At 44.7% G+C, this 107,689-nt stretch overlaps 2 protein-coding genes across 18 annotated transcripts; both read left to right on the forward strand.

Moving 5' to 3' along the window:
- Positions 1 to 1,236: 1,236 nt before the first annotated feature.
- nrcama (neuronal cell adhesion molecule a) lies at positions 1,237 to 63,826 on the forward strand. Of its 14 annotated transcripts, XM_018747358.2 has the most exons (33): positions 1,237 to 1,409; positions 20,995 to 21,070; positions 38,589 to 38,754; positions 40,267 to 40,284; positions 40,698 to 40,803; positions 41,009 to 41,202; positions 41,604 to 41,726; positions 42,193 to 42,363; positions 42,759 to 42,815; positions 43,747 to 43,858; positions 43,965 to 44,149; positions 44,261 to 44,392; positions 44,593 to 44,736; positions 46,103 to 46,214; positions 46,837 to 47,003; positions 47,197 to 47,344; positions 47,900 to 48,024; positions 48,512 to 48,541; positions 49,222 to 49,323; positions 49,684 to 49,881; positions 49,993 to 50,063; positions 50,705 to 50,930; positions 51,408 to 51,523; positions 52,105 to 52,309; positions 52,518 to 52,640; positions 54,250 to 54,426; positions 56,123 to 56,158; positions 56,694 to 56,759; positions 57,501 to 57,623; positions 58,400 to 58,555; positions 59,384 to 59,515; positions 59,604 to 59,682; positions 61,244 to 63,826. In XM_018747358.2, exons 3-33 carry the CDS (start codon positions 38,646 to 38,648, stop codon positions 61,476 to 61,478), a joined length of 3,978 nt encoding a protein of 1,325 aa, XP_018602874.1. In that variant the 5' UTR covers positions 1,237 to 1,409; positions 20,995 to 21,070; positions 38,589 to 38,645; the 3' UTR covers positions 61,479 to 63,826. The 14 variants fall into 14 exon arrangements, 13 of the variants coding, with proteins under 13 accessions (XP_018602874.1, XP_018602881.1, XP_018602879.1 ...); XM_018747365.2 differs by lacking the exon at positions 56,694 to 56,759; XM_018747363.2 differs by lacking the exon at positions 56,123 to 56,158.
- Positions 63,827 to 66,309: 2,483 nt separating this feature from the next.
- Positions 66,310 to 106,298, forward strand: cntn1b (contactin 1b). 4 transcript variants are annotated; one of them, XM_018747537.2, is made up of 24 exons: positions 66,310 to 66,403; positions 85,154 to 85,283; positions 85,814 to 85,852; positions 88,797 to 88,923; positions 89,736 to 89,917; positions 90,156 to 90,251; positions 90,497 to 90,703; positions 91,718 to 91,817; positions 91,977 to 92,158; positions 92,513 to 92,637; positions 94,108 to 94,225; positions 94,703 to 94,853; positions 95,152 to 95,279; positions 96,237 to 96,409; positions 97,026 to 97,149; positions 100,152 to 100,319; positions 100,426 to 100,575; positions 101,131 to 101,201; positions 101,480 to 101,714; positions 101,796 to 101,899; positions 102,911 to 103,100; positions 103,346 to 103,464; positions 103,725 to 103,881; positions 104,359 to 106,298. In XM_018747537.2, exons 2-24 carry the CDS (start codon positions 85,229 to 85,231, stop codon positions 104,436 to 104,438), a joined length of 3,081 nt encoding a protein of 1,026 aa, XP_018603053.1. In that variant the 5' UTR covers positions 66,310 to 66,403; positions 85,154 to 85,228; the 3' UTR covers positions 104,439 to 106,298. The 4 variants fall into 4 exon arrangements, with proteins under 4 accessions (XP_018603053.1, XP_018603054.1, XP_018603052.1 ...); XM_018747538.2 differs by lacking the exon at positions 66,310 to 66,403 and adding an exon at positions 78,219 to 78,563; XM_018747536.2 differs by lacking the exon at positions 66,310 to 66,403 and adding an exon at positions 81,547 to 81,576.
- The last annotated feature ends 1,391 nt before the right edge of the window (positions 106,299 to 107,689 follow it).

Raw genomic sequence — 107,689 nt, forward strand, 5'->3', positions numbered from 1 at the left:
TAACTGACTGTACCAATTGACTGTAGTTTAAGAATCGCATGTTTGCATCTTGTTGTACAGCTGGTAACTTAGTGACTACAGCCGCTGCCTTTAGACCTAAAGGTTGCAGGTTTGAATCCCACCTCCATCTATAGTACGCTTGAGCAAAGGACTTTACCCTAGACTGATCTAGTAAAATTAGCCAGCTGTATAAATGGGTAAACAGCTGTAGGTATCTTAACAGTGTAAGTTGCTATGGAGAGAATCGTCTGCTAAATGAATAAATGTGAATGTCTCACAGTCAGTGAAGCCTGGCACCTGTCAAGGGAAAGGGCTGCGCATCCATTTCCTAGCGGCTCCTTCTTTCTCACTTCCACCGCTCCTTGTCCAAGCCTATTTAGATTGTGCATTTGAGAACCGAGGGTACAGGAATGGCTGAGGCTACGAGATTCTGGTCCAACGGCGAAGATAATGTGAGCCTGTGTCTCTCATGGCTGGATCAGTGAGCCGCTCTAATTGCTCGGCTGGATCTCCGCAGCGAATCCCCCTTGGGCCACCGTACGGGGTCTTTCCACGTGACCCGGGCTGCTGCTGCCCTTTCGAAGCACATGGCACCATGCCCCGAAACATGTGGTGCACCACAACCCACATCTGAATCCAAATGTGCGGGCGGTGGGAGTGTGGTACTTAGAGATTTGGCCATATAGTCTCTGGGTTCCAGGTACGAACACCATTTTTACTGCGGTACCCCTGACAAGGTACCGGTCCTGAATTGATGCGATAACTCTTACTGTATGATTCATTGGGTAAATCATTGTAAGGTTCATCATCTAAGGCTGCGAATCACCTTCAGCAAAGGGGTCAGATGTAAAGATTCATAACAATTTGTGGGATGGGAAGCTGGTGGTAGCGTCAATGCTGTGTCCATAGTGCAGACACGACCTGGGGCCCCGAGCACCTCGCTCCTTTTCCCTCACACCACGACCACATGTTAACCACACACACTTATGGATTGGGGATATACATATATTCCCCACGTGCACAATAAACTATGTGCTGGCTCCTTCGCGCCGACACTAGCAGGCTGCTCTTTACAGTATGGAGCAACAGCACCTGCAGGAACTCTTTTTCTGCAGCGCGTCGCCCAATAATTCGTCTTTTCGCGTTTCTTTCCTCTTTTTCCATGGACAACAGAGCGCGTCCCCGACTGCCGGTCCGTGGGGTGGGTGGGGGGGGGTCGCTGCGGCTGCGCGCGCACGGGGAGGGCCTCGCACTGAGCGCGCGCGCTCTTGGAGTGGGGGGGAGGCAGCGTAAGCGCAGCTCGAAGAAGGGAGAAGGGAGACGGGAGACAGGAGACAGGACAGGGACACGGCGAAGCCGGGATACCGACGGGACACCGACGGGTCTCCGCAGCGTCCGTCTGCGGCGTGGTGAGTGGTCCCCGCGCCGCGCTCGAGCGCATGATGATATAGTGCGGCAAATCCTCCCTGCGTGCGTGTGGTGTCAGGTGCGGCGGGCGGGTTGTTGTGGGAAAAAAAAGCCCGTCGCGTCGGGGGCAGTGATGATGATGAAGACGAACATAATGATAATATCCTTGATATATAGATGATGATAAGGAGGAATAGGGGGTGAGGACAGTGAGGATGTAGGATGACGAGGCTGAGGCGACGCCGCTGCGGATGTGCACATCTCAGGTGTGAACGGGCCGCTCGCTCGCTCGCTCGCGCCGAAGCCCGTGACACCTCCGCGGGAAATAAACCGCCGGCTTTCGTCTGCTGCCATTACGGCTCAGGAGTCCGGCGGCAGACTCAGGGCGCTCGCTTTTCACGTCTAAGTCCCTGAACAGTGTCATTTGTAAATTCACTGTTAGTGCCATCATGTATAAATTCAGTACCAGCGTCATTTTTACATTCCGCTTTTGTACCGTAATGTACTCGTGCACGGAGCCCCCGCGCTGCCTCCAGTCCATCCCTCCGCTCAGCTCCGCTCCCTCACTCACTCACTGGCAGTGGCGGCGATGCTGTAACAATACGGCTCACTGCTTCGTCGCGTCCATATGAAGAGGAAAGCGTCTTCATTTACTCAGTTGTTCATTTGTTATAGCCATAATAACGCGGAGTTGCAAGGTTTTATGTGGGGAAAACGACACTCGCTCGTGCCTTCACGGGAGGGATGGATGCGCTGCCGTTGATGTGGAGAAGCCGCAGAGACGACACACACCGTCCGTCGCGTTCGCGTTTTCGTCTTCTGCGTAACACGGGGGCCTTCCCTGGCTTCTTTATTTGTTAATTTTTAAAATGAGGCTTTTTTACATTTTTTTGGTCGTGACCAGATTAATTCGTTAACAATATCGTTACATGGACCGGCATTGATTGAACTCTAGAGTACCACGGAAGACGCTGCCGTTGACACTGCAATGGCGCTGGGTCCCAGGAGTCCGGGTTTAGGGCCTGTCTGTGTGTGTGTGTGTGTGTGTAAGTAAACATGCAGAGGGCCCACTCCATGGACTGAGTTACACTTACAACCTGGTCTGTCAGATCACTGTGACTCTTCTTCTCCAAACTGTAAATCACAGTGTGATAAAGGGCCGGTCATGTGCATCTGAGGCCAGCAGGGGGCATAGTGGTTGGAGGTGTTAACTTACAGCCCAGGGCTTTTCCTGCTTTGAATCTCAATCAGGTTGAATTGTCATTGGTCAAGACCCCCTCCTTACCCTGAAGTGCTCCGGCAAGAAAACCCTGCTCTGCAAACGGGTATGTCGCTGTAAAGTCGATTATCCAACGCGGTACGTTGCCTTGGACGAATGCATAAGCGGAATATATTAATAATGAATACGTATTCCCTGTGAAAATAGCCATAATTTATTGAGAGGTATGGCTTTTGCATACGTGTCTGAGCACTGAATTTCAAACGCACGCCCCGCAGGTATCTCAGCTCATGGAAGGCTCAGATGAGCCCTGCTGCTAACAGAACCCCCTGGAGCTTTGTTGGTCATATAGAGTCCCAGCATTCCAGGATTACCCTGAGGCCTGATATTAAAGAATCTACTGCTGGATGCTGCAAATCGAGCAAAAGACATGAACCAATGAGATGTACGTAACCTCGGTAATAAGGGATTATATGTGATCGCACACACACACACACACACAATGTGTACAACTGCTTGTCCTGAGCAGGGTCGTGGCGAACCGGAGCCTAACACGGCAACGCAGGGCGCAGGGCCAGTGGGGGAGGGGACGCACCCCGGACGAGACACCAGTCCACGGCAAGGCACCCCAAGCAGGACTCGAACCCAACGTCCACAACCCAACGCCCCAGCCATGCCCACCCCCCCATTTATGTGATAGCAGTAAAGTTTTATTATTTTCATTTTTAGCTGAATTGCCTGGGTGAGGGTGCCTGATGTTGACTGACAGGACTGTCAGTGACTACAAATTACATCGCTGACGACGTGTGCGGGTCCATCACACACACACACACACACACACACACACACACACACACACACACACACACACACACACACATTTTCAGAACCGCCTGTCCCATACGGGGTCACGGGGAACCGGAGCCTACCCGGCAACACAGGGCGTAAGGCCAGAGGGAGAGGGGACACACCCAGGACGGGACGCCAGTCCGTCGCAAGGTACCCCAAGCGGGACTTGAACCCCAGACCCACCGGAGAGCAGGACTGCGGTCCAACCCACTGCGCCACCGCACCCCCTTGGGTCCATCACAATATATGTGTAATAAATAAATTACTCGCCGCGCTAAGCAAATACGCGATAGCTGTTTGTGAAGCACACGCGGTGACCTGACCTGAGACCATCCAGGGGTTGTGGGAAAGGACCGGCTTGTAGGAGGAGTGACACAGTGGCTGTTTGAGATCAGCGTCACTTATTCAGCCGCGTGGGCTGCAGAGCACGCAAGCTATTCTGCTAACGTTGCCAGCCGATTTGATCTCTCTTCCTGTTTGTACTGTCTGCCTTTCTTGTGGCACAGCACAATGGCATTGTGCCCCTGGTCACCCACTGTTAGATTCTGTTATTTTTGTTGTAATTAATCCGGTTCTTAAAAGTTTCGTTTGTATTCATCTATTTCTTTATTAAACTACAACCCACGTTGTTGTTTTGTTGAAGTTGTGAAATGTAGGTTGATTACTTTTGCATGCTTGGCAAGGAAACTTCTCGTTGTTATGGTCCACAGCCAGCATAGTGGTGCAGTGGTTAGCATTGCTGCCTCGCTCTGCCTGGGTTCTCTGTGCGTAGGTTCGAATCCAGCTCAGTCTGTTTAGTTTGTACAGGTTTTCTCATCGTGGTAAGGTTTCCTCATCCAGCCCAAAGGTGAGCAGCACAGGTGAAATCAACCCTGACGTGCCCTTAATGTATGTGTGTGTGTGTGTAGCTACCTTCCAATGGACTGGCATCCTGTCCACCTTGTACCCCCCACAGCCTTCTGCCCAGTGATTCTGGAATAGGTTCTGGAGTCTGCCACAACCTTGTCCAGGACAAATGGTTAATATGAGTGTTTCGGTTTGGAGTTCCCCCTCTAAATGAGTGGTTGACCAAAGTCTTTAATCTTCTTCAGCTACAAGAAATAACATTGTTCTGCCTGACAGATGAAATTCATTTTGTATTGCTCAGTGTATTAAGGTTATATTAAAGATGAGAACATATCAGAATGCTAACAGAATCAAAATAAAAGTTATTCTCACACCTCCAAGGAGGTACTTTGCTTTTGGTTATCCATTGTGCTGACACTTTGCCTCATATTACCACTGTGGTCAACCATACCCACTCAGACATAACTTTAATATTATTGCTGAAGTTGATTAAGTTGAATGCTCTCAAAGGATTAGAATGGAAAATTATAGCTTGAGGCTGAAACCTTACATACTGGAAAACCCCCTCAGAATTTTGTAGTAAAAATGCCAAGGACATTTTTAAACTTATGATGTAGAAATTGATTCAAATAGGAACAAGTGAATTTGATGTTAAAGCTGGCATTTAAAATGTATTGATGATGCAAGTTATAAATAGTGAAATTAATTTTAATGTACTTAAGGTGAGAGTTTTCCTAATGTGTCCTGGAATTCATGTGAGTTGTACTATAAAAATCTCAGTGGTTAGCAGCTGGCTGTGTGGAGACAGATGTTCAAATACTCTGATTATTGGTAAAGTCTGGATCAAAAAGGCAGATGGAGGTTCTGCTTAAGATGCTATGTTCATAAAAATGTAGATGTTTGACATTTTAATCTGCCTCCATACAACACACTGATCCAGAGGTGTATCATGGCTATGTAATCCAAATCAGGTGTTCTTTATTATTGTCTCCACTTCTGGGTCACCGACTTTTGCCTCTGGGGATCTGGAGGGTGGAAACAGAATGGCTGAACATTGTAGCTTTAGATTGCAATGATGTTGTTGCCAAGTTCATTAAATTAGAATTTCAAATGCTAACCGTATTTGACATGTCTTTCTGAGCACGCTTGCCTGTAAGCTGACGGCTGTAGTATAAAGGAAGACATGAGACACAATGCTGATCTGACCATACCAGCTGGTTAAGGAATTTAGCAGGGAAGTGGTGTGCTCAAATGCAGAGTTTACCTATCTCATTTCTCTCTTAAATATGTTACATTTGTATATTATGCAGTGGAAAGATGATAGGAACCTTACTGCCGTCATGGTGGGGACCAGTTCTTCTCTCATCAAGCTTTGCTGTTTGATCCTTCTTGGCAGGCTGTGTGTTTCTTTCCAGCATGGCCTCTCTCAAGCTTCCTGGTGGCAGAAGTGGGATCTTTGTTACACCTTTTCTTCATTACTCTTTATTATGAAATGACCTAATACTTTCTTAAAAGACTCTGGCAAGATCAGGCCTCCCCCCTTTCTCAAAACACCCCAGTCCCCCACCACTACACACAAACACTTCCTGTCCTGCAGAGAGCCTTTTTCTGCAAGCCTGCTGGTCTCCACCCGGTGGATGCTGGAGGCACAGTGGACCATTGTACACACGTACAGCCATTACGGCTCTACTCATGGTGGATTCTTGAATGGTGATGGTCTTGGCAAGCTGGAGAGTGCAATTACAGTTTCACACTGGGATGGAGCCTGAGACTAATGGGAATTGACAGTCTTCCAAAGGGAGCTCTTGCATCACACAGCTGCAGATGCTGGTGTTTACGAAGGGTCAGATTACTGTGATTTGGGATCATCGAATGATTTGAAAAACGAGCAAAATTTGGAAAACAGTTCATTTGATTTTGGTCCTTTAACATTTTTATTAATATTTGCACTGTCCAAAAACAGTTCTTCTGTTGCATTGCTTTTTTACAAGCTTTAACAAAATAAATGATACAGTTCATGTTGTGATTTAAACTTTTTGTATGCATATAAACACATAGATGGACAGACCCACACATTTTATTAGTCCCAAAAGTGCACAGTTGTACAGGCACTCTCTGTCTTCCTTTTCACTGAACATCAAACAGTGAACTTTACAAGTCATTAAAAATTTTTATTCAAGGTGGTTTTGCTTTTTTCATGCGGTTTATACAGTATTGGAGTATGTCAGTGTTTAGGTCACTTTGGAAAGCTCCAGGGACCATGACAGATGGCTGAACAGGAGTGGTCAAGTCTGGTCGCTACTCATGATACAGGACAAAATTATTATTCCATCACCTTGTTACCCACAGCCCTTTGCAGAGCTATGGGAGGCAGTCTTGTGTTCGGCTGTGCAGCTTGATGAAAGATGCATGGGGAGAACCCACCTTTGTAGCAGTTGTTGAAGAAAATACAGTTTGTTTCTGTAGCCTGTTGGGTTAATCGTCCACTATGTCTTTACACAAATCAGTCGGCAGATAATTTAATTAGAAATCATGGAAATCAGAATGTATTTATGTGAAACAGGATGCCCCTGAAGTGACCTGCTAGTCCATCTCCAGACAAGTTCCCCTGTCATATTGTCTTGTACCGAGGGTGTCTGGGGTGGGGCGGCCAGTTTTGGAGCCGTGGAGCTCGGAGGAAGGAACAAAGCAAGGCTGTTTTCCCTGCCCCCTCTCACTGTGTTCTTTCTCCCCTTTCTAGTGGAGCAGGGGAGTGTGTGTATGGGGCTGCGGGATGCTATTCGAAAAGGAGCTGTATGCTGTGAGCCTCCCAACCCACGGTGATACTTGACAACACAACAATACAGTGTGTGCAGTGGGCAGCAAAGGTGTCAGCTGATGAACACACATACACACTTTTCCCAGGCTTGGTGCATGGCATGGCTTAGTATTGTGTCTTGCAGCCTATAAATCGAGGCTGGTATAGTACAGCTGCGTTTTGTGATGTTAATTTATTGCTTAGCTGGTGCCTTTATCCAAAGAACTTTTGGTGTTTGACTTATTTATATAGCAAGGCATTCTTACCATAGAAATGTATAGTGACTCCGTAGCTCAAGGGTACTACAGTCGTGCAGTAGTGGAGGTTAAACTGGCAATGTTCACTTTAAAAGTGTGTGTCCTTAACCGTTACGTTACTTGCTCTTCCTCTTGTCGAATACTTCACCGAACTCTCTAAAAAACGATTCTTAAAACGCTGCACTGAAAACTCTCACTGCCCTTGACCCTTTGGATTTCTGATGTCGCTGTGGTCAAAAAGCCTAATTATGTTTGCAGAAACAATGAAAAGAGTGAAAACCCATTTTGTAAATTAATTCACTGATCTAGTATCACATTACACCGAATTATCTTGCTTTATAAAAGTATGTCACGGCAATGAGGACTAATCATATATGATTATAAAATAATTTACCCTACCACCCACCTGCCAGTCTTTCTTGGAAGCCAGAGTTGCATTTTTTGGAATTATTCTGAAGGATTAAGTTCAAGTAAAATCTTCTCACTTCAAGGGTTTTTTATTATTTGTGTGCTCAGATTATAAGTTGTTTTTTGACCTCATGTTAACTTACTGAATACAGCAGTAGTGAAGCCATGCTGTGGGAGATTGTGGGCATACAGTAATATACACTATACTACAGTAATATACACTATACTATACTATACTATACTAACACTATATTATACACTAATGGTATAATGGACTTTTTTTTTTTTTGCTGGCTTTGTCTTACTGTCTGACTCTGATGGGGCCTCTTCCTCCGTGTACATAGGGCTTAATAGCTGCTGAAGGAATCGTCATCAGAGATTTAAGTCCATACTGCAGCTGATTGCATCTATGCAGCAAATCTGCACATGAAGAAGGCTGAAAAGATTAATCTCTTTTTTGTACATGTCATTAGAGTACATTTTGTAAACGCGTATATACAGTGTAATGGCTCAGAATGTTTTTTCCTGTAATTGTATCCTTGGGCTTGAAAGGGATGTGTCCACTGTTGCTGTGACAGTCCATCCAGTTGGTTGCTGGTTGTCCTTTTCTTCTTTTTACTTCGACTTTTGCCAACATTACAGCTTATTTAAGAGAATGTAATCTTCATATGACACGTCCAAGGTATGTTCACCTCAGTCTTATCATTTGTGCTTCCGGTGAGATTTCTGGTTTGATTTGATCCATGATCCAAACCTCAATTTGTGTGGCTTTATTTACCTACTCAGGTCCCAGTCCCTGATAACCTCATTAAGGGCCTCTGTCTATTTGAGGTTTGTCTGCTCCCAAAAGGGTAACACTGGTGTCTGTAAGCAGTAAAGCTTTTGTCTCTTCTCTATTTTTAGAGTGGTATAATCAAGCCAATACTGTAAAAAGCAGGAACGTATGGACTACTCGGACCTTGAGGGAGCAGTGAATGTGATCTGCACACTGAGGTTGACCTTCCTTCGTTTGTTGTTAAACACACACACACATTTTCAGAACCGCTTGTCCCATATGGGGTCACGGGAAACCGGAGCCTACCTGGGAACACAGGGGCGTAAGGCCAGAGGGGGAGGGAACACACCCAGGACAGGACACCAGTCCGTCGCAAGGCACCCCAAGCAGGACTTGAACCCCAGACCCACTGGACAGCAGGACTGTGGTCCAACCCACTGCGCCACTGCACCCCCTGTTAAACACATCGTATAAATTAAAACTTGATGAACTTCGGTGCATCGAGTGGAAAGTAACAAACTAGGTTTACTTAAGAATCACGTCTGCAACTATACGTTTGATTTAATGCACAAATTTGTATTTTCACTGAGATGCACGTCGTTTTGGAGAAAAGCGTCTGCTAAATGAATAAATGTAAATGTAAAACAAAAATTAATAATTGTAACCTTTTTAAAGTGAATCGACTAGTCCTGAGCAGTTTCCTGGAATCTGGTAGACGGCTTTACCCGATGGTGCAAAGCTGTGCTCTTGGACCTTTTCAACTTGTGTTCTCAGAATATTAGTACATTTCATTCATCCACTGGTTGTATTTTGCAAAGTATAGCCTCCATGTATGTTAAACCTATAGGTTTCCAATTCCAGATTTGAGCACAGATGTTATTATGAAATGTGTAATGCATCTAAACATTTGAGCATCAGATCCCTTTATGTGTGTGATTTATGGTTATGTAAAACCATTAGATTTTTTTCATTAAACAGATATCTGGGGCTTTTCCCAGTGTTATTTCTAGTGGGACCTCCACTCTATTCTTGATCGGGATATTAGAGAAAGGTCTCCACTGACACCCTCATGGAGGAAATTGCAGTCTATTGGTTAACAAACTGAGTTTAGTACCAAGAGATTGTAGTTTGAAGACTGAAAACGTTCCCTTAAGCAAGATACTTAACCTGAACTGCATCAGTGAAATACCCAGCTAAGTAGGTAAAGTGTTACTAAAAACTGGAACCTGTGGAGAATGTTGCTAAGCAACTGAATAATTCAGTGATGTACTGTAAGCACTGACTCTCAGGTCACCTGGAACTGTAGCTCTGGACAACCTCTAGCACTAAACAACTGTATTTATCTCTTTTTTTGGGTTGTTCTTATTTAGGACCAAAATAATTATGTATAGTCATAAATGGATCATACTACTTGCAATGCCATAACCTTCACCACTATGCTTCCTGCTGCCCGTGTTTCTTATGTAATGTTTATACTTGAACGGCTATATTCTAAATGTAAAAAAAAATAAAGAATATTGTGTAAAAGCTTATCTTTACCAGTATAATAAACATTTGTTAAAATTTAAGAAGATATTTATTAAAACTAAAGAGGTATCGAGTCGTGCCAGGACTTCTCCATTGGTGTTAGTTGGAAATGTTGAACTATAATGATAGGTGAATTTTTATGGGTGAATTTTTTTATTGCACCCAGTTATTCCATGGCAGTGAATGAGATAGTTCAGGGACTGTGGTAATTGGACTCTTCCTCATTTGCGTGAGTAAAAATAAAACCCCAATCAGTGTGCTGATGCCCCGAGCCACAGACAGCTGTATTACCAGCTCGTTGTCCCCGTGCCTCGACCCTGGCAATGTGCGATAAATATGTTTTTTTTTAAAGCCGCAGTTCGCTGCAGACAGATAATCGAAGCTGCGTGACTTTCATCCCATGATCCCACTCCCCCATACCCCTTGCCTTGTAGAGTCTTTGTCTTGTGAGAGACCCAGGCTTAGCGCCACAACAATAAGGATGGAGCTGTAAGCCTCAAAGGATTAAAGTGAACCGGTGCTACCAAGATTCACCCTTTTTTTTTTGTTTTAAGAAAGAGCTAGTTGAGGCTTGTTTTATTTTCTAATTCCCATAGTAGGTTTTTAGAACTTAAGAAATTATGATAAAGCATTCCTTACCAGTCAGGGGTGTGGTGGCGCAGTGGGTTGGACCACAGTCCTGCTCTCCGGTGGGTCTGGGGTTTGAGTCCCGCTTGGGGTGCCTTGCGACGGACTGGCGTCCCGTCCTGGGTGTGTCCCCTTCCCCTCCGGCCTTACGCCCTGTGTTGCCGGGTAGGCTCCGGTTCCCCGTGACCCCGTAAGGGACAAGTGGTTCTGAAAATGTGTGTGTGTGCATTCCTTACCAAAATGAAGTTTACTTTCTCCAGAGCAACTGACAAAGTTACTTTTTTGCTGCAGAAATGGAGGGTAAGTACCACAGTAGGAAGTGGGATTTTGAATCTCGGTCCTCCAGGTGTAAAAGGGCGACTGTCTCCATTATGCTACCTGAATCCCATCCAAGTAGTATTTTGGTTCTTGCAGTAGTATGTATGTGTCACTCAATCTTGCAGTCTAGTTGATTCTAAATGATGGGCAGATCCGCAGAGCTCTGAAAATTTATTTTACAAAATATTGTTTTGTACAATTTAAAAATATTGCTGCTTTTTTCGGTAGTCAGGATTTTTTTTTAGCATAAATCGTAAGATCTGCGTTTCAGTCCTGTCCACGTGAAGAATTCTTCATGTGATCCTCAGTGTTTTTATTTCATTCTTGTGTATTAACTTGTATGGTATAAGTGCTGCTAAAAATGATGAAGAGATTCTTAGTTGTTGCTGTGAGTCAGTGTCCGTTTTTGGGAGCTGGAATTTCCTGTGGAAAATGTGTTTGGCCCAAGCAGGCATCATGCATCCAGTAAAGCCTCAATGACCAAAAGCACTTAGAATGGGTAGACGGAGAAGCTGAATAAAAGGCAAGCATTGATCCAATGCAACACAGAGATGGAAGTCAGTCCCACCCATGACAGGCCTATCACACAGTGCCATTGTTTATCTCTTGTCTGATGCTCATTTCAGCGTCTGCTATAATGGACTGCTTTGAGAACGGAGAACCAGTGTATCTGTACACATCAGCATGCCCTGAGACACTAGAGGCTGCTGCTTGTTGAAGCTGAATCCTGACTTTGGAGTTACTTGGAGTTACTTGGTTACTTGTTTATCTAGCTAGAAAAATTTCGTAGACAAAGCGCACAGAGAGACTTCTGGCTTTTTATCTTATGGAAGAGATTTTTAGATATGGTTCTGTAGAGTCCCGAGTCCATTGGGCTTCGTAGTTCCTCTGCGCTGGTAAGAGTTCTGAAAGAAAGTTAAAAATTACAATCAGGGCAATAAGATGCTATAGATGAATTAATGAAAACTTCCTCCCCTTGTTTATCTAGCTATAACTAAAAAGGCATATGCTATTTTATTCCCTCAAGGAAGGAGAGGAAATGGTTCTTGACATTGGAAAAACTTGAAACAAATATGAAGCGGAACTTGATGAGGTGTGAGGCATGTTGAAGAAAACCACATTAGGTAGAAAATCCACAGCTTGTAGGCCTTCGAGAATATAGTACAGATGGTCCTCGATTGTCACGCCCTCAAGCCAAACGACCACACCTGACTCGGTTCGGAGCAGCAGGATATAAAAGAAGCCATGCCGGCTCACCTGGTTGCGGAACTTCGTTGAGTCAACCTGCTTCTCCCGTGACGACAAACAGAACCCCACTTACCTCCTTGTCCCTCCAGTCCCTCATCCTTTGTCCATCGTTCTCTGTTATCTGCTTTCCCGGTTCCTGATCTTCTACTTTGTCTGATCAACTTGGATTCCAGTCTTGTCCCTAGAACAGTGTCTGTGCCTCAACGACCCACGCCTGTCCCCAACTACGATCCTCGTTTTCCCCTTGCTTGTTACCGCATCTAAAGAAACCACTACTGGGTCCACCACCAATTCCTTGGTCTCCCCTCCCTCGCCCCATGACATCGATTTACAACAGGGTTTTGATCCGAAGACCCCGCCATAGGTTGATTTTATTGTAAATCAAAAATCCCCTTACATGTACCATTAGTTGTAGAATCCAGCTGATTCGAAAAGATTTTTAGAGCCACAGTGATTTTCAGAGCATTCATGTAAATTATAAATGTATTTACATAAGCTCTTCAATGAAGCGGTATGAATCTGAACTCGAGGTGGAAAAAGTGCTCCTTTGTTGCCTGTTGGAAGTTACCCCAACACATCTATGAAGATGACCGCGCAGGAGAACAAAGCAGTTTGCAGGTTAGTAGTTAGTGGTCCGTCAGAGTGGTGCTTGGGTTAGACTGTTAATGGAATTAATTTTCCTGTTGTTTTCCCTGTTTTTCTCCCTCTGTAAGTTTGGGATGGTAATAATGAAATATGTCAGAAGTGTCTCTACTGGATGATTTTCTGGGCAGCCACATTTCTGCTCAGTTAGGTAATAAACAAAGCGCCTTAATGTTTAAAGTCGCAGTGCGTTGTAAAATCCTCAGAGAATGGCTCTTGGAATGAGTTGTGGACTCCTGCCTGCATCTCAGCGTTACTATGGTTACTGAGATTCTGTGTAATGTTGGCATGGCATCTTAAATCAGCATCAGCACCCAACTGTGAATAGTGTGCCATACATTGCAAGCCAGGCTATGAGAAAATTAACCGTACAAGGAAGGAAATTGACAAATAATTCTGGCTACTGCCAAACATCAAAACCTAAACTGATAGAGGGAACCTAATATTTGGCACATGGAAGCCTAGGGGTCTTTTTAAGAGCTGTGAAATGGCAACTGTAAACCAGCAATGTTGGGGGCTCAGATATGGGACACCTTGGTGATATGATACACCACTGCTCCCTCAACAGCCTGTTCAGCAAGTGGACACAGGAATATATTCCAGACATATTAATTTCCTGGCAGGCTGTCTGTCTCACTGACAAATTGCTTTGTTCGCTCAATGCAAATCTGTGCGGGAAGCTTATAAGGGCACTTTCTGGAAACGATATCAACGTTCCGTTGTGCTAATTTAAATCACAAGCGCACACATTTGTTTTTCAAGGAGTATGTATCTCTTGGATGAAAAGCGAGGTCGTGGATCTCTAGCCAGGGAGACACCAGTGACAAATGATGTCTGGGAATGGTTGAGCCTGGCTGGTTTCCAACAAAACACCCAGTTTTCTCCTGTAGCCGCGTGTGAAGGCATTCAGCAGAGTGTGTTTGACGATTGATGGTTCTGGACACGGACTCCTGCAGACTTGTCTTTTTTCACAAGTCATCACTGCATTCCGTGAGTCATTTGTGCCCATGAATGATACAAAACACACCGGTGTACGATATTGTCTCTCTCGGAGGCCTCTCTAAGCGAAGCTCACCTGTGGAACACAATTACAGAGATCATCATTTTAAGGAAATTAACCAGCCGACGCCGTGTGAACTAACCTAATGAAGCGTTTGGTTAAGTAGCACAGCTCCACAAGTTGTCATCATTAATTAGCGCACCATCATTTTCTTTAGTATGACTGTTTTGCTTGATTAAGAAAAAGCATCTTGGTCCTTTTCAGCACCTTCCACACTGCATTCAAAATTCATTTTAATGCTCTTATTTTATAGTGAGACAATAGACCAAACACTTACGTAGACTGTGCACATTGTGGTCAAAATCACAGAGAAAAGTCACAAAGTCACTGAATATGGGTCCTTTTAGGAAAAAACTGGTGTAGGTAAAGCATGCTGGTGTAGAAGAGCATGAACGTGTTGAATAAGGAGACCGAAAGTAATCCTTGTGATTTCGCTGTTCTTGGCACACAGTGCTTTGAAAAAGTACTCGAATTTTCTTTCTGCAGCTTATTAACATTATATTTGATAAGAGCTTTTAATCTGTTTTGTTTTTATACTAATGGAGGTTTGAGAGTGAAAAAGCGACACCAGTACAGTGTTGTTTCGTGTCATTTCCGCGCTACGGTAGGTAACGTAATGCACAGTCATACGTGTGAAAAAGTAATTGTCTGTTCCCAGTCACTGAAGAAAATGTATTTATTGATTCAGGCACTACAGGGAACTTATAGATATTTGATTTGCGAGGGTTTGGGAATTATTCTTTCTTCTGCATTGTCAGTAATTATGGATCGGTTCCTTAGATGGGCAACTTACAGGTTCAGAGTTTGTGGAGTGCCGCATACTCTTCAGGATTAGTTGTTTCATAGTAAAATAATTTGGTTTTACTGGATTAAGATCCCATTACACCTTGTAATTCTGAGTCACCAATGATCGGCTTCGTAGGATCCAGCGTTCTCTCTTGTGCAAAACAAGATTCAGCCAAGTGTCTTACAGTTCCATGTGGGGCTGCCTCTGTGGAAAGCACACATGAAGGTTTGCGTCTTCAGATTTGAGTAACTGGTTGTGCCACTTTTAGCCGCAGCGACTGCAACTATAGTCTGGGACTCAGATCACTGCGGAGGAAGTTTGTCCCATTACTCAGCGTGGAACTGCTTTAGCGCTGCAAAATTTGCGGGTTTTTGAACATAAACAGCTCTTCAGCTATTTTTAGTTCTTGCCGAAACATCTCGCTAGAATTCAGGTCATTACTTTGACTAGGTGAATTCCGTAGCTAGAACTTTTCCACATTCGCAACTATTCATTTAGCAGATGCTTTCCTCCGAAGCGGCATACATCTTTGAGAACAATACAGCAGGGCATTACACCAACAGAAGAAAAGATTTGGATGCAGACATGTGATTGGCTGCAGTCGATTTGTCACATACCACCAAATAAACCAGTATACATTAAATCAGTAGCTGCATTCATTGATTATCTTTATTTAAGAGATGTTTTTCTCCAAAGCAACTTCCAATGAACTCTATGTAGTGTCATCAGCCCACACACCTTATTCCCCGCAGTGACTTACACTGGGTCACTCATCCATACATCAGTGGAACACACACACTCTCTCCCTCACTCACACATTATGGGGGAACCTGAACAGCGTGTCTTCGGACTGTGGGAGGAAACCCACGCAGAGACAGGGAGGATATGCAAACTCCACACAGGCTGAGCGGGGATCGAACCCATGTCCTCTTGCACCACTTGGGCACTGTGAGACAGCAGTGCTACTCGCTGTGCCACCATGCCACATATAGGGCTTTTTCCCTAATCATTGAAAGGATAACATAGTACATGTATATCATGCACATAGGAGATCGGGGAGAAGTGAGTCTAAAAGAGGTGGGTTTTGAGAGTCTTCTTGAATGTTGAAAGAGATTCAGTAGTTCTGAGTGACAGAGGGTGGTTACACCACTAACATTCATCAATTCCTGTTTATTATTGCCAAGGAGCTAGTGCGGAACCTTGTTCAGCCTACCAACTAGCGAGCTTCTTACTCGACCTGTTGCGCCCTCCTTACCTCTCCGTCTTTTGCCCTGTTCTCTTGTCCCTGTCCTTTGTCCCTTGTGATAATTTTTTGGATTATTGACCTCTCGCCTGTTTACCGACCTTGTCTTTTGGATTCCCGTGTTATCGACGTTTGCCCATCGGAGACCCTCGCCTGTCCACTGACTGCGAGTTTGGCTTATCAAAATAAAAGTCCCGTGCGCTCCGCGCTTGAGTCCGGCTACTTCCTTCTGGAACCGTACCATGGCAATGACCTAAATGCAGTATCTTGAGGTGTTTTCCACTGCCCCACTGCTGTGTTGTGAAGAGTGACCCTAGTCAGTGAAGTTCCTCTCATGGTCCATAGACCAGTCTGACCCTGATTCATTGGACCATTCTCTCTCATCACTGCATCTCCATCCACCCAGGTCTTCCCATCCCCTCTTGGTCTTCTGGCTGGAGTCTGGTACCACAGCTGTCCTGCCAAGGCCACTGCTCCACGTCTACAGGCTGGACAGAGAGTTGGCAGCCCAGTGCATGGGGGGCTGCTCGCTAAACCCACCTCCCTTGGCAGAGACCTCAGCTTTCACCCACTGGTCCCCATATTGCCAGCATGGAACATGATCCTCTCGCTGTAGCACGATAAGGCTCCATTGTTTGCTCTGTGCATAATATACCCCAGGGACATTAATTTTTGATTGTTTATACTTAAACAAGGCCGGCACATTGGCGATTAAAGTGTTGGTAATTATAGTAAGTAGCCTATAGCTTGTGCTTTTATTTTTTTTAGTATGTCAGTTATTTCAGTGAAAGTAATTTCTCTTGACAGCTGTGTTTGGTGCAGTGGGGCTGTTACACATAATTATTTAGAATGCTTGGAGCAGCAGGCGTTTAGCTAGATAGTAAGATTTCTTTACGCGGTTACCAAGGCAACACCCACCAACGCGCATGCGAAAGTGTGGTCGAGGGACGTGTGTTTGCTGCGTGTCTGTAAGGATGACTGATTTTGTAATATTGTGGGTTTAATTATCTTGTACACCAGTTTTTTTTCCACCTGCACATGATCCTCTTCCTACCTAGGGCACAACATACCTTATTAGGTACCTAATATTACACCTTCCACCCTCCATTACCTAGTAACACATCTGTATAACACACTTATCACCCTGGTTACCTGGTAGCACACATCCCACTGTCATTACCCAGTACAAACCTCCTACACTTGTTACCTAGTAAGACACCTCATACTCTTGTTACCTAGGTTCTCATCTCCTACTGTTATCACCTAGCAACACACCTCCCATTGTACCTGGTGACACACCTCCTACTCTCGTTACCTAGTAACGCACCTGCCAGGCTCATTACGTAGCACGTCTCGTGCATTGCTTCTCGACATTGTCATTTCGAATGCGTGCTGTCATTCAGAAAGGTCACGTAACCCCGCCCTTGAATTCTCCTTAGAGGAGCGTGAGGTCCTGGGTACGATCGTGGCCGCAGCCAGCGTGATGTTCTCCTCGTGTGCCGTTATGTTTCCTACAAAATCCAGAAGTTGGGAAATGGAACAAGGCGACCGTTCACATGTCCAGTGTCTGTGCCGCGTCTCTGTACCTGCCTGGATATCTCAGTGGGACTTTCTGGGTTGTCACTGTCACTGTGGATCTGTCTTTGCACTAGAGAAACTTCAGGGCCTTTCTCCACTACTCTGTGTTTCCATATGACATGTCTCACTCCTTGTTCCCTTCCGGACTGGGCTCAGTCCTCCTGAAGTTACCATTTTGCCTGGAGCCACCTCTCATGTTTGCCATCTAACATGGGTTTGTGATTTCTTTGAGCAAACTGTCCCGTTTGAGCAGAGCAGCAGAGTGAGACGTTGAAGTACCGATTCAGACAGTCTTTGTCTCCTCTCGTTACCCTCTCTGTTCTTTCTTATTGCCACACTCTCTTTACTGCACTCTTGAGTTATTTTTTTCCGCTCTTGTGGGTCTGACCCTTTGCTTAGGCCACAACCTTCTGTGTGTCTGAAGGACATTTTGTTGATCAAAATGACGTTACGCGGTTATAGCTGTGTGCCGTTTTATTGCTCTCTTTAATACTTGTTTAGCAGGGTTTGTGTTCATACAACAATATGACAGTCACGGTCCAAAAATAAATTCTGTTATCTGAGCTTTGGCGACTTTTAAAAAAATAGTTGAAAATAGTTTTATGGGAAAACTGTATCCCTTTAAATGTATAGAGGCAGTGGAGGGTGGATTTATGTATTTACGACCATGGGCTGGATAAGAAGAATGAAATAGAATACAGGCAGTCCCCGGATTACGGACGAGTCCTGTGTCCTTAGTCTGTCTTTGTCGGATTTTGATGTAAATTACGTACGGTGGGTATTTAACGTCAGTCTGTCAAATGTTTGACGTAGTATGTTGTGTATCGTCTACCTTTTTTATGCATAAAACTTTAAAGAAACACTTCCGAATCCACTAAAACATCTTTAATATACCAATATAGTAGTAGTAATAATAATGATAATGATGATGATGATACAATGTCATGATAATATTCATAACAATAATAAGAATAAATGTAACTACAGTAGGGGGGCGTGGTGGCGCAGTGGGTTGGACCGGATCCTGCTCTCTGGTGGGTCTGGGGTTCGAGTCCCGCTTGGGGTGCCTTGTGACAGACTGGCGTCCCGTCCTGGGTGTGTCACCTCCCCCTCCGGCCTTATGCCCTGTGTTGCCAGGTTAGGCTCTGGCTCCCCGCGACCCCGAATGGGACAAGCGGTTCAGACAGTGTGTGTGTGTAACTACAGTATTTGTAATAGAGACATAGAAGGAGATAATAAATGTTACTATTGTTACTACTGGCATGATGAACAGAGGATGCAGAGGAGGCTGGACCAAAGTGCAGGATCGTGTTCTCGTGGTCAGGGACGGGCGAATTTATAATTATTTATAATAGAACGTGTGTGTGGGGGTGTGCAAAACATTAAAGAAACTTTAGTGTTCGCTTTTCCAATGTTTGTTGGCATTTCACCTTTTTCCGATCGCTTTATTATTTCCACTTAAGTTTCAATCGGGATTGTTTTCCTTTTCTCGGACGCATCACCATCACTTGCATCACATTTACGCTTTGGTGCCATGGTTAGGAGGGTAAAAACAAAAAAATGAATGCCAAATACAGTAACACACGAAACTTAAACGGCAACGTGGTCCGACTGAAAAGAACAAAGTCTTTGTCCTACCTCAGGATCATGCGCCCCGCCCACGAGCCGACGAACAGCTTTAGACACGCAACGTTTTGATGCAGGTTGCGAAGTAGCGCCCGTTTGTCATTACAAACCATTGCATGTAACTTGAATTTTGAATATAATAGGCTTAATTATGAAGTTTTTACTTGGTTGTTACTTAAGGGTGACAAACAAAATTAACTTCCGGTCAATAAGGGGGTGGTTCGTAACTACAGGTTGTATGTAAGTTGGTCGTTCGTAACCCGGGGACTCCCTTTACTCTTTGTATCTAATGTCCCATTATCACTTTAAATTCATTCTAAAACACCTGAGACACACTAAAAAGCAATAATTCAGTACATCAGAAACGGAGGTAGCAGAGCTCTTCCTTTTACCCTTTAGGGTAATTGTATTAGCATCACGTCATTGCTACTCTTGCATTTTATTAAACTGATGTGAACAGGAATATGAAAGATTTCGCTGGCCAAAAACTGATAAAACTGCAAGAGAATGTTTTTAAACGCACGCTTAATCTGAGGTAAAAGGCCGAGATTTCAGCATCTCCAAATCTTAATGGATTCCGCTAGTGTGTGCATAATAAGAGGAAGTGTTTAACCCCTTTTGTGTGGCAACAAAGCATCGTGTTAATCCCACCATGAGGGGCGGCTGACAGAGGATCTGGGGAGATCCTGGCTTTGTGCGCCGAGCCAGTCCCTCGCAGTCAGTCAGCTTGCAGCCCTGTTATTCTCACCTCCCGTTTCCTCCATCCCTCCCGTCGTCTGGAGGATTAAAGCCGCACGGGGTTCGTCAGCCTCGTGAGCCACCCATTGTGAAGAGAACTGGATTTACTTGTGGTACTGTGAGTATCTGTGTAGTTTTTTTTGGGATGCTGAACCAACTTGGAGGATGGCTGGTCAGGTGTGGGTACCAGTACGCTCTGTAAATTACTGTAAAATAGAGGACACTGTTAGTGTTCTTCCCTTCCATATGACTCTTTCATTGACCTTGCCGTTCATGGCCTTTGGGGTGGAGCACATCATCTTTATTCGCACATAGGATAAACAATGGAGTGCTACTTTTAATGGTCTAGCATGCATCTCTTCATTTTTCTGTGACGCTGTTTATGATAGGTTGGCATCCAGAAAGAATCTTTATTTATTTTTTTTTCCTGTACTTTTTTAATGGTGTCATGGCTAAGGTTCCATGCTGTGGTGAGCTCTGAATAATAGGAAATTGTAGGAAATATATGGTGGAAACAGTATGAATCGCACTTTATGTCGCTGTTATAAAGGGACGTCTGGGTGTGGGAAAAATTAAGATGCGGGTGCCAGTAGAGTCAGATTGATTGATTGAAGCTTTCTGTGGCTTACATAGCAAGTACTCAGTTCCAAAGGCTGACCACATGCTCTAAATGAGATTGACTCGATTTTGTTCTCGCAATACAGGCTGGTATGAACGTGGTGTTTTAAATTATTTCCGTACAGACAGCTTCACTCAGTGCAGTATCAGGACACAGCAAGTGACAGTGCAACTGTGTGGCTGAAATAGCGTGACGCCACAGGAGATGGCAGGGACTGGGTGAAAGGAGCAGGGACATCCTGAGAACTGTCACACAAACAGAGCATCCCTATCCTTCTTGAAGCATTCTATGTTAAACTTGATTTGCTACAGTAACATGATACATTGGAGCGGTGTTTTTTTGCAGGGGTTAGGTAGGACATAGCTCGAGAGAGTAGTGGACCGGATGTCTGATTTTGAGGAATATCATCTCCTGTCTTTCTAGGTTTTAAAGTACATCACAGAAATCCGGTAGAGAAGAATATTGGTGGATAAAAAGAACCAGGACTGGATTCCTGCAGGTAAGGCACAGTCCATAACTAGTCTATGTTTGTCTGTAACTAGTCTATGTCACATGTATCCCTGGTTCTTATACATGCTAATGAGGCTTCTTATGTCCTGTTTTCACACAAAGTTAATAATTTGGATATGCTGCAGCTTTCTGCAGGCAGTTTTATTTCCAAGACTTAACTCTTGATAAAGAAGAGACCCCCAGCGGAACTGTGAAAGGACCCTGATTGAGTCTGCTTTGGAAGAGGAGTTAATTTCTATGTCCTTTTGTGTTTCAGGAGGCAGAGCTATTGCAGCAGAGTGCAAAACCTGCAAATTAAATTTATCTTATGTACAATTGTATTCTGTGGATTTAAATGGTGTGTTGCTGGGGGTTTTATATTTTTGTATTCCTCAGCTGTGAGTTATGCATTGTATTTCATTTCTAAAAGGTGATCAGGCACTTTAAAGTGAAGCTAGAATTTTAAGAATGACTAGGCGTTGTGTAAAATGTACGAGGAATACCGTTCGTCAGTACTGTAGTATACAGTTCAACCTGAACGAATTGGAAGCATGCTTTATTAAGTGCTGCTTGGTTGCCTTTTGTTTAAGGTGTCCAGTGTATGATCAGTAGGTGAGCTCTATAGCAGGGGTACGTGTCAAATCTGTAACATAACAGGCCTGTGTCTCAGCCCCGTAACACGTCTACTTGTCAACTCCATAACGGATCTACACGTCAGCTCTGTAACGGGCCTGCTTGTCAGCTTCCACAGCTGCTTTTCCTGGAAACCTATAATGCTGCAAGGGCTTCCTTTGCTGCACCTACGTGGACATCAGAAGGAAATGTAATGGCATATGCGTGGCCCTTTGTAGCAGCATTTTTTTTTTTTTTAATGAATGGCAGTTTTATTGGCATTACTTTATTAGTTTTTACTATTTTTGCTGAAAACACTCTTTGTATTGTTTCCTGAGATGTGCATCACTTTAGAGAAAAGAATGTGCTAAATGAATAAATGTAAATATGAGTGGCAGAAGCAGCCGGGGATGAAACGATCATAGCTTTGCCTCAGAACCAGAACCTCTTTTTGCATGCAGAGTCGACAAGAGGGAGAGCACCATGGCCCCATGTTACCCGTGGCTGTTTTGCGAGGGCCCGGTTGCATCGGAGCAGCTGAGTCGACACTTTACTTTGGGGGCTGATGCAGGGTGATGATTCTCCCAGGCATGCAAGCCTTTGTGTGGGATTGAGGGCTCTCTTCGCCTGCGCTGAATGGGAGCCACTCTGGTGTCAGATTGACTGATTGTTCATGGTGAATGGTAAAGGACTGCTTTGCGGGAGAAAAAAGCCACGAAAATGAAAATATTTAGCCTAAAATTTTTTCCACTCTCTTATTTAATGTTTAGGTTAAAAATATTTTTTCTACGTTAACGTTGTGCAGTTCGTAGCTGATGTCATTCTCATCGTATACTGGAATCTCACACTCAGCAACTTCCTCTTTTCCAAGAAGTGATGTGAAAACCCTAGCAATGCCTTTGAAGAGCTCTGATAGTAAGGCCTGAATATTTCCTGTGGCTTTTGTGGGTTTCTGTTAATTAGATTAAAGTTGGCATAAAATGTTTCGGTGATTACAAAATTTGAAGAGTCGTGGAAGTAGATTAGAGCCTTGTGGTAAAATTCAGACTTTCACTGTAACACTGCCAAATGCATGAAAATGTAGTCAGTTGAGCCTTTTACTGCATGATAATTCCGAGTTAACAGCGTGTGCCTGAGTTTACACGACAGGACCCCCCAGTGATAACCAGCCCACATCTGATGTCTGGGGTGACAGACGAAGGGAAAATAATCATGTCCTTTTCCTGTACTCATCAAAATATCATTGCCGGTGAAAGTGTGCAGGAGCTCGATAAACAGCAAAGGAAAAAAGGCCGTCTTGTGATTTTTTTTTGTCTGGAAACACAGTAATCTATGTCACGTTCAGTCCTGGGGTTGTGGTTCATGGCAGAGTGCTGTATACACATTCATCGGTTCCTAAACATCCATCCAGTGTAAGATAATTAAACAGATGAGGGTGTTTGGACATTAATTTTGTTGCAGATATGACTTGATATTTGCTGGGAGGTTCTCTTCTATTTTACAGTAACCGACTGTGATGCAAGATTTCATTGTCTTTGATATGTTGTATTGTTGCAGTTCGAATGCTTTCTGAGAACATCCATTGCTGCTATAGGGATGATCATTATTCTTGTTTAAAGTATTAAGATAAATTTATGAAACTTATAAACTTACAATGTAAAAATAAAATTTAAACATTAAATCTTAAACATAAAATGAATAAATGATTATAATTTACACACCTGATTCTACTTATCTACTTGGTTTAACCAGTGCAACTTGGGGTTCACTTATTTTTGCACTCGCACTACTTCTGTGTTTCTACTACACACATGATTTCCTCTAAAGAAACGCATGGAATTGGTCATTACACACCTATTATGTCACACGAGGAAGATTGCTTCTCGTTAAATAACCATTTTGTGCTAAAATTGAGGGACACAAGGGGTTCATATACTTTGAAGGCAGCTCTGTATGTGCTTTTTTAGCGGTATAGCCTGATAATATTTACGCATAGTTCGGATTTTATTGTACTGTTTTGTGAGTAGCATGTCTGTAGTAACTTATACATATAAAATACACACAGCTGTGTATTTTAGGAAGGGGATACAAAGTGGGAACATTATTTTCCCTCCTTGCTTATGGATCTACAGCCTACAACCATTAGACTTTAATCACTCTCTCCTGCCCCGGTTCTTATGTTATTACATTTAACACTGAGATGGAATCTGTAGATTCCATTAATGTTTTAACTGGTATCTGCCTACCCTGTGTGGCTTTTAGAAAAAGATTTTTGGGTGTCGTTCTTTTGATTCCAGCTGAGAATAATGCAGCTTATCAATGACCCCTGAGCTCCAATGATGTCTTTTCATGACTGTTTGAAGGGGAGAAAAAGCAAAAAATAAACAACATCTGGGAGAATCATTTCTAATCGTTCCTGTTTGACTGGCAGGGGACAGGGTTCCAGGGGATTATGGGTAGCAGAGACCAGTCTCATAGGACTTCCATGCTAACAGAACACAAATGGAACAGATTGCCTTTTATAAATCTAAGCTTTTTTAGGTACTGGAAAACCATCAGAGGGGGCCTAAAATGTAAAGATGTGCCTTCTTGCATCGTAATCTTTGATGCACTCAGCTGCATCTGTGTCAGAACAGATTGGGATCTGATGAAGCAGACCCCGTTGGCATGGATACTTCCACACTTACCTAAGGAGTCGGGCGAAGGATAATAGGGTCAAACCATAATGGCAGGTTGCTGATGTTGGGGTTTTTGGAAGAGCTTCACCTGCCAACTGTCCTCTAGCACAGGGGACAATGACAGTTTCAGACAGGCAGCTCCCCAACTGGAAGAAAAGAAGAAAATAACTGCAATCACAGCAGTGGCTGTAATGAATAAGTATGGTGGGGTAGGTGCCATTGAGTCCAGGTCTGCTCCTGGCATCCACTTGTGTGCTTTTTGCAATGAGGAAGTGGTTTACCTTCGCTTTCTTCCATACTTGTCTTGAGGAAATTCCTCATGAGCACAGCGAGAACATGCAAACGGCACACGGATGGAGGCAGATTCAAATTTACATCTAAAATTCACAAGCCGCGAGCGAAGAGGGGGTAATGCTACCTGCTGCACCACTGTAGTGTAACATGTTAGTAGTGTTATTCAGAACAGCCACTCTGCAAACAGTGGGCAAGTACATGGCTTTGGCTTCTTCAGATTAAGATTTTTAAGATTAAGACCCAAAGCATAAAGTATCAGGACGAACGAGTCAGTATTAGTGTACTAGATTAAGTGAGAGTATAAATGTATGAGATTAAGCTTTGACAGCAGTCTTGATACTTGACAAACCACAGTGATTTTTGGAAGATAAATCAGTGTTGCATTTTTCTGTAAACCTTTGTAACTTGTCTAAATTTCGATTCTAACTTGGTTAATCTCATCTGATTTACTTGTGAACTTTAGGGAAAAAAAGCACTGTAAATTATTGTTAACTTTTGTCTCGCTTCTAAATAGTTTCCATTTTGTTCAATTCGTTTGCCAAACTTTGCATATGAAAACGCGAATTCTCGTCGTGCCACAGGTTTTGTGGCGGACCGCCGGTTCTCAAGCGCTTTGAATTAAGGCCCATTCAGAGGTGGCCTTTCGGAGCGCTTCGAACCCACAGCACGAGGGTCTTTCTTTAATTTCTGCGTAGCGGGACGCTTGCTACATGCTTCTGCTTTGATCTTTTCTCCTCCATCCCTGAGAACTGGCCTCTTGGTGATTCTTGGTGAATAAGGCATTTGCCCAAGTTTGTCCAGAAATCTTTCATTTCCTGCCGTTCACTTTGATTTCATTCTTGAAGAATTTCGGTTATTTATTTGTTTGCATTTTGCTTTGTTTATTTATTCAGAGTGGACTTCCTCATGACGGTTTACTGGTGTTCGCCCCTCGACTTCCAGATGCAGGGTTTCTCACCACTGTGAAAGTAGCATTGTTTACGGGCTCCCGTGTCTCAAACTGGATTGCCAGCGCTTTTAAAGGGCACTGAAGGAGAACTAATTGGCATTCACACACTGTATCTCAATAGGAGAGTGTGGAGAGGGACTGAACTAATGAGTTGGGCAGTCACGTGAGCGCCCCCTGTGCTCGCCCCCACACCGCTCTGCTGTGGAATGCTGTCTTTGAGTGGCGGCTTCTTTGTCAAATAATGTCTGCTGTCCCTGTCCGTCAGCTTGAAACACCCAGTTTACTGTCTCTTCTCTCGCCCGTTCTTTTTTTTTGTGCTCCTTCAGGGTTTTCTCACACTAAGGCGGCGGTCAAATTCAGCCATTTACCTCCAGCTCGTTGGATGTTTGATTGTGTTTGATGTTTGGTTGAAAACACACACACACACACACAGTTTGAAGCCGCTTGTCCCGATCGGGGTTGCGGCGAACCGGAGCCTAACCCGGCAACACAGGGCGCAAGGCTGCAGAGGGAGGGGGCGCACCCAGGACGGGATGCCAGTCCGTCGCAAGGCACCCCAAGCGGGACTCGAACCCCAGACCCGCCAGAGAGCTGGACCCGACCAAACCTGCTGCGCCACTGTGCCCCCTGGTTGAAAATAAGTTTTAGATATTTACAATGTAAGCATGCAAAAGACTCCCGCAGAAGGGAATCTTCAAGTTGATGTGCTTGGGGTATTTGAGTCAACAAAGAGTTGTCTTCAGACTTGAACTTATAGCAAGTGGAAGGACTGGGTAAGTGCTAAAATTCCCTGCTGTATGAGTGGGTAAAACAGTGTAAGTAGCTTGACACTGTAAGGTGCTTTGGATAAAAGCGACGGCGAATTGAACAATTGTTAATGTAAGTGGGGCTGGAAGGAAGCTCTTCCCTGGTTTTGTTCCATCACTGAACTGTTCATGGCCACTTCTCCAGCTCTCAGTCCTTCAGGACGCTGTGTTGTGAACACTTGGAACACGCCTGGGTCTGCTCGCACTCTGACTCACAATGGAGGGCACATATTTTCACGTCTGCTGGGAGCCTGGTTCCCTCGCTTGGGGATGTGCCCCCAGTGCTGCCAGGGGACTCTATTTGCCTGTCAGTGACACAAAGGAGACGGAATTGGAGGGAGGGAGGTTCTGGGGGGGGGGGGTAGGGTGAAGGTGTGGGGGTGTAGTATTCTGCTCATGCCACTCCGTACGGACCTTGAGCCTCTCCAGAGAGGCTGGTCCAACAACAAGGGCTCAACGCTGATTGAACGGAGCTGCTGCTGTGTAGCGTTTTTTTTCGTTTGCTTCGCTTGTTGCATTTGTTAAGGACATAATTTTACTATTAATTTACATCTGCATCTACATTTGTACGTGGAGCAGACGCTTTTCTGCAAAACAGCACACAATTCAGAGTAAACGGAAGTGTATTTCATCAAGAGATGAAGAACTTTAGATGCAGACGTGAGGTCCTCCAAGTGCAGCAAGTGGCTCAAAGTGCCGTCCCTTAGTCCGCTACCACAGTTTTTTCCTGCACGCATTAGAAAAGTAGCTGCCTATAGAATCTAATCTGTTAGGAAGCAAAACGATGATCATGACAAATTGTCTGATGGGAATTTGTAGAAAGTAGCGTAGCTGTTAAGAGATCATCGCAGAGACCTCCTCTACGTCTCTACAGAGAACTAATGAATTTGTGCATCGTTGTTCACTTGGAGGTTGAACTTGACTGAACTCTTCTTTTTTTCTTTCTTCTGGAAAGGTCTCACTGTGTTGGTATGAGCACGTTTGCCTGTCAACTCCGTAAGGTGATAACTTCAGCAAAGGCCTGAGTTAAAAAAAAAAAAAAAAAACATACTTCGGTTTCAGGTTGCAGTGCGAGCGAAAGTCAAATTCAGTTGCGTGAAAAGACGAAGGTAAAGAACGATGGTGGTAATGACTTCCTTTTTACATGGGGAAGGTTGCACTGCAGAAGAACACACCCCTGAATGACTCTCATCGCTGGGCTCTCGTCCTTCTAGACCCGTCAGCTGTGGCGGCTTCCTGCCGAGGTGTGCGACAGATCGCCGGCGTGCAGGGCGAAGAGACTTCGATTATTGGATGTCCGCGTTGCTGCAGCTGTGATGAAACAAACGTGCTCGGTCTGATGGCAGACGGAGAAATACAGCGCACTTGGCACCGTTCAGCACGACTCAGATACAAACCAGACTCAATGCTAGGAATTACCATCCCTCAGAGGGTCTGTGTGTTAGGCTCTGTTTTGTGAACTCTTAACCGTAGTTTGTGTGTTATTGGATTCATGTTTATGATTGCTTAGCTGACGCGGTTATCAAGTGTCGTGCAGTTTAGACCGTTTATGATGGAATGATTCTGATTATATGCCGTTGTCAGAGGCGTTACACCAGAGGCCCCCGTGGGACTGACGGGCAATCTTCAGATTTCAAGTTCCTGCCCGTAACTGCTGTGCAACCAGGTGCACTCGGGGCTCAACATTCGCGGCTGTTCAGCTGTCCAGGGCAGCGAATTAACTTAAATTTCCCCATTCGGGCGTGTCAGATTCTTATGATACCTGTCCCATGGGCAGGTGGACAGTAAATTAAGTTAAAATATTAAGAAATTTGATGCAAAACGACAACCGCTATCAGAAGAATGGAATTGCATGACTTCACTAATTGTGTGACCTATGTTTTTGATTTGATTTTGATTCGGTTTTTCACTAGAAAACATGCACATTTTTCAAAAATAACGCAAATCAGCCAGTGTCTCGGTACTTTGGGCACTTTCTTTATTGTTGAGTCTTTTGGTAAGCGTGATTCCTTTCGCATCATGCCGTTTGATCTCAATTTACAGTTGTTTAAACCTATATTTACTTACTTTTCTCTTTCATAAAATTGGACAGGTGCAACATTCGATAGGACGGGGAAAAAAATTACTATGTACCTGTCCTGTGGATAAGCGAACAGGAGAAATGAATGTGGAGCCCTGGCCCTCGTGTGTAGGTCTGCGTGTCTGTGATGTACGTGTCCTGCCTGCACATTTCTGGATCCATCATTTGTCGGAAGCACCGCTGGTCTGCGGTTCTGTAGGCTCTCTCGATTGCCCTACGCTTGCGTGTGTGTTTACGCTGATCTCCGCGGGCCAGCGAGGTGATGTTTCCCAGGTTCTGCTGAGCCCGAGCTGCACATTCAGACACACGGGGACAATGTGTCGGAGCGACCACGCTGAATAGGCCACCGCTGATGGTCAGCAGTTCGCAAAGCCCGGGGAAGAATGGTCATTGATCTGGGACTTTGCTGGAAGGGCGTGGGCCTCCATGGTGGGCCTGCGGGAATTAAATGGCTGAGCTCACTTATTTTCACCACGGGGGGCTACATCAACTCCGCTTAGTAGGCAGCGTCCGAGGTTTGTTTTTTCAGCCGGCAATGTAACTGCTGACAAAAAGGAGTTTGTCCGTCAAGCGTAAAAACATGTTACCTAATAGGATTTTGTTCCAATGAATTTATGGTAAATCCATATGTACGCTTGAGACAGAACAGGAGAAAAGACACTACTTGGATATAGTGGACAAAGTTTTTAATTGCTGAACTATTTGCCGATATTTGGTAAAGGAACATTAAAAGATGGACTCTGAAGCTATCATTATCCAACCAGTCAATTAGTAATAGGCGACAAAATATTAATTCCTTTGCTGACAGCATTTTGCCAGTGAATTGTGTGTGATTATAGTTTGAGTGACCCCTCTGGCCTCGGGAGACAATTTTAGTCATTGTTCTGGCCCACAGAAAACACTGAACATGTGGAGAGCACAGATTCCTCCCGCACAGTTTACTCCAGAGATGATGGATGTTTCGGCACCTCGCAGATTTCCTTTTGTGTGTATCTGCTGGGTGAAAAGGTCTGTGTTATTTGGGGAACTGGTTCCTCTGGTCCGGATAGCGTCGTGGAGACGGGGCTCTCGGAAGTAGCTCACCACCGTACTTTATCATTCCTCTTATGGCACGCGAGGCCTGTCACACTGAAGCTGGACCTCGTACTAAACTAACTGGAGAACTTGAACTCATTATGAATATTTCTTGTTTTATATGAAAATATGCTTTACATTTACTCATTTCGCAGACCCCTTTCTCCAAAGTGACATGCAATATTAAATGCGCTAAACTCTGTACAATCATCAAGCCATTTTTACACCAGAGCAATGTAACACACATGCATTGCAATATTGTGACATTTGCATTTGACATTAGATAGTTAAGGTAAACGACAAAAAATGAAAAGACACATCATGCATGAAGGAATAAAAGGGTCTTTGTGTGTGTGTGTGTGTTTCTGTATGTGTCAGTGGTTGTTTTATGGAGTTTCTTCAAGGGACTTGTAAATCCAATTTTAGACTAAAAGTGCACTGTATTCTTGGAGGAAGCACTCCGTACTAAGAAAGTTTCCAGTGTGTGTTTGGAGAGTGCTTTGCGAGGCTCCACACGCTGTTTTTGGAGGGCTCTTCGAGAAGCTCTTAAGCGTGTGTTTTTGGAGAAAATGCATGGCTGTGCACTGAATCCGCGAGAATTCACGTGACAAGCCTTGACTGACCTGGTACATCTTGTTTTCCTGTGGTAATGTGGTGTAAAAGGGCCAGCTGCATGCACTGCTGGTCCAAGACCAGTCCTTGTGTACTGAAGAGGTGAACAATAAAACCTCCTTGCTGCTTCCTCACGCCATCCATCTTCCCAGAAGCTCAGATCTGGGCTTCCTTCATCTCTGGAACATCAATCTCATGATGCACCTTCTTAATAGCTCTAAAACACTCAGTCGAGCCTCTTACTCCCTTCACTCTTGCAGGGCACTCAGATCCCTGTTTGTCTTACACTCATCCCCAAGAAGTGCCCGCTCTGCTTACGAGGCATTTCTTCTCATTTACCAGGACTGAATTTAGATTTTGTCTGCCTCCAGTCAGCTCATTGACGTGAGAGCAGCTCCACCATGCACTCTTCTTCTCGGCTATGGTTTGTCTCGTGCTGCATTAAGTTCTCAGCCTCCATTAGGTTAATTAAAGGATTAATTAATGCATTAAGGGTTGAATTAATATATAAAAGTTCATTTATATATTTTGTTTGTGTTAAGTGTACGACACGTAATAGCTATGAAAGAACTGAACGAGTGCAGGTACAAATGCACTATTATAGAGTAATTATTAAAGGGAAACTGCATTTTTATAATATCTAACATTAACTATTGAAGTAACTCTGTCCATTCCGATTGATTTTGGTGATTTTAACAAATATAGGTTTCAGTTTTGGGGTTCAGAAATGCAGAATAATTTTTACCATAGGAAAAAAGTAATTATTTCAATTATGAGAATTCACCTTACACTTTGGGTTCTTCAGGAACAAATTGCCTTTGTAAGGAGGGAGAAGACTGTGTTTTCATCACCTTCAAAGTGTTTCTTCTCCTATAGGGTTGCTCCTTTCGTACAGTTATTGTCTGTGCCCCCTTCCATTGTCAGTCAGCGAGTCCAGCGAGATCTGAGCGTAATTAACATCTTCACACACTGACTGTGTGTCTGAAGGGAAGGATATATACTCTATGTTTGTTTATTTGTGTGCTTCTTTCTCCTTCTATCGCAATAGACTCGCTCTTAGGAGTAGCATATTGTGGGCCAAGATGCTGAAGGGCCACCTTTGGAATAAATTGAAAACGAGATTGTGTACCGTTTCATGTTTGGGGATTGCTTTTTAAACATCGCCTCGCTAAAGGCAATCCTTCTTTTCTATGAATACTAACAAGCCTCTTTTTTAAGCTGCTGGGGTGATTAGCATAGGATGGATTGGAATCCAAGAGTTTGTTTTATGTGAATTGTTGAATGGCAGGGGGTGGTGAAGGTGGATTTTTTTCTTTTTTTTTTTTTTTTAACTCTTTGTTGTGTTGTTGGTTGGATTGGCATGGTGTTAGTAACTCTAGGACTGTATTGCTTTGTTGCTCCAACATGTTAGTCGTGTAAACGAAAAGAATGCGCTTTGTGGTGGCACAGCTACCCCAAATCATTCGGTCACTGCTTTCCCCAGTAGGTGCTTGCTGGCTGAGCGGCACTGGTGGTGGTCTTCGGTGGAGCAACGGCATCTGAAATGGCCCATTGTGGGTCAGAGCGTGTTTGTTTAAGTGCCCTGTTGTTTGTTTAGAGACATGTACATATAACAGTTCAGGGCACTCATGGTAAATAACAGGGTTTGACAATAGAATCATTGTAATACCTGTTTGATGGACAGGTGCACAATAGATTAAGGTAAAATATCATAATAAAGGAAACATTTAATGTAATTAATTGTGTCGTCTCCATTTACATTTATTCATTTAGCAGACGCTTTTGTCCAAAGCGACGTACATCTCAGCAAAAGTACATTTTATGCATTAAATTAGGAGAATGAGGCATAGCTGCAGACATGTGACTCTCAAGTAACGCTAGTTTGTTACCTTCCGCTTGCTGCACCGATGTTCATCGTTCAGGTAGGTCCAACGATTTTTGTTTTGAAAATCTTTTCTTGCTAGAAGTGCCCAGATTCCTCCAAAAAACTGAAATAGCCCTAATGTCTACTTAAGGCTGTTTCAATATTTTAGGCAGTTTCTTCATGATTGAGCCTTGTTCTATGTATGCTACCTTTCACATGACACCTTGATTTCCTCGCGTTGATTTCTTTATACAGTGAGATTGTAACATTCACAGGCGGGACATCAGAGGGAGGACCCAAAAAGGGATCCTTTATAAGAATAACGAAGGGGTAAAGCAATACTCGTGGTTGGGGACAGCCATTGGTCCGGAATCAAGGCACAAGCGTTGTTCCGAAGGGTGATTCGCAGTTATGGTCGATGAGTTGAGGTGGTGGTTGAAGCCAAGGGAAACAGGAGTCGGAGATGAGAAGTTGGGCAGGGGAACAAGGAAGGTCGAGCAAGGCGAAGTAGAAGTTTGAGTATGCAGGGGGACGGTTGTCTCTAAGAGATTCAGCATCTGGGGAGCAATGGAGTGGTACCCTTTTTACCCTACCCTGCTGATCATGGCCAGGTGCTTGCATCTGGGGTGTGGTTGGGGGCGTGACAGATATTTTAAACCTCAACACTGACTTATTTTTCTCTTTCTGATGAGTTCCAAAATTCATCCATTGCAGTTATACAATCTGATGGGACAGGTAAATGTACACAAAAATGAATGTTGAGACCTGAGTGTCACACCTGCAGCTGCACCCCAGATGTGAACACATGGCAGTTATCAGCATAGCAATCCCGCGATTGGGTCCTACATCCTGTGTACGGACTCTGCTCCGTTTACTTGAGCGATATGCTAAACACACAGGAATGAGAATAGTGATGCGTTGCTGTATTGGGTCATGTTTTTATATTAGTCACGTGATCGTGTACCCTGGTCTTGTTTGACAGTCCGTGGTGAAATGTCACTCCAATGGGGTCTGTGAAAATGAGAAGCCCTGGCGAGAAGGTACAGGTCCAGGCAGATGTGTAAGAATGACTGATGCCAGTGAGTCTGGAGAGGCGCAGGGGATCTGCGGCAGCCCTTGGCAAATCCTTTCCTTCTGGATCCAGTTCCAGATTTCATCACATGTGTACCCTCAACTGAGGCTCTGCCCAAGGCCCAGCAGAGTGGCTCCCAGACAGGCATGGTGAGGGTAAGCAGAAGCCAGCACCCATAATGCACTGCTCGATATCCTAAAACTGGCAGCAAAAGTGCGGATACACAGCAGTAGATGCATCGCTAGGGTAGAGGAATATGTTCTCTCTGTCTCAGGGAGTCCTGCTAGTCGTCCTCCCACGCCTCCTGCTGGAGTTTCGCTCCTTTATGATGAGCGCACGGACACCGCAAGCCGCCAGCAAACGCAACATGGTCCACAGCGGTGCGGCTCTTTGTTCTTTACTCAGAGCTGTGGGATAGCTATTAAACTGAGTAGAAAGTGACAATAATAATGGTTCAGACCTAATTACTGATATTGTCTTCATTCTTGAGTCACATTTCTTAAACAGAAATTGTAAATGCAGTGTTTATTATTAGGGATTTGTCATCTCATTTTGACTTCCTGGGTGTTTCCTTCCATTGGCAGCTTTTCCTCAGTCTGAGTTGAGCAGATTGCACTGGTTTCTGCTTTATTACCTTTGAAATGGTTGTGTCATGGATGTCTTGACTGGTATTGGCCTCAGCTGTGGTGCCTGAGGTAATGTGTCTCTCTGGGGTCTGATTTGTATAAATCCAAGTGTTTTATCTTATGATACTTGTATTTACCTTTGTCTGATGTCCAGAGTAGTACAATACTGTAACAGCACCGAGTAACTATGTAAATAGTTGGTATTAGAGTCTGTTTATGTACATAGTTCTGTGTTCTGTTCCGATTGGTTGTTCTCTTGCTTATGTTTAGTTTGCCACAAGGGAATTCTTGGGGGTTTGAGGGGTGACCTCCTAACCATTGCGTGGAGTCGGAGGGCTTAGAGTGACTTGGAGGAACTCTCCGGTGTTCAGGGACTGCTTTGTACTGTCTGAGACGCCTTTGTCAAGGCTGCTGTTGAAAAGACACGTACGCCGTCAATGAAGAGCGGTTTCCAGGAATCCCGACTCCTGAGCCTGTCTCCAGTAGCTCCATGGAGGGGGCGCTGCAATACTTTAGTGCTTCTGAGAGTACTAGGAAGTACTTAAATTCAATTTATTTTTATAGAGCGCTTTAACACAGGCATAACGCAAGAAAAACAGATACAAACAAAGAAGACAGTCGACTAATGGCTACCGTAATGAAGTACTGCTGTAGAGCTATAAGTATGCCTACTGGCCACCGGGGAAAGAAACAGAAACTCCCCACTGAAGGTTGAGGGAGAAAAAAAAACCTCTGGGGGTCCATAGGCCAGTGGTTGCCCACCTCTCCTGGGCATTCTAGATTTAGTAACAATTCTAAGCCAGTTAACAAGTAATAACGATATTATTGCTATAAGGTATTTTGAATCCCCAGCTCAGCGTGGAACGTCTTGTCTCGTACTTGTAATCAGTCACACGATAACCTTGTGGGGTACGCAAGATCAAACTGCTGGATTTACACAAAAATAAAGTGACAAGAACCAGTTTAACCGAATAATTTTACAGAGCGTAGTAAACCGTGTTGTGTGAAAAATTGCGTCTTTAAAGGGGTACCTGGAGGTCAACAGACTTATGTTGAGAAGAAGCTCATTGTGCAGCTTGGGAGCTGAGAGAGAAAGAGCGATGCAGTATACCTAGGAAGGGGGACAGGGATGAGGCGGAAAAGAGCTCAGTGGAGGAGAGAACGTGGTCTTTCAGTGAATTTAGCGAATCGTGGCTTGTATGGTGTAGCATAGTTGAGGAATAAAAACGAAAGTTCTCTGGACTTGTAGCTGTGCTGCTCGCACGTTGCATGGAATTTTAAATTGGCAATGAAATGGCATTGTGGAAATTTCCCTGTGTCGAATGGTCCTCCGCGGCCCGCTGCGCTCCGCAGCTATGGGGAGCTGCAGGCGGCTTGTGCTCGGCTTCCTTGGGGACCATTAGCTTGGGGAACATTAACAAATGGCAGCGCTCCCTTCTGCCCCCCTACCCTGTAGTATGTGAGCCTGGGGGCACTGCTGATTTAGGCAAACATGAATAAATAGAAAGCAGTTCCTGATTGTGGGGGCCCCAGGGTCTATATCTGATGGATCTGCAGCCATAGCAAATGGGAGCTGATGCCGAAAAGGGCACTTGCTCCATTAACCGCAGCGTATCAAAAACGGTATCCGAGACCGAGGCTTTATTCCGATGGGGCTGAAGGAATTAGCCGTAATGTTTTAATGGCCTGCGTTTGATTTGAGTGTGATGTCACGCTCTGATGGGGAAGATGAAGTAGCCTCCGGTCTATTGCTTTTGTAGGGCAGTTTTCATCGATGAGGGTGCTCCTTCCTGGAAATATGGCCAGAGGCATTTCCTCCCGTTCGCTCCGATATTAGTGGAGGTTTTCCGCTGTCTCTTGACCTGTTTTCATCAACTAAATTTGTGGGTATAAAATTACGGTCTGGTGGACGACCAGGGCTATTAGGCGATGAAGACTGTGGAGCTCAGCACTGAACACTTAACAGTTTGCTCAAACCAGAGGCCCGAGTGTTGCCTGCTGCGTCATTGCTCTGTGAAGTGTTTGAACATATTGTGTTTCTGTTGATGTTTAGGAGCTCTTCCCTTTTTAGTCTTTAACTACTTCCCGCAGACGCAGGAGGCCGTGATTCTGGATGATCCCCCCCCCCCCCCAACGGTCTGTAATCCAGCGATTTGTGACGGCAGACCTGCTCAGTCAAATCAGCATAATTGCCTTCACCCTACGTGTGTGATGGCAGCATGCTGCCTAATTGCTTTAGCGGTGCTACATTGCACTTGCTGTTGGATGTTATGTATTACAATGATAATATTATAATCAAAATGTTGGAAAACGTGGGCAGAGTTCAAAGGTGAGCTTATTTCGTTGGGCCGCAGAGTTTATTTCTAAGCAGCGGAGCAGCTGCCAAGGTGCACCATGACACTTTGCCATATTCTGTCTGCACTTTTGACGTCTTTGCTCCAAATCCGTATTTTGCTGGATATTTCTAATACATTTTTATTATATTTCTGTTATTCCACATTTTTAGACCACATTTTTTTTACCACTTTCTTTTTATTTTTCTTTATTATTTATTCTATCCTGTTTTCATCATTATATATTCTTCATATTTCTGTAGTATGTTTCTAACTTCTACTTTCATTATATTGCCTTATTTATGTTATCTCTACTGCCAGTCTGTATTACGGACAGTCGGAAAAGCATTTCACTGCACGTCCTAGTAAGTATGGTTGTGTATGTGACAAATAAAACTTGCACTTGACAAATGGAGTCCTTCACGCAGGTTCCTGCGCGGAGTCGGAATCTCGTTGTTGGAACGTGGTTGTTGCCTTTTCGATAGCCGCGTAGGCTTGACAGCAGCGCTGTCCTGCATTTGACTTTACTCATCTGCCCTCATGGACTTTCTGTTTTTATTAATAATTATTTAACTGACAGCTTTGTCCAAGACAACTTACAATGCATGATGCACTGTACTAAGCTACTTTCAGGTATCTACCCATCCACATAACAGAAGAATGTAACGTACACACACTAAGGGCAGTTTATATTCACCTGCAACACGTCTTAGGACTGTGGGAGGAAACCGGAGCACCTGGGAGGAACACCCACATAAACACGGGAAAACCTTTCAAACCACACACAGACAGCACTGCTATCAAACCCTTGTCCAAACCCGGAGCGCAGAAGCTGTGAGGCACCAGCGTTATCTGCTGCACCGTCTTGACGCCCTGTTCCACCCTAGAAAGAAGAGTATCTGGGCAAAGCTTGCCCTGCTGTGAAGGTGGTATGTTTACAACCCTAATGTCAAAGTTTGATTAGAGACTCAAGTGAAGGGTGCTTTGATATCATTGCATTTCCACTTCTAATAGCTTAAGACATGTATGCATACTGAATCAAGTTCCCCTCTGCATAGTAGTTATAAACTGTAAACAGATGAGACATTTGGCATCAGACAACAAATATGCAAATTTATAACCTAAAAACATCCGTAGGAATCAGTGGTGAGCATTTAATTGCCAGAATGCTTTTTCCAGAAGACCTACGATAATGGCTTGACTGTCTTTATGACTTAGTGTATTGTGTCACAGAATACACTTTCACTGTTTTCATGGAAAATACCGACTCCATGCATGGTGTCTCGCTATATCGATGCCTCCGAATCGGGAAACACAATGCGTGATACGCGAGGGGGAGGAACACACCAACACCCCTAACTGGCCTGTTACGCCTCCCTAGCACGTGCACCTAGTTGTCTATTTAAACCTCGGCTTTCATGATCCATCCATCCATCCATCCATCCATCCATCCATCCATCCATCCATCAACCAATCAATCGTAATGAGAAGGTGTTCACTGATGTTGTGAAACCAGAGGCCACAGTGATGAAGTTTGAATCTTCTATCCCATGTTTGTCCTTCGTTCAGCCTTTTTCCTGGGCCACCTTTCAGTCCCATCTTGCAGATAAAGCCTGCTATTGACATTAGAAAACCTGGGTCTGAGCATGATCCTGTGAGAGGATTCAAAGTAGTACCACTCACAGAAGGGGCTCTCAGCTCAGACTCCATGCCCTGAAACCCTGTTCTCCTTGAAGCATCTTTATAGATTGTCTTCCACTTATCTTAATGGGCTTGGATTTGTGAAAAACAAATGTCTTTTACCTGGCTGAAGCAGCAGCTCCATGCCAGGAAATGGGGATGACCGTCAGCTGCAACCAACTACTCAGTGCTTTCATCTGAGATGATTTGTCTGTATTGTCTTCAACTTAACTGCTGTTAGGGGTGGAGAACAATCATAACTCTTAGAACAGGGCAAGAGTACAAAGTTTATTCTTCATCAACATATCCTAGAATCATGCGTCTGTTTGGAGAAGAGAGTAGCTTTTGACGTGTTGTGATTTATGCAGGATGCAGGAGAAGAGAGAACTGGTCAGCCTGTAGCAGACAGTCCTGTGGAGGACTGTGTCAAGAGAAGTGCACAGAGAAGCAGATGAGTTCCAGCAGCACCTCCTGCAGTCTGGAGAGAGCCGTCTACCTCAACTAGGGTTGCACAGTTAGAGCTATACACCTATTATTTGCCCTGGAAACTGATTTTCAGCTGCTGGATCTAAGCATTTTTCATGAAAGGGACCTGGTGTTTTCCAGACCTGATGGCTGGCTTGGTGAGACCAGACAGCAGTTTGTCTGTGGGATCCTGTTCAGTCCTGCGTGGTGTGGATCTGGCACACGTTCCGTGTTCCAGGTGTTATAGTTACGATCTGGATTATTTTCATTCCTCTAATTATGTCACTCATGATTAATAGCACAGGATGGATCTGTGACAGTGCGGTGCGGCAATGTCGGAACCTGTGAACCTCCGTCTTGATTTTTCTGCCTCCCCCCCGCAGCTGCCCTGATCCAGGACAGAGGAGGGGATTTGCTTCGGCCAGAGACAGGAGGCCATCATGTGCCCTCCAGCGATGGAGAGGATGGGAAAACACACGCTACGTGGAGGCGTCGTGCTTCTTTTCTTCCTGGGCCACACGATCACGGCTCTGGAAGTACCCCTTGACCGTGAGTACCAGAGACAAGACAGCGGGATTAAAGGAAATGTTTTGTTACTGCACATAGGGGACTTGAGGTGAAATAACTGGAAGGGACTGAGTGAAAATTACCTTGGTCTAGAGCTGCTTCTCTTAATGTTTATCAAAACCACAGAAAGTGGCTGTCTAGTTTGCTGAAAGGAATGAAATACAGGTGGTCCTCGATTTATGATAGTGTACTTTTCCAGCGATCTTGTCATACCCTGACTTTGTACCCTTATACTCGTTATACCGTATATGAAACATAAGGAATATTCATAAAAAATTAACAAGCACGAATACTACATTGTACAGTGGGCTTTGTTATACTTTATCCACCAGTTTTACACATTGATTGTGTTCAAATAATACTAATGCAGAATAAGTGCACTGCAGTATTTTCATCATGCTCCAGTTATATTTCCACTTTCATTTCTAAATCTATTATTTTGTGCTTTTTGTTTTCACACCAGAACAGTCACTTTTTTTTTGCTTGCCATTTTAAATGAAAAGTAACTTGAGCGAGTGTAAACAAAGCAAAGTCGCCGCTTAGACACCCAGACACCGACTGAGACCCAAACAGTAAGAAATAAGGCGGTGCGGCCAGCCAGTGTTCTCATGCAGCAGATGGAGCAGTCCTTCTTAGTTATTACAGCGAAACATTGGGACTCAACAATAATGTAATAAAGTTCATGCGACAGCCGGTGTAGGTCTGGGTGGTTGTACGTCAGATCTGTTGTAAATCGAGGACCACCTGTACAGTGAGAAGATTACTTAGGAAGAAGGAGTTCAGGTGACGCCACTGAAGCCCAACTTTCCAGCCATGACCCTGGAGCTGTCTGTCCTTCACAGAACATCCTGTGATTTCCTTTACGAATTATGCGATTGAAAGCTGTTTCCTTTGAGCAGTGAAAATTTCAGAGAGAGCAAGAAGTGAGCAAGAGGGGCAAAGAGGAAAAAGTAGGGATCGGTGTAATCCAGAAAGTAAGGTGTGTCTTAATGTTCTTCCTGAAAAGGGCGTGAGTTGGCAACCCTCACCAGGTCGAGCAGGAAAAGGATGGAGCCAAACTGCGGATGCCAGTTATGCTTCTGAGCTGATGCTCCTTATGAAGAGCATTATGGACAGTGTAAGGACAACAGGTGGCAGAGTGGTTAAGACCAGAGCCTCCCAGGGGCTCAACCACACCAGTATGAACAAGTATTTGAACCCAACTGCATTAGTAAAATATTGTACTTGCCCAAATGGGAAAAGTTGCAGTATGCTGTGAATAAAAGCGTCTGATAAGCTACCACCCGCTCAGAAGTCCTTCAATCGTCAGACGATACATGAGTTTTGCATATGAAAATGTGACAAGTGGACGGGCACTGGGGTAGCTGCAGTGGCTGAAACCAGCTACCCCGGTTGATGCCAGGGTGGTGTGCTCTCCTGGTTCATCCTCCATCCCTAACTGCTGCTTTTCCTCACTGTCTGCCTCTTTGTCTGCCGGCTCTTGGGGACAAAAAGCTAAAGTTTTGGAAGAATGTAAGTGACGCGCTGCCTGGTGTGGAATCTGTGTGCCCTGAAGTGCATTCGCACATTTCTGCTTGGACTTTGTGTGTCTTTGGTCTCCGGATTACATGCAGATCGGAGCGGAAGTAGATTTGCATGTATAAAGCTTTTAATTATTTATCAGGCTGTTTGTTTCCGTTTTTTATTTTTGCCGGAGCTCTGCTTTATGCGCTTTTCTTTTTGCATGATAGTGGACTGCGTAAACAGTGGGCGTAGATGAACTTTTGAGCTGCCGCATGTGGCTGTTTTGTGGTAAAGTGGAAAGTGATAAGTTCACGAATGCAGATTTGCTGTGCTTTGAGCTACTTTTGTGTTGAGGTGTGTAGTCATGTACTGCGTGTGAGCTTTGTGTGTCTTTTCATCTGTTGTGTGGCTTTTGTGTACAGTGCCGCAGCCACCTACTATAACTCACCAGTCGCCAAAGGATTACATCATTGACCCGCGGGAGAACATCGTGATCTACTGTGAGGCCAAAGGGAAGCCCCACCCGAGGTAATCGTACTGCTGGGCCTTCTTCATCGGTGGTCCTGCATTGCCCAGCTTAGCCTAACCTGAGTCACTGATCTTACGTGTGAAGTAACACATTCATGGTTTACATAAGAGTTGCACTCTTTGGTTGGGTTCCTAAAAATAATATCTAACGGTCAACTTTGAGTTTACCGATACAATAGTTACGATGTTGCTGCTTTTTCCACAGCTTCTCATGGACCAGGAACGGAACGCACTTCGACATTGACCGGGACCCCAAGGTGATCATGAAGCCAAGCTCTGGGACCCTGGTCATTGACATCAGCGGGGAGAAGGCTGAAGCCTATGAAGGCATCTACCAGTGCATGGCTCGGAATGAGCACGGCACCGCGGTGTCCAACAACATCGTCATCCGCCAGTCCAGTAAGACAACGGGGCTGCTTGACCATACTCGCATACTTCCTGTACCTGTAACACTTGACACCTTCTCCCATCTGTGTGTATCCCTTTGACGTATTCCTTACAAGAACCTTGTGAATTTCAGATATCTGCTGTGCTTCCAAGGCACTTTCTTGCCTTTTCTTTTTTTACACAGCCCCTAAGTGCACCATCTTTAAATTTTCTGCAATGCTCCACAATCTGTGTTTCGGTGACAATGCGTGTCCTGGGTGGCAGAGAACTGTGCTTCTCTATTTATGTGTATCGCTTTAGATGTAGTGCCCTCTAGTGATGAGGGAAGTGTAGTTGGCCAGGTGTGTGAAGTTGACACGGCGCTGTATACCTCAGCACGTCCTCTGGTGTATTTTTTCTTTTCGTGCTCACAGGGTCCCCCTTGTGGGCAAAGGAGAGGAACGAGCCCATCATCGTGCAGGAAGGGGTATCTCTGGTCCTGCCCTGCAGACCCCCGGCTGGGCTCCCACCACCCATCATCTTCTGGATGGACAACAGTAAGTCGGTCAGGGCCGTGGCTACACAGCATAGCATGTCTGTGTGCGAAGGTCTCAAGATAAACATATGTCGCATCTGGATGCCTCAGTTCCGAGACTGCGTGGCAGAATCTTGAAATGAGCTCCGTGTTCCTTTTATGGGATGCATTATTGACAGGTCTGTTTGGAGATAAATGCTCATTGGTGGCAACAGATCGATGGGATCAAAAATTGTGGTAACCTTGGATTTACCATATTGATTATACTACCATTTTCATCCCATCTGAAATATTTACAGTATTTAGCTGCTTTTGTCTTCTTTATTTAGCTCTCAACAAGTAACAGCTGTGAGATTTTTGGAGTTCCATCGCGGTGGAATGGAAGCTCACCTTAATCTTGCACGTCTTCAGCGTTGCGCGTTCTTAGTCACATATGTAAGTTCTCAACAACAGCTGCTGCCAATGCCAACTGCTCTGTTTCTGCACAGATTTCCAGAGACTTCCACAGAGCAGTCGAGTTTCGCAGGCCTTGAACGGGGACCTGTACTTCTCCAATGTGCAGATGGAGGACACGCGCAGCGACTACATCTGCTACGCTCGGTTCCCCCACACCCAGACCATCCAACAAAAGCAGCCCATCACGGTTAATGTGCTGAACAGTGAGTGTGCCTCACCACACAGTCATGTGACCTGCCCCCCACCTTCAATAGAATTTTTAAAGGAAGGACATTTCAGGATCAGCTTTCTGCGTTCTATACATCGCTGAATAAGCAAAACAGGCCTTGGGCTCAGTCCCACTGCAAGGGCTGTGATTCAGGTGTTCGATGTGGACGAGTATCAACTGGTTTAGTCTAACCTCATGGGAGATCTTGTCTTTTAAATGCAGTCTTTCTGTCTTCCTGTATTTTCATCAGTATTTGATTATGCTCATCTTTATTTTCAACATATTTTATTTGTGCTGTTTTTCTATGTTTTTTTTTTTTTTTCCTCGAATTCCCCACATTAATGGCATTGGATGTGTTCAATGTTGCCACGATTTTCTGTTGTGTTACAGTGGATGCAATCAATGAGACAATGGCAGCTTTTTTGAATGACACTGATTTTTTTAGTGGTGAGTGCTGGCGCCCCTAGTGTATCACCTCCAGTTTAACACGAGTGAACATTAACTTGAAACCTCCAACTTTAACCTCCAACCCTGACTTCCTTCCCAAATCGTACATTTAACATTTAAAATTAACTTTGTCTTCTCCGTTAAATGTTAGATCTCTGTTGAATCATGAAGTAGAAAAGATTAACTCCTCCTAGTAGATAAACTTTTTCTGTGTTCTGTCCAGGAAAACTGAAGCCTAATTAAAAATTTCCGCTTGTGATTCTCTTGAAGATGTGACATAGAATATCGTACACTGGATGTCACATAAGTTTTCACAAAATGATACAAACTGAACCAAAAAATAGCCTTTTTATTACAGCAGTGAGTAATAATATCTTACTTTAGTTTTATGTTTGTTTCTCAGTCACTGATAAAGTTGGAAGCAGTGGTCTGTGAGCAGCAATGCATTCCCAGCAATCCTCTTGTAACCTCTTGAGGCTGAAAAACTGAACAGGAACATATAGTGGATCTAGTTGCACCTATAACTTCTCCTTATCAGTCCTCTCATTCTTCCATGACTTTATCCCTTTGTTTAGACTCTCATTCCATTCCACCTCTCTGTTTGTGGAACCTTGTTTCCTTTTGTGATATCATCTTTTGCGCATTAGTTGTGGTGGCCCATCTGAGTATTACCTCTGTGTTGTCTAGGACAATAAATCAGAGGATTAAATGTGATGGCAGTGGTGAGAAGCTGCTTTTCATGGATGAGCTAGCAGCTTCTTGCACCTTGTAGAGCTGATAGATGTATGGTCTCTCTGCCATCATAACCCTGCAGGATAGCCTAAGAAATGCAGACTGGTTCCACTGAAGCCTGAGTTTTTAGAGTCGCAGACACTGGTTTCTGCATGAAAGGGTGGGTCTGCTAGCTTCTCAAGTTGTTTCTGACTTGCAGACAGTCCTGCCGGAGAGCGTCCCCCGAAATTAATGGTGCCGCATGGCACCACCAGCACAGCGATGGTCCTGAGGGGAGAGGTTCTGGAGCTCGAGTGCATCGCCGAGGGCCTGTGAGTTGCTTTGGGCTTAAAAAAATTTAAATGAACATCACCAGCTTTTCTGTTGATGCTTCGTAAATGCGTTTTTGTATTTCTTCAAAACAACTTGGAATATCAGGCCAACCCCAGAAATCACCTGGAGGAAGGAGAGCGGAGAGCTACCCAGCGACCGGGTCTCCTTCCTCAGCTTCCAGAAGACACTGCGGATTTCCGACGTGACTGAAGCAGATGCTGGTGGCTACCGCTGCACAGCCATGAACCGCTTGGGCTCAATGCACCACATTATCACAGTCACAGTCGAAGGTCTGTAATAGGCAAGAGGTGCATGTACATGTGTCCTGTGTCAGACTGCTCTCTTATTGTGTACAGTGTTTCGATGAGAGGTCATTAATGGACTGAATTTGGTCACTGCAGCTGCTCCCTACTGGATCAGTGCACCCACGAATCTCATTCTGGCCCCCAAGGAGACGGGTGTTCTCATCTGCAGAGCCAGTGGGAACCCCAAGCCTACAATAACTTGGTCCATGAACGGCATTCCTATTGAGAGTAAGGGGAGCCCCAGCAACCAGTTCACACTTAACAGTCATCTCAGTCACACATTCAGATCCTCTCCAAACATCTCACTGTTTTCTTCTCATTTCTTATATCACTCTGTAGAAGTCATGTTGTAAGATAATTTAATACACTGAATAATTAGACAGTGATTTTTCAAATGAACATGTATACACACTGTGATCCCTTGATAGACTCACCCACAGACCACAACAGGAAGGTGGAAGACGACAGCATCATCTTTACACATGTTCAGGCTGGATCCAGCGCTGTTTACCAATGCAATGCCTCTAATGAATTTGGCTATCTGCTGGGCAACGCTTTTGTTAATGTACTAGGTGAGTTCCACAGATCTGCGTGCGGAATGCACTGCTACGTTCTCACTTGGCGCCCTTTTCAGTTGTGGAAGTCTTAGCGTGAAACATTATTGCATGGGCAGGGATGTACACTCTTGTACCGCAACTTATCCGGGGCCAGCAGTCGGATTATAGCTCCGTATTGTTTGCTAAGTCCTCCCAATTTGTCTCAACTTATAAAAGCCTGATAATACAGCTTAGTTGCTCAAATTATTTATATGTTAGGTACTGTTATAAACATTAGATAAAACTAAAGTGAATGAAACTTTGCTGTAAGACTAATTATTCTACTCTCAACAGCTTATTCAGTGCAGGATCTTAGTGACCCTCTATACTGGAAACATAAAGTGTGAGACAGGGTGCAGTAGGGATGGGACACTGGTTTATTATCATTTATTAACGTGAATTAACATTAAAGATAAGTTTACTGTGAAATGGCACAGAATAAATAACTTATTTCCACAACATGCTGTTCAGTGTGTTGTGTCTCCGTTCTACACGTGAGGCAGCGACGTGTTCCTCCATCGGGCACCACGGCAGGATAGAGGAAGGAGGATGGGTTGCAGCATAATGAGAGATGAGATGAGATGCTTAATTGTCATCGTATGCAATAGGACGAAATTTTATCTGGCAGCCCTCAGAACAACAGTATCAGAAAGAAATAATACTTAAATAAATAAACAAATAAGAATTAGATTGAAACTTTGAAGTCCTTTCATGTAGCTTTTCTAATGCAAACGTAACCTTGGCTTGTGGGGGAATGTATAGCCTACTGCACCAACTGTTGTTCACATAGACATACAGTCATCCTCCTCTGCTATTCTAGGGGGATTGGGAAGAGAACAAATTGAAAAGTGTTTCGCCTTAAATGCCAACCCCATGGTAAACTTCCACAGCACTGACTGCATCGAAGACGCTGATGCATTACAAAAAAACGCGTGTCCGCAACTATTCCATTTAAGTTTGCAGCCAGGAAAGCGAAAAAATAGAAATGTACCTGTGTTTATTTGCTGGGCAATTTCTACAAAGTCTTGAAAATAGCAGTAATACAGTAAAAAAAAAAGTGTTGGCTCAAATATACCCCACACCCATCATTTTTGTTTCTATTCCCTATGAGTGCATTTGCTGAACCCAAGCAGAAGTGGTAGCTGTTTTTCACTCTGCAACAGAGAAATTAGAAAATAGAACAGTGGAATAAATTTGAAATAAACGCACTTTGTCATAACACTAGGTACCAGTATATCAACATCTTGGCTTACGTTCTGAAAACCGTAGTTTTCTACAAGGTAAAAAGGTTTTGATGTTGAGCTCTGATTGAACCGTAACAAAAGCACTTTGTGTTTTGCAGCGGAGCCACCAAGGATGCTGACCCCACCAAACAAAATTTATCAGGTCATCACCAACAGTCCTGCCTTGCTGGACTGTGCAAACTTTGGGTCCCCTATCCCAAAGGTTACATGGTACATTCCTGTGTTGAATACATATGTTCTTTTATAGCAGAATTTAGGTATTTCTTACTCTGTAAAGTCATTTTGTCCAGTCTGTGACTCTCGTTAGCACTTCCTTTTAATTTTATGCTCATAGTGGTTAGGAGCACTAATTTGGTGATGAACTCACCTCACTTCAGCAAGTGGAGAGCTCTCTTTTGGTTTCAGAAACCTAACCTCAGGTGGCAGATATGTTCCTTCTAAAATGTGACTTGGTGTTTCATACATTCGTGTGACATAACTGAATTCAGAAATTGTGTCTCTCTGTCCTCCTGTGAGAAGAACCAGGCAGCTGTCACCATTCGATTCATTGCTTCTCTCATTAGAATCTGGGAGATCTGAACTGAAGGCACCTGAAGACAGCTCGTCGGTACTAGATTAGAAAGAACATCTTACAATATACTATAATAAAAACATAAACAATATGCCATACTTAACACGGGAAAGGAATTCCCTGAGGAGTAGTCTTGCATTGTCTTCATTCATTATCATTAATTATCTTGAGGTCCATACTTGTCCAGGAAGGCTCAGATTTTCAGGCATTGTCATGTGATGGCTGCAATGCCAGCAGTACTGCTACACGACTCCTGCATAGGTTCAAGGACAGCCAGACGAGTGTGCTTGACGGGGACCCCTACGTGCAGCACAAGAATGGTACGCTGGAGATCCATGTGGCTCAGAAGGCCAACAGCGGCAAGTACACTTGTGTGGCCATGAACTCCCTTGGCAAAACGGAGAACTCTGTCCACCTGGAGGTCAAAGGTGAGCGACATTTCAAACATCTGTTAAGGAACACTTGTTAATATGATATTAAAGAGCCTTGCATTGTCATATTACATTTTCAAGATGCGATATAGAGAAATCGGAAGTTATTCTGTTTTTGTCGTCTCTGATGCTGGGGTAATTCTCATCGTGTTCATTTGAGGAATGTTTCTTTGAACTCCCCTCTTCCCAGAGCCCACCAGGATCCTCAAGCAACCTGAGTACAAGGTTGCCCAGAGGAACCAGAATGTGGTTTTTGAGTGCAAGGTGAAGCATGACCCCACACTCATTCCCACCATGATCTGGCAGAAAGACAACCAAGAGTTGCCGGACGATGAGAGGTATGTGTCTCCCTTCCATTTCTCAGCTACAGCCAAATGAGTGTTTCAGATTGATGTTGACAGTGCAGTATTAAAAATATTTTAATGAGGCCTCTCTCATGGATTTCTGCTATTATGGATTTAAGCTTAGCTGGAAAATTTATGTTTATATTTATATCTATTTATCGCATCATATGTCTTACTCACATTTCCTTGCATTTGTATAGGACATACCTGTACATACATATTATGTCTAGCAGCTATTTTTGTATATTGGGTATTATTATATACTTTTTATCCTTTATTCACATATTCTATCTTCTCATCTGTGTCTGTGCTGTGGAAGTTTCTGTCACCAAGACAAATTCCTTGTATGTGTGAACATACTTGGCAATAAAGCTTGTTCTGATTCTGATTCTGAAAACTGTTTTCTTCAAGTGAGAGCAGCACCTTCTCAAAAACACATGAAAGCATGCATCATTCGATACTTTACACCCGCTGGTTAACAGGCCCGACTCAGCCTCGTTGGGCTCCCTAGACTCCAGGTATAGACGCACTGTCTCCCTCTGCGTGAAGGTTTGTGGTGGATGCGGACAGCCTGACCATCAATGACGTGACAGAGGTGGATGCGGGCACCTACACCTGCATTATGAACACAACCTTGGACCAGGACTCAGCCAGCGCCATGCTCACAGTCGTCGGTACGAGTTTCCGCATGGTCCCTGTTTTCATAACGCTTTATTTCGCCGATAATTCAAAAGCAGTAGCTCAGATCACTTTATTCACATCTGTACTCTGAATCTTTTGACAAGCTTCTTCCAAACAGTTTCTTTCTGCAGGTATACATCTTGACAGCTCTGCTTTAACATGCCATTTTTGTGTGCTTTTTTGTGTTATTTATGTTTTTACAGATAATACCGAATTTTGAAATGCATTCATTATGGTAAATGTGGATTCTTTAATATTATTGATTAGTGTTATTGCAAGATTATTAGTTAGTATAATTGATAACATTAGTACCCGCAGTGGATCTCCGGTCTAGATGTTCCTGTGTAAATATTGTGGTGTTTGACAGTGTGGAATGAGAATGTGTGAATGGTTACTTGCTAACCCGTCTACGCGGAGACTTTCTTGCTCTTGTGTTACTAACTCCTAACTCCTCTTCTGCTCTTGCTGTCTTCCTGTCAGAGGCAACTCCGACTCCAGCTATTGTCTACGGTAAAATGTGGCCCCTTTGCCTGGTTGCCCCTCTTCGCATCTGTCATCTTCTGTTCCTGTTGTCTTGCTTTTCACGTCTTTTCAGTTTCACTTTCGCCCTTCAAACCAAAGCATGTCCTGGTGTGACAATATTTGCCCCGTGTGCACGTTGCACATCGTGCGTTTGTGTGTGTTTGTGAGCATGTGTGTGACATCATCATTGCTCTGACAGACAGAGTGTGTACCTCTTTTGACTTTCACATTTCTGTCCATTTCTGTTTAACGTCCATGTTGCTAAGAACAGAGAAACCTGTCATTGATGAATGTCATATTTGTTTTATTAGCCAAACTGCAGACTCCATTCTATGTCTGAAGAATCAACCATCCTGCTTTCTTTTATTTACACCAAAAATCTATTTGATTTTTATTGTTTCTGAGTAATAACCAGTTGGTTGTTCTCAGACCACTGAATTTATATGCAGTTTTCATTTTTCATGTCACCATTGCTGGAACAGAAAATTAATTTAGCTTCTTTAGAGAGTTATACCATAGTTTTAGTCTTTTTTGTCTCAAGTTGTTTTTTCCAGGTATTGTGTTGGGTTTTTGTGTGTATCTCCTAACTATATATACAAGAAAATTCCCACCATACATCAGTGATGTGATGAAGGAAGCAACTGTACCCAAAAAAGCTTCTTTTGCAGAACAACCGGATCCCCCAACAGACCTGGAGCTCACAGACCCACAGCAGAGGAGTGTCCAGCTAACCTGGGTCTCAGGAGACGATAACAACAGCCCCATCCAGAGTATGTGTCCGTTTCTCACGATGATTCCACGAAAAGAGCCTTGCTCAGACATGATATTTATTCATTTAGGTGATGTTTTCTTCAAAGTGCCTTAAAGTGTCAAATTACTTTGAATTATTTTTTATTATTTTTATTATTTATGCAGATGGGTAATTTGTACTGTGTTAATTCACGGTGAGTACCTTGACTGAGGGTACTATGAAGGCGATGGAATTCAATTCTTTGAGGAGAAGATGGTGATGCGAACTACTCTACGCCACCTGCTGGCCCTGGGGGTCCCAGGCACCAATCTAAGGGGAAATGTTTCCCATTCGAGTGTTCAGGATTTTACCATTCATCTGGTATCTGATTCTGTTGCAGAATTCATCATCCAGTATGAGGATGCACTTCACGAACAAGGCGTTTGGCACAACCTGACCGAGGTCCCTGGGACAAAGTCCACGGCCCAGCTGAAACTCTCCCCTTATGTTCACTACACCTTTAGGGTACTGGCACTCAATGAGGTGGGCCTGAGCAAGCCCAGCTCCACATCCCGGCAGTACAAAACTGACCCGGCAGGTTAGGACTTCCTCCCCCACCACTCCAGTGCAGAATGTCAGTTCACAGTGAGCCTATTTGCAGTCATCCTGTTGCCTCATTCATCCCTCAGTTTGGCTCACTCTCTTTCAGCTCCCGAGGAGAATCCTTCTGGAGTAGAGGCTGAAGGAACCGAACGTGACAACTTAGTGATATCGTGGAAGGTATGAAGTGCTGAAAAATTTCAAAAGTACTCTGTATCACAGATATACAGTAGTACTCAAAAAAATACTTACATTACGGTAGGCCTACTGTTAACAAAATTCTCAAGGAAAGTGAAAATATTCATGCAAGAATTGTTTTGAATACATGCAAAAATGTATAAAATCAAAAAAACAGTTCAAAGTTTATTGCGAGTTACTTTGATTCCAGTTAGGCTTTATAGATGTTCTGAACCACTAACAATGTTAATAGCTTCAATGTTCAGCTTTAACTAATGGAAAAAATATAAATGTCCTTCTCAATTGTCTTTCAGTAAAACTAAAAAGCATCAGTGCCAAGAACAATTCTGAAACATGTCATTTCTGCAAAAATTTTAGTATACGTAGTGAAGTAAATATAACTGTTTTCTGCATTGTGTCATAGGTCACAAGTCACGGTGCTATATAATTTAAAGAGGCATTTTTCTCATCATTTTTCTTCCTGTTTTTAGCTTATGACTTTGTCCAAGATGACCGCTGTGTTTTGTTGATTGTGTAGACACTGTTTGTATCTTGGTTAGTGTCATTATTGTTTTGTTTGCTACGATGCTGTGAAAAGACACCGTAAACATAGTGCATCTAAGACGTACATGTCACAAACGCAGCCGCTGACCGGCCTGCAGTCCAATGGGCCGGGACTCCAGTACAAGGTCATGTGGAGGCAGAAGGATGTGGAAACGGACTGGAATTCCGTGAGGGTAGCCAACGTGTCCAAGTTCGTGGTGTCGGGCACGAAGACCTTTGTCCCGTACGAGGTGAAGGTGCAGGCGGTCAATGACTATGGGAGCAGTCCAGAACCAGAGGCGGTCCTTGGGTACTCAGGGGAAGACTGTGAGTGTCTACCGAGGGACACAAGGCAGGGGAGATATGGGTTTAACTGAATATTTTCCACCCCTCTCCACTTTTACTCATCTATATCATGCATGCAACATAAATACAATCCTCTGACAATGTGGGTTCATGCTAGGTATTACATTGGAATTCATTCTGACACAGTGAGCACATTCTGAAATATCTTTAGTCATTATTATGTATTTATAGTCCCTCCTCATATTTTCAGCACAGCCTGGTATTTGCAGAAGCAGTTTAGATACCATACCATTCTAAATTCGCAGTAAGATTCCCTGAATACTGTAACCCCTCCTTCCCTTGACACACCACACAGATTTCACAGGGGTTTTATTGTCTCTTTAGTAGTTTTTGACAGTAGCTGTGTGGCGTGAGTCTGGATGAAATGACTCCGTGCTATGAGTTGCTGTCAAGGGTTGCTGTAATGTGGAATGTCGCCCTCTTCCCCCTCTCTGACAGTCCCTACAGCCCCCCCGCAGGGAGTGAAGGCCCTGGTGAAGAACAGCTCCTTGGCAGAGGTCCAGTGGGTGCCCGTCCCTCAGCCCTTGGTCCAGGGCCGTCTGAAGGGCTATACGGTACGAGCACCGACCTGGTTCAGTCTGCAAAGGGATGTCCAGACAAAATTACCTAACATTTATTCTGTATTTATGTGCTATGCAAAAGAGCATAAAAATAAAAGTCAGTCAAAACTTATAACACTAGTTGGGATTAGAGTGCCACCTCATGTGTATGTGCTCCACGAACCTGGCCTACATTGACGTTTATTAATTTAGCCAACACGACTGGTGGTGCTAAATTGCCCGTAGTGTGTGAACGGGTGAGTGATTGCCCGTAGTGTGTGTGTGAGTGGCCACCTGTGACGGACTGGCATCCCATTCAAGGTGTATACCCCTTAGTCTTGCACCCAATGCTTCTGGGATAAGCTCCGGTTCACCGCGACCCTGTTTAGCACCAGCAGATGATCTGTATTTCAGAAAATGGGTGGATGGATGGAATTTACCAACATTTTTCTCTAAAGCTATTTACAGTTATTTACAGCTGGGTAATTTTTACTGGAGCAATTCAGCGGTACCTTAAAGATACTACAGGAGGAGGTGCGACTTGAACCTGCAGAACTGAAAAGCAGCAGCTCTAGCTGCTATTCTACCTCTATTAGGTCTACTACTGGAGGGAAAGGAGTCTCGAAGCACAAGACCCCCATGTGGAAGAACAGAAGAACCTGACCTTTAGTGGGAACAGGACCCATGGAATGCTCCCTGGACTGCAGCCCTACAGCCTCTACAGCTTCAACGTGAGGGCTGTCAACGGGAAGGGCGAGGGTCCACCAAGCTCCAGTCAGCAGTTTGAGACCCCTGAGGGAGGTAGGAGTCACAGGCTGAGAGTTTCATTCCCTGGCTCTTGATGTGATACGGGAATTAGCCGAATACAACTGTAGCAAAACAGTGAATGTCCAGTAACGTATAGTGTGTTGTTCAAAGAATAACCTCTGCTATTCCTCAGTGTACGTTCACCCTGCTCTGTAGAGTTTTCTCCGCTCACCCTGTCATGGTCACATCTGTCTTTTTGAAGTTCCTGGGAATCCCGAATTCGTCAGGGTCACAAACCCCACGCTGGACTCCCTGACCGTGGTGTGGGGGCCTCCCAAAGAGCCCAATGGTCGCTTGACGGGCTACACTCTCAGATACCAGCCGAGTGAGTCCTCTCATTGCACGTTGTTACCATTTCTAGCTAAAGCTACATATTTGGTGGGTATCTTTATATTATTACCCATTTTGAAGTTTGAAACACCGGTGGCGGGCCGTGCATTTCACACCTAGGCCTTCAGTGGTGTCCTACCTGAATTAATCCACCTCTTAATACCATCATTATGATGCCACGGCTATAGAAACCATCAGTATTATACAGAAACGCATCACAGACAGGTATCTCATGCAGCGAGAATGAATGCCATTACTAAAGCGAGAAACCCAATCAACACAATTCAACAAGTCTCCTTTCACTGCAGCCACAGCTGCGCCACATACATCATCTCTAGCAGAAGCATCAATATTAACCTAATAAAATTAGAAAAATACAGTGCACCCCCGGATTTTCCGTGCATTTTTGTAGTACCTTTTGAGTTCTCCGACCACAGAAACCCCGGGGATTACAGTTTTCCCGGGGATTTGAAATTAAGGCAAATTGTGTGTTTTTGTGCAAATTCTGCAGGAAAGAAAACGCAAAAGCATAAATGGTTCTTGAAAAAGCTTACCAGTTGTTTTGAACAATCAAAAGTATGGCACAAATTTCGCTGCTGCCTTGGTTAGACAACTCAAGTTTGCAAACCCAGTGTGGCTCCAAACACCAAGTCGATCAACTGCAAATAAGAGGCATTTCCAGCAATACAATTTGCAGTGACCCTCGGAGGCCGTGAGCCAAGGGTACCGCTCGTACTTACTGAATCGAAAGTGGCGGACAAACCCTTTCCCCGGCTGGGACAGGCTTGCTAGCTTCGGGGTTGGCCGACCTTTCCTCACGATGTCCCTCTTTTCTTGAAAAGTCCGTCTTGAAAATGGCTTTGTTAGTATATCTGCGACCAAATCAATTTCTTCTCCTCTGTCGGCCATCGTGGGTTGGAAAAATAGCTATTAAATCTACAGGAATATATTTCAGCTTGCGCAGTTCGCTACAGATGCGGTTTGCTACCTCTGACTAGTACGCTCTCTCACCATCCAATCGAAGGACGTGAAAATGCCGACGTTACTGTACGCCTTCTAGATGGCCCCGGTGTCGCCAACTCAAAATCTGATTGGTTAAAGCAACAGTTTCGTTGCCATTTATTTTAAGCTACAGGCGCCCGCACTGTTGATTCTGAAGGCCTCAAGGCAGATTTCTTTGACCCTGGCAACAGATGATGGCTGAAATATGATTGGATTAAAGCTCTAACATAAACATACACTACCGGAGGCAGCGCAACCAAGAGAAAAGCTATGAAACGAAGAGAATAGACTATTGGGAATTATTTTATACACATTCATGGAAAAAAATATATTAAAACGTAAGTCAGTGATTCTGATAGCGTTTAGGCCAGCAGAGAAGGCCTTGCTGGCCCTGACGGCTCGCCACTGTGAAACACCAAGCAGTAATTTGCCGCCTTTGCCATGACATTTACCGTACCCTCCAGTGTGTGTCCTCTGTGTTCAAATGGGTTTACATAAATCATCTTAGGAGAAGCGGTACAAGCCAGTGCTGTTAAAGTCTTGAAATGTCACGCTGCCGCATGATGCCGTTCCCCACCTCACGTTCTCCTGCTCTCCTCCAGTCAGTAACACAAGTGAGTTGGGCCCAGCGGTGGAGAAGTTCTTCCCAGCCAACGAAACTACTGTCACATTGCTCAACCTCAAAAACAGTACCCGCTATAAGTTTTATATCAATGCCAATACGGTCATGGGATCAGGAGCCACAATAACAGAGGAAGGAGTCACTGTTATAGACGAAGGTAAGCTTCAACCATGTAAACTGTATGGTAGTCAGTGGCATTCCCCCAGGCACATATACATCACATTATTAGTTATGTCCATTATTCAGTTGCTTTATCCTACATTCTCACTGATGTTTCCCAGCACAAAAATCATTTTGCTGTATAGGTTTTCCCTGCTTAATGGGCCTAATTTGTTCTGGGAATTACCCCATTAGGTGAGGGACCGCTGTACAGGGGCCGTATTATTTCTTATGGGAAAATAATTAAAACACCAGGGTAAACAAACTGTAAGTAATAAAATGATCGCTCCAGTATATTTGATGATATTTGTGACAATAGTTAGAGTACCCCCTTTTGGCATAGGCTGCTTTATATGCAGGATGGTCAGGAAATGAGCAATGGAGACAGAGTTTTAAAAAGACTCCATTTAAAGGGTACTGTCGTAAAGGGGCTGAATGCTGAATGACGAAAAAATTAAAGTGCATTGAGGGTTTCACACGAGGCTTGCATGATCATCAGGGGTGTTATCCTCCCCTTGTGATGTCTATGTATTTTATCATATTTGTGATAATTGTTGTATGGTACCTAGGTACCTCACAGCACTAGGGCTGTGCTTTTGGATTTAGAGTTTGAACCCTGCTCAGTTCACGTGGAGACCGTCTGTTCTCCCGGTGCTCACAGTCCAAAGACATGCTTAAATGGGAAACGTATATTCACTTATATATGATTACAACGAGAAGATGTTGTGATCGTTCCAGTCACATTGTTCTTTGCCTTACCACTTTCTCCATAGTTTGAAGCCGCATTAAATTGTACGTGTAAGGTTGGCACTTGTATCAGATTATTTCTTAGATGATACATGATTTTCTGTTCTTTCACGTGAAATACCTTTTCCATCCACTACTGCTGTCCATTACTACCATCGCATACACGTTGTACATCCTCACCTCAACACTCTAATGTCATTCAGAAGCGTATCCTTGACAATGTTGTCTTTGTTTTATACTGTTTGTGTGAATTTTGGTTTTGCACTTGTCTCTTAGGTAGATATGCCTTTTTAAGTCTACAGAAATGGAGGTGTTGAAACAAGTAAATCGACTGTAGCCTTATATTTCTACTGAGTAATTCCAAGTACTTTGGTTAAGGCTACCGCAGCAGTAGCAGTGAGTGGGGCTTCAACCAGCAGCCTTCATATTGCAGGCCAGTGTCCTTCACTGCTACATCACCTGCTTTTGAATGCTGAGTAAACATGTTTTCAGAGCGATTGACACGTGGATGTAAACTGGGGTCTTAGTTTCTTTAATTCTACAAAATAAATGCAGTTCCATTTTACTTAGCTTTTCCTGTGGAAACATTTACCGTAGGAGAACAGTTTTATAGTACTGATTCAACACCTTCATTTTTCACTTGTGTTAATAATCACTGTGTGTTTTAGACAGTATATACTGTAACTTAGTATGAGCTAACCAGGGCTTCGCAGTCGAAGAACTAATGTGTAGATGTTTGTGTGCTGATCAACGGTCTTGTTTTCCTAACCGGATACTCCCTGTTTCTCCCAGTATTCCTGGTATTTCTTTCCTCTAAGTTGGCATATTGCGCAACTTTCTTGTCCTTGGATCCGGTTCGGAAAACGCTGCAGCCGTAGCTTAATTACCGGGTCAACCCGTTGTATTTACCCTGGTTCCTTCTGTTTCCATGTTCTTTCTTTCCAAAGTCCTTGTGCATCGCCCTGCAGTAGATATGGGCAAAGGTAACCTAAGTGCTGAAACGGAGTCCCCTGCATGTCACTGAGAGAGGGTCTCTGGTTTGCAGTGAGACACAGACCTCCAGGGGGCACTGCTGAGTTTGCATGCGCCTCTCTCAGAAACACCCCGATGGCAACCGCCGCTCAGTGCAATACCCAACACTGATGCTGATTACAGTCAGGGAAACAGATACAATGCAAGCAGTGAAACAGACTGTAATGACTTGTGCAGCACACGCTAATCTCTCTTTCAGTGACCTGTATCTCTTTTATTCATGTATCTTTGGGTGAGTTCTAGGGCAGTAGCAGTAAATCCAGCATTTGCCTTGACGGAAGAATGTCACAGCGCTGATCTTGGCGCTCTCCGCATCCTCCCTCCACGCCTACACTCTTTCTCACTCTGCTAATGAAGTAACCTGCATGAGACTGGAAGCGGCTGCATGCTCGTTTACGCCCGACGTGTCCTTGTTGTGTCCGATGCCATTTGCGCTGTGCTGTGTCTGTCCTGTGCTGTTTCTCTCACTTCTCCATGTTCTTCCAGGGTACACAGAGCTCCCTCATCCAATCTCCCCTATCACACAGTCTCTGCGTCCGCCATTCCGCAAGGGTACAGCCACGCCCTAGCATAGACTCTGCCTCCTACACTAAGTCCAGTAGTCACTGGAGGATTATTCGCCTGTCCTGATGTGCTAGAATAGGACAGCTGAACTTGCACTGTGCTGGTGACGGTCTCCTGAAGTGTAACAATACAATGTATAAAGTTTACATATTTATAAGTGTTGCCTTCTAGGTTCAAATGCAATTATCTATTTACAGCATTTGGACAAGTTTGAAATCCAGTGTATGAAAGCATAACCGAGTACATATTGTGTGGAGTAAAGATGGCACGTAAATGCCATCAGAACTGGAAGGAGGGGGGTGGGAAATCGGTGTAGGAGATCTGTGTGTGACACCAAAGCTGCTGATTTCCTCCCTCCAGAAATCTGACTTTGGGTAGGGAGGCCGCAGCAAGGGGAATACGCAGGGGGCTATATTATCCGCAGAATCGCAGTGCCATCTTTACCCCACAGTACCCCAGAATGTATGATATCATTTCAACTCCATTAGTGTTTTTCTTCAATTTCAATAATTGCATATCAACGTAGCATTTTATTGGTGTCTTACTGGTAATCATGCAGCTAGAGACAGTGCAGCACTCTTGTTTGCCTAGTTGTAGAAACTTGGGAAGCCTGATGCTGCGATAAAGGCACCGGATTGATGTAGATGTCGTACACATGTGTCCACAACTGTTGAAGTGACCTTTGAACTGTCCACATCACTGTCTGTTCCTCTTCTCCTGTGTACTCAGTGCACCCGGTGGGTCCGGCGTTTGGAAACGTTAGCTCGTCCGTGGGAGAGGACGGAGCCGTTCTCAGTTGGGAGTACTGGGGCGCAGATAAGAATGTTTATGTTGAATACACTGTAGAAAATAGTAAGACATCCCTTTGTTTCTTACGTTGAGTAGTCGTTTCTCATTTTCACTGCATCCACCACTAAATCACTGGTGTCAAGAGACTCTACAACCTAAGCTGTTTTTGAATGTATCAGGTGTATTTAAAAAAAGAAAAAACTACAAAGTTCAATATTTGGCTGATTGTGAATTTAAAAAAATGAGCAAGGCTCATTATGCCTTTTAAAATTTTGGAGATTTTTGTCAAGGGAGCATACATACAGTATAGGTATGTCTATGTTCCTTTTACAAAAGAAAAAGAACTTGCTTTTTAAGAATATTTGCTCTCCATGTGTTTTGCTGACCTGTGCGCAAAAAAAAATTCCAGTTTTACTGTTGTCACACACCTGAATCTGACCTTCATTTCTTTTTCCATTGTTTCAAGACCATTTAGTTATGAGAAATGCTGTAGTTAAGTGTTTTCAATAATATACTCTGCATACTTATTTCTGTCATTCAGTAGCAGTATATACTGCATGCGTTTTCCATGCTGAAACAAAGTGTAACGTTAGATGTCACTGTGCACAGTTCAGATTATGTTTGCAGTTATTAATGTTTGCTTTTAATGGAATAACACAGTACTGCCAGAGTATGTGTGCACTCTGTACTGTATCGTTCCATTCACATTGTTCTGTGCTCATTAATTTTTCACATAGAATTGCATGGATTCTGAATTCACTGAGACTCATGATTTCATGGCAATGTGGACGTTATTTTTGAATTATTTCAAATTGACTGTCTTCCTAAAACTCTTTTAGGTAAAGAAGATTGGAAAAAAGAGTCTGTAAACAGCTCCCAGACTTACCACATTAAAGGCTTAAAACCCGGGACGTTGTATAAAGTGCGGGTCGTTGCTAAAGATCAGTCCGGCAAAACGGTTCACAGTACAGAAGAGCTTTTAATAAATGTTCCAGGTGAGGCGGCCTCGTCTGTCCTGGCTGTGCCTTACGCCACTCGTGATGGGAACGTGTCTTTGTGGTGGATGCCGTCCCTAACCGTACCATGCCTTCTGGATTGTCACTGGGGGGGCCGCAGACAAGTAGCCGACAGTAGCGTGTCCCTTGTCGAGCACAGCAGCGGAAGTGGGATGCAGACATTCTTTCAACAGAAAAAAGTAATAGTTTCTGGATCGCTATTCGGTGTGTAATGAACCATTTTTGTGCATTTCTTGGAGCGTATTTCTGCATTTCGGAACCCTGCCTTCCAGTATCTGCTGCTGCATTGTAGGATAGTTTACTGCATTTACTGTGCTCCTCTGGATCGTTCCTGCAGTCTCTGTGATCGGCCGAGAAGCAACATTTGTACAGCTGTGGCAGTCAGGCAGGGACACTGGAAGGAAGAAAATGCTTGCGATCTTAACTTTATCGCATCCCACTGGGTCACTTAAAATCCTGAAAGAGTGCTTAAACTTTTGCATGCATGCTGCTGAGATGTGTGTGTCACAAATATTAATCCTGTGTACCTGCTTTCACTCTAAACAAATGTTAATATAAAGCCTGCCTTGCTTTTTATAGCTATATTAAGGTTACTGGAAATATCACAAATACCTCTAGTGATGCTGTCATTTGTTTTTTTTTTTTTTTTTTAAAAACAGTGTTGACTTGTTAATGACTTAAGAAGTGGTGACTGTGACGTGACCTGTCATCCGTCTCTGTTGAGTCTTCTTGCAGCTGAAACCCAGCGCTTCGTTCTCTAAAATCTCTCATTGCTCTCTGCACGCCGCCTGGGCCCCGTGCCTTCAGCCATGGCGAGTCGGCAGGTTGACATCGCCACGCAAGGCTGGTTCATCGGACTCATGTGCGCCATCGCCCTACTCATCCTAGTCTTGCTCATTGCCTGCTTCATCAAGAGGAACAAAGGCGGCAAGTACCCAGGTGCGTGACAAAGCCCTATCCATGCCACACAGTCTTTCAGCGATGGAGCTCTCCCGTTGTCACTCATCAGTGGGATTTGATCTTGCAGTGAAAGAGAAGGAAGACGCCCATGCGGATCCCGAAATCCAGCCAATGAAGGAGGATGACGGGACATTTGGGGAATACAGGTACCGTCTGCTGACTCCGTCTGGCTCACTCCCTGAAAGAGTTTTACACATCGAGTCATTAGGGGACAGCTGGTAGGTAGCGTAGTGGTTAGATCTGCTGCCTTTGGACCCAAAGGTCGCAACTTTGATTTCCACCTCTGGCTGCAGTACCCTTGAGCAAGGTACTTACCCTAAATTGCTCCAGTAAAAATTACCTAGCTGTATAAATGGGTAAAGTATTGGTAAGTAGCTTAACACTGTAAGTTGCTTTGGAGAAAAAATGTAAATGAATACATGTAGTCAAAGTTTCTTCTCAGCCTGCAGTTTTACCTACTGTTGGAGCTCGTCCTTTTCAGACAATTCTTGGTTCTTTGGACACTCAGTAAAGATGCACAATTAAGCTTAGAAATTTTATGAAGCTTATTACTGTGCAGAATTTCACAAGGTGGTTAGCTACCCGTCGTAGATGTACACACCTACACATCTCTGTTTTGTCATTTTATACACCCTGAAACCCGTGTCGTTGCGTGTAGCCTTTAACAGTTACAGAGGGGCTTTGCATTCGCTCACAGTAATGTACACAACAAGAAAAATGAAAAATACAAAAAGTGTAATGAGAACACAAAAAAGGCATAATGAATAATTAAGAATAATGAAGAAGTACACTCCATCACCACTTAATTGAACTTTAAATTAAGTTATTACTAAGATGTACTTGGGAAAGGTAGCAGCACTGAGTGGTGGAGTGACCAGGATGCAGCTGGTGGTACTGAGGTGGGTCAACCTGTCAAAGTCCAGGGTACTGTGTGTAATAGGAGCTGCTCCCCCATCTCAGAAAACCCGTCTGTTTTTCCCGCACTCTTGGCCCCGGGGAGTCTAGGTCCCTGGAAAGGTAAGATGAGCGATCCAAGCTTTGGCATGTGATAGTCTGGGTACGACGCAAGAGTCTGTTCTCACAGCCTGGTGATGATGCCATGATCCCACTGCCACAGACTAATCTGATGGACATTATCCATTCCCTTTCATGATCCATACTGCTCTAAGGCCTTAACTATGATTAACTGTCACAAAAAAGCTGAACTCTCCCTCTGCAAGCTTCCCTGTTTAATTTTTGCCCAGTTATTTGATTTTTTTTTTTTTTTTTGGCTGACACGACTTTAAAGTTTCTTTTCATGCTGGATTTCAAGTTTTCCTTGCAACTCTGTTTGCGGTGACAAAAGACATCCACGGTGACCCGGAAGGTCACGTCATGGGAGCAAGTGAATAATACCCTGACCTTGAATGGGGTGGGGATGGGGGAACTGGGTCTGCTTGAAAAAATGGGCCGGTGTTGGACCAGGCCACGGAAGCAGGAAAAAGAAAGTAAAGAAACTTGTTTGTCACCAGGATGACCCTTGCGATTTTCTTTTTTACATCAACTTGTTTGAAATCCACAATCTGAAGTCATTGCCAGAGAAAGCAGTCTGAATGTTGCCTGTATACAAAGGCGGAATCAACTAGCATGTGTTTACGCACCACGTTAAAACCGCACGTAAAACGGTTTGAAAAGACTGAATTCTTTTCCATTGTCTTCTCACCACAGTGACACCGAGGACCATAAACCTCTGAAAGGGAGCCGCACTCCTTCCAACGGCACGGTAAAGAAAGACGACAGCGACGACAGTCTGGTCGACTACGGCGAAGGCGGGGACGGCCAGTTCAACGAGGACGGCTCCTTCATCGGCCAGTACAGCGGGAGGAAGGAGAGGGACACGGCCGAGGGCAACGAGAGCTCGGAGGCGCCCTCCCCCGTCAACGCCATGAACTCCTTCGTGTAAACCCGAACCCGGGCTGCCCCCTCCATCTCAAAGGCTGTCCCGCTGCACTGTGACCCAACCATCCCGCGCACATTACCGTGAAAAATAAAGTCAACACCTCCAAAACGACAGAGACAGGTGCTGCGAAAGAAATACTTCGAGGGGGAAATGAGGAAAACAAGGAGGACGATGAACGCACCAAAAAAATGGGCCGATCGCCTCGTTCCTGGGGGGGGGGGGACGACGACACACCAAGAGGAAAGGAGTGTGGAATTGCTCTTTTATTCTTTGCAGGCATTATGCATTTTTTTTTGAACATGACCAATTGGCAATCAAAGCGCATTTAACATGCAGTTCGCTCATCTGCTTCTAATATAGTGCATGGAAGTAATAGTCGTCAAACACACGTTGTAACACGGAAACAAAACTAGAGTATAATGTGGAAGCAGTGACTTCATTTTGACTTAACGGTGCACATCTGAATTTCTGGGTATGCCTTTAGTTTTTTTTTTCTTCTCGTCAAAGTGTTCTATCGGTATCGTATGAAAAAAGGCTTCAATGTCTTTGTGGACATTGTTGTGACACGTGTGATGTATAATGTATAGCTATTATTCTATGTCTTTTTGCAAGACAGGAGCTGTTTGTATATAATTGCAGAAGAAATATATAGAGACTGGAAACTGAGGATATGTGTTCATGGGTAGGGCGCCGATCTCAGTGGGAAAAGTACTTAACTATTGTCACCCTTCTAATGCACTTGATTAGACTTTTTCAGGCTTGGCCTTGTACTGTTCCGTTATTTATACTGTTATTTCTCCTGTTTTTTTTTTTTTCGTTTTACTTTTTCACACTGGGTGCGTTTTCCTACCGCGACGGTGCTGACGGACAGAAGTGGAGGCGCTTCGCCGTCGGCGACAGAGCCGCGCGACGCGCACCCCGCATCTAGGCGCACTCTATCCGCGCGACACGCTCCCAAGCGCAGAGATCTGGAGGGTTTATACAACAGCAGCACGTTTCAGATTCCTACCTTGTGTGGTCAAAAGAAAGGAAAAAAGGAATGAAATACTACCTGAGCTACAGAATGCATAGTGGGCCTGCTGCAGTGTTCGAGGACGCTGGTTCCGAGGGTCCCGTCAGTATATAGTGCCTTTGTAGAGAACAGTGTTCGCTCATTTACCGGTAAACTCCTTTGGAGAACAGACGTGTCCAGCAGAGATCAGGAACAAAAACCGCAAGAATGTTCCGAAAGAATGTTTTCTAAGTGCTAGAAATGCGACACGGTGCGCAGGAGGCGATTCGCGGCTTAGCTGCCGAATGAGAAATGCTGTAACGATCACGATATCGCGTCACACTTGCACAGATCCCCGTTGCTTTTTCATGCTACGTTTTCCCCCCTTCGAGCATCTTAAACCACTGCCAATGTACTGGTCAACCTACTGCCGTGTTTGGACAAGAGGAGCGTTACCACCGCTCAACCGTATTCCGCCGGTACGGTGCACGGCCGTGGCCATGCTATCAACCGCTTGCTTTGTACTTATTTAATGCGTGGTTTTTTTAAATTTTTTTTTTATTTTATTTTATTTTAAATGTACGGAAAGCGCAGCTAACAGATTCACCAAGGGCACGATTCCGGTCTGGCGACAGCACTGCGGGCCAAAGCAGGGGAATGTTTTTCATGTTTTTTTTTCATAACTTGCATCAAGTTTTAAGTTGAAGTTTATGCATTTTTGTGTAGATATTTTGTTAAATTTGTAAATACACCCTGAATGACTGCAGACTCTAGGCCATAATGATAAGCAAGTCTAACCAATATAGTACTTCTGTGTAATGAGCAGACACAGCCAGTGGAGTGGATTGTATTGCATATTATCCTCTTTACACTTTAATTTGCTGTGAACGTAATAAAATGTGTAATACGTAGAATGGCTGTTCGCAAGATCAAGCTAAGCTCAGCAACCGGTCTTTAACTCTGAGACGGTGTCAAACTTGTCATCTGTCGTCACTGTTCGCTCCCGACGGTTCGCGCACCTTTTTACAAAAATAAACGGCAACAAAAGACGCAGGTCCTCGAAAATAATGCGCAGAGCTCAACGGCGAGCAGGTTTCGTTAGAAAAGTGTTTCTTTTTCTTTTTAACGATGGTACGATATGACACTCCGCTTAATGTAGACGCAAACGTGCATGAGACACTGCCAAAATGGAGTACTCAGTATTACTGCAAAAGAATTTGTATTTTAAAAGAAAATAAATGTTGATTTCAGCATTTCACTAACAATGTATTTTACTTTCTCCTTTTATTTAAGTCTTCAGAGTTTTAAAATGGAATTACAGCGGTTTTAAAATATAATTATGAATAAATAAATATCATTGACTGCCTTAATTTTATTTTATCTTTCCTTATTGTCACCATTTCTCGTGAAGCTGGCAAAAAAAAAAAAAAAAAAAAGCCTGTTCTCTGTAAATTTTGTGAACTCATTAGTCTTAAACCAAAATTTTGCTATTTTTGATTTTTTTTTTTTTTCCTGACACAGGAGGACTTTGTCATCGGTCAGTTTTTTTGGTAAAGATCTGGATTTGACAGATCCATCCATTATCCAGAACTGCTTGTCCAGCACAGGATCGTGGTCCTCTGGAGCCCATCCTTGAAGCATAGAATATGAGGAAGGGTACACCCTGGATGGGGCACTACTGCATCACATGGTAATCACACACACACACACACACACACACACACACACACACACACACCTATACATACATACATACCGTATATACGCACTCAGGGCAATTTTGAGTCACCAAGCCACCTGAAATAGATGTGTTTGGACTGCGGCAGAAAACCTGTGTGAATCTGAGATTACGCACACAGATTGGGCTGGTCTCAAACCCAAGTCCGAATGCAGCCCATAAGCTGAGACACCGGCGCTACCCCCTGTGCAGCCCTTCATTTTTTTTTCTCCACCTATTGTCTACCACAGAACATCTGATTTAATCCATTAATGAGAGGATTACGCTGAGATTACTTTGTCGACAATTTCAGAAATGAGAGCATTTAAAATTGCAATGCAAAACGCAGAGATATTTCAGTTCTCGGTGTGTGCGCGTGTGTGTGTGTGACTGTGCATTCGTACGGGCACGCATTCACACACCTTTGGATTATGATTTCAAAGAGTACTTTTGTGTATTGTGAGAAACGGTTCATGTGATGACTGCAATCCTTGAAGGTTCACGACAATACGTGCAAAAGGGGGTCATTTTATCTTCGGTTTTGACCGGCTCGTCATCATCTCTCATTAGCCGCGGCTGCCGCGGTGAATCGGTGACAGGGCGTCACAGCGAGTCGGGCCGCATCGGCCTCATCAGCGCCAGTCACTCATTTCCCATCATGGCTGTTTTTCCGGCCGCTCTGTGTGCCGGGAGGCCCGTGTGTTCATGCATTTCTGATTTTCTTTCCAAGTGTGTCGCTCCCCGACGGCCATGGCGCGGTCCACACCTTTGCCTTCACCGGGGTCACCGTCAGCCCTCTTCCTGCACCGCTTCCCGTTGGTTCCCTAAGCCCAGTTCAGGGTCTCCGTATCACTCATTGTAGCACTCTGCTGAATTTTAAACACGGTAATAACGCAGGGCCCCTATTGTTATGAGTGAGGTCCAAGATCCGAGTGATCCGTTCCAGCCGCTCTTTTGTGTCTCGTGCTCATCGCGTCTTCCCGCAGTCCCACGGGGCAGCTGTGATTAGCATTTATGACGAGTATAACGCTGCCATATGGCTAAAAGTGGCGGGGGGGGGGGAGAAGAGATCGTCTGCTTGGAAACTTTGCTGGTTCACAAACGAAGGACCGACGTGTCTAGATTTACCTTTTCGAGATGGAAAAATTGAGGAAATATTTCTCATCGTTAGTTTGGAGGACGAACGTAAAAAGGCTTTGAGAAGATTAAAAAGGCATTTCTCAAGGGATTTTGCCACGGACCCTCCAGTTGGGGTCTTTGTCCTATTGATCCCCAACCCCCCTCTGATGACAGCGCTGGGATTATAGCCCCTGTTCGTGTGGATTTGTGCTGCGAGATGATTCCCCTGGTGCCATCGCTGTGACAGATCAGTCAGCCAAAACTGGAACCCCCCCCCCCTTAGTCTCTCCACATGCCCCCGGCAGCAGGATGCCTTCGGCCCTAAGACTGGAAGACCGGCAACCCCCGGTGTCCTCTTTTTCACCCCAACAGAAGGAGAGGATCTGCGGGGGTCTCGGCTCTTAATGAGGGCAATTAGTGGTCCTCGGCAGTGTAGTCCTGCCCCCCGCGGGACCAAAACACAGCAATAAGAGGTACTGGGGGGGGCAAAAATACGAGCAGCAGTACTATAGGGAGATGATGGATACAACAGCGATACAAATGTACATCATGATCAGTAAGGAGCAGCACTCAAATGTTGTGGGGGACTGCAACTACCATCAATAATATTCAGAGGAGTTGGAACATTGTGGGGGGACAACAAATATTGCCTATGATACTGATGAGTTATAAGCAGATAATATGAGGAGAACAAATATTATCAATATCAATAACGATCAAGGTCAGTAGGGGTGGCATCTGACTCACTTTCGTCACTGCGCCCCCCCCCCCCCGCAAAAGTGCCCTCCGCAAGTGTGGCGTCTTCACTGCGCGCGCGCTCTGTCTGCCTACGTGCACATGCTGGGCAAGGGAGTGACGAGGCGCGCGCCGGACTCGCGCCGCCGCGGCACTGCGGCGCACTGCAGCTGGCGCGCGTGTCCGCGAGCCCCCCCCCCCCCACCGGTTACGCGCGCTCCCGTGATCTTACGCCAGCGTCTCTCTAGCGCCCCCGTGAGGTGTCGCTCGTCTCCTCGCGTGCAGAGTCCCGGGACTCAGTGTGGCTGGGCGCGCGCTGCGGCGGTGGGCGCGAGGGCTGCGGGACCGACTTGGACAGGCGCGCAGGTAAGATAGCGGTGACAAGCTGTGTGTGTGTGTAAGAGAGAGTTTGTTCCGCGTACTGACGCGGTGTGTGTGTGTGTGTGTGTGTGGGAGAGAGAGAGAGAGAGCTGGAGACTGTGATGTGGAATTAGAGGTGAAGTGCGAGGTTCGCGGGCGGTGCGGCGCTTTACCGCAATGCAGAGCAGCGCGTGTGGGACACCTGAGTGAGTGTGTGTGTGTGCGCGCGCGCCCAAAAAGTCACAGCACGGCTGGGGACACTTTTTTTCCTCACACGGAGTTTGTTGAAAATGAATGTCACCTTCTCCGCCGGGACCGCGCTGCTGTGTGTGTTCCTGTGTGTGTGTGTGTGTGTGTGTTTCTCCTCCTGTGTAGGGGGGGTGACAGGAGAATCATGATGCTTAGAGTCTATACACTGACTGAGGACACACACACACACACACACACACACACACAATCTCTGCCGCGTCTCTCTCTGTGCGTGTCTGCAGACAGTGTGGGGGAGGAGGGGGGTGTTGAGGGAGGCTGGAGCCGAACCGGGCCGAACCGGAGCGAACCTGTTCGCGGTCGGGATGCTGCAGACACACCCGTCTCTGTCCGCATCCCTCCGGTGCTCTGCCTTCCTCTAACCCTAGAACCCTCCTCTCCCTAGCGCTGTACACCCTACAGCACGTTACAATAATAATAATGCAATAATAATTATAATAATTTCAATAACATTAATGACAACATGACAAAGAGTTCTAATAAAGAGTCCTTATAAAATGGAATGATGGCAGGTGCTTTCCCCTGATGCGCAGTGCCTTAACCGTCTCTGACAGCCTGGCCCCTTCTCCCCCCTGAGGCCTCAGGGTCAGCGTGCAACTCCGCCGCGTTCCGCTCAAGGTATTTTTGGTTCCCCTCAGTACCCCGGGGCTTCTTGGATTAGACTGCACTCTCTTCGTTGCTCTCGCTCGTACTCCCCCTCCCCCGCTTCTTAGAAGCAGCCCGGTCCACTGTTCACTAATTAATGTCATGCATTAGAGCTGTCGAGGTGCCTTGGCCCTTGGGCGCTCGCTCGGCACCCGCTGGCGACCGCTGTACCGCAAGTCTACACCTTTCCCTGCACGGAGGTGGTCTTGCGTTCATTCGTTTAGCAGACACTTTTCTCCAAAGCGATGTACAATTATGTACCCATTTGTACAGCTGGGTAATTTTACTGGAGCATTTTAGGGTAAGTACGTTGCGCAAAGGCACTAGAGCTGGAGGTGGGATTCAAACCTGCAACTTTTCCGCCTCAAGGCAGCAGCGCTAAGCGCTGCGCTGCCCGCTGTCCCTTTTCAGAGATGCTTTTCTCCAAAGCGATGAACGACTCGGAGAAAAGTGCGTTTCATCAGCAGCGAGAGCTACGGGTGCAGACGCGTGATTCACAAAGCACAGTAAAGTGGTCCAGTACTGCCAGATGTACCAGTGTACATCACGCAAGTGGCTGCATATAGAATTGATCGGGAGAGAAGTGAGTCTGAATTATGTATGGATGAGTGACCCAGTGTAAGTAGTGTATCTAGCAGTGTAAGTCACCACGGTGAATAAGGTGTGTGGGCTGATGATAACACTACATAGAGTTCGTTGGAATTCGCTTTGGAGAAAAGCATCTGCTGAATAAATCAATGTAAATGTAATGAGATGTGTTTTGGGAACCTTCTTGAATGCTGACAGGGATTCAGCACTCCTGAGTGAGAGAGGGAGCTCATTCCATCTCTTTGGAGCCAGAACTGAGAACCTTTGGACTTTTGATTTTGGATCACTTCTGTAGTGACCTCCAAGTGTCGACAGGTAGAGGAGAGTAGTGTTCTGTCGGGCTACAGTGAGTGATGAGGTGCAGAAGGTATTGGGGTTCAGACCCATTGATGGTCTTGCAGACTTTAACTTGGACTTGAACTTGGCCATATCCTGAGTCTTGAACTTGATGCTGGCAGCTACAGGAAGCCACTTGGGTCAACAGGGACGGGCCCTACAAGGAGTGTGAGCAAACAACCTACTGTGACCCACTATGTGTAACGAGTCTATTATCCACTAAGTCATATGTTGGCCTGTAGACACGTGAGAGGGAATTGCTGTTTATATATGCTTTATTATGTGCAGAAAATGATTTAAATTTATTTTGACTCAAAGTTTCAGCTTTATAATAAATTTCGCGTGGTGTTTTTTTAAATCAGTTCACTTTGTCCTGGTTATTTTTTGCTGAATCATCTTTTCAGAGCACATTGGCTTTAGTTTTAGAGGTTCTCAAAAGCCAAGTGTTTGGTATTCATGCAGCAGATGGAACGGTATAACCCTGAAGTTGGGACTCAAAAATAATATAATAAGGTTAATATGATGGCTGTCGTAAGAGCGGGTGGTCATAAGTCACATATATCGTAAATCGAGAAATATTTGTAATAACGAATTCCTGCGGAATTCCACTCTTCTGTTCCATTCCTACCCTACAGTTATTACCCAGGGTGCCTCTGTGTTCTCAAACTTGACTCGTGCTGTAGATCTTTACACACCTAATAAAATGCATTGATATTTATAAGAAAATGTCATATATTAAGGACGAGTGGTAGCTGTTTATTTGTTACGTGTATTCTGAATTCTGCATTTTCTGTCCAAAGCCAGCTGGGCCTTCGGAACAGACATATTAGCTGGTGAACCGCTGAGCTCTCTTCCGTTCCGCGGTAAATAATAGATTTTGATCACGTTGTGTTTTGGCCTACTGGATGCTGCTTTTACTGCCAGATTATGGCTGCAGAGGCTCCCATTAGTGGTACTGCTTCCCTCACTAGATGTAGTATTCATGATAAAAGCAGAAGTGTCTACATTTGGTCTCTGCACAGCTTTGGATTTGGAAGGACCTTGGTGGCTTTTCTAGATGATGGGCGCCTGTTTTGTTCATACATCACCTTAGATCCCCACAATACACTCTGTCTCTGGTTTAAGGAACCGGCCTTTAGACCAAAAAAATAAGCTCTAGGGTTTATAGTGCCCTAGTGCTGTGGTAAAAATGTGCAACTTGTCAAACTGCAGATCTGTAAAAATATGAAGTGTCGGATACTTAAATGTCGGGACAAAGCTACGCGGAGCAGCTTGCTGAGCTGGCAGATGGACTCAAATATTTGAGCATATGAAGCTGCTGAACTGGACCTGTGCTCTCAGTGTTCACACATGAAACTCACCCTGAGTTATGGAGGAAATGAGGGCCCACTGAGCTTATGGTGCATTTATATGTGCTGTTTTTACGTTATAAAAGGACTTATGAACGAATAGCACCCTACATCTCTCCTGTTGGTCCTCGACATTAAGTCCAAGTTCTATTTCCGTGGGGCCTCTGGACTTAACTGAGACATGAACCGAAGCTCAGCGCCGCATTCCGAACGTGTCAGATGCCTAATGCTGATTGTCAGATGAAAAATTAATAACTGTCTAAGCGTTACTAACTGAGCGGAGTCTATATTTAGTTTGCGTGGTGGATGCGATGTAAAAAAAAACGGACTGAATTCAGTACCTTCGTTGCCTTAGCGGTACAAAAGTGTGGTATTTTTGTTAGTGGTTGTCACGCCCACGCCCTCGAGCCAAAGGACCGCGCCTGCTCTGAATCAGAACCGCAGAGTATAAAAGACGCCGTCCCGGCTCACGTGGTTGCGGAACCTCATCGAGTCCAAGCACTTCTCCTGCGATGATAAAGAACCCCACTTTCCTCCTCGTCCTTCCGGTCCCTCTTCGCCCTCGTCCTTCGTTCGCTGTTTGCCGCCTTCCTCGCTTTAGATCTCCTGCTTCGCCCGATCAACTTAGATTCCTGTCTCGTCCCAAGAACAACGTCCGCGCCTCGATCGACCCACGCCTGTCCCTGACTATGATCCCGGTTTGCTCCTCGTCTGCGCCACGATAAACAAACCCGCGACTGGGTCCACACCAACTCCTCGGTCTGGCACCCTCGCCCCCGCGATAGTGGCTCACTAACAATTTCTCTCCCTTTACCTTCTTCAAGAGCTATGGAAAGTAATGTTCTTAAGCATGGAGGAAATTGAAATAAAGGAAACGGCAGAATTCCGCCAATTTCCTATTATACTGTTAAACAACTTCTTCTTTCAGCCTTTCTCAGGACCGTTAGGCAGTGAGCGGATCAATAGCTTCTCTTCCGCACACACCAGCATCCGGTAATTCTCAGTGTCATGAACTTTAAACCGAACCAGGGGAGAAAATTGTCTGTCTCTACGGTAATGGGAATCGTTAACGTTTTTCCTCACCGTGGCAGCAACCATGATGATTTAGCCAAAATTCCTGATAACGTCATCTTAGCTTCATCTATATTTAATCATCTCGTATTAACTTCCATTAGATTTTCAACAAGATCCCGTTACAGTGATGAGAGGCCGGGGGTTAGAGAAAACAATGCCAATGGCATTTTTAAGGTATGAAAAATGAAAGATCACCTAATTTTCTTTTCGTCTTTGATCTTCACTTCTTGATGTGGCACCGAGGAAGAATCAAACCCTCTTTAAATGTAGCTGCTACAAGGAATTGAAGAAATGTAACTGCAATGTGAAAGATGCGCCCGGAAAGCATAATTTCACTTAAAACATTTTTATTGTTAATAGTGAAGATTGAGATTTTTAGCAATATTTGTGCATTATTCCATATTTTAAACAACAAGGTAGTTTTGGGTTATGTACAAACCTTAATGCATTTTGATTATAAATCATTTAATCACGGATGCATTACGGTATTTTAAACAATATTTGTATTTTTAATTAGTTTTTAATCTTAAAAGTTCCAAGGGTCGTAATATAAGTATTGCTTTTTGCTAGCTGGTTTAAGGCTAAGTAACTGAAATGACCCCAGATTCTATTTATGACTGATTCATGAGACCCACCCACCCATGTGTCCACTAATTCATTTACAGAAGATGCTGCGGAAAAAGTGTCCGAAATATTCAAGCAGCTCTTTGAATGGCTTGACTGTAGCATAACTTTAAAGGTCTTAACTTCTCTGCAAAAAAAAAAAAAAAAGGCTCAAATATTGCATGAGTTGTTGGCAGTGTGGTGAAGATCTAAGGGTTATTATTCCTTTGATTCCTCTGTTCCCTGGAGCTGCTGCCTTGTCCCTCCTCATCACTCTACATGCTTATTAAAAATACATTTGAAACTGGTAAACAACAACAACAACAACAACCAAAAAAGAGCTGCAATCCAGTTCTGGATGTGAGGCTCAACATAGCTAAGGACTGGGATCAGGTTGGATAACCAGGGAATATTTTTGAGTGCTAAAAATGCGAGAGCGAAAGCAAATTGAGTTTAATTGCAGCACTTGAGGGGTTCGGGCCCTTGCGTCTGATCTGTGTTTCGTTTCCCCAGAAGCAGGCCTCCCACGTTCCCTCTCCTTGTACGCAACACGCAGGCAGTCCAGGATGTCCAGTGAATCTAGGGAAGACAACTTCTATCCGTGGCTTGATACGTTGTCTTTTTTTTTCCTCTGCCAGCAAAACAGGTATACATTTACTTCTACATTTATAGATTTACAGTTATTCATTTAGCAGACGCTTTTCTCCAAAACAACATACATCTCAGTGAAAATACAATTTGTGCATTACATTAGGAGAAAGATACATAGCTGTAGAGATGTGATTCTTAAGTAAACTTAGTTTGTTTCTTTCCACTTGATGCACCGATGTTCATCGATCAAGTAGGTGCACAAAACGCAGGATAGATGAATCCTGATAACCTTCCTCCTTTTTTTTATTTATTATAAGGTACACAAACATTTACATACAATACAGGAGTAGCAGCTGTGTAAAGGTTTATCTGGGCATGATCATAAAGTTACGGTGCATGAACATTTACACCATACATGAGCTGGAGAGATCTTGGGTGAAGTGAGTCCGGAAAAGGTAAATGTTCAGACCCCCCTTGAATGTAGACAGAGTTTCAGCAGTTCTGAGTGAGAGGTGAAGGTCATTCCACCACAGCGGAGCCAGAACCGAGAACCTCCATACCTTACTTTTCGTGCGCGGGACCACCACCACTTTTATTCACGTCATAGGCACTTTTCTCCACAGCAGTGTCTCACACATTATATACATTACATGAGCTGCTGCATGTAGAAAGAGATGTGTTTTGAGACCCTCCTTGAATGCTGAGAGAGGTTCAGCAGTTCTGAGTGAAAGAAGGGAGGCCGTTCCGCAGCGCTGGAACCAGAACGTAAAACCTTTCTGCTTTTGAATTTGGACCTTTTGTGCATGGGCCCAACAAGTTGCCAGAGGTGGAGGAGTGCAGCAGTGGTACATCCAGGAAGTTCTAAGTCTGGTTGCCACATGATGGTGTTGGGGTTGCAAACCATTGGTTCACATGTATGAAGGCGGCATAGTGGTTAGAGCTGCTGCTGCCTTTTGACTGGGAGGGTATAAGTTCAATTTTATCTCCTGCTCTAATACCCTTGAGCAAGAAACTTTACCCTGAATTGCCCCAGTAGAAATCATCCGAACGCATAAATGTATCAGCTAAATATATGTAATACTATTGTAACCGTGGCGGTGGTGGGTCTTAGAACTTATTGATTGTGCCCTGGATATGGTGCAGTTTAAAAGGGAAAAGATAATCAAGGCCAGAGAAATGGTGAAAAGAATATCAGTAAAAAAGTGACAAATATTTATTTCCTACGTTCAGAGTCACACACTGAAGAATGCGCATAACTACAATAGTCAAAATTGCTGGTTCAGCTCCTGGAGTTAAATCCCCGAATCTAATGGATTAATTCCTTTTGAAGTGGATTATAGTCAATTACAGCCTCGCCTGCGCTTGTAGCAGCACCGCAAGGACTGCGTAAGGGGTGGCAGCAAAGGGAATGGGAGGACCGCTATGGGGCTGCAGTGGGATGTATGTCACACTATTGTATTTCTAACCGTGCTCTGCTCTATTACCTTTGTACTTTTTCCAAGTCCTAACAAAGTAACAGAGGGAGGATCATAAAACAGCTTAGAGGAGGAAACGAACAGTTAGAAATTTCCCATCCAAGCGTATCTGATGGGACGATTCCTTACATTTATCCATCTCTGACACTTTCCTTCACGGCAGCTTATAATGTTTTACCCATGTAAAGAGCTGCATATTTTTTAACTGGATAAGTGCCTTTCTCAAGGATACTACAATAGGAAGTGGACCTCCGGGTCCAGAGGCGGCAGTTCCAAACGCTATGGTACCCGGTTGCGGTGGGCTGGGATGCAACTTTGATTGGAGAAGACTTGTCTGCAGTCGGCGTACTGCATCCCCGGTGTCTTCCTCTCAGCGAGTCCCAATTAACTGTATAAGTCTCTGTGACAAGTGTCCTGTTTCATGGGACAAGAGGACACTGACCCCAGATGTCTGGATTCAATTGTCTGTATTCTGAATCTCTTAAGCAGGGCGAGGTGTTGGGAGAAAGGAATCCAAACTGGTCCTTCTCTGCCTCTCACTGTATATACTGTAGGTCCTTCAGCAGGAGAGTCGTGGCAACTGGGTGTCTGTTGATGGTAAGTAGGTGCGTTAACTAGGGTGGTGTGGTTACCAGCATGGTAAGTAGGTGTAGGTCTTTCTGTGTGGAGTGTGTGTTGCGTTCTGTAGGCTGCATAAGCGTGCGTGCTCTGTCGTTCCTTTGTGCCACGCTCTGTTTTGAGCTTCGCCACATCTTCTCGTTTGCTCCCGAGTGCCTCTAGAAAGGCCTTGAGCTGGAGACAGAAAGAGCTTTGTCTGCAGGGATCGATGTATGGCCTGTTGAAGTCCATAGGGTTCGTGGTTTGTCACAGTGCAGGAAACTAAAAAGAAGATTACGGGGCAACGATGGCTGCCCCATGGGCCGAAGATTTGTAGGCTGCCTTGGGAATGGGGCAGAAGCTTCAAAAAGAAGACCCCCGCGCTTTTTTTCAAGACCAAAGTAAACACTTCATAGAGGAATGCGCTTGCTAAATAATTAATACATAGGCTGGCCAGCCTTGCTGCGGTATATTCCCGGAGGAAGTTCCCGGTTTGCGCCGAAAATTCTGATTTCTTTTGTTTTAATGAAGCTTGCTTTAAATTAGGGCTCATTGCTGCCTGACCTTCCATTCGGTTGACTCCGAGCTTAGTTGCCGTGGACTGAGAAATTGTTTTAAGGACCTGCGGAATCCACTTTCCTTCCATTCATAAATACACAATCAGGGAATGATAAATAATGAACTGCTTTCTAAAATTGTTAATCATATGCTCATATTCAGAATAGGAAGTTGAGTCATTTCCCATTAGCATGTGCTAACAAAAGGACAGCGTGGGCTTTTCTTTATTTTACTTCCTTTTAGCCAGACTGTGAAATTTCAAGGGCGAAAGGCCAACGCAGTAAAAGTACTGAATTCTCCCCATCATGACACTTGGCTCAGCACCTGTGTAGAAGAGGTCAGCATAACAGATTTTTGGTGATGGAGAAAACACACACACACGTGCACAACTTGTCCCGAGCAGGGCCACGGGAAAACCGGAGCTTAACCTGGCAACACAGGGCACAGGGGACACACCAAGGACAGGACGCTGGGAACCCGGGACGCCAGTCCGCCACAAGGCACCCCAAACAGGACTCAACCCCGGACCCACCGGAGATCAGGACCCAGCCAAACCCACTGCACCGTCATGCCCCCCTGTGGAGAAAACAGAGAATTCAATTATTTGATTTATTCCCAGGAAAAATTATACATAATTCACCTTGGAATTTTTGGAAACACAAATTTAACTGACATTGTGCAGTTAAAGTCCATTTTCACGTGTTCCCGTGTGTGAATATCACGGCGTTATACACATGTTCTGAGCTCCTGTATAAAATGGGTGGCATGGTGGCGCAACAAGTAGTGCTGCTCTTTCGCAGCACCTGGATAGTGCAAGAGGATCCGGGTTTGAGCCCCACTCAGTCTTTGTGGGGTTTGCATGTTCTCCCTGTGTCTGGGGGGGTTTCCTCCCACAGTCCAAAGACATGTTGTGACAGAGAGAGTGTATTTCACTGATGTATGGATGAGTGACCCATTGTAAGTAGTGTACCTAGCAGTGTAAGTCACCACGGTGAATAAGGTGTGTGGGCTGGTAACACTACATAGAGTTTGGAAGTCACTTTGGAGAAAAGTGTCTCCTAAGTAAATGTAAAATGAACAGGCAGCACAGTGTTAATGTAGCCAGACTATATATATGCTTACATTTATTCATTTAGCAGACACTTTTCTCCAAAGCGATGTACATCTCAGAGAAAAATAAAATGAGAGCATTACATCAACAGAAAGAAAGACTTGGATGCAGACGCGCGATTCTAAAGTACAGTGAATTTGTCACATTCCACCATATGAACCAATGTACATCACATAAGTAGCTGCAAATTTACATTTATTCATTTAGATGATGCTTTTCTCCAAGGCAACTTACAACGTTAAGCTACTTACAATTATTTACCCATTTATACAGCTGGATAATTTTACTGGAGCAATTTGGGTAAGTACTTTACTCAAGGGTACTACACCTGGGATTCAGCGCTGTGACCCTTGGGTCCAAAGGCAGCAGCTCCAGCCAATACAATACGCCGCTCCTCCACTTAGGGTGCATACTGATCGAATCATGGCCGTATTATTTATTTTCACCGTTATGTTACCGGTGGATATTCTGAGGGATTCCTATCAAAGTCGTTGAAAAAGTATACAATTCAACCGTGTCCTTGACTCCGACCCACGGGGCCACTGTGACTGTAAATCCAGCCCAATTAAATGAAGCTATTAACTTTTTAATGAGCTTTGCACCCAAAAAACACAGTGGGTTAAATGTAATCCAGTGGCAGGTCAAGATCCATTTGCTTTGTTTCATATTATTTCTTTATTATTTCATATTCTTAGTTCTCATGAGCTCTGAGGTATTTCCTTGTTCGATGGTTCCAGTGAGTTGTTTAAGAATAAAGAATAATTCAAGGTTATCTTTATAACCCCATAACCACGTTAGGCTGTTTGTTCCAGTGTGTATTGTGTCTAATCCCGGGCCTCTGCGGGATTCTTTGAACTCCCCGTTGTTTAGAGTTTATCAGTCATATGAACCTCAGTTCTCAGCATGGTTAATTCCAATTATTACAATGATGTGTTCTCACTACAGTTAACTGTATAATCATTTTTAAGCACAACCACCGTTTATTATAGTAAATCCTTCATTGACTCGATTGATACGAGAAAGGGGTGTACAGCCAAGTGCGGCTTGGGTTTCTGGAGCCCTTATCAATTAGCGGCGGTAAATTACCACCAGAGGATGGAAACGTGATGTGTTTATGCGTTTATCAATTCTCTGCAAAATCGATGTGTCTGAAGAAGAATATGGATTGCTGCTCAATAGCTGCATCATTACGGAATATTTGTTGAGCGGAATTGCACTGTCACGGAATGTTTTGCAAATGTCTTTTCTCATTCTCACATTTTTAGAATGTGATTCAACGTGGAGAGAACAAAGCATACACACGTGGATCCCTCGGGCACATTCTGAGCCTCGAACGATTCATGTTTTGATGAAAGCTTTACACAGATGTTCACACTGAACTTCAACCACGTGTCTGTCATTTACACAGGCAATAATATGTCTTATGGCCACAGGTGATACTTTTATTTTATTGATATCATAGATGGTATATATGACATTGTGTGAATTCTGCCTTCTGGTTTGCGTAAACGTGATTAAAACCCGTGACCCGGCAATTTTTGCCTCTTTCTGGAATTAAATCACATCAAATCAATGGAATAAATTCATGGCTTTTATTTATAAAGCGCCTGTGGATGAGAAGGACTGGGATTTGGAAAAGCTTAGAAACTTCCTGGAAACCGAAGCGCATAATCTATATGAGATGCTTTCTGCGTGTAAACGATGTCTGTTTTTTTCATTGTGAGCTGGGTGCTAAATATCAGGTGCAATGAATGGTAAAATTACGTGCGTGGTGTTACCGTGCGATTTCACCGAGGACGCAGGCCGTTGTACTTCGGGGCCCTTGCCGTGACTGTGGGCATTGCTGCATCATGCATGCGTGTTTCTGTGCCGAGTTGGACAGTGGGATTAACGGGCATGGTGACCTACATATGCGTGTCCCGTCAAAGCGGAGGCAGGATTGCGAGCTGGGAGAAGATTAGGGGGCGTTGTTGACGCCGGAGCGTGGGACGAGAAAGGTGGCTCACGTCCTAGACGGGACTGCTTGCGTGATGTTTTTCGGTCCAGAGGCCACCGTTCGAGTTGGGCACGGGGGCCGATCTCGTGTGTCCTTGAGGGCCCCCGTGATCGGGAAGAGCAAGAGGAATGAGGGACTGAAGACTGTTCCGCAAACAGGGAACTATCAGCCAGGGGACCGCTGGTACCGTAGGGGTTAGCGCTACTGCTTTTGGCTCTAGGGGTTGCAGGTTTGATCCCCTCCTCTGGCTGCGCTGCCCTTGAGTAAGGTAGCACTCCTAAATTGCTCCGGTCACATCACCCAGCTGTGTAAATAGGTAAGTAATTGTACCCTTACCATTGTAAGTTGCTTTGGAGAAAAGCATTAGCTATAAGTGTAATGTGTGTGTTTATTTGTTTATGCAAGGATATCTGACCGTGTCTCATTTGTGTGCTGACACATCAGATGACACTGTTTGTCTCAGAGAACTTCTTTCCACTTGTAATGGTATGCGTATGTTCTAGACTATTTGTGAGCAAAGCAGACGTTGTGCGTGCACGTGGAGGAACGGAGCGTGATCCGTCACGTGGCGCCAGTTTGTAAGCAGGGGGCGGGAATCTTCCACCTCCGAGTTTTTACCCCCCGACGCTTCTCGAACTCGAAGGCCGAGTCATTGCGGATGCACGAGTAAAAGTATCCCCGCCTGATCGCTCGCACGCTGAGATAAAGTTGACAGGCTGTGTTGTTGTTCTGCGACCGAAGGGGGGAAAAAAAAAAAAAAAAGAAATCCCTCCAAAATAATCCGTCGCTGTTGGAAAGATTGCGAGCAGCGTTCACGTTTCGCTGCACACGGGCTGAGGAAGCAGACGCTTGAAATGGACCCACGCGCAGGCTTTGTGGACTTAAACCTGCAGCGCTTTCAAATGCTTCGTTCCGGGATTTGTTCTTTCCTCCATAAATCAGCGTACAGAAGTTGGGCTCCGCGTGGTTATTCTTGGTAGGTTTTTTTGCGTTTGTAATTAGTTTCCCATTCTAGGATATTTTCACTTCGGCGTAGATGTTTCTCTGCCTTACACCTGGGCTGCTCTTTCACCGGTTGAGAGCACCGTGTCGCCTGTGTCATGTCTAGTAAACTTTTTTTGTTAACCCCTTTCCAGACTCCTCGTTACAACCTGAAAGCTCTTCGTGTTTCAGTTCATGCATCATATCCAGATTTCGCTGTTGCCCCCAACTCAGGCTTTCTGTGCGTATTCCTGCCCAAAAGGGTTTCATTGTACTGTTGAACATAAGGCAAGCCGGTTAAGAAAGAGGAATCTCTTAAGCCTGTAAAGTCGTAGACGTAGAGCCAAATCTGTGCCATTAAGGACAAAGAGGTTCTAGCTTTTTAAAGCTAGATTAGAAGTTACTTATTTCATTATACAGCACTGTTTGTTCAAAATACAGATTAAGGTAAATTATTTTTTTCTTCCGTTCACAAATTGTATAATCACAGCTATACAGTACGCGCACACACACACAGAGTCTGAAACCGCTTGTCCCAAGCGGGGTCGTGGCGAGCGGGAGCGTAACCCAGCAACACAGGGCGTAAGGCTGGAGGGGGAGGGGACGCACCCAGGATGGGATGCCAGTTCGTCACAAGGCGCTCCAAGTGGGACTCGAACCCCGGACCCACCGGAAGGCAGGACCAAGTCAAACCCGCTGCACCGCCGTGCCCCCCAGCTATACAGTATTTGCCACCTATTCTGCGCTCACATTATGTATCACCTTAGTGAGATGCTATAGGGCAGTGTGTTCAAGGACACTGGTGGTGATGTGGTTAGAGTTATTGCCTTTAGACCCCAAGGTGGTAGGTTCGATCCGCACCTTTAGCCGTAGTACTCTTCAGCAAGGTACTTACCCTGGAATTGTTCCTGTAAAAATAACCCAGCTGTACAAATGGATGAATAATTGTAGGTAGGCTAATGTAAGTTGCTTTGGAGAAACACTGTGAGATAAATTAATAAATGTAAGTGCTGAAAAAAGGAAATTAGTCTTTCACAATCAGGTGGGATTGGCAACAATTCAACAAGATAAAACCAAGAGCCATAAATGAGGTTTTTCAGCATCCTGTATAGGAAAGAGTTTTTTTTTTTTTTTTGGCTTAGAAATTTGCTAGAGAGTTGCCAGGGGCCCCAAACCCTAGAGCTATTAACACACAATTAGCTTGCACAAATATACACAGATATATTCAGCACTGGTATACTCATAATTATTTATCCTTTTACAGCTTTCAGCTACTTTTATGATAGTAACTGAGTATTTTTGCAGAAGGCTGCTTGGCTCAAGTAATTATGTTTATTTGTAGCATATCAGTTGACTGTATAAAAATACAGCAGCTGGGATTGTTTCACAGATAAAATATGTGAAATATTAATATGAGGTTAAGTCAAAAAGCATCTGCAGTAATTTGTTTCTGATCATATTTTCAATATTGCAGATAATTTTTGACTTACTCTTGCATGTTTACAGAGCATTAAAGTATACAATCTTTTTTCCTCTGAAGAACAACCAGATTGCAGACATGAGCAACGAAAAGCCTTTTTAAAGCATGACGTGATTTAATGTGGACAATTATGTTCACAATGTCAGTGCTGTGGAAAGGGTTCATTTTCTTTATTTGATTTCAAGCCGCACTTGACATTTCACATTTAACAATTAAGCGAGTAGGATTTCTTTTCAGAAAATAAAACAATGAATAGGGGTATCTTTTCCATGCCTAATCTTGGTGCGATTTCCATCAAGGCATAGTGGAGTGGGTTTGGGTTAATTGTAATCCGTCCCATTGGGTGTAGATGAGTTACTGCCCACTGAGAGACAATATGCTTCGTGGGTGATGATTAGATTTGAGCCAACCCAGTGTATCTCATCAATTATAAGTGTGTGTGTGTGATGTGGCCTTATGTAGGTCTGCAGAAACCAAGCATGTTCTTGTGTCTGTGCTCATTACCCTATTTGTCGTTCAGTTAAACATCTCCTGAAGCACCGGCAGTCAAGAGAGTATGAGCGAAGAAAGCAAAACACTCGAGCTCCATTTCTCTCCCACCCAGATCAGTTTATGTCTGCAGCCCATATGTCACATTTTTCTATCCAACTCAACCAATCCATAGCATAAATGTGTGTGCTCTGCCATTAGGGCCTTTTGTGTCTGCACACAATTTTATCTCTATATTTCACTTTCAGTCCTCCTAATGAATGGTTATATTACATTTATCGCCATCCATTCCTCGCTTTAGTTTTTTGACTGTTTTTCATGTCTCATGCATGTATTTGGCATATTGTAAAACTGTCTGTTGTGCCATCTTAGGTTTGAATAAGCATTTTCTGGATCGCTGCATTTATTACTATTTTGTTATTCTTCTTCTACCCAATGTATCTTGGTTTTATCATTTTAAAGAGACAGACAGACATAGATAGATAGATAGATAGCTGATCACATTGTCTTTTGTAGCATTTGAAAAAGCATTGAGATCCTTAGCTGCTGCTTGAAGAACGTTTTTCATTATTCTGCGGAGCACGGTGAAGGCCACGTGGTCTCAGTCTGAGCTCAAAGTGACCGTGCCACACATTGAATGTGGCCCCGAGTCTGGTAAAGTGTGACTGGGCTTGGAACGTCCTTTCTCAAGGTCTCGCCTGCCACTAGGTGACAGAGAGCTGGCGGGGGTTTAAAAGATTAGGCCTTCTCCTTCGTCTTTTTGAGGAGACGACTCCATCAGGGAGTTGAACGCTCTGCAGGGAAGCCCCTTCTCCACGGTGCACCATTTGCATTACTCTGCTCAGGGGATTTCACGCTGTCTCTGTGCTTGAAAAGCTGCTCTATCCAACATTGGCTGGCTGAACAACAAACAGGGACTGTGGGATTGAGGGGAGCTAGAGGTGTACACACTCCATCTACAACAGCGTGGAGCACTGGTCAGATCATGGGCTCATTTTTCGGCACCGGATTTTCAACAGTAATGTCTCTTCTTAGAAAGGTAAGAAGGACATCTTACAAGCACCCGTTGTTTTATTTCGTGAAGTCCGCTTTGTTCTCCCCTTTCAAATAGATGATTGTAAATAAAAACCTGATTTCCGAAGCTCTCTTGGCAACATGACAATAAACTAGGAGTTTAAACTTGGCTCCTTAGCTATTTTCATGTGCATGCTGGTGTTTCTTTAATATACAAATTTAATGTTGTTCAAATTAATTACTTGCTTAATTACCGACTGTGTTTTGTAAGTTTGTCCTGCATTTATATAAAGGCACAGGCTTAAACACTTCATATTATTAAAAACCAAGTGGACCGGTTAATCCGGAAGACTGGATTAACGTGGAAAAACCGCAAAACCTATAGCGCCGTAAGGAACTGATTTTGAGATGCCCCGGCTCAGCCCGTTGTCCAATTTTGAGTTATCATTCAAGAAAAAATTGAAAATAGACATGGAGCAGCAATTTAATAGCATAGAAACATGAGAGGTAGAAGCATACATAGACACATACAAGCGCTTTACTGTTAATATAGGTAAAAAATTCTTATAACAGTAGATCATTGTTCAACTTGTTCAGCTTTAAAACTGCTTTGCACTACATATTTCACTTGTTTTAACACTTTTTCTATTTCTGTTTTTTTTTGTGCTGTGACTGGAGGAAGAATCACGGCTATGATAAATTCGATGGTTTTAAGGCACCTGGTATGCAATCAGAAATAGCCTCACCTCCTGTACAGTCGGGCAAACATCTGTTACATGTGATCGAAATGTGGGGAGACCTCTCTAATGTTCGGCGTGAGCGTGTTGAGTAAAGTGCAGTGTTTTGCATGTTCATTACAGAACTGTGCACCAAAATCAGTTTTCTTTAATGTGTGCCTTTTCATGTAAGCATTACAGCCATGCATGTGATAGCAGGCGATTGCTGTTTGGTGATGCTTTTGTTGTTGCCTCATTTCCTGTAACTTTCATATCGAGATCATCGTCGGCAAATAACACGTTTAACCTTTAAGATGCTGTTCGGCAAAGGACTGGCTAAAGCGCTTACAGTAGAGGACCAGAGCAGAGATGCATTGGGAAGAAAGCTTTCCACATCTGTCTGTGGAGAGATTATATCACAGACACAAAGGTTTATTTATAGAATTGACATCTTTTTTTTCCATTTCATCTGTGGGTAACGACGGCTCCAAAGCTTTGTAGACCAGAGCCCAACCCGATTAATATACTCTTATGAACATAAAAATGTGTATTAACAAAGGTTAGTGAAGCTTGCTGAGGCATGCTGCAATATAGATTTCCAAGGAATTTCATCATAGGAATTTGCTATTTAGGGCAGGATTGGCAAATTTCGGGAGAATCGGGTCAAGGTATTTTGCTCTGATTTGACACCTCTACCACGGGCTTACACTTGCCAATTCTGCACCAGGTTGGTCCATTTATTTTCCTTCAAACACATGAAGGGTGAATCACGTGCATACGAAGCGCTCATTGTGCTGTCAGAAAAGCTTACGTATACAAGATTACAAGTCATCTGTGGGTTGGATCATCAGACCTTTTAATTTTTCATCACTTCTACTTCTGTATTGCCATCTACGTCTGAGGAGTCCAGTGTGTCCATTGAAGGGTTGTACCAGGTCTCAGTTTGGAGGCACTCTTCTGTTGAACGAAGAATAGGCTGCATAGTACAAAGCTGATCACTGTTTCTGCTTTGACGTTCTGTTCTTTCTGGGGGCTCGTCGTTTTACCGCCGCTCCGTTGACTCTATTCCGGCTCTTTGAATTCTTGTATTCCAGCTGCTTTTGAGCCAGTGCATACGCAAGAAATCCAATTTCTCACACTATCGCTGTATTGTATTTACATCTATGTCCTTTCAGACTGTTTTACATTAATTATTTCTACAAATCATGCAGCAGCAAAGTTGCAGTTTGGATCCCTTGTGTAAGCCAATGCCGTCAATACGGGCTGTCACTAATGTATTTTACTTACGGTAAATCATCTCATTCCTGACTCCTGCACAGTAGATAGACTTTTTCCTGATCATATTTTTATCAAGTGTTGCCATTCCGAGGATCATTTTGTAAGACCATCCCCAACTAAGCCTTCATGGACACCCTAGAGCGATTATCTCGGCCCTACAGTGGCGTACTGAAGTGGCTGGAAGGCATATGGAATTCAAGCACTTTATTCAAAGGTCAGACTTTTTCATTTTAAATCTTAGCTGCAGCTCTGGCCTAGATGGTGTCGAATAACTTTTTTTAAATACTGTTTCTCTTGTGTGCCTCTGCTGGGGAGGAGATAAGAGGAGCTCGCCCACTCCTGTCCTCACGTTCATTGTTACCAGCCCCCCTGCGCCCGCCCTGCCTTGGGGCATGTAGTCACGATAAATGAAGGTGCAGACAATTGCTAATCTGAGTGTGGAAAAGGAATATGAAGCAGATCCTCCAAACCTCTGACATCATTACTCAGTTTCGGGATGTAAAGGGATGGTCGGTTTGAGATTACAGTACGGTTAATGCTGTCTGTCAAATCAATAAATGAAATACATTAAATAAATCATATCAGTTCCGTAGAGTTATATCAAACATGCTTTTTTTTAACCCGAAACTCCAGAGTGTAGCCCTGTTTGTGCTACATTTTTAAAAATGCGTTATAATTATACTCGCATTATACATTATAATAGTACTGACACCACGCAGAGAGAAAAGAGTGAGATGAATGGCAGGTTTTCCCAGAAATGGTGCACTTCACCATGTTGTGGTATCCTAAAACAACAACCACCTTTTAAGTATGTTTATGGACATAAAGGGTCATAGTATGCCACAGTTGCCCCTTTTTAGGGGTGTTGCTAGGATACCAGTGATGTGGGGTATGAAGCCCCCTTGTGTGTCTCAGCAGCTGCACTGAGTTCGGGGAACGCTGTAAATGCGACAAGTCTGTCTGGGGTTTTTTTTTTTTTTTTTTTAATACAAACACCCACTCAAGGTCTTTAAAAATCAATCACAAATCAGAAACATCCCATGAATTTGTAATACAGTGCTGAATTTGATACTCCTTGCCATAGGTGTTACTTAAGTATATGTATTCTGTTTTCAGTCCACCAGTTATTCACTTTTTGTTTCATTTACAATATTTTACAAGTGCGTTTTCTCAAAAGGGAATTTAAAAAAAACTGAAAATTATTCAAGGCCATGATGAAATAAATTGGAAAAAGGCACAATCTCACGTCGCTCTGCTAAGTAGAGACTGATTGTGCCATTTACAGTACTTGTGTTAAGGGTGCAGTGTTTCGCTCACATCCCAAAACACCCGCTGCTGTTAGTCGTGATTAACTTCATTCCCTAGTGGGATTTGTTCGTTGTAGAAGTTGTCTGAACGTAAATAAAAAAAGCTCTCTCCGTTCACAGTACGATGGCAGTCTCGTGCATTAAAGTGTAAAACTGGCAAATTTGTGAAATGATTTTGCATGAAAAGTTTCTGCTGAGCTAATAATAGTCTAATAGATGCTAATAATAGCAATTTATGTTTTGTTTCCCTTAAGGACGCTGTTGAACTTGTTTGGATGCTCTGTCTCTCTCGGCCCCACAGGAAGCCAGCTCCCTATACCGATGCCCCAGTGGCTGCCGCTTTAATGTTGATCACACCCCCGTTGAACACAGAACCATGACCCGTCTGCTGTTGGTCCTCCTCATCTTCTCTCCTGCCATCCCTTTCACCGGTGAGTACCTGCCGTGTCGACCCCCATAAACGCACCCCTTGTAAAATGTTCTTCGCAGAGCGATAGTTTTTTTGAGGTCTTTCTTTTTTATGTCATAAAGGTTTCAGAGTCAGATTATCGATCTGTCTCTGTCCAGTGTACTGTGTACCTTGTCTCACTCCCTCTGCCTGCGGGATAGGCTCCTGACCACCGCCACACTACCCTGGACAAGCGGTGATTGATGAGTGAATGCGAACATAAAAAGACAAGCTAGAAAAAGATAAATAGAAATGTTATAACATGTGTTGATGCTGTTCTTTGTCATGCTTAAAAATACTTTTTATTTTGAGATTTTTCATGAATTGTAGGTCACTTATTTTTCCATCCAGCAACCGATTATAAGAATTTGAGCTCCTCGCAACAGGAACTTGCTAAACGGAACGAATTAATCTTGTTTCGGCAAAAGATGGCTGTATAGACACTTTATAAGCAAAACTTTATGATATGAAAATTAACTGAGTTTTTCTGCTTTCTCCTCTACAATTTTACAGGAGCATTACTGTTTGGTGACATACCCAGGATCTACGGTGGTAAGCAGCATTTTTGGATTCATACCAAGGCAAAGAATACTGAACCAAGCTGTACTTAATTACTGGATATGTTAAGTGTAAAAAAAACTGGTTGTTTCACATAGCGCACATTTATCTGTAGATGAGCGGTAGGCGTATTTTAAGTTAAATTATGTTTCAGAAAAGATCATCTAAGGAGAAGGAGGGATCAAGTATGATTCACCGATGAGCTCCAAATGCATATCATTCGGGTGTGGAATGGAACGGCGAAGACAAGATGTGACACGGCGATGTGTCCTCCAGTCCAGGGAGTGACCAGATGTGAGGCAGCATAGGGTGGAACTGTGGAGTTTAAAGAAAGCACCAGTGGCAGAACAATAGTGTGACCACAAAAGAAATAACAGTCAACTTCAACGGAATTCGTAAACCACCCAACAGCAACAGTAGCACCGCTTGGTCCCAAAGTCCATCATCATACCCTTCATAAGCTACACCTGGCAGCTCTTCTCCCATGTGGGGTGTGGTTTGTTCTCTCATGCTCCACGTTGGGTTATCTTATGCCCAGTCTCTTACAGAAATATGGATGCATAATTGTCAAGAAAGAAGATGTTCTAATGGTGTAGTTAATCTTTGTGAACCCGGGTTCCTGGAGTAAAGTAAGTGCTCCAAAATGAGGCGTGAACAAGGAAGATCAGGGGTTCCATCTGTGCTGGATGAACTCTGTGCTTCTCTGTTTGATAGACCAGAGCAGTGAAATCCCACCTGTGCACCTTTGAAGAAGGCACTAAACCCAGATTGCTTTATATCTACATTTTATGGAAATAAGAATATGTAAATCCAGCAAGGATATGTAAATCAAATGTCAAGCGGTAAACTTATTAGACAGGCAAATCGGTGACTTCCTGAAATGTTTACAGCTTGGAAATGCAAGTTTATTTCGCTGTGTTTAATCATTTATAGACCCTCGTGGCATTTCTGCCTTTGATCTATAGGCTAATCGCAGTAAGGAGCCGTCCAATCACCATATTCTCTTTTGAATAAATTAGTGGCCCAGATTGCTTATTCTCTTAAATGATACATGTGTTGGTGTGCCTCTGTAAATCGGCTCCTTATGGACTGCGTAGAGTGCACCGTATCGCATGAGATTTTAGTATTTGGAAGCAAGCATTTGCTTACAGTCATAATTTTAAGCAGGCGTCATAATCAAAAAAATATAATGAAACGGGCAGAGAAGCAAATGCAACCACTCGCTGTCTGATTGTTCCTACTGGCATATTTCACCCAGTTTGTCTAACAGTAATTGCAATGTCTCTGACTATTACCAGTTATCTATTTAGCTGACACCCTTGTCCCAGGTGACAACGTTCTGTCTGTGTACTCGGCTACTAACAATAGTTTACCCTTTTAAACAGCCTGGTATTCTTCCTGTATCGATTCATCAACAGTAGTCCGGTTGGTCGGGGGGTGGGGAATAAAAACCAGGGTCCTTCGATTGTAAGGTCATGGCTTTAATGCTGCTTCCTGGAAATTGTGCAATTTCCTGTGGCCAGAATATTTATCTGTCCATGGATATGAAATACTTCTCTCTAGAATTTTGCCTGAAAGTATTCCACAAAGAGGTTTAAAGGCTTTTGTTATTAGTTATTAATTTTATTATTTAATATTGTTGTACTAGGGGGGTGCGGTGGCACAGGGGGGGATTGGCCAGGGCCTGCTCTCGGGTGGGTCTGGGGTTCGAGTCCTGCTCGGGGTGCATTGCGAAAGACTAGAGTCCTGTTCTGGGTGTGCCCCCTCCTCCTTCAGCCTTGTGCCCTGTGTTGCCGGGTTAGGCTCCGGTTTGCCGCAACCCCACTTGGGACAAGCAGTTTCAGTCAACGTGTGTGTGTGTGTGTGTGTGTGTGTGTGTGTGTGTATTATTGTACTAATAATTTATATAGCACAATTTTCCATTTTCTCACACCTATATGCCTTGGAATTTTAACCAGAAAAGTCCAGAGGTTCACATCCTGTTCTGAAGTATTACAAAAAATATTTTGGCGTTGGGCTCAGACTGAAAATACGCTGCCCGCTCCTACCTTGCTCATCTCATATGCTAATGAGTGGGACTTTCTGATAGCTGTGTTGTGGGCAGGGGACAGTCTGCTGTGATGTGCAGATGATCCCAATTTCCATCGCCAATTTTTTTTGTGACCTGTGAACAGTCCCGGGAGAGGAGGAAGAGGGAATGGTCCCAGGGAACTTGGAGTCAGTTTGGGCTCTCTATCCTGCCACAACCAGCCCAACCCCACCCCTAGACATAGGCCATCTGTCACATCCAGCTCACAATTCAAAGGATGCGGTACTTCAGTGTTCTGTGCTTTCAAATCTGTTCAGCATCACTGCTTTTCTTCAGTGTTGTTTACTCGGTAGGAGTGCATTTTGTATTGATTCTAAATGAGCTGTAAATTTAAAATGAATGACTAAATTTTAAATACAATGGGACAATAAGGGGGGGGGGTGTGATGGTGCAGTGGGTTTGGCTGGGGCCTTCTCTGTGGTGGGTCTGGGGTTCGAGTCCTGCTTGGGGTGCCTTGCAGTGGACTGGCGTCACGTCCTGGGTGTGTCCCATTGTGTCCTGTGTTACCCGGTTAAGCTCCAGTGCACTGCGACCCCGCTCGGGATAAGCGGTTGTAGGCCTTGTGTGTGACTGGACAATAAGGCAGGTAAAATCCTAAAATAAAGACCCTGGAACACAGCACTTAAAACTTCCGTGAAATGTAATATTTTTACATTTCAGGCCACTTCCATGCCTGATTTCCTCTAGAGGGCACTGCTGCGCACATTTTCAGAGCTCACTTCCACTTCCTGTCTTCACTGAGATTTCCATCGCTTGGGTTACAGCTGAAAGTCTTGAATTAGGTTACAAAGATATATGACTTGACTAGCTGTCTGCTGACCTTTGATGTGTGTTTCTCCTGCCGCTCAGATGACGCCACAGGCTATGGCCCCGTGTTTGAGGAGCAGCCCCAAGACGCAATCTATGCCGAGGAGGCCCCCGAAGCCAAGTTCTCCATGAACTGCCGAGCACGGGCGAACCCACCTGCCACATACAAGTATTGTACCCCACATACAAGTACAGTACAATATCCTTCTGTGCCCGAGATGCTGCCAGAGGAACTGGCCCTACCATGACCACTTCTATCGGCCCACCCCTTTATCCAGCCCTAATACCCAAAGATCTTGGGTATACTGTAGCTCTCATTGGGTCACGTCCAGCAGGGTGGAAGAGGAGAGATTAGCTCCCCTCTTTCCCCCCACCGAGTTTGTCATGCATTAATCTATCCACTTCCATGGCTTGAGCCTCAGCTTTCCATTAAAGCCGCAGGCAGTCTGACAGCAGCAGGATCAGTCCGACATTAGCTCCTATACTGATCTTCGCTGATTGCAGAGGATCATGAAGAAGAGCAAAACTAAACCTATGTGCTGCTTCCATCTTCACGCAGCGTTTTAAAACAGGCACAGAGGAGATTGCTTAGTCCAAGCCAAGGATGTTCACCTTGTAGCTTGAGGCCTGCATGCAGCCAGCCTAAGCTTAATGTGGAGCGCAAGAACATTCGTACAATAAATATGTACCACACCTAGAGTGAAATTGTGTACATTCTGTTTAACCACATGATAGTACAGTTACTCATATACAACACTTGAAATGCACTGAATCTAAACAGAATGCAAGAAAAATACTTTCAATTTAGACATTTATGACTCAGGGTGCCACTTACTATGATTTTTATATGCGTGGTTCTCAAACCAGTTCACAGTAATGATTGTGGCCCTTGGCTGGGAATGGTTGGCCACCGCTGGAGATTTTAAGTGGTAAAGCGGGTCACGGTGCCGCGCAGGTGAGTGACATGTCTTCCTGCCCCAGGTGGAGGTTGAACAACTGGGAGATCAAGCTGCTGGAGCAGCCAGACGAGCATTACAGTCTGGTGGGCGGCAACCTGGTGGTCAGCAACCCCGACCGCAGCAAGCATACAGGCAAATATGTGTGTGTGGCCCAGAATGTATACGGCATCATCATCAGCAAGGAGGCCACCGTCAGGTTTGGATGTAAGTCGCTTAGCCGGTGACTTGAGGCTAAAGACTTTAGGAGCGTTTTCTGTCCGTCAGGGATGCACCATGTGAGCGTCTGGGTTATTTCTGATTAGTGTTCCACAGAAGAATAAAATGCAAAATTGCTAGAAGTCCAAATATACACCTATTCAAAGCCATTTAACTGCTAAGAGCCTTATTAGAATATGAAGTTAAAGCAACAGTCATTAAGTGGTGTGAAATGAATGTCTCCCAGACCTGAACCCCTTCCCCACGGATGAGCGCGAGGGAGTGCAGGTGAAAGAAGGACAAGGGGCTGTCCTGCTCTGTGCTCCTCCGGAGCGTAGCTCAGGTAAGGCCGGGGCTGAGCGCGTTTGAGCTGTGCGCTAACAGGTCTCGCGTATTGCTTAGTTACTGGGTTTTTACCTTAGGTACTTGCCTGTTTTAGTGTACCTCAAATACACAGAGCTCAGTTCCACTCAGTCCTTGGGACTGGAAAGTCCCCTTTATTAAGGACTTATTTATTACGTCTCAGCTGTAATGTTTATTTACTGGCTTTACTCGGATAAAATGATATAAATACATCTCTCTCGTCAGATGATGTGTCTTTTCGCTGGATCCTGAACGAGTTCCCGGTCTTCATCCCGCTGGACAACCGTCGGTTCGTCTCCCAGACGACGGGTAACCTGTATATCGCCAGAGTGGATGCCTCGGACAGCGGGAACTACTCGTGCTTCATGTCGAGCCCTTCCATCTCAAAAAGTGTCTTCAGCCAGTTCATTCCTCTCATCCCCTTGCCGGAACGTGAGTTTTCATGGGTGAATCTGGGTCTGGATCCGGGTCTCATCTTGCGATCGGTACATGTATGAATTTCCCAAGATACAAGACAAGCCTTTTCCCATTTATTTATTTACGTTGATTTCATTTCATTTACGTGCTTATTTTCTAAAATTTCAGTTTGTTGGGGAGCAGGCTTGACCCGTTTTTATATTCCCAGTTGAAAGATGTGAGAAAATATATAAACAACCAGAACAGGAGGGCAAGACCACCCTAGAGCCCATTCGAGGTTAATTCACCTCACTTCCACAGTGTGGTGTCCATCGGTATCGGTGAACACAATAACAACACGATGATCGATAACACATTTGCGAACGAGACTCTGTAGAGGGAAAGTATTTTTATTTGTAGTCATTTTAAAATAGTTTTAACTTTAATGTAGCTTATAGTTAATAAAGATAAAGTGTTTTTTATTTTTGTTATATCCGTGGATCTTATCTGCAAATAAATGGAGGGACATATGTTGTTTTATTCTGCTTCTTCTGATTCTTACTTGTTGGTAATAATGATGCTGGAGTTGCAAACAAAAAAGAGTTACTAACAGAGCCAGTCTCTCTGTGTTCCTACCTCGAGCAGCCTTTCTACCAGAGATAGTTTGAAAACAGGAAAGTGAAGGTCCTGGAGCAATCCACATGACTGATATCTATGTGTATTTTGCGCAAGATGTTTCCCTTCCGGGGGGTGCGGTGGCGCAGTGGGTTGGACTGGGTCCTGCTCTCCGGTGGGTCTGGGGTTCGAGTCCCGCTTGGGGTGCCTTGCAATAGACTGGCGTCCCGTCCTGGGTGTGTGTCCCCTCCCCCTCCAGCCTTGTGCCCTGAGTTGCCAGGTTAGGCTCCGTGACCCCGTATGGGACAAGCGGTTCCGAAAATGTGTGTGTGTTTCCCTTCCGTGTCTTTGATTTCTCTCGTATCTGTACAGCGCGTGGCATCCCAGCGATTGCGGGATGCAGCCGACCTTTGCCGATGCTCTGTCTCTCTCCAGGTCCGGTGAAAAAGTATCCGGCCGACATAAGAGTCAAATTTCCCAAAATCTACGCCCTGGTTAATCAGAACATCACTCTAGAGTGCTTCGCCCTAGGAAAGTGAGTGACCCTTTTTGTTCTTAATCACTTCCTCAATGGGACTGCAGTATAGATTGGAGTCTAGTCGATGTGTTAGCTGGCGGTAACATGAGCAGGTGCTGGATGGGACAAAAGGCTGTAGCCAGCACTGTAGAACCTGAGGCATCGTGTCGCACTCAGCCCTATCCCAGAGATCCGGTGGAGGAAAGTAAATGCCGAGTTACCTGCCAATCACGAGGTGACCATGGGAGGAGCCCTGCTGCACATCTTCAACATTCAGATAGAGGACGAGGGCTACTACGAGTGTGAGGCCCTGAACTCCAAAGGGAAGGACTGGCACAAAGCCTATGTCTATGTGGAAGGTACAGCCATTGAATTTCCGTGCCTATATTAGCAGACCCATCCTTGACTAGCATGTGTGTGTCCACTTAAATGTGACAGTCTCTCTTCATAGGCATATTTCAGTCTGTTAAACTGAAATTCGGTAGAAACAACATTCTTGTTTCTTTTTCTCAGAAAATTTTTGACATTAATGAATGATACATTGCAGGAAATGGGTAGGGTGTATTGTCCGCATCGTAAAAGAGCGGCTCCGGGTGCCTTACGCTTCATTTCATGAAGTATGTACCCTGTTGTGCGTTAGTATATTTCTACTGAGGTTCCTACTACAGCTGTGTTTCTCTCCTTTATCTCAAATCCCCCCCTTTTCCATCCAGCTGCCCCCGAGTGGGCCGTACACATCAACAACACGGAGAAGGACATCGGCAGTGAACTGACCATGACGTGCATAGCCAACGGCAAGCCAGAGCCGTACATCCGCTGGCTGAAAAACGGATTCTCGGTAGGGCGGAAATGTGAAAAGTCAGCTGCGCTTACGGTTCTGTTGGGAAAGCGTGGCAACACACTGCAGACACATCAGGGGCACTGGGTCACTGATGTGGTTCTTGTTCAAAGTCAACTTCATTGTCATTCCACCTGTTGGTGAGTTATACATACGGGAGGACGAAATTTTGCTTCTCTTTGGACCCTCGTGCCACATAGAACATATAGTGCAGCGTGTTACGTAATTTACTTATTTAGCAGACGCTTTTCTCCAAAGTGACTTCCAATGGATACTATGTAGTGTAATCAGCCCACATACCTTATTCACTGCAGTGACTTACACTTCTAGATACACTACTGACACTGAGTCACTCATCCATACATCAGTAGAACACACTCTCTCTCTGTCACTCACTCACACACTGTGGGTGAACCTGAACAGCATATCTTTGGACTGCGGGAGGAAACCCACGCAGACACGGAGAACATGCAAGCTCCGCACAGATTGAGCGGGGATGGAACGCACGTCCTCTCGCACCACCTAGGTGCTGTGAGACAGCAGCGCTACTCACTCTGCCACCATGTCGCCATACAGATGAGTGCAAATACAGGACAGTGCAGCACACAGATATGGCAACAACGCACACAATACTAAATAAAAAGATTTACATATACAATACAAAAAAGAGAACTATACAGAACATGTAATTTACATTGTGCAGGATGTATTTACATTAAGAGCATGAGAATTCTGTGTACGCTGGAGACTTCATGGTCACAGCAATTCTGGGCTCAGGTTCCGCCACAAAGATTAAATTATCATAAATGGCTCGCTGTCACCCTTTAAACCCAGTAATCCTTAAAAAGTTGTATGCATGTATGAACAAATTGTTAATTTCCGAATTTGGTCATAGTCTCAAACATAGATGGTGAAGACATGGATATGGGCTGCTGGTAACGTAGTGGTTAGAGCTGCCACCTCTGGAGGTTCCGGACTTGAATCTCACCTTCTGGTGTAGTACCCCTGAGCAAATTACATACCCTAATTTACTCCAGTAAAAAACTACCCAGCTGTATGAATGGGTAAATCATTGTAACTATTTTAGCACTGCATGAAGGAAAGTGTGAGCTCAATAAATAAATGTGGTGAAAAAAAGGCTTTGGCAGAGCGTGAGCTGATTGGCGTATGTTTGCTCCTAGTGCAGGCGATTCAGAGAAGCTTCATCGATGCAACTGAAAAAAGGACATTATTATTATTTTCTGGAGCAAATCACATACATAAAGAAGTAAAAAAAATTGCAGACATAAAGGGCTGAGTGTGTCAGCTGCAGCTGAACAGCCAAGATTATTTTTCAGAGGTGCACCTTCCTGCTCTCCAGAGTGAATATCTGAAACCTGGCGAATCCGCTCTAAGTGCTGGCGACCTTTTTGTGCTTCTCAGCGACTGAGCCAGGGGACTCTGAAGCTAACGCGAGCTGTCCTTTTCCAGCACGGCAAGGGAGAGCTGAAGTTCAGCATGCTCACCTTCGAGGACTCCGGGATGTACCAGTGCATCGCGGAGAACCGTCACGGAAGCATATATGCCAACGCTGAGCTGCGCGTGATTGGTGAGTGCCATCGTCAGTCTGCAGCGCTCATCGACCGGAAGGTGTTACCGAACGTGGATATGTACAGTAGTACAGTATGTCAGACACTACTTCTATATCATTTTTGATACGACGGGCATGACTTTAGCCTACGTGTGACGTAGCGTGCGCCGCAAGGCCTGCGACATTACCTGAAAGTGAAATGGGGGAATACAGAACACACCATCAAACAAATGCAGTGGTGTGAAAGTGCAAGTGTGTCCCATGATAAGGCTTGCCTTTTGTACATTTTTTGGACAAAATGATATTTCATTGTCATTTCAGCAATACCGAAAGATAAATGTGATCTGAATTTTAAAAATGCAAATGAAAAAAAAAATCACATCTCGCTCTCATTTCAAAAAGCAGTTTCCTTGCGTGGAGAAACTTGGAGCAGCTCTACATTTACGGTCGCTTCGACTTCCTGAAATTCACATCGGCCGGTCCTCTTTTCAACAGCCTGTGCTCCGAACTTCGAGAACAACCCCGTGAGGAAAAGGCTGCTGGGGGCTCAGAACGGACGCGTGGTCATTGAGTGCAAACCCAAGGCAGCCCCCAAGCCTAAGATCACCTGGAGCAAGGGGACAGAGGTCCTATACAACTCAACACGGTCAGCGAGCAGTGCACTGGGATGTGTGGGAGGTGGGGAGAGGAGGGGAGGGTGGCGGAGCAGGTCCCTCAGTGTATAGGTATGGCACAGCAGGAACAATATGGGCTCTACTGCTTGGACTGCTTGAACGAGCTCTTGTGACCAGTTTACCTTGACAGCCAATTAAGGTTTTATTATATCTAAGCTTTGACAAGCATGTACTAAGGACTAAGGTAGGTTTTTGCAATGGACATGTGGAGGCACACTCTCCGAGATGGGCACCCACCATTTATCCCATCTAACTCCTTGTGGTCGGCAGGATACGCGTCTGGGATGATGGGAGTCTCGAGATCTTCAATGCCACCAAGATGGACGAGGGGAGGTACACGTGCTTCGCGGAGAATGACAGGGGCAAGGCCAACAGTACTGGGACGCTCACCATCACAGGTGATCGCACCCTGAGCCTCTTTGTTACATTTGACTCCCAGCAGACCTGTCACGCTGCTTGGTTTTCAGGTGACGGGTGACGGGCACGACTACGAAACCGTTCCCCTTTATCTGACTCCGTTTCGGTCACAATGCAGGCTGCGCAATGTGGTCGTGTGTCTTTGACTTTCACCGAACATCATTCACACGGTGTTGGTAAAGCTGACAGACCTACTCCCCCTCACCTGTTATACCAAAATCTTCACTTAAATCGCTGTGTTTTTTCCCTTTTATGTCTCTCTCTCTGTGGTGCAGTGAGTTGTCAGGTACCGGAGCATCAAGAAACACAATCGCTTCCACTCACCAGAATTACATGCATTTTCTGTGTAGCTGATGCTCTTCTACAAAGCAAATCATAATTATTTACCCATTTATATGGCTGAGTAATTTTATTGGAGGAACTTCTTTGGGCAGCACCTTACTGAAGGGTACTACAGCTAGAGGTGGGATTTGAAACTGCAGCCTTTAGGTTCAGAGGTAGCAGCTTGAACCACTACACTACCAGATGCGCTCATTAGATGTGGGGCTTGTGTGAAGACTGTGGAAGACACGACCCACCTCCCTCTCCCACGTTACACCTATTCCGCCACTAACTCTGAAGACACACCACAGTATTCTGGGATTTTTCCGTCGCTCCGTTAACTCTTCTGCCCTCCAGCGTTCACGATGACAGTATTTATATTCCGCAAGAAAAGTCACCGGTAGCTCCTTAAATTAACCCCTCTCTGCTACTAATATACTGTACGTATTCAGTTTGCGTTCCCATCAGTACAGTTATTCAGCTCAAATAACTTAATGAGAATAAGGGTGAGGGGTTCATTCATGAAAGAGTTGCATTGAACTTGTCACTGGAGAAAGCAGACAACATGCTACATGCTGACCAAAGGAGGGGTGACACCTGCTCCCTCTCTCTTCCAGAGGCCACCAAGATCACCGTAGCATCATCGAGCAGCGCGGTGCGCGTGGGGGAGCCCGTGCGCATGCAGTGTGCCGCGTCCCATGACCCCATCCTGGACATCGCCTTCATCTGGGCCCTGGACACGCACATCATCGACTTTGACAGGGAGAGTGAGCACTACCAGCTTGTCATGGTACGAGCACCGCGCGCCTGCCGCTTGGTGCGAAGCTTGATCGTTGCATTGCCTTCCTCCGCCACCAGGAGGCAGTAGATAGTCGCTTTGACTCTGCATATGTTTGGACTCTGGCGCCGCTCTTAGCCGTGTGTGCACCAGCTCATTTTGTGCTCTGACACACAACTCCAGCGATTCCTTTCTAGGCTGCATTTGTTAGCTTTGCTATATTTGGTATTGAGCTCTGTCAGCAGTTTTAGCTCCGTGTTTATATCAGCCACAGACCGTTTTTTTCGGAAACGGTCCGGTTTTCGATTCCGTCGTATATCCGTAGCGCTCTGCTGATGAACGCAACATCTGTGCTGAAGGGTACCGACATGTGTGCGACATACATACGTTTCCTCGCCCGCCTCATCTGCAGTGCATCTTGTGTGACAGGCAGCGATCACACTCTTTTTAAACGTGATTTCCGTTACCGTTATAAAATGGTGTGCGAATGATTGATTGGTTAGCAGTGTTACTGTCCTTTGAGCGGCTCGATTTTATGATGCTGCTCAAGACGTGACTCTAGTCACGGTGTGCAGTGTCAGAGACCTGTGCCCTGTGTGTTTGCCCCCCCCCCCCCCCCCCCGTGGAGACGCGCGAGTCCAGCGGCGAGCTGCAGATCAGCAACACGCAGCTGAAGCACGCGGGCCGCTACACGTGCACTGCCCAGACCATCGTGGACAACGTCACCGTCTCCGCCGACCTCGTCGTCAAAGGTAATATTCATCGTCTAGCCCAACCCCCAGAACCCACAAAGAGACACAAACGACAGATGAGGAGTTTTTTTTTTAACCACTGCTGAATGGTTCCAAAGTAGAGCAGAAACAAGCATTTGAACATTTTCTGTAAATAGCTAACATGAACGTAATACTGTATGGGAAGAACGTTTTTGAAAAGTAACAAGCCCCACTCTGTTTTCCGATTGGTTCAAAACAATGAGTGGAGGTGTAGGGTGATGCGGAGCGAGTGCTGCCATGAGACTGTGGTCGCTTACCCTGGGTAATCTGTGAGCCCTGCAGTTCCCCCTCGGTAAAGGCAGCTACGGCAGGAAATGCCTTTCTTGGCTGGTTATCGGTCAACGACAGGCTCCGGAGCGGTCGAGGGATTGAATTTCACGCAACGTCCTGGAAAGACTTTTTAACACGTCCATCTGTCACTCAACGAGTGTCCTCATGAAAGGTCAGGCTAACTGAAAGCAGCCCGAAACAGGCCGGCTTCAGCAGCAGCGGTTGCGTTTGTCTGCATTTTACATACGTTCTTGTTCGTTTAATTGCCTAACGACAGTGCGGTTGGTTTTGAACGAAGGCAGTCGCAAACCTGTTTGACCGATTATGGACTTCTAAAGTACGAGCTGAAATGGACATGATGCAGTCCGCTGGAAGAACATGCAAACTGCACGCAGGCTGAGCTAAATTCGAACTTAACCCCCAAACAGCCCAGACACTGTGAAGCTCCAGTGCTACCCGCTGTGCCGCCCCATTTGCTCAATGACACTTTGACTTTAACTTAAACCCCTCTCCCTGCTTTGCTTCCCATCTTCATGTTTGAATGGCATTTTAATCTATATTTTCCTCAAGGTGAAGGTGTGTTCTGTCTCCCACAGCTGCTGCTTTCATGGTAGTCGCTAAGGCTGTCTGAGAAGAGTCTCCTACGCTTTTCTCTGCCTTCTGGCCTCAGTCCGCGTCGGCCCCGGGCGCTAATTGGCATCTTCGGCTCAACAGAGGCTACGAACAGACCCCAGTGTGTCGCGCTGCCAGCAACCCTGTGTGCGGTGCAGTGTGGCCGAGCCCGAATCGAGCCGTTAAAGGCAGTTACAGTCCTCGTGTTTAGAGAACGAGGTCTGGTGTAATGCCTTGGTCTGATGTCCTCAAATGCTGTCCCTTTCGGTCCATTTCCCTCACCCATCACAGTGGAACAGAAAGTGTTATGCAGTCGTCCCTCAGGATACGAGTGTTCAGTTTATGAGAACTTGAGGTTACGAATATTTTCATTTAATCGCTCTACTTAGACTTACTAGACATTTCTTCTCCTTTTACGAGGACCAAATTTGGATTTTGCCTGCCTGCGCACGGCTGAAGGGTGTGAGACCAGCTCTACTATATGCTCTTCTTCACAGTTATGGTGTTATACAGTGATTACAGTGTTACAATCTCAGTGATCATGGCCCCGTTTGGACTGTGCAAACCATGTATTGTCATTGTTTTCACTGATTTCTTTTGTCTTCACTCTTCTGTATTTTGCATCAAAGGTTGAATTAATACATGAGAACTGAGTATCCTATGTATATACGTTGTTAGCGGATGCTGCGTAATGGCTACGAAAGCTAAACGAGCACAAGTAACAGCCATACGGTGTCAGAGAAATTTAGGAAAGGAAAAAATGCTTGTGGTGAAAAGGTTTTTGAAAAGTAACAAGTCCCATCACTCACACACTATGGGGGAACAGGAACAGCATGTATTTTGGAGTGTGGGAGGAAACCAGAGCACCCGGAGGAAACCCACACAGACACAGCGAGAACATGCAAACTCCACACAGACTGAGCGGGGATCGAACCCACGTCCTCTCGCACCACCCAGGCACAGTGAGACAGCAGTGCTACTCACTGTACCACCATGCCCTCCAATTTGGATGGTGCTGTAATTTTTGTGTTTTGGGCTTAATGTGGAATGCACCATTTTGTTCTTCAAATGAAATGCTTCATTTTTATACAGTGAGAATCCTCTCAGGTTTAGAATCATTTTAGAATGTTCTAGAAAAGCAGTTTTTTTACAGATGTTTCTACAGTTCACTATCGGACAGTCGCGCTTTCACTTGTATGCTGGAGGCTGAGATCTAGTTTCTCCAAAGAATGCATTAGCCGCATCTTGTGTTTATGTAAACTCTTTTAAAATCATTCTGTGTCGGTAATTAATGCAAAAAAAACTCAACATGAATAGTCACTGCATATCAGAATGATCGCTCATTAACACTGTATGTGCCAGCTTTTAGGGTTGGCAGCCAGGACAAGACTATGTGAAGGGGTGCCACTGAAGGAGTGTAGGAGCTGCTGTATTAGATGGTATTTGCGAGCTGGACCGTGTCGCCCGTGCAAAGTGCTGCACACATGTGTTCCCCACATGCGGTGGAGCTCCTTGCCCTACTAATCAGACAGTCGCTGGTACAAGCTGTGTGAAACGAAATGTGTAACTGGTTGGAGTGTAAGGCTGTTAGCCGTGGAAGTCTCTTTGGCGGTAGGAATCTGCAGAGCAGCTAAATAATGTAGTGGCGGAGCTCGCGGCCCGTGTTCCGACAGCGTTCGGCCTGCCTCTCTGTCACGCGCTTTATTTTCCAGTGAAAAGTGGCGCTGTGGCTCTGTTTGGTGAAGCAGAGAGGATTTGGGGATTAAAAGGCTTTCCACTTCTGCTCCTTCAATACATTCCATGGAAATGTTGTAATCTTGCCTTGCAGTTTCTAATCCAAAACCTTTCATAAATGCGCTTTAAAGTATATCCCCGTCCATATATGTTTTCGCGGTGCCGACGAAGCAGCTGATAGAACCCCTCAAAGCTCGAGGAAAATGAAAACGGAACACTGAAACACTACACCCGATGAGGGTTTATAACGCCGTAAATGCCGACAGTGAAGGATCAAACAGTTAAACGCCTTGATTGGTCTGCATGGTTCTGTTGGGTTTGTCTCCTCCACCTGCCCTGCCACCGACCTCCTCCCTCTGGCACAGGGCCTCCCGGGCCCCCAGGGGCCGTACGTGTGGACAACATCCGCGACAAGATGGTTACCCTGGTGTGGAGCCGAGGCGCGGACAACCACAGCCCCATCATCAAGTACATTATCCAGAGCCGGGATCAGTTCTCGTTGGACCGCGAGGAGTGGAAGGATGCCAATACGTGTGGGTGAACCAGCGATAAACCGATAGCTGTGCAGCTGGATGAGTTCTTCTGATGTAGATGACGTGTACGATGGACTCACGGCCTTCCCCTGTTGCTCTTTCTCAGCTCCACCGGTTGTCCAGGGCAATGAGGAGATGACCAATGTGGTAGATCTGTACCCCTGGGCGTATTACGAGTTCCGCGTGATAGCGATCAATGCGCTGGGCATGGGAGAACCCAGCCTCCCCTCGATCAAAATCCGCACCTATGACGCAGGTTCGTCCTCGGCCATTGCGTTTACCTCTGCAACTCTTTGTCTTCCATCGGAAATCACTCTTCACGTCAAGGTGTTTGCTCACATCGCTGTGTGAATCACTGCTGGCTTGCAAGACAGAGGTAGGCCGGCAATGTGTAATGAATGAATGAATGAAGGACTTTATTTCAATTTATTGACCAAGTACGTTTGCATGTACGAGGAATTTGACACAATAGCTGCTCATTCAGTCACATTTAACATAGAAGAACTGACTTTACAGCCATGACACAACATTAAAGTAAGAGAGTAAGTAGAAAGTAATTTGGAATAAAAAACAGTAAATGCTATTTTAATGGTACAATTATTTAGCGGGATGCGCGTGAGCAAAAGTTAGTAGTGGAAAGTCCGATGTGTATTCTGGTAGCGTAGGAGCCGGACCAACCTAAATCTTATCGTCTGTTCGTGAGCGATATGGATTATGACGTGGACATCAGAGGGTAATAAGTGACACTGCTTGGGGGACGAAGCTGACACTGAGCCTACCTGTAGGAAACTGTGCTCTCTTCTCTTTGCAGTTCCCACAGTGGCCCCCTCAGACATTGGCGGGGGCAGTAGGGTCAATGGCGAGCTGACAATCACCTGGACGGTCAGTCCTGCTCTTACTATCCACTGTGTAGCATTAACACCAAACACAATGTCTCTTCCTCAATTGGCAAATCTCAGTCCTACTTTCTGTTAGCTGTTCTCCAGCCCTCAGCGACTCAGTAAGGCTGGGCGCACGTTACGCTGCGAATATAATGATGATCATTAGCTGTGGAGCCAAACCGGAAGATTAACTTTAGAAAACTTACCAGCAGCAATGCTGCCCCACCCACCGCTCGCAATCTTTGAACGGATCTTGTTTCGATCTCCTATAATCTGCAGCCCGTGCAACCTCAGTACTACAACGGGTGGAATTTCGGCTACGTCGTAGCCTTCAAGGCGCACGACAAGCACGACTGGACGAGAATGACGGTGGCCGACCCAGAGGCCAGACGCTATGTCTACAAGGACTCCTCCATCCCGCCCAACACAGAGTTCCAAGTGAAGGTGAAGGCATACAACAGCAAGGGTGATGGGCCCTACAGCCTAACAGCGGTCATTTACTCTGCCCAGGACGGTAAGCGAGGCCACGGTGGCGACTTTGCCGGCCTGTCCGCAGCAGCGCCCCGCAATTCCGTCTTTCCTCCGTCTCCCGCAGTTCCTTCAGAGGCCCCGACGGATGTGGTGGCACGTCCTCTGTCCGCCACTGAGGCTATGGTGTGGTGGCTTCCTGTCTTCCAGCAAATCGTAGAGGGCTATCAGGTGCGGCAGAACGTACCTTAGCCGATCAGAGTGCTAGCAGCATGAGCTATGTCGTGCATATGCTTCATGTCTGTAAGTGAGAACTGTAAGTTGTGAGTTTTTCAACATACCGAATATTCTCTAATTAATGCCCCCGAGGGAAATTACATTTTGGGGGTTGGGGGGGGAGGCGTTAAATACAGGTCAAAAATTGGTAAAAATCGGTCTTCAGTTTTGGTTCTGTACCGTAACATATATTCCCCATATATTCTTGGAACAGGCCATTCAAAGGGAAAATGAGCGAATTGTGTGATCAGTGGTTGTTTGAGGGAACTTGGAAAAAACGGCCAAGGGTAACCGCAAGCCGCCCGCAAAATCGCTAATACTACAGTGGATAAAGGAATCCTGGGCATGTATAACACCAGAAATTATACGCAAATCGTTTACGAGGTGCGGCATTACGTCGGCGCTCGATGCCTCTGATGACCATTTATTCCTGCAGTCGGATGAAGAACAAGAGGATTCCGAGTTCGAAGGGTTTTCTCAGGACGATGTTTACATTGGGCAGCGGATGTTAGAAAACGCGGTGGCAGCAAACGAGGTCATTTTGTCGGAACGCAGTAATATTGACAGTGGTTCCGAGGACATTGAACTGTATATACATGTATGCGTATTGAGTTAGTTTTGAAAAATGGTTTTTAAAAGTTTGACAGACTTTTAAAAGTTATTTGCCTTCACTTATATGGACATGGATACAGTAAAACAGTGACAGACTTGGTTGTAACGGGTGAGGTTTTTTTTTTTTTTTTTTTTTTTTTCTCCCCCCTTCCTTCCCCCCCCTAAAAATAGGCGGGGGGGGCATTAATAAGGGAATATTCGGTTTGCTTTAGTTAAGCATCAAAACGTAATGGTATCAGTTGCATCTAATTTATTGTGGTGCCTCGTTCAAGGAATGTCGTAAACGTTCCTGGATTTCAGTGTGTGCATAGAACGTCCAGTGCTTTAATTGCTACGCCACGTGCTACTCCTCAGGTGAAGTACTGGAGGAAGTACCGTGACAATGAGGCAGCGGCCCAGCGGATCCTCGTGCCCAATACGGCAAACCAGACTCTACTGGAGAATATGCGGCCTGACTCGCACTACCTGGTCGAAGTGCGAGCCTACAACGCTGCGGGACTCGGACCTCCGAGCATCCACAGCGAGATGTTCACCAGGAAAGCACGTAAGGATGTCTGAAGGATGTCTTAGAATCAGTTAAAAGTGTGAAAACTTTGCTGGAAGCACTGAACCTTATGTATACTACTGCCTCATCCCACGTCAACATTCCAACTTACGCCAAAATGGTGTTTCTTGCAATAGAAAACAGAGGAGCACAGGGTCCCGTGCTGTCAGGATGGATTTCAAAGTGCGTCATTGGAACATGTTTACACATGAGTCAGTTGCCACTCCTTACCTGTCTTTTTGCAGCTCCTAGCCGACCGCCCAGGATTGTGAGCAAGACTCTGAGCTTCACCCGTAGAACCATTAACATAGCCTGGGAGCATGTTTCACCCTTGGCCAATGAGTCCTACATCGAGGGCTACAAGGTCAGTCGTTGTTCCGCATCCAGGAACGCGTCCCGTTCGATTGCTCAAACTGTGTTTCAGTTGCTCTCCCTGTTGTTGATCCTGTCTCTTCAGTCCTCTGGTCGCTTAAGCTCATAGTATTTTGACAGTAGCTGAGTCCTCTTTGATGGACACACTCAGAGCAGTGAAAGATTTTGGCACGAGCGAACCTTTTTTTCCCGTGACCCCCTTTACGCTTGACTTGTGTTTGTTGCGCTCTCTCCTTGCGTTCCATGTTACAGGTGCTGTACCGGAAAGCAGGCCACCGAACAGGGGCTTTGTACACGACAGGGAAGCATTACATCGACCTCCCAGTCCCTAAGGAAGGAAACTACATAGTGGAGGTCCGAGCCCACAGCGAGGGAGGCGATGGGGCCATATCCCGTGTTTGGGTTGCAGGTAACCCCCATGATTCAAACCCATGAGGGGACAGCTAGTAGTGTAGTGTTTAGAGTTGCTGTCTCTGGACCCCAAGCTTGCAGGTTCAAATCCCATATCTAGTTGTAGTACTATTGACCACTGTACTTATCCTGAAATTGCTCTAGTAAAATTACCCCCGCTGTACAAATGGGTAAATAATTGTAGCTCGACTAATATTTTAAGTTGCTTTGGAGAAAAGTGTCAGCTAAAATGTATTAATGTGATGATTCACCCTGCCATCAAGTCATTTTGGATGGTTTGTGGGTAGGAGGGCCAGATATTAAGCCTGTGTGCATGTTTTGTTTTTGGAAACCTGACGGAGTGTGTATTTGTCTGTGCAGTTCTGCCCGTCTCTTCTTCTCTGCCTCTATCAGACATACAATGTATAACTTGCATACCAGGCTGTGTTACTGAGGTAACGGTCCATCTCCACCTTTCTGCCCTACCCACCCACAGCTGGGCGTGGAGCGGTGTCCACACAGCCCTTTGGCCTGGCTCTCCTACTCCTCATCGCATTCTCCTGCCTGCGTATATAGACGTAGAGTCGGCATCACCCATGCTGGCTCAGGTAACATGGACTCTATAAGAGTGACACCTTGTATCTCTGTGCCCAACCCCCTCTCACTTTCACCTGAAGTCCAATATTCTGTCATAGGGTGTGGGGGGAAAAAAAAACAGCAATGCCATCCAGGAAATCCCCTATGTAGTATCAATATCATATATCTGGAGGTGCATCAAAGGAGATTTTTTTTAACTTAACAATGCCTTATGTAAACACTGCTCTTGTACAGTTCCATCACTCCAGTGGATGGAGGTTCATGTAACAAATACACCTCGATTAATATCATGGAAATAGTATGCAATGCCTATAATGCATTGTAGTAAGTAAGCAGCATTCCTCTAAAGCTAATATGTGTGAATGATGTGCATAGGAGTGAAAATGTCATAGAAGTGCTAATTTGGTTGATGACTTTTCTCCTTTTACAGCAGAATTCCCTTCCAGAGTCTCAAAACCAATTCATTCAGAATTTGGGCATATATGTATATATATGTATAAATATATGTTCTATTTGCTTAGGGTAATAAGCATTTTATATGCAGTAAATCACATAATATTGCTTGCAGCAAATGGCATAATATTGCTTACATTCCTATTCCAAATGCTGTTCAAATGGTGGTATGTTACAAATATAACTGGTGTTTAAAAAGTGTGAGGGTCACCAAGAGTTGTGCTTTTTTGACCCAAGTTTAGCTTCTCAAGCTGAGACGCTAGAAACTGAAAACGGCGAGTTTGTTTGAGTTTGTAAAGATGCAAAATGAGTTTGTAAACAAGCAAAAAGACCTAAAAGCACAAACGTAAAATGAACAGATCGGACATAAATTAACAACCCAGTTAATAACCAAAAAATGATGATTGTTTGATTTGTGTATGTAATTTTGTTGCTAAGCAAACATCCAGCCAACACAGAATTGTCAAAATGTTGGCACGACATGTCTATCACGTTGCTCTAACTGCGCGTTGATGTTGCGAGAACATCGAACGTTGTCTGGACACGGAAGCTGCACGTAGGCAGTGATGTAACAACAAAAGATGTGCAGAGCACACAGCAAACAGCTTTATTTGAACTGTGTCACTGGGAATTCACTGTTACCTTCTGGTGCTGTGTAAAGAATTTTTTCTTCTCCTCCTAGTGAGTGCCAGCCCATGTGTTTGTTGTGCTTCTGCGACCACTAGCTTTGAACGATGTTCCAATTCAGCCGCCCGGCTACTGCTGTAGGGATAGTTTTTATCATGTCATAGTACTGCTGCAAGCACATCAGAAACAAACATAATGAAGCAAAATTAAATGTAAGGTGTCGGACTAGGAGCCTCTCGGCTACGAAAGTGTATTTGCTATTATAGCTGTCTTTCTTTTTTGTACTATAGATCACAGTTGAGTTAATAATATATATGGTCAGCAATATTAGTGCCACTGAATGTTTTGTTTTTTTTTTAAACGTGTCATTTTTTTACTTGCAAATTGTTTGACAGTAGAAGTACATAAATATTATGTTTAAAAAGAGGCTGCAATTTCATTTTTCTGCAGGCACAAACAATTGCTGGGCTATTTGTGGGTATCACATCACCGCCACCACAAAGTGCTTTTACTGCATTGAATCACAAACAGATATTGCCAAAATGCATGAATGCCTTTAAACTTTTTTTAAGCTTGGATATTCGGAGGAAAACGATACATTTAACTGCGCACGATGCGGAAATTGCGGGCGGAGCCAGTCACCTCGGATGCTGGCATCCTAGACCCGGTCTGCCACTGCGGTGTAACACAGCCACACATCACAACGATACCTAGTCAGCTCTGAAGTGTTGTAGACAAGCCAAAGTGATGGGTCACCTGCTGCAGTGAAATCAGTCTTCTCAATTAAAGTTTGTTTAGTGAAAACCAAACGCGGCTCTGTGTGATGTCACTCGTCTCAGCACCAGACTCCCGTCATCACCTTTCGCAAATGAAATACCACCAGCGGTCATGTAATGGAATTTGCATGTTTTCCCTGTGCTCATCTGGTTTCCTGCCAAAGTCCAACGACGTGTTTCAAGTGAATTGGTGGTCTTGATTTGCCTTTTCTGTGTATGTGCGTACGTGTGTGAGTGAACGAGTGTGTGTCACTGCCCTGCGATGAACTGGCCTCCTTTCCATCCTCCTTTCCTTTCCTCCTTTCTGTGCTTCCAGGATAGACTCTGGGCCGCCGTGGCCTAGTATTGCACAGGCAAATAATGACAACGGAAAAACATGGATGCGTGTGTGGCAAGACGTCTGGAACGTTTCTACATTTCTGGGTTTAGTCATTGAAAGGATGGCTATATGTGGGTACGTGACTCTGCACTTGAGTCCAACTGAACAGGAAAATCTTCCCCCACATAAACCATTTAGTTGAGAAAACCAGCTAATGTATCTCACCGACTTACTTCTCACTCTTCCTGAATGCAGTGACCGGAAAGTTGTTTAGTTTAGAGCATCACGAAGTTGTGTGTCAAACTTCAGATCCAATCAAGGCTTGCATGACCTCAAGACAGGATCCCAGCTGACCGACAGCTGGGGAAGCACTTGGTGATCAGTGTGTGCGCTTCACACCGGGTCAATGTGTTTGTTTTCATTTCCCTGAAAACCTACCCTGGGAAGCTGCCGTTTCCCTTTGAGTTCCAAGAGGCCTTGCCATTGTTCTTCCAACACAAAAACACAAAATAGTCACTTGAAAGAATCCATAACTATGTAAGGCCCTTACATCCTTACATATATAAATATTCTCATGATGTTGTGCAAAACAGGCTCATTGCTGTGGATTGTTGATTGCCCTCACTGGTGGAAGATGTCAACACAATTCAAGCAAATGGTTGTTTATTCTTATCTTTCCACATGGCACAAATCTCTTTAAATGCGCAAATAGTTATTTTGTGGTCGTGAAAGTGCTTATTGGTTACCTCGCCCAGAGTCTTTGTTAAACATTTTATTGTTGTAGTGGCTTTTTAATTAGATAGCCCCATGGAACAATTTTACACCAAATTATGGAAAGTTCTCCTTGGTATCCAGGTTGCAATATGAATGAGTGAGTAGGCACTGGGCCATTTAAAGTTGTCAGAAGTCATATCCAAAAAGTGTTTGGCCACAGAAGGCGGTGCCAGTGGTGTTTATCTGCTACCTATTATAGACAAGGTCTATTCTTGATTTTCTTCAGATGCGGCAGACTAAGGTTTTAGCTGAAACATGCGAAAAGCTCGTACAGTAAACTA

The sequence above is a fragment of the Scleropages formosus genome, chromosome 2 (genome assembly GCF_900964775.1).
Source record: "Scleropages formosus chromosome 2, fSclFor1.1, whole genome shotgun sequence".
In the NCBI taxonomy this organism is placed as follows: Eukaryota; Metazoa; Chordata; class Actinopteri; order Osteoglossiformes; family Osteoglossidae; genus Scleropages; species Scleropages formosus.

What these genes read in the sequence shown, in the direction of transcription:
- cntn1b (XM_018747535.2), top strand. Translation starts at nt 82,244, where the DNA reads ATGATAAATTCGATGGTTTTAAGGCACCTG. An exon ending in GGCCACCGTCAGGTTTGGAT is followed by an intron (nt 89,918 to 90,155) that starts GTAAGTCGCTTA and finishes AATGTCTCCCAG; the next exon opens with ACCTGAACCCCTTCCCCACG. An exon ending in CCTACATCGAGGGCTACAAG is followed by an intron (nt 103,465 to 103,724) that starts GTCAGTCGTTGT and finishes TCCATGTTACAG; the next exon opens with GTGCTGTACCGGAAAGCAGG.
- nrcama (XM_018747358.2), top strand. Translation starts at nt 38,646, where the DNA reads ATGTGCCCTCCAGCGATGGAGAGGATGGGAAAACACACGCTACGTGGA. An exon ending in CCTATCCCAAAGGTTACATG is followed by an intron (nt 46,215 to 46,836) that starts GTACATTCCTGT and finishes ACTCCTGCATAG; the next exon opens with GTTCAAGGACAGCCAGACGA. An exon ending in GACTCCAGCTATTGTCTACG is followed by an intron (nt 48,542 to 49,221) that starts GTAAAATGTGGC and finishes CTTCTTTTGCAG; the next exon opens with AACAACCGGATCCCCCAACA.